Genomic DNA, 144,179 nt, shown 5'->3' with positions numbered 1-144,179 from the left:
CACCCTTTTGTGTATTTGAACCTTCTCTGCATCCTTTTACATATGCATCCTTTTACATACTTACACCTCTACTGTGTGTATTCTATTTTTCAAATATTTTGACCATTTCCTACATGCACACACTTCCATTCTCCTTCTATCTTTAGATATTTTTTTTTCTTCCTCACTTTCTACCTCTCGACAAAGTAATACATAATGTACATTTTATTCCACAAGCATTTGTTATTCAACTAACCTTTCTCCAGTACTTCTACAGTGTGACAATTACCCCAGAACCAATATTGGTTTGTTTTGGACCATTTTAAAGTTTCAATACTTTTTTACTAATCTTTCTTTCTCTATTATTTTCAACATACACTGATTAAGCACAAGATTATCTCATTTATAAAAGTATGACAAAGGGAAGCAAACAAAAACAGAATGGAAAAAAGTTATGTGTCACTGTCACATCAAAATGTGCTATAAATGCATCATCAAAAATGCATTGTCAGAGACCTGTAAAGACAAAAGAAGGGAGAGGGTATTATTTTAGTATATATTTACTGAATATGTGAAGAATCATGACATTCCACAAAGGTGAGAGGTTCATGTTGCAGGTCTTATTTGATAATGGATGTAGAACAAAGAAGATGAAAACCTGACCAAAAGAAAAAATAAATTTGCTAAGCAATTTAAAATAAATAAACTACAGGCATCTATCAGGCTCTAAGTATTGCTTTTCTACAAGTGCAGAGAGTTTATAAAGAACACAAGTTAGGCCAATACATTGGATATTTACTAATATTACTTTGCTGCCACTGAAAACAGCAACAAGCTATAGAGTTAATTCCAGTTAAAAGCTAAGGAATATCACTAATTAAATTAATTCAAACTGTTTTTACACCAGTCACTCTGCGTAAGTGGTTTCAAACACATGGTGAATCATGAAAAATTTATACAGCTATTTTGTTCTGAAGCCAAATATATCCTTAACTATGAACTACAGAAGATAAGAGCGCAGAGTAGTTTAGAGGTACAGTATAAAATTAAGCACTGACAAAGTTACTAGATGTGCATGAAAGGAAAAGATTTTAGGCTGCTGTTGTTATACTCCACAGTCAAATGACGAAAGTAAAACCTTGCCTAGCATTGTTTTCTGAAATATTTATGTTAATTAGCAAGACTTCCCAAACAGTACCATATAATACTCCATATTTGTTCAGGAAAATTCTTTCATTCAAAGAGATTGTACTTCAAAACACATGTCTGAAAAAAAAAAAAAGGAAGGATGGGTTGTGTCATAGGATAAGAATACCCTTTTTAAAGCAGTATCCTGTCTCCAGCAGTGACCAGTTGCAGATGGTTGAGGAAAGAATGCAAGAAAAAGAGCCTGTGTTCTTTCTACTTTTGCAGTTTTCAGTAACCAATAAGTCCTGATGTAAAAGGTGTACTTGGACCACCTCTATGTGGCTAAAAGTCATAATCAAGGTCATTTGAATGATCATTGTTAAGCCATGCAGTGTTTAACTCTTGCTGTTTTTAAAGGTCATCTTATTTTTGTTACTTCACTCATATAAATACCTAATTTCCTTCTCTGTGACTTTCTAAGACATTCTGAAAGTTTTTACCTGTGTTCAGCCTTTGCTCTATGCTAAAGGGGGTTATTTGGTTGTTTTATCCAGGAAATCTTCTTGTTTTCATCCTTCTGTAATATTTAAGAGCTTTTCACTATAAGGAATGTAAAAGTACTTTGCAGACTGCATAGGAAATAAATCACATTTCTGTACAAACTGTCTTTTACCATCAAAAAGGGGTTCTCTATTACAACCCTCACCAACTACTTATACCCATCTTTCTCTTCTTTGTCATCATAGTATCTTCCCCTTGTCCCTACTACAACAGTTGGTTTCCTACGTTGTTCCATGTATGTTTTCTACATACCAGAGCCATCTGTGTTTGGAATCTTTCAGAGAACTCTATGACACTTAAAAACAATTTATGAAGAGTTATTTGTGCTTTGTAGAAACACATTGTGTCAATGCAGAATAAAACTGTACACAACAGCTGTATGAGTTTATATTATACATGAATAAAACTCTGTTAGCATCTGAATAATTACACACTCAGCTGCCTCCTGACAAATGAAATGAACCATTCTTTATCAAGAGTACAGAATAAAACATGAAGGCCTTTTTCAGCTTACTACTTGAAGTCAAATGACTCCTAAAATTTCTTAGGAAAAAAGAAATATTGCAATCTTGAAAGACAACAGTATTTTTATACTTCCAAAATGCTTTACTCCAGTTGACCTATTTTCAAAGTAAGTTTCTTAACTAATTCTTACATTGTCTGGTATACTGTATTGTTTTATGCAATTAGATCTAGACTTACATTCTTTATATACATATAAATATACATATGACTCTATATAGACATATAAATACATATAGAAATAGATACATGTATATGTGTTCATGTATACCATCCATATCTCTAGCTATATGCATGCTTTTATCTGTGTCTATGTCTACACAACAATTTCTTTTGGCCTTTGTATGATCCACTGAACCCCCTGCAATTAAACAAGGAAAACTAAGACTGGCTAATGCCCTTCACTGAAGATGGAAATAGTTGTATCAGATATGGAGGTGACAGCCAGTTGGCATTATTCTTGGGCAACACTAGACCTGAGGGTCTGCCAGCAATAAGGTGGGCAAAGAAAGGTCTGAAGCAAGGAATTCTCTGCAACCAGCCTTCTAGCAGGAAAAGTCAGCAGCTTTTTCCCTGCCAAGCAGAACTCTGAAACACCGGTATCTAAGGCTAATTCACCAGGACTTTTTAAACTAACTCCTATAAAATGGAAGAGCTAAAGCCACATAGATATTTCTGATTACTATATTAGTCCACAAAAGCCTCATATTTCAAATTTTAAGAGCCATTTATTTCAATATATCTACAAACCAAGATTGGTTTTGAGACAAAATATTAGTTAAAAGAAGTGCATTTGATACAACACTACTATTATTTTAGTAATATGTTTACAGTGCAGACACATAACCACATCTATAGATACACATTATATTAAAAAACACAAAACCAGTAGTACATGCTGAAGGTGGAAAAGAGAACTTGTTAATTGCATGTAGTTAAAAACAAACTTATTTTTTATTCTTATCACAGGCATCCATTCTCCTAGAGTGGATTTAATGTAATAAAAACTTGCAAAGGAACAAATTATAAAATCAGATTCATAAAATAAGTCACCTAAATAGCCTAACAGATGGGTCTTTGTGTCACTGGTGATATTATATTGGGATCTTTTTAAAATGAGCATCATATCCCTTTAAAGGCAATTATATTAAAAAAAAATTTCTCTGAGAACCACAGAACAAATGCTGATCTGATTAGTTTCTTGATCTGTGTTGGCACCTGACACTGGAAAGAGAAAACAGAACTGAATCCCTCGTACATGCATCTCAGATATAGGTAACACAGATCATTTTGCCCAGATGTTTGATACCTATGCAATCTTGTCTGTTAGTCTGTCAGTCACTGATTCCAGGGCTGTCCCCGATTCATTCAGTTCTGCATTTTTCCTTTCTCACAATGCATTCTGTGAAAACCTGTAAACATTCTGGGAATTGTTGCACTGTGTAACTGAACTTCATCTCAATTCCAGTTATTTACATGAATAGTAAGCCCTGAGTTTTGCACAAGCTATACTGATGGGCATTGACTGACAGCATACACTTCATAAAACATCACAGTATAAGTCTTTGTATGGCAAGTTATTTCTTTTTCCTTCTCTTCACCTCAGTTGCTGACATTTTGGCCATATCTAGTGGGTGACAGCAATTCAGCCAGGTCAGTACCATCGATTGTAATAAGAAAGCAAAAAGGCATTGTCTGTGACCGCAAGACCCCAGTGAGAGCTATGGTGTGTGAACAGGCTTGCTGCTGCTAGCATATTGGAAAAATATGTTAGCAACAAGAGCAAAATGGTACTTCTCAAAATCTCTTAGACAATGCCCTATAAAGAAACTTAAGTGCCTACAAAGGCACCGTAATCATGATATTTTCTACGTAAATTTTACAAATTCATTATCAACAATCCTTGTGTGTAAAGTTCTGGATATATAACATATTTTTAGTCTTATAGATATAACTTCAGAGGTTGGAAAGGTGAAATAAGGGACAGATTGCATCCATTCCCCAAGAGATATAGAGCAGCTATTTTTCCTAGACACAGGAAATTACTTTGAAATATGAAGTTTTCAAATTCAATAATTTTAAATTACAATAAAAAGAACACATTTATGCTACCGTATGTTCTACCTAGAAATATTTTATAGGGGCAATAATTAATATGAATACTTTTTCTGTAATACACATTATCTCCTAAGATCTTGAAACAAATGGAAAGTATGACTTGGAAAAGCTGTATGAAAGAGAAAAGTTTAATTGAAATATCCTGGTTCTAAGGGTTGTATCATTGTCAATGACTACAACAGAGCTCTCAAGCAATGTATGAAAGCAAGTTTCAGTGTAATAATCTGGATTGAAGAAACAGATATTTTCTCATAAATTATTTTATGGAATCCAAACTATCTGCTTCTAATGCTTACAGAAATAACTAATATTCCTCGTTTAAAAGCAATGGTTCAATTTTCTTTGATTAAAATTTTATGATGCTCCCATAACAAGATCCAATTTTCAGTAGGTTTTAACTGACATACTGTAACATTCATACTGTTATTGTCTGTGTCAGATGCTTGTCTTAGCCTCATTTTACTTGTTTTCAGTTTCTGGGAGGATTTCATCCTGAATAGCCAAGGTTTTTCTCTGAAGCTGAGCAAAATAGGTTCTTTAAATATAAATAAATTTCAGATCACTCTAACACTTTCTTTGATAAACCAGTTTCTCTACACTCTGGAACTGATAGTTTGGCAAAGCATGTTTCTGCTTCTTTTAATTTTTTTAAACTGCAACTTTGAATGATATCACGATTTTTAATGAAAGAGGCTTGTTAAAATCTGAAAGTTGAAATTTCAAAAGAATCCAGTAGTTCTTGAGACACCTAAACCTTTCCTGATTACGGTTACAGCAAAAATAAATAGATGTCCTTCCCAGAGCTTCTGAATACATTACCAGCTTCAGAGATGCAGTTCATTTACATCTTTCCCTAAAGCACTCAATGATCTGTCCTCCAGGCAGGAAAGTGGAGGTGGTGCCAGTCTCTGCATCCTCATATCATGTCTATGTTGTTCCATACAAGTTGGACAGGAAGCAAGTGCACGTTAACTGCAATGATCACAATGGCTGTGAGGTATGATCCATAGGCAGCATGAATGCTGAAGACACCCAACTGAAAGTCTTGTGTCATACAGAAAGAAGGGATGAGACAACTTAGTTAATTTAGAAAGCTTTACGGTTTCTAAAATGGGGTCTAAAAGTGGAGAAGAAAGCTAGAGTGGGAGTAAAAAATAGTCCAAATACTAGCAAAAAATGAACAGGAATTCAGAAGAATGGAGTAGCATCACATATTTCACAAGAAAGGAAATTAAAACTACACAAAACCCCTGTAAATCCTGCAGTTGGGCAAAATATCTCCCAATTAAAAGACTGTCCCCAATCTTCCTGCAAAAATGATTGATTCTTTTCTCTTTTTTTGGTGGGGTGGGGTGGGGTGGGTGGGGGGCAGTGGGGGAGTGGTGTGACACATAAAAAATAATGTGGAAATGGAAATGGAATGTCACTGAAGAAGTGACACATTCAGGAAGAAATGTACCGTTCCTGTGCAGTCCTGATCTGCCTATGCATAACTGTACAGAACTCCTCAGTTCTCGTTAATCCAATTTTATTCGGATGATTAAGTATTTTGAAATAGCAACTGAGATGTAGCAAAACCAGACTATCAGTCATATTTTCTCTGTCTGAGAAAAGTAGGAACCAAAGGATAAAAGGGCGCCACAAAAGTATGTGTGTGGGAGTTAGGAGAGTACTAATGCTGAGAGGGGGATACCAAAAGGGCAGCAGAGGTTGTGCACACAGATTCAGCTGTTCCTAGCACTGCTGAGTCCCGAGCTGTGGGTATGGTACTATATGCTGCAGCATCTGCAGGGAAGCTGTCTGATCTTCCCTGTATGGGAGGCTTCCTCGGGGTACCTGAGGGCCACAAAAGAATCTAGGGGGAGACTTGCTGCAGTGCTTTGGCCTTTATAACATTTCACCTTACCACTGTCTTAATACCTGACACTGTCCACTCTGCCACTGCTTAGCTCCATTCCAAAAACCAATTTACCTCTGATACTTACCATTTATCCTCTCTAGCTTTATGACAATCTTTAGTGAAATGAGCTCAGACAAATACATTTTTCTGGGAAACTTCTCAAGGAACATGCTATCCCCCCTTTGCCCTGTAAATACAGAAGCTATCAGTGTAGTTATACGGATGACACCAACCTGTATTTTTTATAATACTCCATCCCTTAGATTCCTCTATGTGCTGGATGACAGAATCTTAGGCTGCTCTGTAGCATTGCTGGTGGGTAGGCATCTCGTTTCTCTTGAGTAAAATTCCTGTGATGTCTCTAGTAAAAGCCTTTGTCACAGGTGATGGAGGTGGGGGAGCAAGGGGAATGTAAACATACTGTGGTTTGCCTAAAGTGCAGAAACGTCTGCTTGAGTCATGAGTAGCTTGTTGGCTGAGTTCAGCAGGGAAGAATCTGGCAATTAATCTGAAGTGTCACTAAATTTGATAGAAATTGTTGCAGAGGGATTCCGAGGACATAAAGGTAGCTCTGGTGGCCAAAGATTATATATGTTTCTGTGGTTTATTCATTTTTAAAGACTTTACTGCACTCAAATAGTAAACTTTTTCTAAGAATAAAGTCTGCTTAGTGACTTTCTCCATAAATGGTGACCTACTTTGTGGAAATAGGTATGTCAGCATGAATATGGGAACTTCTAAGAAGATGTATGTACCTATAAATTCCTGTTAGTGGAAAAAAGAGCAGTTATTTGCTCTTCTCTAAAGATAATCAAATTTACAGTGCTTGGGGCCAAGTTTGCACCTTGGATACAGACTTCATTGGACTAATTTGCATACAGAAACACAAAAGCAGAATTTGCCCTTTACCTAATTTCCTTTTCAATGGCATAACTTCTGCTCTTCTACCTGTTTGAAAATAAGATTCCACTCTGGGGTCATTCTACAGTCCCTGGCGAAGTGTAAAACCTTCAAAATACTGTTTTCAGGAATCTTTCCTAAGCTGAAATCCCATAAATATTACGAAGTGCAGAAAATAGTGCAAGGCTTATATATGAACAATGGAGATTTCTCAAATTCAAATTTCCTAATTTTTCTCATCGGTTGTGTAGTGTATCTTGAGTATGTCAGTATTGGTATCTATATCACACCAGAGGACTGATCCCAAACCCACCTAAAACAGTAAAACTGATTTAAAAGGATTTTGGATGAGGCCTTAACAGATTTCCAGATTTCAAATTACCTTAAAACCTGTTCCTTTTTAAATCTTTGTTTTGGTTACTTTTTTTTTTTTTTTTCTTTACAGATACCTTTGCAAATCAAGCTCATAGACTGGATTTTTCAACCAAGCCACATATAAGTTTGTCTTTCGACACAGACTGGTAGTTAGCTACCAACGGAACAATGCTGATGATATTCTACTGTTCTGATGGCTCATACATCTATGCGTGACTTACTTCTGTTCCATTTTTATCTCTCAGTGAAAACTTTGAATTCCACCATGGCACTATTGCAGAAAATATTTTTTTCATTTTGGCTATTCTTCTAAGAAAGGTAATCCTAGCAGACTGCAGATTTTCTCTGTCCAGTTAATTTGTGGAATCTTTTATCCAAATGTAGTTGAAGGAATAATAATAACCAGACCTCTCAACTCATTTGAAATGTTTAGCTACCTAGAAAAATAGTAGAAGAAACTTTGAAGATACCAAAATCTGCCTTTTCCCTCTTTCCCCCCCCCCCCCTCTCTGAAGCACACCATCTAAAGTGGTCAGCCACCACAAAGAACATTAAGCTTTGCAGCTGTGAGAGCAAATAAATTTCAAGTTTTATTTTCTGTTTCAGTTCATAGGTGACATATTTACCCGTTTAAACATATTCCAGAAAAATACTTCGTGCAGAGATCTTATGAAATTTTCTACAAATTTTAAACTTACATACTCATAATTTAAGGTGCAATTTGTCCAAAACGACATGTGTAACAGATACAAACTATGGGTTTAGAACTGGCTTTGGTCCCATGATAGGTGAAACAGAATAAGACTCATTCAGTAGAAAAATTAGAACCCTACCCTGAATCCTCTATTTCTCTCGCACGGTTACAAGTAAAGCTAAGATACCCTGTCATTGTAGTCTTGTTTTGCAGACCATGAAGCATGTGAAGAAGGGTCATTTGCAAACAAGATCTTATTCCTTTTGTGGAGATACACTGTGTTCTGTCTTCTATTATTTTTTAGAAAGAGTGTCTTGTGGACATGACCTGCTTAAAATAAAATTATAAGCTAATTTTAAAGGGAAAAAAAAACATAAACAAAATATTTTCCCTAAGGAAATCCTTTGCTAAATCATCCTTGAAATTGTTTTAAAAAGGCACTAATTTCTTCTATATAGACTATTTGCTTGAAGTCATTGAATTTTCCTCTTGGCTACTTAAAAATCTTGTTTCTCATTCATTACCAGCCTAAATTAAATCATCAATAGTTTAAATTATTAAACATTGGGGGAAAGCAGAGAGGAAGGGTAGGGGAGCATTACACCTGGCAGTCAACCAGGTCAGATAGGTGACAGCCAGCCAGACTCCCAAACTTCATCCTTTATCGAATCTTTTTTAACAATCAGACAAATTTCTGAAGCATCAGCGTCACATTTATATCAACATCAGAATGCCAAAAAACCAAGCAAATATGTTTAAACTCCTGGAAACAGGAGTGGCAAACTCTCCAGTTAAACTATGTCCTTCACTGGATAATCATTCATCCTCAGAGCAGATAGCAGTGAGGAAGACTGCTGCATTTGTCCAGGCTCCAAATTTTCCTTCTTTCAAATATCTTCTCAGATAATTTTCAGTTTCCCTTTTATGTTTGTTCCTCCTGTAGGAAATATGTGTGATATTTAATAAACATAGAGAATTCTGGTGGGCACCTGTAACTGTTTTTTTGTTAGTCATGGTGTAGCTGTGACTGAGCCACACAATCAGATCTCATCACAAGCACATAGACCATTGAAAGATGGTCTAAAACTTTCAGGGTTTTTTTTTAATTCATTTCCCCATTCTGATAATGAGTCTATCCAGCTTTATACTTTACATTTCCTTGTCTTCTTTGTTGCTTCTGATCTGTGCTGCCAGCAATATAAAGTCTGCTAGGACTGGTTACTGCAGTGCATTCTTCCTGTATCTCTGTTCCAACAGGGAGCTTTAATTTACCGGGGCACCTTCTAAATCTGACGTGTGCAGTCCCCTTGTGGTACATCCCAAAGTAGCCAGGTTTTGCTAAATTTGGCATGTCTCTGAGATCTTGTATAGTAAAAGCCTCTGTGTAACAGGAGCTCTACATCTGTCTAAAAGGGTAAATCTTTTATCTTCTACCAATGACTACAAGTGGAAGAGGGATTGCACATTTTACTTTCTGAAACCAGGAGGATTGGTAAATTCCTTCATATGTTTTATTTCTTGAGTTTCGGTATCTTATTCATTTATCATTCACAAAATTTGCCACTTTCTTCCTTGCTTTTTACTTATTCTCTTCCTAATAACTGTCCTTCCCTTAATAGGATCAGTATTCTTAGCTTTATTAAACTTTTCTATTTTATTGTCTATATCTTATTTTTGTAAACATCAGATGTCTTTTTGCTTGACTTGTTTCGTTTGGAGTTTAATCTAATCTGATTAAAGCCAAAGGAAATTTTTCATGACATTTTCAATGCTTCCTGGATCAATAAAGAAAGGATTAACTCATTAATCAATCGATCAATAAATTATATCATTGAAATAACATGTGCAATCATGAGTGAGAGTGGTGTTGGTCAGTACGATAACTAAAACCTCTTTTGTATTGATAGATTTTTAAGAACTTTTCTAGCTTAATATTTCCTACGTAAAATATGAAACTGCTTTAAAGAATACAGTTCTTTGAGTTATACACTCACAACTTTGTACTTTTAAAAGCTTCCTTCCTCCCTCTTACTATGTTGAAGTTACATACAAAAGGAAATTTTGGAACCAGCTATCAAGAGAATATCTGAATGTAGTAATTTGCAGTTTTCCAAAAAAATATGCAAAAAACCCCAAAATATAAAAAATAAAGAAATATTCCTCACACTTTATTTGACAATTTTATTTTTTTCTTGTTTTGGAGCAACAGTAAAAGTAGATATATATACTTGTATATACTTACATGATTTAGAAGTATTATAATACCGTGCTCATTGTCCCTTTGAAATGGCTTTTTATTGCAGCTCATTAAAATCTTTATTCTGGAATGCTTCTTTAAGCAAAGTAACTGAGACTATAGAGATTCTCATACCAGACAGCAATCAAATCAAACCTTCCTGCAGATAAGGGTTATCTATAACCCCCAGAAGTACAATTTTCAATATGAAAGCCTTAATTATTTCCATGAAAAACTTCCAGAGGCTGATTATTAATTTTTCTGAAGTTATTTTAGGTACCTTCTTAAGGTGGTAGTTATGGATTTTGGGGAAAATTAGAACAAACTATTCCAAATTAACACATTTGCCTTCTGGCAAACAAGGAAGTTAAATATCATTCATACAATTATTTAAACTGTCAAAGGACTTAAAATGGGAATACATTTTAAAAAGTTTATGGACCCACCAAGGTTTTCTAAGCTTTTATACCATTGTCCACTGATCTTCAGATAAATAAGAATCCAGAACTGTTTTACCACTGAGCTCAGTGAACCCTGTAACATACCTTACCAGACTTAAATGAAATTGCTTGTGGTCACCGATTCTAACTGGGTTTAGAGTTTTCCATTTTTCATTGTTTTAATTTCTAGTTAGATGAAAATTAAAGGTGCCTTACTCTGTTGTTAGAAACACTCCTTTTTGCATGATATGGTGGCTAGTCTGTTATTTAGCAGTTATCCATGATGACATACAAACGTAAAAGCTGTTTGACAATTGCAAGTCAATTTTCAACAGTTAAAGCCATTTACAGAATGTGAGACTACATAAAAATCCCCCTACAGCACACTGTCTTTGTCAAGGTCCATGGGAATTATTTCAGAAACATTTTTTTCCCTTAGTTCTGTTGGTTTCTTACCCTTTTTACTACATTCATCAAAACTGTCTTACTATAGTCCTATGTCCCTCCACTTACTTGTCAGAGCAAATCATTGATCTCATATACAAATATGACCAGCAAAGAAGGGAGGGAAATAATTGCCTCAAATCTGGGTATATTGTGTAACACAGAATGAGTCCTCATCTGGATATTTTGTAAAGCAAGGAATTCCTTGCTTTTATGCCAGAAAAAAAATATTAATAATTTCCAAAAATTATTTTTGTCTGTTTTAATGTGTGGGTTTTTTCAGGATTTATGCAGGAGTTTCTCACAGCACAATCAACACAGTCTTTTTCATTATCCCAAGATCCCTATAAGAAAATAATTGTATATATTTTCATATATTTTTTTAAATCTGTCATTTGATAAAAATTAAAATCTGATTTCTGGCTTCTAGGTTTAGGAGGTTTCCCTTCTTTCTTTTTTTCTTTTCCAAATTGTTCACTTTGTGTAAAAACATTTGAAATGTTTTCACCTAGCTTTGATCTCCAGGTGTTGTGTGGTAACAAAAAAAAACCCAAAAACTTTATCCACTCTTATATAAGATGGCTTCTTTAATTTCATTACTCTCATGCTTATCTGAAATAGACCATCTCACCTATCCTTGCTCTGTTGCCTATTACTCTTTTATTGCATTCCATTCTGCAGCACAGATCAGACCTGTAATGGAAGGCAACTCTTTCCAAAGAAAATGCTTCTATTATGAAACTCATGACAGACAACATATTTGTTCATGCCAGGTTAGCATGATATAAACATACTTAAGAGATGACATTTGGGTTTATGTAAAATAAATAGCTTGATTGATTTATCTATGTTTTCCCACAATAATGTTTGATACTCCCTGCCTCAGAATTCTTTTTAGAAATATAACAGTAACATGACTGCATCTCAATCTATACACTTCTGTATATACACAAGATACATATATAGGCCAAAACCTAAAAAAATCCCATAGCCTGGAAAATATTCCACTGAAATACATAAAAAATATGGCTCTTTAGGGTCATTTATGCATTACATGCTTTTCTTCAAATGAAAGCAGGATTTAACTATATATTTACTTATATTTTAATAGGGTTCCATCAGAGATCCTTGCATCATCTGAAGTTGACTATCTTCAAGTATTATGAAGAAAATCTGTCTAATAAAAGAAGTTTTAAAACAAGCACAATGCTGTCAGGTTTCAACATCCATCAACCAATAACAATAAAAACAATGTGTAGTGGTAATTCTCTCATCACATCATAACATTTAGTTGCCTCTGTGTATGTAAACAGTGATTTTTGATCTCTCAGTGGAATCTGGCTTAATATGACACATTTTTCTTACTTGAAAAGAAAAAATCTAGTAACAACCAAAACAACAAATATTAAATAATTCCAAGGAAAGGATCAGTGGGTTCTTTTATTATTCTCTTAAACTTTAGCTTGAAGACTTTAAAACTATGAATAGTCATTAGAAACAACCTGTCAGGAACTAAAAATGGATAAATTTAATAGGTTATGTACCTTGCTAGCTCTGGTGAGTATGATGCTCCAAATAATCAGTTTCCACAGTTCAGAAAAGAAATCAGTCAGGTTTAACAAAAACCACAATGATCAATTTCTTACCAGCATCCTAATGGTCGAGCCAATCAAAGCAAATTTACTTTATGCAACATCACTAGAGGTATCAAAACCTGATCTACTGGGAAAAAAAAGAGTTATTTCAGGTGGTACCTCTGAAAATTACAAAACACTAACAAAGTGGATTCTTGTGGAAAGTTTTCCCTCACTGAAGAGCAGTGATTTATCTAAAGCTTGCCAGCAATATTCACTTTTCTGTATAGCCACATATTATTTTGATCATAAATTATTCTATACCACCCTTGGTTACTCAGCTATGTAGTTTAACTAAACCAAGTCCATTTCTACAGATTATTTTACACACAAAATAACATAGCTAGTTACCACCTACCCTTCACTCTCTGTGGTTGGCAGATAAGCCCCTAACCAGTTACTCACTCACTCTCCCCCTAGCAGGACGGGGGATAGAATCAGAATGGCAAAAGTGAGAAAACTCGTGGGTCAAGATAAAGACAGTGTAACAAGTGAAAGGGAAGGAAAAGAAAAAAAAAAAAAAAAAAAAAAGGAAAGAAAGAAGAAATAAAAAGAAGACAACAAACCAACAAATAATTGATGCAAATGTAAGCACTTGCCACCAGCAGACCAATGCTTAGCCAGTCTCCAAGCAACAGCTGCCTTGGAAAAATCCCCACAGTTTTACTGCTGAGCATGAAGTTATATGGCATGGGATATCTCTTTGGTCACTGTGTCAGCTATCCCGGCTGTGTTCCCTCTCAGTGTCTGTGCCCACCTAGCCTACTCACTGACTGAGCAAAGCAGGAAACAGAGAAGACCTTGATGTTGGGTAAGCACTGCTTAGTAAAAGTCAAAAAATTGTTATCAACACTGTTTTGATCACAAATCTAAACTAACTATGGGCTGCTATGAAGGAAGTTAACTCCATCCAAGCTAAAGCTGGTGCATTCTCCATGCAAAATGAACAGGTATGCTTTTATTTTGGGTCAGAGTGGCATAATCTGTACCTAACCAAAGAATAATAAGGCTCAGATGTATAGTCCTGATTTTGTAGTGTCATCATGTCATCATGATGGCTAAAGAGACGTACTTTATTTTTTTCTAAACATGGAAGTACTGTCATGACAAAATGACTTTTTTTTGCCATAACATTGCCAGGAGGCAAGACCCTCTTTTCCAACTTCTGCCAATACATAACTGGAGTAAATGTATTCACCTAATAACTATAGAAACAGAATAAGTGATTTAACTTTTTTTTTTTTTTTGAGAAATCTTTGTTTCATTCATTTTTAAGTGTGTTTTAAACTATATATGTATTCAGAATATTCTTTATTTTCTATGGAAATTTTGCTTTAAATTGAAAGGCACTTTTAAATATGGAAAGAATCATAGTGTTTTGTTTGGTTGGGGTTTTTTATTATTTAAAAACCTAGATTATTTTAATCTATACAATCTAGTCAACTTCTCTACCTTCAAAATAATTCTTTAAATCAATTTAGCATAATTATTTATGTTCATAATTAGTTATTAATACATTGCTACGCAGTCATATTGCAGGCATTAGTGAAATGTTCAGTCCTTAAAAGAAGCATGTGCGTTTAACAGTCACAGCTGCCTAGCACTTCATTAAAGGACTAGAAAACTGTGATTTAAGTAATGACCAAAGAGTCTTTTCATCAGTTTTTATTTAATGGACACAGTTGAATACAGTTTGGGGAAAAAGAGAGAGAAGGCAGAATAAAGGTCAAGACCAAGGTTAAAGCATGAATTACACCCAAGATGGCTTTAAATTAACCTGGCCTCTTGGTTGGTTGGAGCAGGGACTAGGAAGGATATAATTGCACCAGAGAAAATTAAGTACATACATGAAATACCAGGTCACAAGCATATATATTGTGAGAAAATGTTAGGGGACACAGGATTTTTGTGATTGAAAAAGAGAAAAGACCTGGAGGTTACACCTGAGAAGTAATTTGTGATAACTATTTTTCTGCAGTTTGATCCAAATTAAAATTTTCTTGTCTGCAAGTATAGTTTAGCCTACTATAGAGACCGGAGTTAGGATCCCCTAATTCATAGCTTTTACCAGGAGGCAACTGTGTGTGTTCATGTCTACAAATTGATTAAGGTGAGCAGTAGAAGAGGGATTATCCATAACACACTAACACTTAAAAGAATATTTCAGTTAATCTCACCAGTTTATTATATTGCCACCAACACATTCACATTCCCAGAGGAAGATAACTGCTATCTTTGAACCAAGTCTAGCGTGGAACAAGTTTCCAGATAAGGAAAAGGTTGAAGACCGGAGATAAAGCCCCCCCCACCTTAATGCTTGTAATTTTAAGTATTATGGGTGCAATGAAATCACAGGATCACAAAAAAAAAAAAAACAACCAACAACAACAAAAAACAAAAAACCAAAAAACCAAAAAACCAACCAAACCATAGATTGGAAGGAACATCTGTGAATCATTTACAACCAAGCTCCTGTTTAAAGGAAGGATAGTATAAAACCTTAAATAAGGCTTTTCACAACTTCTCCAGTCCAGTTTTGAAGATCACCGTAGATGGAAATTTCACACTTTCTCTTTTCTGGCACTTAACAGCTGTCATTGAGGTTAAACACTCAGTTTCCTAATGTGCAGTTTGGATTTCCCCTGTTGCAACTGGTCTTTTGTCTTTTCCCTTTATGTACTGGTTTTGACGGGGACAGAGTTATTTTTTGTCCAAGTAGCTGGTATGGGGCTGATTTGGATTTCTGTTGGAAATGATGATAATACAGGGATGTTTTCTTACTGCTGAGCAGGGCTGATACAGAATCAAGGCCTTTTCTGATTCTCACCCCACCTCACCAGTAAGCAGGTTGGGGATGCACAAGAAACTGGGAGGGGACACAGCTGGGACAGCTGAACCAAGCTGACCAAAAGGGTACCCCATACCACAGAACATCATGCTCAACAATAAAAAACTGGGAAAGAAAAAGGAAGAAGGGGGACATTTGCTGTTATGGTGTTTTTCTTCCCAAGTAACCATTATGCAAGATGGACCCCTGCTTTCCTGGAGATGGCTGAACACCTGCCTGCCAGTGGGAAGCAGTGAATGTATTCCTCATTTTGCTTTGCTTATGTGCAGGGCTTTTGCTTTACCTATTTCATTATCTTTATCTCAACCTACAACTTTTCTGACTTTTACTCTTCTGATTTTCTCCCCCATCCCACTGTGAGAGGAGTGAGCGAGCCTCTACATGGGGCTTAGTTGCCAGCTGGGACTACCATAGCAGTCCTTTTTGGCATCCAGTGTGGGCTTAAGATAACAGCAGATTTGATTGGAATGTGCTAGATGAAATTTATGAGGATGAATAGCAGAATAATTGCTATAGTTTCCTCAAGAAGTTTTAGAATAATTAGTTAATATATTTGTCATTAACTTGTCTTCAACACCATAAAAAAGAAGAAAAAAAAAGAAAAGGAAAAGAAGCCCACAAAAAAGCAAAGCAAACCTTAAATGATTTTCAAAGCCTTTTAACTAGCAGAAATGTGTTTTTAAAATAATGCAAGAAAAGATGACATTAGGCATAGCCACTGTGCTTGCGCTGTGTCACCAGGGGTCAATTTATATAATAAGTGGGCAGGCAAGCTTGCTAAACAATTGTCTACACTGAGAATTTAGTTATCAAATCCTCAGGTAACCAGATAAATTGGCTTGTTAATGTGCACAAACAAAATATCTTGGAACAACCAATAAAGGAAAATTGCACTGGGGAGTACCATGCTAATACGATACAATGCCAAACTTATTACAGAAGCAGACTTGATTTTATTTATTTATGTATTTATTTTTAATTAAGTATAAACAGAGCAGAGGACAGAATCCTTTGACTGCTTCTGTCTTCCTGGAAGACATGAGAGTGATTAACCAGCTACAAAGTGAGCAACTGATGCTGGGATATTAACACCTAGAAAAGTTTGCATAAAATTATTCATTCTTATGCTGAGAATCCTACTTTTGTTGTAAAGGATTGTTTTTATTTTATTCATATTTTTTAATTCATTTGAAGCAGCAGGGTTAGGTTTTAATGACAAGACATAAATAATTTACGTTTCCTTCCTGCCCTTATAAAATGACCACAGCAAATTGATACTGTTCTCATTGCAGCTATGCCAGTAGTTCTTGCTGTGGCATGTAATAGAAGAAAAGTAACCTCCTACAGCACAACCACATTGAAATACTCTGAATATATAAGGCTGATACTTCTGTTTTAAACCAACCCAGAAATTGCTAGGTACTAATTTCCTGCCAGGCATGGTATGAGGAGAGCAAAATATTTCTAAAAGCTCATGAGGGAGGAATACCAAACTAGCTCTAAATATAGGCAGCATTTTTATATGGTTATGAAGCTGTAAATGGAGTTAGGGAAAAGGAAAGTGGAGCTGGTGGGGAAAGGATACAATTTTAGGGGTTGTGACACTGGCTCTGTGTCTATAATGAATTCCTGTTGAGGTCTAATCGGTAGTGCATACTAGTTATCTGAGTAGGTGTTTTCACACTGAGTTTGAAAATAACTTAGGAAGTTTATGCACAATTTAGCAATTGGTTATCTGGGGATGTAGAAGAGCAGCGTGATGCCAATAAGCAGGAATAACTACTACTGTGTAGTCAGCAACCTTAGTGGCAGTACATTACAGTTCTGTCCCTCAGCAGCAGAGACCAAATCTGTACTGTGCCCTTTTATAATCAGCAAATGACCCAAGCACCTTAGAGGGGTCATAGCCTCATTTCTTTGGAGATTGCTTCTCTTCCTCCAAACACAGAAATGCAGCTAGTCTTTGCTGAAAATAACCAAGAATTGTAAATTCATCAAAACAAAATATTCTCTGTGTGTGTGTGTGTGCATGCACTAAGTGATTGTGATTCTCCTAAGAAGATTCAGCCTAGTGAATCATGTCCAGTTACCTTTACCACTCTTCCATAAGCAGTCCTTTTCTTTCTGGTCTGCACACAGATCATCTTGAATTTTTCATTCACTACATTAAGTGAAAACCATTAGAAACAGGAAGAGAAAGAGGCCATAAAATAGACACAAATGTCTTTTCCTTCAAAAAACTGCATCCCAAGGTATATGGGTCTGGAAAACATGAAGCTGGAGAGGAAATCATCTCCCAGTCTGCCCCAGATTCCTGGTCTGGAATGAGACCAAATAACCACTTCTCAAAGTTTTCCATTGCACATCAAAACACAAGCACTGACTATCTGTTTCTTATCAGTGTGTGTACTTCCTCTACTTTGCTGCAGTTTTAGGAGAAACACTTCCCAAAGCATATTATCCTCAGTAAAAGTTAGAAGTTAGGAACTTCTTTGTGTAACAGATTTCATATCTATATCTCTGACCTGTGAATTTAGTTAACAACACCATGCTCATAGGCAATTTTCCAAAGCAGAAAAAGGACATAAACAACAGACAGTGAAATTTCTAACAAAACACCTGTTGGAAAAAAAAAAAACAAAACCAAAACCAAAAACCAACCAACCACAAACCCTAAACCAAAACATATCAGGTATGAAGTTCTTAGATGTGGCCCAGAATTTCACTGTTAACAATCTGTCAGCTTCATCTCTGACTCTGAAAAAAGCCTAGAATATTTATTTTGTGATCTGGAATTCATGTCATAATAGTGATCCATATACTTTCATGTTAATAGCCCACAGTTCTGAAAATTGACTTCTTGCTGCTGTTACACCTGAATATTTTTACTGTAGAAAATAGGAGAGAATACATCAAGAATATTTGTCGGTTCACACTACTGCATGATAATACAGAAATAGCACCTTCAAAATTTTGAGAGACTTTTTGAAATATCAAACCCTAAAATAATGTGTTATGCTAGGTGGTTTGCATAGTGATGCCTAAAGGCAAGTTTCTTGCATTTCCCACTGAAATGCTTATTGTTACCCAAAACCCCTGAATCTTTTTCAAAATATTTTCAAAGCCTGACTGCTGTTTATGCCTTTTTCTGCTTTTGATATCATTACAGTCTTTTCATGATTGTCTGAAGAAGGGGACAAAAAAAAAAAAAAAAGGTTAAGAAAAGTAAAGTTTTCAGCCCAGCAAGAGATGAGTTGTACAGGCTCTGCATTCAATTACCAGCAGGCACATGGTACAATTAAAACAGCCAAGGGAAGAACTAGCATCTGTCAAAGCTACAAACCTGACGACTATGCACATACAGTCAACACACCTGCAAATCCTATCCCAAAGTCCAAATCTTCTATTTGACAGAAACCAAGTGAAGGTGATGATGAACAGAATAGAACAGAACAGAACGGAACAGAATGGAATGGAATGGGAGGGATGGGATAGAATGGAATAGAATAGAATGGAATGGAATAGAATAGAATAGAATAGAATAGAATAGAATAGAATAGAATAGAATAGAATAGAATAGAATTAGAATAGAATAGAATAGAATAGAATAGAATAGAATAGAATAGAATAGAATAGAATAGAATAGAATAGAATAGAATAGAATAGAATAGAATTGAATAGAATTGAATAGAATTGAATAGAATAGAATAGAATGGAATGGAATGGAATAGAATACAATACAATACCATACAATACAATATTTTAATTGGAAGGGACCTACAGCAATAATCTAGTCCAACTGATTGACCAGTTCAGGATGACCAAAAGCTAGCACATATTAAGGGCATTTTCCAAATGCTTCTTAAAAACTGACAGGCTTGGAGCATCAAACCACTATTCTAGGAAGGCTGTTCCAGTGTTTGACCAACCTCTCAGTAAAGAAATGCTTCTGGATGTCCAGTCTAAGCATCCCCTGGCACAGCTTTGAGCCATCCCCATGCATCCTATCACTAGATAGCAGGGAGAAGAGATCAGCTGTAGAGAGCAATGAGGTCACCCCTCAGCCTCCTCTTCTCTGAACTAGCCAATCCCAAAGTCCTTTAGCTGCTCCTCATAGGACATTCCTTCCAGCTGTTTCACCAGCTTTGTTGCCTTCCTCTAGACACATTCAAGGACAATCTCCACTTGCACCAGCATTATGCAGCCTCCTAACATGAAGTAATGTTGCTGTCTCTTTTGTGTGGCAATTCTCAACATCAATAAATGCCAGTATTACAGTGAACAGCTTGAAAACTGCATGTAATCAGTCATTTCCATAATAATCACCATTTAGAAAGCCAATATTCAAGAAAAACTTATGTTTACATCTTGCAGTCATCACTCTGTATTAATAATCAGCCACAAAAAATATATTTTAATGCACTTTACACAATTCTAAGACAGGATTTTTATCACAGATGCATTTTTTCCTTATATGATGTTTTATTTGTGACTTAAACAGTAAAAAATCTCAAATATCCAAGGTGAATTGCAGATAAACTGACAAGATTGTGCATACATTATGCGGTCCTGTGACAGACCAGGCCATAGTGTGCTCTCTATCACAGGCCACATTGCAGAAAATAGAAAGATAATCTTTACAGCTGAATACATACAAGAAGAAATTTTGATCAACTTTTTAATAGGAAATCATCAGCGTTTCCTCTTGCCTTTTGGAAACCTGATGACCTGTGTTGGGTACTGCAGAAGAACATCTTTCTTCATATTGAGTGCCTTGAGCTCCAAAATCTTCAATATTCAGCCAGGAGAGCGTGGGGTGATTGCTTGTATGCTTCCCTCTTCTAAGACACTGAAACTGCAAAACCCTCAGCATTTTGGAATGTCCTTCTGCTATGTCCATTTCATATCAACTATAACCAATATGTTTTGTTTAAATAAGACTTTCCAAAGAATACTGCAGGGAACAATACCATATTGCTGGCTCACCCAGATCAGTTTCACTGCTGCAGTTATGTAGCATTGCATTGTCATAAAATAGAGTAGTAATGTTGAATGTCTGAATAAATGTAGAACTTTAAGAACCTAAGACAAGTCAAAACCAACCTGGATAGCAGTCCATCTTCTCAAATATTTGTAGTCTGGATCTGAAAATTGAGTGAGGTTGTGGGAATAGGGAGTTTCAGTTCATGTCTGCCAGGACTGTTCAAGGAGATCATGGCATATGTTATTATGAAGAATATGTTGTAAATTTTGGGGTTTCTTTTCAGATTATATTTCTCTAATGGATAAAGGAAAATGCCAACAATCTTAAAATTTAGAGTTCACAGAGTGAAGATGTATGATATCTATTCCAGCTGTTTCTAAACTATGTGGAAAGTAGTGTGCTCCAAAGTCCTAGTCTAAGAATTGTACATACAGAGAGAGTGAATGGTGCAGAGTTTTCTTTTTACATGTTTGCTGAAATATTCTCCCAGTGAAACTCAGAATGAGGACTCAACTTGCAGACAAGACACAACTTGGCTTAGGACCTGGAGCTCCCAAGCTCCTAAATTCTACAGTTTAGATAGTAAAAGCCTGCCTGTCTGCCTGCCTTCCGTCCATTCGTTCATCCATCCTTCTCTCCATCCATCTTTCTGCCCTTCCTTTCCCCACCCTCCTTCTTCCCTTTCTTCCTCCCTTCTTTCTTCTTTTTCCCTATGACCTCCAATCTTGTGCTTGACTTGGAGTGATCAAATACCAGTATTTGTTTCATGAATTAAGTATAACCCAAAACCACAGAATAATTTTGTGTTTGAATTGGTAACAGATTACATTAAAGGACAAAGCAACTCATTTTTATGTTTGATAGCTGTTGCATATGTAGGCAGCCCGTTAGCATTTTTCATAGTGTAAAGAAAGAGATGTAGTGACCATTGAAGGACATACTGTGTTTGGTGCTTTGCCAGCATCAAAGGAAACTAGAAAGAGATTCTGATTCTGTTTCTCATCAAAAATCCAATCATTTGGAAATGTTTTGCTAGCAGTGAGAATCAGTAATGCTGAATCTAAATCTGGTTAAAAGGCTCATTTTTTTTATTCCCTTGTAGTGACTATTTTGCATATCCTTTACAATTATATTTGGGTTTATTCTGTATGTGATATTTACAACTGCAGTTCAGTTTATGGAGCTGCATGTGCCAGAAATGTTTGTGCTATTTAAATATCCATTCTTTTTTTCTTTACTATATCAGAAATATTTAGATCTGGAGGGTTTGTGCTAATGGTGGGCTAGTCGTTTTATGCAGAGATCTACATTGTCATTAAGAAATTTTTAGGGCTCATCAGATGAAAGCTAATGATTCATACTGAAAACTGGCTTCACATTATCTTGGTTTAGGTTTGTTTTGCATCAGTATGTAGCATGAAGAGGTACTGAAGAATTTTCTTCTGCTAATCTGGGAATTGCAATACCAGACTTGTACACTTTTATTGTTGCACATAGTGCAATTATAAATGAATAGTGACATAAAACTTCACCTTCTCCCTTGATGTGTATTTTCTAGATTTTTTTTTCAGTTTCTTTACTAGTCTCCGCATAGTATTTTTGTTTTAAATACAGAAAAAAAGTGTATTTGTAATAGCATGGAAGTGTGGTGTTAACCTTATTATTAGTAAGTGTGAACTGTCACAGCCTTGAGTAGAAAATAACAGAGAATGAACCACCTCAGGATACATATGACAAATTTCCTTGAGCCACGGAAGCTTCTTCATGGGTTGCACTGCACATTTGAAATGTCTTATTGAAATTATTGTGGTCAAATTCTTATCCAGTCATACATTTTTCTAGTTGCACTGAATTCAAGGAAGCTATAGCCACTGAAGCACTGTCTCAGAGGCATCAAGTTAGAAACTTCAAAAATGTGTTACATCAGCTATTTAATAATAATACTGGCTTTAATAATAATAATGGCTGGTTAATCTGTTATGAGGTATGGAATTCTGAGAATTAACATGCAAAGAAAATTAATTGTGTTACATGTTCGTTTATTTGGCAAGTATAATTTTGTTTTATTGCTTTATGATTACTCATAACCTGTAAATGTTCTGTAGTATATTTTGAAAACATAAAGGTATAGTAAAATACTTTGATACGAAATCTTTATTGGGAAGATACTTCATTTTGGATGTTAATTAAAAAATACAGCTTTCTGAAACACAAAATAAACCCTTTTATTGACAACTATGTAAAGTTTGTCTTTTATTTTATTTGGCCATGTTATTTTTCTAAGAAGGCGTATATCTGGGCAGCATGATTATTCCTTTGTCATGTCTTGGCTACTGCAACTACAGTCAAATGGGACCTCATTGGAGGGAGAAGCAGGCTTTTTCTATGTCTGGAAGCAAAAGAACACACTGTGCTGGAAGGAAACTGCTGAAGTGCATCATGCAGCAGTGGCCTTCCAAACCACATTTGGCTAAAGACAGTGAAACATAATTTCTATCTTTCAGAAGAGCTCTCTAATATTAGACAGTAATGGCAGCACTGATTTTGCCTTATTTAGACATACAGGCATTAGCTGTTAAAGCCTGAAATGGTAACTCTACCCTATCTTACGGTCAGTGGAGAAAAAAACCCAACCAAATCAATCTCACCTCATCTGAAGGAAGGTATTCTGCCCCTTTCAGTGTATTTACAAAGAAGCTTATTATTTGCTAAGGAATTATTATGGTAGGTGAAATTAAAAACGCCATGGCAGAAGGGATGGAGCTAAACGATCTTTAAGGGCCTTTCCAACCCAAACCATTCTATGATTCTATGAAATACATATTCCTTTTTCTGCTGTTGTATTCAAAATGGAAAGGGAAGTTCTTTATTGTAACCCATGATCTCAAACACTATACCTACCGTTAACTTTAAAAGTCTTATTCCATGTCAAGGAAACTGGTTGAAACTTTAGTGTTCCCTTCCATTTGAGAAGTTCAAGATGTAAACTACCACATATTTTGGCACTGATGAGGCCACACTGGGTACCGCATCCAGGCCTGTGCTCCCCAGTACAAGAGAGGTGGGCATACTGGAAAGACTTTAGCAAAGGGCCACTAAGATTTTTAAAGGGACCGGAAAGGCTGAGAGACCTGGGACTGTTCAGCCTAAATCACCTCAGGGCTATCTATCTCATCAGTGCAGGGGTCCTCAAACTTTTTAAACAGGGGTCCGGTGTGCGGATGAAGTGGCAGGCAGTCATCTGCGGCTGCTTGGTTTCCCCCCGCAACCCACTGGGGGTTGGGGGGGGGGGGGTTCTGTAAATACTGGTGGCCGGATTGAGGACCCTGGGGGGCCGTATCCGGCCTGTGGGTCATTGTTTGAAGACCCCTGCATCAGCGTGTATAAGTACTTGCAGGGAGGGTGCAGAGGATAGAGCCAGGCTTTTCTCAGTTATGCCCAGTGGAAGGACCAGAGGCAAAGGACACAAACCGAAACACAGAAGATTCTATCGTAACACCAGGGAACACTTTTTCACTGTGAGGGTGACTGAGCAATGGCACAGGTTGCCCAGAATGGTTGTGGAATCTCTGTTCTTGGAGATACTCAAAAGCCATCTGGACATGGTCCTGTGTAGCTGGTTCTAGGTGTCCCTGCTTGAGCAGGGGGTTTGGACCATATTGACCTCCAGAGAGCCCTTCCAACTTCTACCAGTCTATGATTCTGTGATATGAAAGGCAGCTCATGACACCAAAATTTTTCATACTCTCTAAGGAAAACAAAATTATTATTCAATTTTATGAGTCACGTAGTACCTCTATATAAGTTAGAAGTGTACAGAGCACTTAAGCATCATTTTGGGGAGATCGTCCAAGACTGTCCTGGAAATACTCATAAATACTGGTGTGACTAGTAATCTAGAAATTATTTTGGTCTGTACAGTCATGTTTGCCAACCAAGATTTGGAGCAGGGTGGGGCAGGAATAGAGGAGTGATCAGAACCCAGCTGTAGTTGTATCCCGGACACCTTTTTCCTCTTTTCAGTTTCACAAATGTTTGTGGACTTGGATATAAAATCAAGCAATCAATAGCTTGTGGAATAACAGTAGAAATAAGGCTAGAGCTTGTTAAGATTGCTTAGCAATTTACTAAATATAGCATAATACTGTAACTAAATAATGAAAAAGACCTACAAGTTGCTAAGTTTCTCATCCCAAGGGAAATTGATTAGTTTTTTTGTTTGGCTGGTTGGTTTTATTTTTACAGGGCACCTGACATGGTTCAGGAAAGCTATGTGTAAATTCATACCACCCAGGTTTCAAAATGTAACTGACTTGTCTAAGCTAAGAGTGCAGTTGCCCTAGGTTTCTGTTCTGTAGGCTTGTATTCCCAGTTACATCTTCGTTTCAACACTTTGTTCTGAGTTAGGCTAACCTCAGAGCGGTTGATGGATACAATGTTTCTCATTCAGATAAAGTGTAAAAAACCCATCACCCTGTCTACATCCTTTATGGAATAGACAGCTGAAACAGTAATATCTTCTGCCTGGAAAAAGATACACACAGAGAGCTGCAGTAAGAGTTGTGTGTGTTTTTCTACACCTTGCTAAAAAGAGAGGCTTACTGTGATCTGGTGATAAAACTTAGATATGCAGGAGTGGCTGAACTACAGCCCTATGTGAGAGGAAGAAATAGCAATTTGCAATAAAAACAGCAGAGAGGGGAAACAGTATACAGAAATATATGGACACAAAAATGTTGTTTTCAGTGTCGTTGTAATATAGAGCTTTTAAAGTTAACTGTCAGAGCTATGTGGAAAAGGCTAGAACTTGTGAGAAAGGAAAACGGGAAGAGCAGTGGTATCTCCTCATATATTCTAGCCGGTTTTGCCCTATGATCAGATTAAAATGATTGTGTATATTTTTTTAAATAACTTTGGGGCATCTCACTCAGCAAAATATTCTAAAATATCTCTACTATTACCTCACACTAGCTATTCACTTACATTAACAAACTACTTAGATCTAAGCTGGACATAGGACTGTCATTTTTCCTTTTTCATAACATATCTAGCACTTGAGACTATAGAAATCAAAAACCACTTCAGTCTCTGACAGCAAGTTAATGCCCACTTTTGTCATGAAAATACTGAAAAGAAATCTGAAGGCCAAATTATTTTAATGTAAGATATATAGTTTTATAGCATATGTGTCAAGTATATTAAATTGATTTATAGTGGTTGCATCATTATCTTAGCATAAAAGGGGGAAAAAAACGCTGAAGATTAATGAATATTCTCTTTCCCTGCTTTTTATACACTAAACTAGAAAGAAACACATTTTCTGTGCAAAAGGAAGAAAAAGTATAGAAAGACTGTTAAATGCTTGGCACACTGAAATATCTTCATTTAGATTCTGACACAAAGTCAGTTAAAAACACTGGAAGTCTTTCATTGATTTTGGTTGGATTTCGATCAAAATTTACTTCTGAATAAAACAGAGATAAAGAACGTGAAGTCAAGACGATAGCTTTGGTTTTTTTTCTTTTTTCTTTTAAGCTTTTGCATGGCTAAATGAATAGTGCTAAAAAATATTTAAACTTGTATTAAACAACTATAGAGATAAAAGAAGGCTTGGAACTAACTCTGCATATGCAACAAATTGAGCAAGGTAAATACATTTCCAAAATCTGTGAAATTAAATAATAAAATTATCTTTATCTTGGTGTGAGATAAGGAAGTACTGTGAGGTGTATTATTAATAAAGGCAATGCACAGGCACTAAGGTCATATTATATGCAGTGTCATGGAAATAACAAACATATGAAAGGCATTTCCTAATGTGATTTGGAAAAGAGCATCAGCACTGGAAAGAAAGGTTTAAATAATTTCTACAAAAACCTCACCAACATTTGTATCTTTTCAGAATTTGCATTGACTTATTAACATTTTGGTTCTTTTACTGTTATTTTGAAAGCTTCCTTTAAAAAAAATATAAACAAATAAACAAACATACAGTTACCACAGAAATAATCTCATTAAAAACCTTTGCATAAATAATATTTCATTTTTGTGAGTTAACACTGCTTCCAGAGGTACAGACACACATTCTGACCTGCCACAGTCAGACTTGCCTTTCTGACCTGTTTTGCTTGTCCCCTTTCCTTTCCAGAAGTGCCACTGACAAATCGTTGCTGCTTGGTGTGTGAAGAAAAGCTGGCTTTATCACCATGTGCTCTTGCTCATATTTACACTGGTAAAGAATGCATTAGACTGTAATTACTCCCATTTATTACATTACCTATAGCCTTTCTCAGACTGGGAAGGTAAAAATACTTTAATTTTGGTATTTTCCTCACTTAAGCTTAAATATCCGGAATCACTCTTTTTTATGAGAGGAAATTGAAAGCAAGTCAAGAATTAATGTGAACATGCATTAGAGCAGGAGGAATATCAGTTTCTGAGGTACATATATCAGGTGATATATGTCAGTCATGGAAAGCATTTCCTTCAGGGAGAAGGAAGAACTGTATCAGTAGTGAAGTGGTCCATGCAGAAAATCTGTTTCCTTGGTGTTGGTGGGTTAACTCTGTATATGTGTATAAACATGGCAATGATCTTGCTTATTTTTGATGAGAAGTTGTAGCAGACCAAGCCTGGTGGAGATGTACTGTAGCAATAAGTAGGCTTCTAAAGGTAACTGCTGTTTTTTTCTGATTTTCTGACTTTTTATTTTTAGTTCTTTTAATAGTTTTGGCCCAGGGACAGTTAACAGTTCTGGGAGGCACTGGAACTCTCACTTTAACCCCCTTTGTTGTACTATCTATTCCCTGATGTAATCACCCTAGACTCCCTAGACTAAGTGTACACCGGGAAATAATAAGCATTTTCAGGATGAGATTTCATCTGATATATTTCTAAGTACAATATCAGAATGCATCTGCAGTTCATCTCATTCTGCTGTTGAACTCAGAAACACATGCAATCTACACAGTTATGTGTTTATTCTTAAAGAGATACTTGATGAAGATACTGTCCCCTGATTCTAAACCTAGAGCCAAACATGTGTACAATAATTCCAGGGAACAAGTAGGCTTGTGTTGTGGATTAACCTGACAGGCAGCTAAACACCACGCAGCTGTTCATTCACTCTCCCCCAGTGAAACAGGGGAGAGAATTGGAAAAAAAATAAAATGCATGGGTTAAAATAAATACTGTTTTATAAGACAGAAAAGGAAGGGAAAATAATAACAATGATAAAAGAATATAAAAAGCCAGTGTTGCACAATGCAATTGCTCACCATCTGCTGACTGATGCCCCGACAGTCCCTGAGCAGTGGGCTGCCACCACCTGGCCAACTCCCCCCAGTTTTGCTGTTCAGCATGATATCATATGGTACAGAATACCCCTTTGGCCCATTGGGGTCAGCTGTCCCAGCTGTGTCCTCTCCTAGCTTCTTGTGCACCTGCAGCATCCTCTCTGGCAGGGCAACAAAAGAAGCTGAAAAGTCCTTGACTTAGTGTTAGCACTGCTCAGCAACAACTGCAACACCAGTGTGTATCATCATTATTCTCACCCTAAATCCAAAACACATTAATATATCAGATACTAGGAATAAAATTAACTCTATCCCAGCTGAAACCAGGACAGCATGTATGTCCCTCACTACTTCTAGAAGTCTTCACTTTCTTTCCTATGTCACTCATGTTTAGCAAAATGTCATCAACACTCACTTATCCATAAATGAGAAACCAGTCTTTTTCTCTATGCCTTCTACTTTTGATCCCACTGAAGCCTCAGAAAAATATGTCACTAATGGAGTTTTCTTGTTACCAATTCAGACAGACTTCTTAAACAGTACTTAAGCATCTGAATGCATGTCCATTAGTCACCTTGAATTCATGTTGGAGTTGTGTCCTCCATTAACCCACAAAGCATTCTCCTTTTTCCTCTGAACAAATGTTACTGAACAGAGTTACAGGAAACATGCCTCAAGTACACTGTCCATAGTAACAGAGCACGCACTCCTAACACTGCTTATGCTCACAGTGGCAAAGTGACATGGGGAAAACGCAAATCACAAATATTAAATAAAAGTCAATTGTACAGTTTCCTGAGAAGTTAGCAAGAAGAAATCATATCTGTACAAAAGGATGAGGGCCACTGTGCCAAAAGTCTTTCAGATGCTCAGGTAAATCAGTTGAGAAAGGGTGGGAGATTTTCATAAAGCTATAGCCACCAGTGGATGGCTAATAATCTTTGTAATTTGGGGAAAAAAAGTTCATAAAGGGTTTGCACAAGACATTCTAACTACAGGTAAAAATTGTCAGCATTATGTGATTAATGAACTAAAAAGATTGCATGATTCCTCTGTTAAAGCTGCAGTGAGCACAGCTTAGTGTATTCTTAAAGAACTTGGTAATGTTTGTAGTTTAGCTAAAATATTCCAGATATGTATAACAACCAAGGTCACACATTCATATCTAGGCACCGGCAGCGGGGCCTGCAGGGCCTCTGTGAGGTAACCGGGGCTACCCCGGGCTGGGCACAGCTGGTTCCAGCCGGCTCTGGCCCACCCACCGCAGGGCATAGACTAGCCCCACGGCCACCTGGGTGTCGCCTCCAGGAAAGTGTATTTGAGAAAGGGCAGAAAACTCTTGGGGGGAGCAGACAGCAGAAGGGTCAAGATGAAGTTGAGCCTGGGAATAAAACAGGCTGAGGTGTGAAGGTGGTTCTCGGTTTGGTTTTGCTTCTCACTAGCCTACTCTGTTATGAATTGGAAATAAATTCCTCTTCCCCAAATTGAGTCTGTTTTGCCTGTGACAGTGGCTGGTAGGTGATCTCCCTGTCCTTATCTCAACCTACAAACTTTTTCATCTTATTTTCTCCCTCTGTTCTCCTGAGGAGGGGCATTGAGAGAGTGGCTGGGTGGGCATCTGGCAGCCAGCCAAGGTGAACCCACCATGTGTGCTCACTACAACCTACTCAAAACAAGTTTTTTGTTTGCAGGAAAGTGGGTTGAGACATAAAATCTAGCAAATATAATAAATGCAGGAACAAATCACTATCAATGTTCTTAATATACATATTTCTTTAAAGAATAAACCAGAGTAGAAAGTGTAATTTCCTCTGCAAGTGATAATAGACTAACACAGACGGCATTTATTTTGCCTGTTTGTATTTTCTCCCCTTCCCATTTATAAAATATTGCAGTACTTCTTTCTGTACCTTTTCAGTTTTTCCTGTGATTTGCATGGCAAGATTTTGGTAGTGGGGGGCCTATAGGGGTGTCTTCTGTGAGAAGCTTCTAGAAGCTGCCCCCATGTCTGACAGAGCCAGTGCCAGCCAGCTCCAGGATGGACCTGCTGCTGGCCAAGGTTGAGCCCATCAGCCATGGTGGTAGCACCTTTGGGATAACGTAGTTAAGCAGGGGGGAAAAACCCTGCACAAGAGCAACTGCAGCTGGAGAGAGCAGTGAGAGTATATGAGGGAAAGCAATTCTGCAGGCACAAAAGTCAGTGAAGAAGGAGGAGGTGCTCCAATTGCCAGAGCAGAGATTCCCCTGCAGCCTGTGGTAAAGACCATGGTACAGCAGACTGTCCCCCAGCAGCCCATGGAGGTTAATAGTGGAGCAGATAGCCACCTGCAGCCTGTGGGTGACCCCACACAGGAACATGTGGATGCCTAAACAAGGTTGTGACCCAATCGGAAGCTCATGCTGGAGAAGGCTCCTGGCAGGAACTGTGGAGAGAGGAGCCCATACTGGAGCAGGTTTCCTGGCACTACTTGTGACCTTGTAGGTGACCCACGCTGGAGCAGCCTCTGCCTGAAGGACTTTGCCCCATGGAAGAGACCCAAACTGGAGCAGTTCATTAAGAACTGCAGTAGATGGAAGGGACTCAAGCTGGAGAAGTTCATGAAGAACTGTCTCCTGTGGGAGGGACCCCATGCTGGAGCAGGGGAAAAGTCTGAGGAGTCCTCCCCCTGAGGAGGAAAGACTGACAGAGACAACATATGATGAACTAAACACAGCCCCCATTCCCTGTCCCTCCCCACTGCTGGCAAGGAGGAGGTAGAGAAACTGGCAGTAAAGTTGAGCCTGGGAAGAAAAGAGGGGTGGGGGAAGGTGTTTTTTAAGATTTGGTTTTATTTCTTAATATCCTACTCTGATTTTAATTAAATTAAATTTTTCCCCAAGTCAAGTCTGTTTTACCCTGTGACAGTAATTGGTGAATGACGTCTCCCTGTCCTTAACTCAACCCGGGAGCTTTTCATTATATTTTCTCTCCCCTGTCCAGCTGAGGAGGGGAGTGATGGAACGGCTTTGGTGGGCACTCAGCATCCAGCCAGGATCAAGCCACCACAATCACTCCTGTTTTTTCACATCATTCCTTGTACTTAATAATTATTATTATCTTCTATTAATATAAATTTTACATATATGACTGAAGCCCAAAAGATTATGAGTGGAAGAAAACAGCAATTCTGTATTTGTTTCTCAGTGCTGGATAGGTGGCAGATATTAAATACTGCTATTCATGTCAATACATTAGCAATGAAAGGCTTGCAAAGATGATATCAGAGTACTGATACGCCAAGAAGGCACTTCAGGCTCATAAAAGACACCAAAAGAGCCATACAATGATTAAAGATATTTTGAATATAAACAAGTTTATTATTGAAGTATCAATTATTGCATACAGCAAAACAACTAAAAGGGGTTACGGTACAAATAGTAACACCAAAGGAAAAGATAACTCTCATTTTGGTTGAATCCTAGTGTGAAAACACAATTTAATGGAGTCTGTTTATCATTTCTGGGTTTTGTTCTATGCAGATGCTTTAATCCCCACAGCAAGAGCTGCTGAGTGTCATGAGCATTTTGTGTCATGTCTTATTTAAGATGGAGAAAAAAAGGTATGTGCAGAACCATGTGCCTCTGTAAAATGACAATGTTTTTGCAATTATAAGATTTGTAATATAATGTATGTGTATGTAAACAGTGTGCATATATATGCAATTGTGTATATATTTGCATATATATATTCAATATGTGTGCATCCATGCACAAATTTGAATACAAAAATCTTGATACTTTGAAGACAAATATGAAGACAGGGTGTTCACTTAAAAAAAAGTACGTTCTACAAACCAGACTGGAAATCTCTTTATCAGTGCGAATACCATGCACATAACCTATGCCATTAATCTCAGCAAAGACGCCTGTGTATTTAACTGTACTCCAAGTGAGTCAAGACTTGGCTGCATGGCATTAAGCATGCACTTGTTGTGTCATCTGTGTTACACTTTAAAGCAGAGGTAATGTATAGGTTATGCTGAAAAACTTTTTCATTTAAATCAGCTTGTTAAGTACAGTTCATGTAGATCACAGGACATAAACTCATACAGGCAGTTTTCTGTACCTATACTGCCTTTCTTCCTTTTCATATTTAGATTAGATTCTATATAATGTGTTGAGATTTCATTATGTGGAAAAAATGCCTTCAACTACAGTAAAATAAAATTTATATTGATCAATGAACAGAGATCTGATAATCAATCAAAAGATAGAAAGGAATCAAGAGTAATGTTTGTTAACAAACATAGGTTGTCAATTTATTAGATTTTCTTTCCCCTCCCCATTGTTGTTGGAAATTAATAGTCCCTAAACTTTACCAAACTTTACAAGTCAAGTTCACAGATTTTCTTTCCTAAGACAGACATTTCTTCCACTGATGATGCTGTTTAGTTCTGTGCCTGTTTTCATGTGAATTCATATGCTTAAATGCCAAAATAGTACTATATGTAATGACATCTGTGCTAGGGGCATCCGTATTTTAGAGGCTAAATGAATTGATGAACATTCCCATTTAGCCCTATTTTGGCACTACCCTTAGTTGATAAAATTTTTGGAAGGTAATTGTTTGCTGACTGGTAGTTCTCTGTATCTGTTCTTTCAATACCCCATTATAAAGATTATTTCATTCACTTTACTGTTCTTTCAATACCCCATTATAAAGATTATTTCATTCACTTTACTTGTGAGTACTAAGATTTTTGAGCTCTTATTTTTCCCCACTTATGAGAACATTTCCATATCTTCACTTTTCCTTCCAGTACCTGTCTTGTCTCACCCCCATCATAAATAGCCTTATAACTGTGTGTGAGATGCAATGAGAATCTGTTTCATTTGTATTGTTGAATTCATGATCTCTAGAAAATATTGGGATAGAACAGAAAAAAATCTGTCACAAAAGACTCAATTATTAAATCCAGCTAATGAAGTGGTATTGAGGGGAAAAAATCACGGAAAATGTGCATTCCTTTACTTAGTTTTAGGGCTGGAATTTGCAAGTCAGATATATCAAGTTCACTGGTCCTAATTCTGTCTAAATTGCTGCATGAGTTTAAGCAACTCACAAGACAGCTGGGTGTTGATATTTATAAAACAGAGACGATGTTTTTAATAAGCCTACATGATAGTCATATCATGCTTTAACTAAGTATTTAATCTATTCTAAATGCTTTGAGAGTCTACAGTCTACATGTACATTTCTATATTTATGGAAGTTTTAGCTAATCATTTACTTACTCCAAATTTCTGGTGTTTTCTCTAATTTTGAGTTTTGGATTATCCTATCACAGAATACAAAGAAATTTTGATGTCTTATGCTGTACAAGTATTTGAAAATATTTTAAGGTGAGGATTCAAAAGTCCAACATAACTATCCAGCACTTAGAACAGGAAAAGATTTAAATATGATATGGGAATAATACATATGCTATTTTTCCTCTTTTAATGAGAAAATCTTCACAAAGCAGGAGAAAGCTCTGTTTAAGGGATTTCCCATATTTCCTCACAAGTTGCAATTTGAATAATGAATAGTATTAATTTACCCTTTTATTATTTTAGAGCAACCGTGATACCCAGTAACTGTCTGAAAACATTAATTTTCCATGAAAAAGAATACAAAATGATATTAAGATACGATAAACATGTAGCCGTAACTGAACATTTTGAAAATAGTTTGAAAAAGAACAAACCTTGCTCCTGATGCTACACTTTCAGTATTGCCTTTACTGTTTTCAAGATAAAAATGTTTCATGCATTTACATTATAAATACTGCTTGTATTTAGTTTGTACAGTTGTAAGAGGGCCATAGTAATATTTAATAAAATAGCTAATAAATATAAAGGAAAGATATTTCCTACTTCAATATGATGGTACTTCAATACTGCTATGTGGAAAATAAAATACCCTATTAATGTCTATAATAGTATTACATTACTTTAAATTACTTCCAATGCAAACCTGATTTGCATTAAATGTACTTTTAAATAAAAAGATTGGTATAACACAACCAAACAGAGAAAGAAAAGTCTAAAACTTTGTGGGGTTATTTAATGCCAAAAAAAAGCTGAGAACAATTAATATTTATAAATTTTCCAGTGCATTTTTTCCACTGATAAATAATTGTTTTATATATAACATATTTCCTTGTAAAAATCAACAACTACAATAAAACAAAACAAAAACCCCAAAAATAAGGAAAGCAAAATAACTTTGTCTGTGATTATTCCACATATGTCTGAGGTCCAAACACTATTTCTCCCCTTTGGGGTAAGTTTTTTCTGGAGTTCAGATATCTGACAATATTCTCCCTGTTACGTGTTACTCATTAATGCTTAAATTTCCTGCCTAACTTTAAAGTGCCTCATTACAGGACCTATATTAAAAAAAAACAACCAAACAACAACAAAAAAGTCATTCTTGTCTTTTGTAATCAGTAGTGACAGGAACCTTCAGAAGCTTTGCCAGTACAAAATCTCAGTTACCTTTTGAAGGTATTAAGAGCATTTCATTGACTGCTCAGAAATTTAACCTAAAAATACTCCTGCATTTACATTGTGTACATAAGCATATAAAGTTATATGGGATTAATCTAGACTTACCTTGCCAGTGAAGTCACCACTCCAGTCCATTCTATATATTTTTTTCAAATTAATTTAATATTAGTCATATAGAAGAATATTCAATAAAATTTGCTAGCTCTATTATATTAGAAGGATCAGGCCTCTCTTACAGACTATTATTGCACAGAGCATAGCACACATGACTGAGTAGCTGCCTTTTTCAGTGTTCTTAATAAAATAAAATAAAATCAGAAACCAAACCACATTTGTTTATGCTAACATACATTCATATATAAGATTAATTATTCCTACCTCCCTGTCCCAAATTGTCAACTTTCATATATTGATTTTTTAATCAAAATTCAATAAATAAATTCCATCAGTTTGCATTTTTGTTTTCCAAGTGTGTTTTTTCCTGACTACTGTACAGTGATAATTATTCCCACCACACTGGTAGGGAACTTCGCAACATTTAAAGAGTCGAAGCGTCTTTCCTAATGCTGCTAAGCATCAGCTCTTGCATTATTAACTACGTATTTTAAGGGGCTGTAAATCATCTGTAGTGAGGTAGAACTGAAAAGGAAATATCATAAGATACCTGTCCAGCAATCAACTCTCTATGCATATACCCTGAAGTTGTTCCACTAAAATAAATGGGACCATCTTGTGCTTTAGTTGAAGCACCTTCTTGAGTATGCTTATGATTAACTATAGTCATACAAAGTTCATCAACAGGATCAAGGCCAGATACTCTACCATTTAAGAGATCAAGGTTATAATGATTCTATAGACTATAACAGAAAAGCTAAAAATCCTGTCTATCCTATATTTAGCTGCGTGAAAGACAATAAAGGAGAGAGAATAGCAATGTGCATCAAAAATGCAGAAAGTCTTCCTTCTTTGGAAGGAGCTAAAAGATCTTTTAAAAAGAGCTTCAAAAAGGTCTTTTACCTCCTGTTCATAGGAGCTCAAATGTCTAATTTAGAAATAATCTCCTGAGCAACTTCTGGTTTTGGGATAGGCTGAACAATTTACACATGTATCATAATCAGAAATGTGAGGCCTCGTTACCCATCATCTGTGAATATAGGTATGTTACAATGGTAAGGATCTGCACAAATACATTTACCAGGAAGCTGTAAGCCTTCATTTTACATGGCCTTTGAGAAAGCTGTTTAATTGATTCTTCCTCTTTGTTATTGTTGTTTTCAAACTCACATTTCTCTGAAAAAGATTTCTGACTTTACCGGTAAAAACGTAATTGTTGAGTAGAGAAGGAGGAAAAAAAATCTAATTTCGGGGTGGGGAGGGAATGTAATTTTGTCTGAGGTCATACTTCTAAAGACATTGGATGTGTCAAGATTTGTAGTGAATGGCAAGCTCAAAACAAAACAAAACAAAAAGAACAAAAAACAAACAAATAAACAAAACAAAAAAGTGTACAAAAAAAAATAAACTTGGTCCACAGTGACACATCTAGGAAATCACACGCTATTCTACAGTTCATGTATTCAGATTGAAAGGCCAACACTGATTTTAAGTGTTTGGTTTTTCAGTCAGTATTTTTTTTCAAGTACAGCAAAAAGCAAAAGGATGAACTTCTTACTGTTGAATCTTGCCAATTCCATTAACATTAACGGTGACCCTTTGAACTCATTGGACTTAGATACCAAAAGTGACATTGGAAGCCATATGTAGGACCCACAACACAAATGAGTTACCACTGTTAGAAAAATTGCAGACATAGAAATGTCAGCTGTATTATCCATACAGAAAAGCAATAAATAAAAAAAAAAAAAATCACCACTTAATAACTATGCATGTACTTCCACAGACTGTAAATCAGTGTAAAACAGTTGAAGTTTCTGTTCTCACTGAATTAATTTTAGTCAAATTCATTATGTGATTGCATCAAATCAAACCTTCAGTTAAGAAAAAAAACCAAAAAAAAAATACATTTATCATAATGAAAATTGCCTTGACTTCAAGTTGGGGATAATTTTTTACAAATTACAGCTTTTGTAATCTATTGTGTAAGTAAGGTTTTTGACTAGTTCTGCTAGGCCAACAGATGAAATTAAGGCTACTTCTGTGTATAAATAAGAAGATTCACTTACACACAACATATTTAGATATTGAAAACAAATTGCACTCTAAAACAATAAAATCCATCCATAATAACATACCACTACTCACAAACTGCTTTTGTTTCGACCTCATTTCTAGTTTCACTTAAAGGAATACAGACTGTACATTAAAGAGTCCATAATAAAGAATCATGAGCAATAAACAAATGCTCTCACTTAAAATCTTCTGTCAACTTGAGCTCCCCTTGAATTTTTGTTGTTATTTTTATGTCTGCTCAATAAGTAAACTTAATTCTTCTTTACAAATGTGATCTGCTGAAAGAATAGGAAATTATTTACAATATAGTCTTGTAAACAAGAATACACAAAGTTATACTTGTTCTGTAGTTATAAGAAAGATTTTAAAAAAGAGACATCTGGCCTTCATACTCTGTATATGCATGAGCTTTTTCTGGTACTTAACCAAGAATGTAAAAATTATTTAATTGTAATTCATAATAAATAATGGTCTTCTTTTATATACCTTGCCTTTTACTTAATAGTCCCATTTGTGCATGAAGAACTTAATAAAGGTCAGATCCCTATCATTTTGTTCTCTGTGCAAATGTGTATAAATAAATAGTTTCTTCCTAAGGAGTTTGTATTATAAATGTACACGGGAAAAATTTGTGCCTCCATACAGAATGACTTGTTCTTTTCAGCAAGAAAATATCAACACCACAAAACAGAAGTCTCAGTGTGCATGTTCTTCTCCCCAGCAAATGCAGTGATACCGAGAACATTATGGCTGCAACCTCTTCATTGAAGCCAACATGAAATCTAAAGATGAGAACACAGAAAGCAAATATGCCACAGAGCAGATCCTCAGGTGGTGCAAACTGTTTCTTTGCTGAAGTAACTGAAGTATGACATTTTTCATCAGCTGAGGTTCTGCCCCCATTATTTTGCAGCTTTTTGAATAGGAAGGCAAGCACTGATCACACTGGGAACAACTCTAATTGAATGTTTTTCTACTATTGAATACTCACTAGCACACAAAGCAAAACAGCGTTGAAGGGCAAAATATATTCCCCTTTCTTTTCATCAGGAATAGTAGATAGATTGCAGCAGATACATACAAATACTTTGATGGATGCTTTATGAGATTGCCACACCTAATAATAAAGAGTAAGGAAGCCTTAACCTTCGTGCAGCAGCATTTTTTAGTATGTGTTTATCTTAAAGCATGTGTAATCCACTGAAATCAACAGAATACTCCTGTGTTTAAAGGTGGGGGATATTGTTAGATGTTATGCTAAAATGGGTCTCATATAAGGTATCCGAAGAAGGTTTAGACACAACCTGGTTTTCCTCATTCCGTTTTAACCAGTTAGTTAAATTTCCACAGCATCACAGAGCAACACTGCTGTTCATTTTGTGTACACAGGTATGTAGGCAGATAGTTGAAGCTGAAAGAATAAACTGCAACTTATAATTGAGAAAAGAGACTAAATGTCCATTTGCAGGGCAAAATGGAGCTTTCCTATTAGCTTTACAGTTTCATTAAATGCATTCACCACAGTTGCAATTTTCCTTCATTGTTAATCAACATTGTAATGTATAAAATACATATTCAATATATAGAATTTTATGAATTATTATTAATTCCTAAATTCTTCTGAGATAAATGGTATAAATCTCCTTTAGGTATTCTTCCTTTTCTTTCTCTAAATCATACTTTTTGGCCAGTATCATTTGCAATGGTATGGTTCAGAGAAACATGTTTACAAAAACAACAGAAATTTTCAGGCTAGATCACAAAACCAGACTTTAATTAACTTTCTTTATCCAGTGTTGTTGATTAATATTCTATCAGTTAATATTCATGGATATCTTCTACCAAGATTTTTCAGTCTCAAGTGTTTCTTAGTATTGCAGCAGCAATTAAATGATGCTGGCGTTATTGTGTATGTAGATGCAGATGCAGATGTAGATAGAAATGTAGACATGTGTATATATATATTTCTTTTCTTCAGCCCTTGTTACTTCTGAAATTTAACTTGATTTCTTTTCTAGATGAGTAGGAGAGGAGGGAATAATCAATAAGTGATTTGAAAAGAAACATTTATATGCATATATTACATGGAGATATTTACTAGTATATTGATACGGTCTCTGCTCAGGGCTTACCAACCCCTGCAGCTGCAGAGGACATATTTCACCCCATATCTCTGAAATGTTGTTTATTACCACAAGGTAACTATCATTGCTCCACGGAAGCAAATATATATCAGCCATACAGAAATAGAAGTTATCACATTTGTAAAAATGGGGTTTTCTGAAGCTATTTTACTAACCATAAAAAAAGAAACACCATAGGGAAGAAAGTTTACATTTTGCTCAGTGCTAGCAATCATCATGGGGTAATAGTCCAAAGAATTGAACCCAGGCTGCCCTGTCTCTGGACGTGACTCTAGAAAACAAGCTAGAAGAGCCAACTTTCTTAACAGTTGAAATAGCTGGGTATATATCCCATGCCACTGCATGGATGTTTCAGATTTTTCCTGAACACCCACTGCCATATCTCAGAGGCTGCGACTTTTGCTACTAAAGGAACACCTTGCTTAATTTCCACTGTTTAATTTTTCTTTGATATCATTCTTTCAGAGCCAACTAAGGTCCCAGAGTCCACAGGGCAAGTCTGTGTGATACGAGTGACAGCTATAGAATCAACTCCTGATTTACAAGAATACCTTCCTTCCCCAGAGCTAGCGTTCTTCTTGTTTTACCATGACATTCAGGATCTCTTGAATGAAAGCAGTTTCCCACTTGAAACAAGATGTCCTTCATAAGGGATCTTCTCATTTCACTACAGCCAGCGTTTGGTGACCTTAAAGACTTGCTGCAAAGCCCATCTGTTTGTTGAAGCTTTCCCTTTAAAAAACCAGTAATTGGGTTGGCAGGACTGGTTAAAGTTACCTATGAGTAAAATTCATACCTGTTTTTTCAGTGGGAAAGATATTGCAGTAGATACAAAAGAAAAAGAAAATATTATTTATAGACTTCTTTAAACCTTCTTGATTTCTTTTTTCTTTCAATTTGTTTTGGGATTTTTTTTTCAGTTGTATTTATAGAGCATCGAATAAGCTCTATGAACAAATCTGAATTACCAAAAATCATCATTTTAGAACAGCTTTACAATGTCCACCCCAAAGTGTCTTTGTCTTTTTGCTTTTGCCTCTTTGTCTTAACCAAGAGGTCTTACTCTTCTTGAATAATCTAAATAAAAATCTTTCAGCTCTGGAATTTTGACTTAATATGACTTGACCCATCTGGTCATCATTGTGCTTCATCAAGGACTTCATCCCTATAGCAAATCAGGTACTCTGCTAGTCTTTTCCTGAGAAGCAAAAGTCTAAGCCACAATTTCGTGGCAAATGATAACAGGCAATGTATTTTTTAGTTTTGTGGGAAGAGTTTTTACTCATGTTTACAGCTTCCTATGATATATTAATTTTTTTCTTTCTTGGGCTTCTTGAATCCCTGGATAGTTTTACAGTCTTAAGGAAAATACTGTCTCCTTGTATTTATTCTCAAGTATCAGTGAGCCATGTGAGAGTCAGTTTGGAAGGCTTTGTTCATCACAAGTGCTATTTTAATCTTCTATTAGTATTTTTGGGGAAGATAGCAGTTTTAATTTCACACCTACTTCTTTCCTATTGTTGTTTTCAATTCCAAGTTCAGCCAAGAAAAGTATCCCTTAAACAAATGTGTAATTTAATATCTCTCTTCGGTTTACTACATTCAGGCAAGGACCTACCCACTAAACCTAGACAGTGCACAAGAAAGGGAAATACATAGAAAACATGCAGCTAATTCTATAAGTTACTAGGTGCATATGTGGCTTATCTAGGTGGGATAAAATGGAGTTCAAGGATTCATTCATTAGTCTAAAAAGTGTTTTTATTTCCCTCTTTCTCTGCCCCCCCCCAGGTATGCTATTATACATGTTATTGGATGTTGTTAAACTTCAACCAGTGAGAAACCACTGGCACAACTGTCCTCTCTTTGAATACAAAAGTAAGACTTCTGTTGATTTTAGTGAGAGGAGGAAGATCAAACATTAAAAGTTGTATGATCCTCACTAAACAGTTTCACAAGGCCTTATCTGGCTGTTCTAGGTTTCATAACTTGGATGGTTTCATAATCAAGATTATTGTGTTGCTATATCATAATACTAATTTAAAATCCTTCAGAACTTTAGCTGTGTGAAGTTTACTCAAGTCCACTGTGAGTGGTAATGATGTCTTGTAATTATAGGACAGAAAAATAACTGAGTAACTGTGAATCAAGGAAACATCTTCAGCTGTTGAAATTATTGTGACTATGCTGAAAACCGAAGGAGTTGCAGGCTTTTACACCAAGTGAGAATATGTTTCCTTCGTAATGTTTTTCTAGTTTTGTTATGAAGTTTTTGTGTCATCTGTGGTCTGCCATTTGCTGTGTTCCATATCTTTAAATAGTTGACAGTACTTATTTCACAGAAATCTTTTGAAAATTAATTAACACTTGTAAGCTCATCTGAGAGAGAAAAGTGCAAACTATTATTCCCCATTACCCCATGAAGTATTTTCATCCGGTTCCCCAGTAACATTATATGGCTTCCTAATAACCTTCTCTACAGTGAAAGTCTGATTGTAAATCCTTACAGCTGCAATACATCTCAAAAGCTGTTTCAAGTAGAACCAATAGGAAGGAAAATCTTTCTAAAAAGAAATCATTATAATACATTTTTCCAATGAAAAAGCATTTTTAACTCAAAAGCAAGAAATTATTCATCAGTGTTAGGGAGTAAACTGAGATTTGGATGTTGCCTCCTATATAAGCAGCAGACAGTTCCAGAGTCAGAAAATGTAAAGTAGTTGATGTAGTTGATGCTGACATAGTCTAAAGAAATCATGTTTAAAAAAAAACAAAACACCAAAAACAGAGGATATAAAAACAATACAGAAAATATATCTAATTACCTATGCACTTACTGGTATTTCTTCCCTTCTTCCCCTATGGTAAAATACTTTTAATGTTTTGTGCAATTTCAGAATATTTTGTCTTTGGGCACTGTTGCAGTTATTGCCTCACTATTTAAAATAACAACCCACAAAAAATCTCTGAAATTACCATTTTATAGCAAAGCACCCTAGTCTGTAGAGGAGTTGAAGAAAGACTACTAGCTGTATGGAGGTTGTGCTACCATTTCCATATGTAGTTGTGATGCTAACTTTGCTTAGTGATGGTTTTAAAGTTTTTTTGGTTTTTTAAGACTGCACTGATAGGTAATTCTTATCTTGTCACTAGGCTGCCAAATTTTTATTATGATTTGATAAGTTATCCTCAGTTCCCGCCCTTCATTCACTAGTTGGCTTTCCTCTCTCAGTGATGCAGAGTGTTTTGCATTTTTCACAGTTCCCATAACTAGTGTCAGACTTTATTATCATAAGCACTATAGTTGCACTATAAGTACTCCACTGTGCATATCCATATAGTAGCAAGATGGCACAGCAAAAGTAGCTGCAGATTCCTTACTGCCTTGTGGCAAATCACTTCAGACCACTTCAGGAAGAAACACATCTGATGTTTGTTCATTTGATATTTACCATATGGACTTTGTGGGATCTAAAAAAAATATTTAACCTTTTGGTCAGAGCCATGGGCACGTTATTAGTAATGGTTTTTCTTGACCAACCAGACACAGCAGACTTGAGGTCCTTCTTTACATAGGCCTGGCTGTTCAAAGAGAGACTATGCATATTCTTCTGTGTATCAAAGACATAGCTTTATTTTTGAACAGAATATATTTACTAAATAAGATATAATTACATGTGAGTTACAATTTTCTCTTTAGGTTTCTATTTTAGGTCTTCACAGTTTTCTGAAAGCTTTATATTTCATACCAGCGTTTGTTAGGTATTATATAGCCTTGCATCTAAATCATTTTCAGAGAGTGTGAGTCAAATTATTTCCCTTATTATTTTCCCATTCTGATAAGGATAGAATAAGGGAATTAGGCAGAGTGTTAGAAATAAACTTCACTGCAGTTAGAAGAAAATGCACAAGATTCTACAAGAACAGTGTGAGAAAGAGAACATTGCCTGGCAAGGCACCTGCTTAAGAAGACGTACCTTGACCAGAAGAGAAAAAAAAAAAAACAACAAAAAAAGAAACCAACATTACCCTCCCCCACAAAAAGGATCACAGACCTCAGTATACTTTATATGAAGTTCTTTAATATGCAAGAAATACTTTTTTCCAGTATACCTCTGTAGAGGAATGAAGCTGTGTTAATTAGCATTAACAACATACAACTGTAGGTTGGTTTCAGGGGTGGTGGGTTGGCCAATGTAGATAAGGTGCAGCTGTGGCTGGTTCTGTTAAGTGGTTGAGAGCCAGTGAAGAGAGAGCAGCCAAGGAAAAGAGAGGAAGAAGCAAAGAGAAGAGAAAGAATGCACACTGAGGATGAGGAGAGATAAGGAGAAGGCAGCAGAGTACGAAGAGTACGTTGGTATGAGATGGTAAAAAGACCTTGTTGCAGCTTGATAGTTTGGAGAGTGCTGCGACATACCTCAACTTAAAATTTAAATCTAAATACCCTGTTGAGAAAGGACATATTCTGAAAGTCCATTGTTTGTCTAGTCACATTAAAAAAAAATATTAAAAAAAAATAAACAAATAGAAAAATCTGAATTAATTTTTCTTCAGACTACTTTCCATTTAAAAAAAAAAAATAATGAAAAAAACCCCACCTTAGAATCGTAAGACAGCACAGGTTGGAAGGAATGTGGAAAGATCAATCATATGGTCCAAACCCTCTTGGAAAAGGGAGCTTACTCTATTATATGCTAAAAGCTTCTTGTATCATATGCAAAAAGGAGTGTTCTTTGAAATCTTTAGGTCTAAAGCAGACTGTAAGAAGAGTGTGCTGAAAGAGCATTTTCTGTAGCCCAGCAGAGAATTTCCTGCTTTTTCATATCTCGCAGTGCAATTGGGTTCAGCCATCTACTGAGGCCCTTCTAAAGACACATAGCTTGGATGGATGATTTATATGCATCACTCGCATTTAAAAACACAAATATATTCATCTTTCAATTCAGTTGCTTACACAGTGACATCTTGTACCATTTGAGAGTCCCTACGATATCTGAAGCAGCCACTTGGGACTTGTAACTATGATTCATGCATATCAGAAAATCTGTGCCCTCTTAAATGGAAAGTGGGGACATCTGAATGGAGTCTTTGAAACATGAGATCTTTATTGACATATTTGTATTTTCTTTTTTATACAGGAACAGAAAAGAAGCAAAAAAGAAAACACAACAAAACAGAAATCTGAGAATAAGATATAAACTGACTCTTGTGAGCCATGGGACGTATGTAATTCAGCTGCCATATGTAAATACCAATGTAAACCCAAAGTTAGTAATTTGATCTTATATATGTGTGCCATATTTATTCACAATGCTTTGTTTGCTATTTTACTTTAAAAAAATATTATTATTGACCTTCTGGCTGCTCACTATCAAACTGAACTTCATTAGTTAAAAGGTGAAATCTAAATTCCTTCACACTCTTTTTTTCTGCTGCCGGATCAGTTCTAGTTTCTGACTATTTGGATAAAGGCATTGACTTTTAAAAATCAAATACAGTATAGTAGTTGTGTGGTCGCTTCTTTCAAATGAGTCCAAATGGCCATTGGACACATATACACAGTTTTTTGAGCGTACCACTATGCCTTTCACATTAGTTTTCTAATTATTGTTGTTATGGTTAATTCTCTACATACATTGAGAAGTTTCAAATTTGACAAAAATACTTTGAAAATTTAATGTGCCATAAACCAAACTATTCAAATAATTTAAAACATGAAGAGAAAACCAGGATTATATAAGTGAAATAACTGCACTAAAAGCCTCTAAAGTTTACAAACCACTATAAATAGCCTGAATCTGCTTTAAAAAAAACATATTGTGGGTAAGAATTGAATAACAAAATGTACGTTACACCTAACTGGTATGTCCTAATTTTGAAATATTTATTTGTACTGCTTAGAAGAAATAAATAATTGTAATAATACTTGTTTTTATATCTTTTTGTAAATTATTTTTAAACCAGCAAATAAGGTAAGTACATCCATGGGGTTTTTTTAACCTAATTTTTGAAAATTTGAATGTATTTATAATGGAGTTACATACTGTGAATTTCATCCAGCTTTTTGGCTGGCCTAACACCATTAAAATCAAGACAACTTCAACAAATCACATGGTTTGGAACCTATCTTGCCATTATAAATATGAAAATTAATAAAACACGGAGTACATAAAAAATTTTGATTTTATCTTCTTTATAATTTTTTCAGTCTAATAACTAGACATCTTTAGACTACTTTTAATCTATTTACTTTAAGGAAAATACATTTTTTACTAGTATATATAAATATACTAAAAATACATTTTTAGTAGTAAAGAGTTGGGAAACCTTCAGATGCCTTCATTCTCTTATCTTTTTTAAAAAACATACAAACTCCAGGTTATGTTACTATCCTGCTACTTAAGGAACTTCTGCTATGTTGCAGTAATGTTTTTCAGTCAGACCTAGAGATGGTCATTCACACTTTTGTTGTTTCAAGATTAGATTATTGCAATTCCCTATTGGCTGCTTGCCCAATAGAATGCTGCATAAATTCCAGCTGGTTCAGAAAATAGTTGCCAGTTTTCTCATGTAAAAGGGACAATCCAAGCATATTTCACCAGTTTTTAAATTTTTGCCCATATCACTGGTTATACAACATATCAATTATCAACTGGTCCTTCTCATTTTGCAGCAGAAACATGACTTTGGCCTAATGCAATTTATCAATATTTTATTTTGAACCCATGTTTATGAAACAAGATTAGGTTATAGATTCAGGTTGTCTCCAGGTTATCTTATAAATTGTGGTGAGGTCCTATGCAGTATCAGTTGCACTATTTTTCCTACTTAAATGATGCTGAGGTTTTGTACAGATTTTTGTATAGAACTACTCATCTGAGCCAGTGGAATGTCACTGGTTTTCACCAGCTGAGAATCTGGTCCTTGATATCAATACCCTTTTTAATTGCCTTTTGTGTTTAATCAAACTAATTACAAATTCAGAGAGCTTTGCCATTTTCTCTCAGGTTTATGTTCTAATGTGCACTTTGGACTGACACTCTGCAACTGAGTGGCTTCTGTTTGAGTTCATCGCAGAACAAATTCTCACAGATTAAAAATTAATTCAAAAGGGGGAAAAATGTTGACTTTTTCTCTTGTAGCTTACACTGCTTGACAAAGCTTGGCATTATTTTCAGCTTTTTGAAATTGAACAAAAACTCATTTCATATAAAAGGGATATCTGGAAAAACTAAATATGTTACTGAAATGGGAAAAAGGAAGATAGACACTCAGTAGTTAAGAAACACATTCATTCAAATAAATGTGGGTTCTCTTTTTAAAATGGGTGAAATGTGATTAAATTATTAGCCGATCTACCAAAATTAATAAATTACTAATTTCTTAAACTGCCTTTCTTACAACAGTCCCACATAGTGAAGAATTGGGTTTAATTCTATTTTGTTTCCTTTTCTATGAACAGGAGTGGATTAGCAGTAATTGTAGGGGAGAAACTGGTGTCCCCTAGAAACTTTGTTTCAGCGTATGCTGCATGGAGACAAGGCATTGCCACTGGGAGCAGCAGTTTATAAGATCCTGCAATTTGAAGGCTGCAGGTATTTCCAGAGCCAATTTTTCAAAAGCATTGAGCTTCCTAGCAGAGGTGACTGGTGTGGTTTCCAGAAACCCTTAAAGTTGTTAAGGACAGCTTACAGAAAGGAACGGAAAAGCTTGTCTGTACTCCTGAAACTATCCATCCCAGGAAATAATCTCCACCTCTAAGTCAAATTATTTGGAATGGCTCACGTTTGCATGGCTCTACCATGGGGCCTTCTAGGACGGGCATGTTACATTCACAGCCTTGCACATCACAGGTTTCTTCTGAGTCCAGCATGCAGATGCTATGGCTTAATTATTTTTAAAATCTCTTCAGTACCTGCAGTTTCAGTTGTAATGATAGTAAGGACTGCATGGCCCTCAAAAGAGTAGCCAGTATAGGACTGAGTGCACTGAAGGTATGGCTTGCCTTGCAGTGGGTGTGGAATTGTGCAAGGGTTTTGAGAAAGACAAGGCATGATATCTTACCTATCTCACTGTCCTAGTTGTTATGTCTTAGCTTCTGAGATAGTCGTATAATTCAGGACAGGATCTCTCTCTCCTTCTCTGGTTATTTATGATTTATTTTTTTTTTTGCTCGTTTTTGCTACTTGAAATAGGAGTGGTTGCCTACTCTGTATGTCTGATCTTCATATTGTTTTAAATTTCTATGGCTCCTTAAAACTGCCCTTTTCTTTGTGATGGTCTGCTTTTCTAAAATTACTTTGGAAAAAAAGAATGAGAAGGGCACCATATAAGCACTTCATTTTGTTTGTGTTGTGATTAGCAAGGAAGGCTTTTCAGGAGAAGATTATACTTCTTTATTTAAAAACAGATTTTTAAAGACAAAAACTCAGCGATAAATTAAAATGACACTGTTACACAGTTCATTGAACACTATTACAATATCTTGCACTGCTGGTTTACAGAATCTCAGATGCTAAATGCATATTCAAAAGGGGACAAAGTAGATTGTTGCTTCTTGTCAACAAGGCAAGACGTAAGAAAATATACATAAGAAATGACACATATTGCTAATAGCATTCATTTCTCTAGGCAAATTACCAGTATCAAGAGTTTTATTTACATCCCATGAAACTCCCATTCCATTTAATATTTCACAATTAATTACACCATGTTCTGCTGTAGGATTATTATAGTGAATTTGAATTAGAAAAATTAGAAGGCTTTTCACTATTTCCTGAACACTGGCAATAGAGATTCTCTTATGTTGTACCCTGCTCGCAGGAAAGAAGAAATTTCTTTCTTTTTTTTTTTTTTTTTTCCCTGAGGAACAAGGCAAGGAGGGAGAGATGATGCATGACTATCTGTACATCTTTCTCAATAATTTAAACAAAAATGTGTTTTATTGCCAACGAAAGTAAAAAACAGAATTTCTACTAAAAGCTAATAAGTGTTACTTAATTAGGCAAAGGAAAATATTTAATTGAAGACATAAATTGAGAAAAAAACATGGAATGGAAATGATATGCTTACTACCACTAGAAACAGCAAAAGTGGTAAATACACAGTGCACTTTCTAAAATATTCTCTGTGTGCACGTACGTGCGCTACACACTGTGCAGACAATGCTACAAATACATGCTGGTTTTTTCTAGCATTCTGTAATGCTGAGTGTAAATATATTTATGTATAAATTGTATTATAGCATTTAATCAGATAGTAGTGATACTACTATTTAAGGGTAACATCCAAGATATGAATAAGTATGCAGAATATTTGTGATTGAAACAATGCTAACAATATGTCACTAAAACTACAAAAAGGAACAGATTTTGTATGTTTTCCATGGTGGAAATATGGTTTATCAAATATCAAAAATCCAGGTATGTTATGCTGAACAGATAGTTTGTTTTCCTGTGTTTGCAGGTTTTGATAGTTGAAGTACAACAGTTCTCTTCTGAACGGGCTGTAGCTACTGAGTTCCTTAATTAGATGACTATCTGCAAAATTTAAATTAAAATGTTACCTTTAAACTTGTTTCTGCAATCCAAAATAAATTTTAATTTAATTTATTTTCTGTGTCCTTCAATAAATTAGGGTACTAGCGTAGTGCAGTAGGAAACAGTAAAGGAGACATTGGCTCTGTCTTCTTGTTGCATTTTCAAAGTACTTATTTTGTATATGTTCTGAGTTACTTTTCGTTCTTCCTAAAATAAATTCTCAAATTCAGGTTCTTTTATGAAGTTCAATAAGGAAGAAGTAAGGCTTCAGACTTTGTCGAGGAAATCATACTAGATGACCACAGCGGTGTTTTTAGCCTTCCATGTCTTCATTTTTTGAAATACCAGAGACAATAAAAGTGGTTTTCAATTCAAATCACCTAAAATTGGACAGAAGACAGCTGTCTGTGTCTGAGCTAGAGATCCTTGGTTCTTGTATAGACAATGGAGAAAAAAAGGTGGGTTTCATGACGTTTCAGGACAATTCATCTTGTTTAGAAATGCCTAATTCTCTACATTGACTGTAAAGAATTGTAGGGTCACTAATTCAAACATCAGCATCCACGTTGTAGAGATTCACATTTACATTTTCTCACTTTAACCCCTATAAAACCTGTAAAACTATTAAGATGTAAATAGCAATATTAGAATTTGAACTTCTGGAGTGCTCTTGTACTTTCATCTGATTAACTGCTTTCAGAGAAACACACATGGGCATACACAGAATACTGTATCACAGACCCTTATTTACCTGTTACTCCAGCTACCTGAAATTGAGGAATTCATGCTTACAATGGTAATCACTATTTAGCCTCACTTAAGAAATACAAATGTATATATCGGCATATATATATATGTGTGTGTCATATATATACACACATATATACATGTATATATACACAAACCAAAAACTATAATTGTTCCTATGCTTTGGATCATTTTTCTTCAAGGCATAGAAAATATTGACACTATACGTGTGCCTGTAGCACTATCTCATTTGCAGTCACAGGTAATGTATATGGCACTTGCCTGGTTTTATTGTCTTACCTTTTTTTCCTCAGGTTTACATCCTCAAAAGAGCACTGTAGTTTGAGTTTTGTACTTAAGTCTTCATTTACCTTCATGCTTCATAGGAGTTTGATTTTTTTTTCTTTTCAGGTAACCTGATTAAATTAATGAACATGAATTCTTTCAGGTGAATATTAAGGAACTGCCTTCCTCTTGCAATACCATGAGTGATTGATTAAAGTAGTCAAAGAACAATTTATTATGCATACATTTTGTTGTTGAATTGGTCAGTTTCAGAGCTTGGCAAAATGCACTGAAATTATATATACATTATGCTGATGAGAGACTCATTTTTATTTGCACATAACACAATACCTGCAATTTTACCATGTGGCACTTATATACTTGATGTTATTCCATTTTTTCCACTCTCTCATTCTGTGGAAATTATAATATTAATTTTTACTATCTAACAAATCATTCAAGAAAAGACCATAGAAACCAGTATCAACAGTTCATAACAGTTTTATCTCCTATGACATATGTTACCCTCAGTCTTATAGTATTAATTTCACTCTAATTATCATTGTTCAGAATGGCATGGGAATACTCATTATGTAGCTGTTAAATTACAGTCAGCAATCTCACAAATATAATAAAGTATCTGCTGGATCAATATCAGAACTATTAGCCAAACAGAGAATGAAATAGCACTGATTTTCTCTATGAGAAACAATAAAGGATCTTGTATCAGAAAAACACTTTTTTTTTCTTTAAATATTATAGTTTGGCCGAAAATGAAGCGGACACCCCCCCACACCCCCACCCCCCGAGAACTTCTAAAACATAAATGGAAGCAAAACACAGTGTCCCAAATTTGTAGAACTATTCAAACATGTATGTCATGTATGTCTATTGAATGGAAATTGATAATATTTTCTTCTCATTTTTCAGATGTGCCTCTTTGAAATGCAATGAATGACATAGATGTTATTTAAACTTCATTTGACTGGTAACAATAAAAAGTTTCAAGCTGTGACATATCTAAATCATCAGTCTGTACATACAATTGTATGATTTTGTAAAAAGATATAGATGCATTTTTATTGTACCACACCTCATATAATAAAAATAACTGCAACTATTCTCAGCTAGTGTGAAGCAGCAGTGAGCATTTGAAGACAAGTAACCATCATCACCAGTTTGGGTTCTGACCAGCTGTACTCAATGTGGTTCACATATATCCATTTCTTTCTGCCTCTGCCTCTATCTCTGTGTCTGTCTCTGTCTGGGGGGCAATCAGGAAAGTAGTAACTTTTGATTAATGAAATTTCTCACATCCAGAAATAATATAAACAAATAAAAATCACTTTTAAAACACTTATTTTACATTAGATATCAACATTAGAGGAAGGAAGGAAGGAAAGGAAGGAAGATCAGAATATAGCTTTGAGACCAGAATTTTCATAGCCAGTCTGGAACCTGGATATCTTAATTTTCCTGCATATAATGAAATACTCATGGGTCAGTCACAGATGATAAATCTTCAACACACACATAACAGAATGTCAGTTCAGGATATTTCCTCCCCCCACCCTGTTAATAACACAGAAAAAGAAAGCTTTCTTGATAGAGGGGTGAGGTGTTTTGCTTATTTTATCCCCAAAGAGATAGTGAATTAAAAGTGAGTTTAAAGAAATTTGTTCAGCTCTGGAATATTTACTATTTTCCATCTCACAATTAAATAATATATAGGCCTATAACTGAAATGATGCCAGGTGCCTGTCATCTTGCACTAGGAAACCTAATCCCATACTTACCTTTAATTGCTCTCTGAAACATATTATTTTCAACATTCTAAACTAGGTCTTCTCTGCCCAAGGTAGCTAATTAAAAAGTATCTAGATACTGCATATGCACTGAAGACTATTGAATAATACATGAAGATTGACTGAAGTCAATTTCTTTACATTTTTATCTTTTATTCATTAGGAATTTTCAGAAAAAAAACAGGGTTTGCTAAGGCAAAAATAACATGCCACCATACTTACAGTGTTTCAACACAGTTTAAAATGTTGTGAAGTAGCAGTGGTTTGCTCTGAATATCCAGAAAGCTGAAAAACACGCTACGAAACATTTGTATTAGTTGTACCAGCTACTGGACACATACTTGTCTGCATTACGGTACATTGAGCTTTTTACCAACGCTATTAGCTGTCTTTGTTGTATATTCCTTCACAATGCAAATAACTTCTACAAAAAGGAATTAATAGAAGTACAATAGGGATAATTTTGGCTTAATTTTAGGGATGAAGTTGGTGTTTGTTTTGGGGGTTTTTGGGACAAAGAACCTTAGGTTTTTTAAGAGCCTCTTCATCAATTTTGCTGCGGTTTATGCCTTTCAGCTGTTAGTATTTTGAAGACATTGCTGTTGACATTAAGGCTCTTGATTAGCTGAGCCTAGTCAACAGAAAGGGGTTTCACTTGTTTGGAAACACCTTGTGAAAGGCTCCAAATTTAAGCACATTTATTTCTTGTACACCATATATCTAAAATTCTCACCTTTCAGAGGGCCAATTTATGCTTCCTATTCTGCACCCACAGAGACCTCAGCCTTCCTGCATTTAAGAGAGGTGAGCCACAGCAATGCATTTTAGCATTAAGCAGCAAACACTAAATTCACCCTTTTGGATATATTTAGTGTCTTCTGAGCCAGGTTAATGGATTGTTGAAGGACATTTCACATTATATTTCCAGAATTTTTTTTAAGTTAACTATTTGTTGAACACTGCCAAAAAGAGACTGTGCTTTAACCGGAGGTAGAGGTTCTGGATTGATCAGTGCCTGTAATGAATGAAAATGTAATGAATATGGAACAAACTTATTGTCTGCTGTGATTTCCAGAAAGTTTCCAGACAGAGCGGTATGAGAGGGAAGGCCAGGAGATTAGCGTTACTTAGGTCAGTGTTAGTGTGCTTTCTGAGCTAGGACTCAGCCTTGGAAACGAAGCACACTTTTGAAAACTCTCTTAGATGTTGACGGCACAGTCTTCACTACGTGAGTTTCTGTATGACATCTTAGAGCTAAGGAATATGGAAGAAACTATTAGACACAAAGAGTGTATCTCTAAGTATTGTAACTGCCTGGCATAAACTTTTATTTGGGAAGCTTTGAAATGACACTCTTCTCCAAATACAGCTATTTATTACTTATGCTGACATTGCAAGCACCCCTCTAAACAGTAGATTCACATCACAGCATCGAAATTTAAGGCCTTTAGAGCAATGAACTGGTCATTAAATAAAATCAGCTGTATTAATTACCAAATAAAATTGAGACATATTTCAAAAATGATGACACATTGCAACCTGTATTGCAGAAGACAATTACGTAACAGAAGAGTTAAGTTACTGAGCACAAATGTATTTTTCAGTGTCTTATAGTGGTTCTGTAACAGACATGGTGAACTTGGAGGATGAATAGACAATCCTGATTTTCACTTATATTAAAGGAATTTGTCTAAAATTATGGGCTTCCAATTTGTGTCTGAGTCTCAGTGTTTTGAAATATAGACCTGAAAAATATATACTGGTGTTAGATATATGACATCTGGATTTTTCCACACATAATTGCATCCCGTAGAAACTAAAGCCAACCAGCCAACCAACCAAAACTGTACAGAAAGAATATTTGTATTTTATGAGATTAAATCACAGCTTATTAGAGCATTACTGTCAAACTTTCAAAGGCAAAGGAGATGTCCTAGGAGGAAATTTATTGTGAGTGAGCATGAGGAAATAAAGCTAAATCTTTCACCAAACTTCTGCCACCATAGTAATAATTCCTTTTTTATATGCTTTCAGGAAAGAAGGACTATAACTGTTTAAGAAAGTTGTTCTTGCACCTTCGAAGTATTTTTTATGTTAATTTGATTTTTCCACCCACTTCTTTTAACCTTAGTCAATCAGTCTTAATCAGGTCATTATGCACCATTCCATTTCATAAAATGTTTAATATTTTCTGCTGACACACATGACACAGTGCATTGACCAAGGCTGACAGTTAAAAAGTGCTTCTTGTTTGGTTGTTTGATTCTTTGTTTTCTTGGGCCTCAGACAGGAAAACTCATTTGCAAAAAAATTACATGCTTTTTGTAAAATACAGTTATTTCTACCTTTTCCCATGGAATAACTGTTTTCCTAGAAGTAAAAACATGGAAAAAGTCTGCTACATCAGTTCATCAATCTCACTTCCAGGACAATATTGATCTCTAGCACTGACTTTTCTCTATTTTTGATGTCTAGTTTTAAAGGTGAAAAATTATGAGAAATTTCAGCTTTTGCACAAAACAGAGGTTCATGTATCTTTTTGTCAAGAAGTCTTCTTTTGAAAGGTCAGTCTACATTTTCATAAATTGAATTTCAAGCTTAAATTATAGAGATATAGAGGGAGATAGACTGGTGGAACCACTCTTTACCATCACTGAGACCAATGCACTGCATGGACATGTCACAAGAAGTGGAGGCTCCCCTGCCTACTCGCCACCAGGTAGATGGAGGAGTCCTAAGTGACAGGGAGGAATGGAGATAGATCCCTGCTTGCATCAGCAGGCAAATCACCCCCCGGCCTACTTCACTTTCCCAGGTACCCCTATACAGTGTGTATGTAGCTCTGGAACCTGAAGGCCAGGAAAATGATGATGTGGATGAAAGCCTGTGCAGGCTGGAGGAGTTGTCAGTCTACCCCGTGCATCACACCAGCTCTGCTAGGAACAAAATAAAGGTGGTTGTCATCAGCAATTCCACTCTGAGAGGAACAGGTGGCCTGATATGCTGACTGGACCCAACCCATAGGGAACCTGCAGCCCCCCTAGGGTCCAGGTAAGGGATGTTACTAGAAAATTCCCTTGTCTGGTACAGCCCTCTGACTGCTGCCCATTACTGGTCTTCCAAGTCGACAATGGTGAACTCCAAATGACAAGAAGTCTGAGGGCAATCAAGAGATACATCATGGCCTTGCAGTTACTGGTTGAGGGATCAGGAGCACAAGCAGTGTCTTCTTCTAACCTTCCAGTTGCAGGCAACGATGGTGCACATAATTGGAAGATCACACAGACCTTTACCTGCCTCCAGGCCTGATGTCAACAGTTAAATTTTGGGGGTTTTGAACATGGATCAATTTACATGGCAGCAGGCCCGCTGGCAACAGGTGGGGCTCACCTGTCTCAAAGGGGGAAAAGCATCCTAGATCAGGGGTTAGCAGGCTCATGAAGAGAGTTTTAAACTAGATTCAAAGGGTAACAGAATAAAACCAAGCTCCTCATTACAGATGAGCCTGGTGCTGGTGTGCCAGAGCTGGAGATGAGATCAGAAACACAGCAGAAGTTTATCTGTGCTGATGCCAGAAACACGGGCAGCAAACAAGAGGAGCTGGAAGCCATCGTGGAGCAGTTAGAATATGACATAACTGCCATCACGGAAACATGGTGGGATAAGCTGCATGACTGGCGTGCTGCAATGTATACAATGGATAACTATAAACTTTTCAGAAGGGGTAGGCAAGGAAGGAGAGGTGATGGGGTGGCTCTGTACATCAGGGAATGTTTTGACTGCCTATAGCTGAATGATGGTGACAGTAGGGTGGAGTGTTTATGGGTAAGGATCAAGGGGAGGGCCAACAAGGCAGATATCCTGGTAGGAGTCTGTTATAGGCCACCCAACCACGATAACGAGGCAGATGAAACATTCTAAAAACAGCTGGGAGAAGTCTCAAGATCACTAGCCTTGTGGGGAACTTCAACATATTGGATGTCCACTATAAAGACAACACAGCAGATAGGAAACGGTCTAGGAGGTTCCTGGAGTGTGTGGAAGGTAACTTCCTGACACAGCTGGTCAGTGAGCCAACCAGGGGAGATGCCCGACTGGACCTATTGTTTACAAACAGGGAAGGACAGGTGGGTGATGTGGTGGTCGGAGGACATCTTGGGCATAGTAATCATGAGATGATAAAGTTATCGATTCTCAGAGAAGTAAGGAGCTTCCTTGCACTTCCAGAGGGATGACTTTGGCCTGTTTAAGAGCTTGGTTGACAGAGTCACTTGGGATATAGTTCTGAAGGGCTAAAATATCCAGGAAGGCTGGACATTCTTCAAGAAGGAAGTCTTAAAAGTGCAGGAGCAGGCTGTGCCCATGTGCCAAAAGACGAGCTGGTGGGGAAGTCTAGCCTGGTTGAACAGAGAGCTTTGGTTGGAGCTCAGGGGAAAAGGAAGAGTCTACCACCTTTGGAAGAAGGGGTAGGCAACTCTGGAGGACTATAAGGATATCATGAGGTTATGCAGGGAGATTAGTGAGGCGAAAGCCTAGTCAGAACTCAGGTTGGCCACTGCCATAAAAGATACTGAGGGAGCTGGTGGAGGAGCTCACCCAGCCACTCTCCATAATTTCTGAACAGTCCTGGGAAGCTGGGGAAGTCCCAGAAGACTGGTGACACCCACCTACAAGAAGGGCAGGAAGGAGGGTCCCAGATGCTACAGACCAGTCAGCCTGACCTCAATGCCAAGAAAGGTTATGGAGCAGATCATCATGAGCACCATCATGTGGCATATGCAGGACACCTTGGGGATCAGGCCCAGCCAGCAGGGGTTTATGAAGGGGAGGTCCTTGATGAACCTGATCTCTTTCTGTGGGAAGATGACCCACCTAGTGGATGAGGGAAAGGCTGTAGGTGTTGTCTACCTCAAACTTAGTAAAGCCTTTAACACCATCTACCACAGCATTCTCCTGGAGGAACTGGCTGCTCATGGCCTGGACAGGGATACTTTATGCTGGGTTAAAAGCTGCCTGGGCAGCCGAGCCCAGAGAGTGTTAGTGAATAGAGTTACATCTGGCTGGTGACTGGTCACAAGTGGTGCTCCCCAGGGCTCAGTATTGGGGCCAGCCCTGATTAATATCTTCATCAGTGATCTGGATGAGGGGATTGAGTGCACCCTCACTAAGCTGGGTGGGAGTGTTGATCTGCTTGAGGACAGGAAGGCTCTGCAGAGGGATCTGGACAGGCTGGACCAATGAGCCAAGGCCAATTCTATGAGGTTCTATGAGGAGAAGTGCCAGGTCTTGCACTTGGGTCACAACAACCCCATGCAACGCTACAGGCCTGGGAAAGAGTGGATAGACAGCTGCCTGGCAGAAAAGGACCTGGGTGTGCTAGTTGATGGCCATCTGAATATGAGCCAGCAGTGTGCCCAGGTGGCACACTGGTGAGGCTGAACATTGAATGCTGTGTTCAGTTTTGGGCCACTCACTTCAAGAGAGACATTGAGGTGCTGGAGCATTTCCAGAGAAGGGCAACGAAGCTGGTGAAGGGCCTAGAGGACAAGTCTTAGGAGAGTGGCTGAGGGAGTTGTTTAGTCTGGAGAGGAGGACACTCAGGGCAGACTTTATTGCTCTCTACAACTACCTGAAAGGAGGTTGTAGGCAGGTGGGGGTAGGTCTCTTCTCCCAGATATCAAGCAAGAGGACAAGAGGAAATGGCCTCAAGTTTTAGCAGGGAAGGTTTAGATTGGATGTTGGGAAAAAAAATCACTGAAAGAGTGGTGAAATATTGGAACAGGCTGCCCAGCCAGGGTGGTGGTGGAATCACCATCCCTGGAGGTGTTTAAAAAATGCATAGATGAGGTGTTTAGGGACATGGTTTAGTGATGGACTTGGCAGTTCTGAGTTAATGGTTGGACTTGATGATCTAAAATGTCTTTTCTAACCTAAAAGATTCTATGATTCTGTTATTCTGTGATATGCCTATACCTGTCATGCTTATACACTTCAAATGTTAATACACAGACCCAGTGTTCTCCACTTGATATCTGTTCCTTGCTCCATAAAGTTAGTAGACCATTGTGGTTTTTTTTCCATTAATGTACGTAGGAATGAAGCACTTGCTAGTCTTTATTCTCAATGTCATAACCAGGTTTACCTTTTCGTAGAAGGGTACATTTTCTAGTCATGTAGATATTTTGTGGATGTTACTGATGTTCGTTTGGTTTTCACTTCTGATATTCAACCCTAGCAGGTATCCTAGAAATAAATATTTGAACTGTGGTTTTCTATCCCTTAATTTCTGCTGGGCTACTTCAGAATTTGTAATAGAACCTTGTGATCCTGAAGCTTCTTCAGCATTTGCACATTTCTATTATAAAGCCAAAAAATAACCCATCATTTCTTTTGGTCATTTCTTACAGCTAACTCACGCCTAGTCTGATGTCAGCAATTCTAATCTTTCAATATTTCTTTTTACAAAACTTTTTCTAGAAAATTTGTTGCATTCTGAGATGCTTCCACCTGCATTCTGTTCTATAATCTTCTGCTATTGTTTGTATAATTTGTCTATTCTCACTTGCAATGATATTCTCTCCAATTATGTTGTTATTTATGTTAAAAGGAATTGTGCAAAAACTGCAGGAAACTGCTAAAACAAACTAACATAAATGTAAAAGATCATGGTAGGTTGGTTTGTTGTTTTTTTTTCTTTTCTCTGCATGTGATGACTCATTCATATGTCTATAGACTACAATTGATGCAGACTAATTTAACATACATAAAATTGACATACATATCACTAACTACCTGGGTAAGTTAGTCATCTATTCTGCTTGTACCATCAACTGAGACAAGCATGTCAGAAAAAGAAATGAATCTTTTTTAAGGTACATGTCTAATTATAGTTGTTTTCTGTAGATATCAATCTTTCTCCATTCATTTACACAGGAAATGTATATAACTAGTTTAGACAAAATACCTGAATTTTAAATGATAAAGTTAGGTGTGTTGAATCTCACACATAGTTGATATAAAGTGGCGGTTTCAGGCTATTGTTGGGCAAGTTTCTGCACCAGTCTGAATATAATTGTGTTAACAACAAACAGGAGGAACAGCAAACAATAAAATTCTATTAGGTCTGTAGAAAAACTGGAGAGAAACCATTTTGTTATTCTGTCTCAGTTTATGCCCCTAAAGTTAAAAATATAATTTGTTAACCTTACACATCACAAATAAAACATTCATGGTCCTTTTTAATTTAAGAAATACTGGAAACAGGAAGTCACGTTAATAAATAAAACCAATCTGCATTGGACTACTTGGAATAGTACTGGGAACACTATAGATTTGAGCAGGCCCCAGGTTTTGGCACATACGGTTAATATTGTCTATCTTTGGAAATCCATACATAAATTGACTTCAATTTCCTTACAAATTTTGTTAGTTAAGTGTTGGAAATTAACAGACCATTAGCTGGACATCTTTTCTGCCAAGCCCAAGAAGGCTGATAAGATACCCTAGTTATGTGTCCTACATTACATGTCAGATCAGAAGAAACAAGACTGACTTATTTTGGGTTTCAGAGAACACATCTACTTTACTTTAAAACTCCAATCCACTTTGTGTCCTTGGACTAAGCATTCAACAGAGACATGTGATGATGGCTGATATATTTAGATACTGTTGAGATGAAACTTCTAAAATTCTAACAAGGAAAACTATTATTTATTAGCATAACCCTAACCATGAGCAATTATGATGGTCATTACAATGTGAGCGGTGTTATAAATATGTGAGTAATGCAGAGTGTTTTTTAAATACTGTAGAGAGCCATTATGTAAATGGTCAAGCTATACGATAAATTCTGCATTCTTTCAAGTCTCTAAATCAAGATATTACATCATTCTAAAAGATATTCCAAAGTCATTAGTTTGCTGACAGAAAAAAATTCAATGAAATTTTTTACAGATTACCTTACCATAATGGTGCCTTTGGCCTGAAAACATAAAATTCTAAGGAAACCGTCTTTAGGTTAAAAAAAAAAAAAAAAGTTACAAAACAAACGAATCCAAAACCCATCAAAACCACCTTATTATTTCAGAAGAGTTGTATTTAAAGAGCAATTAAGTCATTTTTTGAACTTCAATTAGTGTCCCAAAGAATGAATGAAAAAACCAGAAACAAAATCTGAATAAAGTTGTCAGTTGTCCTGGATTCCATTCTTGCTTCTGACACATAGCACAGGACTCATATTATCTTACTTTAGACATTTAAATAGATACCTGTTTCTGAACTTAGAATTCCTTTACAGCTAATGGAAAAATGTAGAACTTGTGAATGGAAATAATTTGATCCAACATCTATATTTACTCAGATGAATAACACCTTAAGAAACACCTATTTCTCTACACAGGGGAGGGAGCCATGAGTGACTAGCTGGGATATCCGTCCTGACTGTGTAGATATCTAAAATGAGATAAGATTTGTCCTACTCAGTATGATTTGTGCAAGGTGATTAGAAACATATTTAGTTTCATGTAAAAATATCTGTAAAATGACTATTGAAGTTTGTGCTCAAAATTACATTGTGAGGATTCTTGAATGCATATTGTGAAGTGGTTTACAGTCACTTAAGGATATGAATTTTTTTTCTTTATACTGATTATACTGAGTTCTGTTCCTTTTTACTGAATTTGCTGAAACATTTGTTTTCCAGAAGTTATTACTAAGTAAGTAACTTACTATGTAAGGCATACACTAAATTTGACATTTTTGATATATTGTTTGCATTTCTTATTTTTTTGACTGTCTTACTCTTAGACTTACACCTAAGCTCACAAATCCTTTGTACGCATGATTAGTTTCATTAGCTGATTTGGGAAAGTCATGCACATGTTCCCTTTTTCTCTGCTGCTTTAAATAAAAAGTTCAAGCAAGAAAGATTATAATAACATTTATGTATTTTTAAAAATTTATTTGCATGTATTTTTTTAAATATGAATATTGCATCGTATATAGATTTTAGCTAATGACGATGCACAGTGTTCAGTTCTCAGCATAATTGTATTATATGAAATACTGATGCATTGATGTATACAGATTGTATTCTAGGCAAACAAGAAAAAAGTTTAATTAAGCACTAAATATGTTTTGGAATGATACCTGTTTACTTTCAGATTTCATTTACAGATACAGTAGTTATGTTTTTGTTCATACAGTAGTGAAATATTATTCCATAAATTATAGTGCAATACTAGAGCAGAGGTAGGCTGTAAGTCACATCTAATTTATTCACACTGCTAACATCTAGGAAACCTAATGATGCCAGTGATGTCTCTGGTTTTCACCAACTTTTTTTACTAGTCTTTGCAGCAGCAACATGATCTCACATTTACAAATATGGAAGGGAATAATAAATCACATTTAAAAATAGTCCAAAATACAAATGAAAATTGTAACTGATATAACAGCAGAAAGAAGGGTTTTGCAGCTCAAGTAAGCGATCATTCTCTTTATCTAACTTACTTAAGAATCATCACGCATAAAACGTGTTGTTGGTAACTAAATGAGCCATTTTTGATGTCTGATTAAAAAGCATGGTGGATGTAGTGCTATAGATATTTTAGGCTCTGTAGATCTCTCTCATTAGCATTTGACTGTGATCTGTCAACACATCCTATATAACCAGGTAAAGCTTTTACATATGACAATATAGGTGTGCAGACAGATAGATCGATCAATTGATCAATCGATCATAGAGAGGTGTGTATGTTTGTGTGTGCATACATGTATGTGTGTGTTTATACATATCCCAATATAGAGATATCAAAAAGAACCCTCTTTACTGGTTAAAAATCTATCAAGAATGTGAGATTTGATTAAAGTCAAACTGCCAGAGTCTATGCAACTATGCAATAATATATCATGTGTATGTACCGCTAATGTCAAATGGGTAGATAAAATGTTTTTTTTTCAATATTTAGTCCAAAAGGACCTAATGGCACTCCCAAAAGTGCTCAAAAAGCTTCTTCTCAAACTGTATTTGAATTCTGTCAGTCAATAAAAGTTATATTCTGAACTTATTCCCTTCTTTCCTTATTTAAATCTGAGTTCTGACTAGATGTTTAGCAGCTGCAATATCAATATTTTCTCTAATGACCTGGAAATTTAAAAGGTTTTTAATAGCTGTAGAAAAATATCTCTGCCTTACCTTCAAGAATGAAAAGCACCACAGAAAAAACACAGGAACCAAATGAACTAAAACCTGACACATTTTATTTAACTTGTTGATGGTGGTTTTATTTTTTGAGTGCCTCAGAATTAGCTTTGAATGCACTAAAAATTTTCAGGCTTCTTTAAAGTGAGAATCCATATCCATTCGGTAATTTATCCATATTGTTCCTAGCCCATAAAGTTATATAGCCCTTTACATTTCCACATGCATTCTCCCTGCAGTTTTCCTATCTTCAGATTTTGTTGTCACAGTCACCTACTGCTCCTGAATTTAAAAGGTGTGTTCCATATATATTACTTTTATCATTACAGGACATCTAAGACCAATATATATGATTTGTGCACACTGTTGTATGTAGAACAAATCACAGTCATCCCAACGGACTGCAGAAATTATTTCCATAAAATTTTGCCAGCTACCAGAAAGACTTGAATGAACTTTAGACTTCTTTGTGATTATCCTATTGTCCATGAGTAAATGGATTAGATAAAGTTGCAAAAAGAAGACTTTGAATATAAGTATTGACATTATGAATTTTATTCTGCTTTTCCTGAAGACAATATGCTAAGCGGAACCCATCAAGTTGGAATATTAAGTTAAGGACATGATGTGACATATGCTGACACCAGTATGTTTGATTACCTCTGTCAAATATCTACATACATGGTTATTGCCATTGTCACATACAAACCATTGTAACTGTAAGATGTAAGATGTAAAGTTCAAGTTATTGTTATATCCAAATTTATTTTATCGGTATCTTTTGGAGACAGAGAAAGAACAAATACAGAAGGAAATGCAAAGTATTTCTGATTGTATTCTTTTTATTTATTTATTCAAATGTAATACAAAGAAGCAGAAATTAGTTTAAATAGGGATTTTGCAGGGGTTATTTTTGTTAAAAATATTTTATTTTACTTTGACATTAATTTTGTGTGTATGAAAAGCTCATTTCTACTGTTGAATTTTTTATAAAAGCAATGAAAAGGTTGGTTGTAGTGGTATTTTTCATGGGTTTTTTACAGCAGGTGAACAATAATTACATTTCCAGCTGTGCCATTTTTCTTTTCCTTGATCATACTGAAGTTGCTTTATGAGTAGTTCCATCATTTTTAGAAATATTGCTTAATACTGAATACCATTCACACTGACCCATGAAGTAACAGATGGTTATAACTCCTACCTGCAAAAAATATTAAAATATAGGTAGGTCAGTTATAGTGAAATTTCCAGTAAGGCTTTTCAAGCGTAAAATTTCAGACACTCTAAAATCTGTTTACATTTATCTAGGAATGGTAGTCCAGATCATCTTACTACAACAATGCCTAAAAGTTCCAGGTCACATCTGCAGTGTTAAATGCTCTGTTTCAAGAAGTAATTCCTGGCCTTCAGTGCCAAGTGAGACTGCATGACGTACATCCATGCTGCTAGCCACCTCCACAGCTGGCTGAACATACATAGCAGATGGTCGCAGGTTTTCTGTTGGACGCAAGGCCCTAATCTGTATATATTTGGGTTACAGAAATGAGGAGATGAAAACAAAATGTCTGAAATTACATGAGGACCATGTTGCAGGTCACTAGAATTTCTACTGCCTGAAACTGTGGATCTACAGCACATGCCATGGCATACAACAAAAAGGCATTTTTGGTTCCTTGCAAACACTAATTGACATGCTAAGCTTAAACTGGAAGCCTGAGTAGGGAGAAAGGAACCAGACCTCGTGTAGTGTCATGCTTAAAGCTTCTTGAGAGAGTTGTTGAATTAAACATATTCTACACATGGGCTTTGCTTCAGAGGGAACCAGCTGGTTTATTTCAAAACAGACTTTAGTTTTCATCCTTGTTCAATCATGTAAGAAAAATGGTTTACACTTCAAAACCAGATGCCCATCCACTAGGGTTTAACGCTAAAATTACCTTCTCCTTTTCCAGCAAGCATCAGTTTCCTGAAGAGATTTTAACATTACTGAGCTTCAGAGGAAAGAGCTAAAATACACTTTTAACTATACCAATATTTTATACTTCCTAACTTTACAAAGAGCCTTCTCAATGTAGATTCCCTTGATTACTCTTTAGAGGCATCTCTGCTGTTCAGAGGTTTACTATAAAGAAACTGGAGGAAACTTTGGCACATTATTTTGGGTAGATGTTTAGTATTTTCATGCTGCAGTACCTAAGTTAAATTTGTTTCCTCCACTAGTGACATAAAGATCTATGACTTAAGCATGTTGTTCTCAGGAAAAAAACCTCACACATTATGACCAGAAATCTGTTTTATCCACAATCCCATCTCCTTATCTACAAGGAAAACAAAGTATTAGTATCACCCCAACAGGGGTGTTTCAAGGTCTTCATATGGTAGATAATGCTGAAAAACACAAGCAATTTCATAAAGCATTAACAGTCAAAATATATATTGGCCAAGAACAACTGAGATTAAAAAGAGTCCTTTGGGCTTTTTCTATGCAAAGGAGCAGCCATCTTTCTTTTAGATTAATGTAGGCAAGAACTTGTCTGCAACATTGCAGTTCTACTGGAAATTACATAGAGATATATATGTATGTATGCTAAGTTTATAAGATTTCCTAAGCTTAAGTATTGCCACTTTCCAGATCAATTTCTTCAAACAGTTCAAAAGCCTCCCTCCTTATTGGTGTAATATAGGATACTCCAAATCACTTTTCAGATTGATTACAGACTGAGATTTTTATTTAAGCAACAAAAAACGATACCAGAATTAGAACATAGTAAAATATGATTATGTGTGGTCATATACATAGAGATTTCTTGCATGTAATAATAGAGATAATGGGGCATACTGCTGTATGCTAAAGTTTTTTTAAGAATTTGGATTTTTAAATATTAACAATTTTTTTCATTGACCTATACAAGCATAATGGGGCATACTGCTGTATGCTAAAGTTTTTTTAAGAATTTGGATTTTTAAATATTAACAATTTTTTTCATTGACCTATACAAGCATTATGTAGTGTTGTGGTTTAACTGCAGCTGGCAGTTGAGCCCCACATAGATACTCTCACTCACTCCACAGTGGGATGAGGGAGAGAATTGGAAGGGTCACAGTGGGAAAACTCATGGTTTGAGATAAAGACAGCTAAATAGGCAAAGCAAAAGCTGTGCACACAAAGAAAGCAACACAAGGAATTCATTCACTACTTCCATCATCAGGCAGGTGTTCAGCCATCCCCAGGAGAACAGGGCTCCATCACGTGTAACGGATTCTTTGGAAGACAAGCACCATCACTCCAAACACAGCCCCTTCCTTCTTCTACCCCCAGCTTTTATTGCTGAGCATGATGTCCTATGGTTTGGAATATCCCTTTGATCAGCTGAGGTCAGCTGCTCTAGCTCTGTCCCCTTCTAATTTCTTGTGCACCCCCAGCCTACTTCTAGCGGGGCAGGGCAGGCCAGAAGAGGCCCTGGCTCTCTAAGCACTGCTCAGCAATAACAAAAACACCAGTGTGTTATCAGCATTGTTTTGGTGACAAATCCAAACCACAGCCCCATACAAGCCAATATGAAGAAAAGTAACTCTATCCGAGCCAAACCGAGGAAAAATACAGGAGATTTTCACTGGCTAGAATCCATCAGAATTCCTAATTACCCATGTAGAAGTTTCCTAATGTACAACACTATTCTGATGGCAATGGCAAAATAGTCAGTATTCATCAAATACATCACATTGTTAAAAAGGACGCTTCCCTTTTCTTATAACCACATTCAAAAAATCAGACTAAAGAAATTAAATATCCCCCCCACATTTTCCTTGCATAGCAATATACTACTAACAGAATAAGATATTTTACCATTATTTACACATTTTCTTTGAGTAAACAGGTGAGATATTTTAACACACAATATTTTTTTCCTCCAATATGAAAGAATGTGGAGTTAGTAATAAATTAGTTCCTAAAAACAATGACTGGATGAGTAACTTGTAACTGTCATGGGAAGAAAAATACCTCTATAAATTCTAATAATTTGGTGAAAATAGCTAGCATATTAACAACATAGAAACCAAAATTCTTTGATATTTTCAGGTCTCTTCTTCAAGCCATTAATAAGGATACTAAATATCAACATGCAGCAGAAGGCACATATATGCTATATAGTATATATTCTAGCTACTTTTTGAATTTATTTTGTATGTGGCTTTTAGGCCATATGGATTGTTTGTTGAATTTTAATTCACTACTCCATTTACTTCTTGTAAGGATAAAAGGAATGAATTATATGCACCTATATCAAACCAGTTCCTAAAGAATGCAATTATCTTCACACTAACTTAAAGCCACATGATTTTGGAAATGAAGGATTTTCTGTCACCTGCTTACAAACTGTCAATGAGATTGTGAAAAGGCAAGATGGTTAATGGCTCAATACAACTGTATTAAAGTTATATTTTTTTCCAGTTCAGACGTCAGTCACCATGGTCTAAATGATGAAGTGCCTTAGGAAGTATTTTCTATGCAGTAGTTATTATTCAATATTGTTTCCTTTTAATTTAATATCTAAACCAAATAAAGTTAATTGGAGAAACGGTGAGGAACAGTGAAGTTAAAATTGTGATGTGGTAATACAGATTTGTGTAAGGGGTAAGGGAACCCTGTGAACTCATGCCAAGCAATAAGTAAAACTGAAAGAGGCTTTGATTCACTCTGTAAATGAAGTGACAAGAAGAATGAAATGTAATGCTGACGGTTATAAAGTGATGCACACAGGGTTCAACATTCATAAGTCAGGAACAGAACAAATTCAACTGAACTGCAGCATGACCTCCAGGTGATCTTGGAGCTTTTGGAGACTTCTTCCTCTATATGTCTAGACATGCAAAGGAGTAATTTAAATGAGAAAACAAAGATAAAATAAACACAGCTAGATTAGTAGAACTTGGGAATTTTATTTCTTGTTAAATCAGAGCCATCTTAAGAACTTTACAGATTTTATACAAGTACCACTCTACAGGTGTGTACCTACTGTGGAAGCTACACTAAAGTAGCAGTGAAACATCAGAAGTAAGAGCTGCAAAAAATTGCCAGCTGAAATACAAATACAGAGGGAATGTTCATGGAATAAATTGTTTCATTGCTATTTTCACAAGAATAATTTCACATTTGCCTTTCTCACTCCAATAACCGTAACAGTAAAAAGGGTTGAATAGTGTACTGAGATCCTTAGACTTGCAAAAAACAATGGAAAGCTGATTCAGAGACACAGGCTGCGGTTGGCTAGTCAGATCCAAGAAAGAATAAAAAAAAACTATATTCAAATGTAAGCTATATTTATATTATATATAAACTGTATATTTAAATTTATTTAAATATAAACTATACTTAAATATAAGAACAGAAAATGAGCTCCAGAGATATTACAAAAAGAAGTTCTTAACAGAAAAAAAACCACACAAAGCCACATCCAGTTATAATCATGTCTATCACCATTTCCTATAGTCATATGTTTTTATCTCAACAAGATGTTACTCAGTTCTCTAACTTAGCCTAGAAGTTCCCTGACTGTTTTCAAGTAGGAGAAATTATTTTGAATGTTAGTTCACTTTAGAAGTGTTTAAAATGGAATATTAGCAGGAAAAAATAATCTTTCCAATGCATCAAGCAAATTACAAATGTAGTATCCCTGACTATATTTATTATCTGTATTATGCCTCTCAATATTTATTATATTATCAAACATCTACAGTAATACAAATCCCCTTGATCTCTGTATTACACCTTAATTTTTTTAACAGCTCCTATAGCTAGTCCTTTACCTTGCCTAAGAAACTTTTTGCAGATAATGTCTTTTCTCCTCTTCAGGTAACCCATAGAAAAGCTATCACTGGTATTTTGTGGTTTTTTTCTTTCCCCCCGGCAACACTATACTTTGAAGACCATTACTGTACACTATACTAGGCTTCCCCTTTCTAGATCAAGAAAATAATGCTATCAACATATTATCAAATGCTTTTTTGTATTGTTCTTATTGCTCTCATTTGAGTTTTCTCCAATTGGTCTATACCAGGGGTCCTCAAACTTTTTAAACAGGGGGCCGGCACGCGGATGAAGTGGCAGGCAGTCATCTGCGGCTGCTTGGTTTCCCCCCCTAAACCCCCGGCGGGGGGCTGGGGGTGGGGTGTCTGTAAATACCGGGGGCCAGATTGAGGACACTGGGGGGCCGTATCCGGCCCGTGGGGCGTAGTTTGAGGACCCCTGGTCTATACCATCATCAAATTTAGAGGCAGCAACCAAGCAAAAGTTCATGAGTCCTCAGGGTACTTCTGTATCATTTTACAAGCAATAGCTCTGAAAACACATTCCTGAAGGGTATTTCCACTTCTGTTGAGAGTTTTTTTAATTATTATTCTTTATTGTTCTGTACATACTCTGCTGAAGATCCTAACATCTTCCTGCTGAATTTCTGACTGACTGGCATATTAATGAATATTTGCAACCTGTTCATTTGATTTTTCCTTCCCAAGTATGGGAAGGAAGTATTTCCTTCCCTTTCCACTTGTTTTTACTATTTTAATAATTCTAGATAATTTCTACAAGATTTATTTTTTGAGTGATAATACTGTTCTTATATGCTGCCAACATTATTGACTTTCTGTATTACCTTTTAGTTATATTTCCTAATACAAGACAAGAACAAACTCCTATGGGAATTTATCCCTCCTTTGACTTTTACTGGAATATATGATAATTAATCTATGTTTTATCAAGTACTAATGCCAATAATTTGCAATAATTATCTAGTGAACATTTACTTCTCTTCTTATGATAAAATATTGCATATTTTGGCAGAACCCTTGATGGTGTTAAGCTAGATCATACCCTAGCTTTTAACTTCCCTCCTAGGCAAGTTACCCTGGTCAAGGAAGAGGCTGATTTACATAACCAAAAGAGAGACCTATTGCACTCATAAAAGTGGAAGCACACTAAATAGGATTTAATCAATATTAGCTAGTCTTAATCCTGATCTTAAACACACTAATGCACTATATATATATAATGCACTATAACCATATAAGCATGTATTAATTCAGTGGCCCAGTGAAAACAGTGTAACTTTTGTTACAGATACGCCATAGATATGCTAATGTTACAAAACCCTGGTTGGATTGTCTGCCTGGATATCAACTTGTTAAGTGCACTTAATGTGTGAGCCAGAGCTTGACTCTGAACGTCTCTTGCTACGATGTACAGTGTTAACACAAGATAACAGCAAAAGCCTTGAAATTATTGGCAGACACTGAAAACAGAGACCCTAGAAAATCCACTTACTGATGGTCAATTACTAGTCAAGAACTTTTTTCCACTATTCAAAAAAAGATTTCGCTTTAAGGAAAAAAGCATCAGCTAAGCAAGTTCAAACAAACAAACAAAAACAGACAGACAAGTGCAAACAAAAAGACAGCCAAGCAATAGGATAAGGCCTACTACCCTGGGAAATTCTCACACTCCAGATGAAAACACATAGTCCCATGGTGGAGGTCAAGGCTTAGAAATTGCCTAGAAACTCAGACCTCTTATAAAAGATGTTGAATTGGGATGACAGGAGGAAAGGACACACCCACTTTGGTTCCAGTTTTCTTGGCTAAAAAGCTCTCAAGCTTGTCCACCTCTACGTCAACAACTTATGCCATTAGTGACCATCACTGTAGGCATTAACTACCCAGCATCAACACTGTGGCATTGTACACTCAGAGCTTATTTAGAAAATGCTTATTAAGAACTTACTGCTTTGAATAGCATAACGTGTGTTGTTAATGAATATCTAAAATTTAGTTTCAAATTTTAAAGATAGTTTGATTTATCAGTTTTCTAAATATTTCTATTACAAGGATCTATGACTCCTTAACTACTATATAAATAACTATGCATACACAGGCACACACCTCTGAATAAGCACACATATTTATCTACAGTTGAAATAATTAACATGACTTTTTGGCAAGATGATGTTTGTTTTTTTCTTTTTTTTTAATCCCTCACATATTAAAACCAACAAATATTTTTGTAGAACCCCTCATTTCTTTTAGCCTTGTGAAGAAAAAAGATTTGAGTGACAAATTCTAATCACCAACATCCAGTTTTCTATCTACTTATCAGTCTTTACAATGACCTTTAAAGTTTCCATGGTGTCTATCTTAGGCATTGATTTTAATAGCATCATTTGTTCCATATCTTTACCACTCATGTTATCACATTAAAAATGTTCATAAGTGCTTCTGATTTTACAGTAAATGAGAAAAAGTTTGAAAATCTCAACAGATTTGCCAATCAGATATAAAATACTTACAACAAAAGGCAAATGTTATAGGAAAAATAATCTTAATAATAACAGGTTTTCAGTACTGGGTTTATGAGAAGTTTTGGGTTGAGATGATCCTTGGAAAACTTTATTTCCCCTGATATAATCTTTTCTTCAGAAATAAATTTATCCCTCTTGCAGATAGCAAAATCTGTAAGAAATAAATTTAAAAAATTGTAATTTGGAAGTAGCAAAGGAGTCGTCACTTAAATCAGCTTTGTGTCATATTCTTATCATAACTTTCACCTCCTTTCACTGTTAAGACCCCATTATATCTGGGATCCAGAAATGTGATAACACTACAGCATATCATTTTGAGTGAAAGATAAAGCAAATCTCACCTTTCTCTGCATAAACTAAACAATATAGACTTGCATATTTTAAAAAAATAATCTGATGTTTAATTATTTATCAATTTTACCATTCTTTCTTGATAAGCTCTATTTTAGTACTAATTGGAAGAAGTGGTGATGATGAATGACACAGAGCTATGCTTCTTCAGCAGAACTAGAAACATGAACATTTTGAAAAGTTAAATATATGCAATATTATTATATGACAAATTATATGTGCATGTAACTTCACCATTTTGCTTTCTGGGGACAGCGGAATGACTACAACAATGCTTATTCTACATTATTTTTTCTGGTGTTACTATCCATTTTTGTCTCTTAACACACATACATATACATAAATGCACAGTTCATATATTAATACAATTTGAATCATTGCTAGATTTGTTGTAAAATGAACAATTAACTAAGCATCTGTTCTTCCTTTAAATTTACTCTCTGAAGTTAGAAGTTAAAATATTAACAAACATTCAGATCACAGGACTGGGCTAGGAATAGTCCAAAATAATCTGCTCCCATCACATCCTGCCTTATAGTGTAGTTGTAGGGTTCTCCAAACCAATTGTTTCACTGTTTTGGGTCACTTAATCTGCTAATATAGAAACAGTCATAATCCTCTGAGAGTTGATGGGGAGACACAGACACCTTTAGCAAATAATTCATTATTTATGTGCAGTAATTCTTTATCTCTCAGTCAGGAATAAATGACATGTAAACCTCAAAGCTCACAAGAGGAATGGAGAATGCTAATTTGATAGCAACCATATTTTCCACAGATGTGAGTGCAGTAAGAAAAGAAAGCACAAAAGAAGAAATATCCTAGAAGGAAAACATGACATTTCTTTCTTTTTTGGATTTTTTTTTTTCTCTGTCAGAATTGCAACAAAATCAGCATATCCCTATGAAATATTTCAATTTTGGCTAAAATGCCTTTACAGAAAAAAAATATCTGCCAAATGTTTTGAAAGTAGTTCTAACATATAGCTGAGCATTTATTAATGGCTTTACTTGTTGTTGTTTGAATGTATGATACATTTCATATTTTTAAATATGTGCAATTTTTATCCAACATGAATATTAAATTTAATATTATATTCAATATTAACAGCTAGGTTATTTTCTCCTTAACAGTGAAACCAAGTATCTCTATACTTGGTAACTGGAGGAAGATCAATGGAAAATTTTACTGGCTCTCTGCCAGTATCTGGAACAAAGAGATTACTTTCTAGCTTTATGTGTTCCTTATTCTTTTAAGAAATTGTACCTGCTATCATACATCATCATCCAATAAGTAAGGTACTTACCAGAATTATGTCCTTTCTTTTTTAAATATCTTCATACATTCTTATGATTCAACTATTTAAAAAAACCCCAACAGTCTTGATTGTGGGTATAACTGAAAACAGCCCTTGAAGCTGCAATATTTATGGCTGTTAGAGTCGTACACAATTTGGGATACTAAGGCAAGCAATATTAGTGAGCTATTGTGTTGTTCTTGCTCCAGTTTCAGTTATGTTACCACATTTTACAAAGCATGGTCTGCTGTTTATTTCTTGGTGACTAGAAATGCACAAATGATAGTGTGCATTTTGTTTACTTTTTCCTCAAGAAAATGGACATCAGTATTTGAGATACTCACCCCAGACTTCCTTCAAAGCAAAGAAATAAGCATTTTTTTAATGAAGTAAGCCAAAACTATTTTAGACTTCTGCGTTAATCTGAAATGAATAATTTCCTTAAAAATAGCTATCACACTCCACTGACTGTAGAGGGAGTATAAAGTAATTAGCTCAAATACAAACATCTATAATTTTGAAAGATAAATCTCTGCCAAACTAGCTGGTAATGGTCAAATAATTCATAAAGTTTTATGATATAACTTCTTTTTTAAAGGATTATTTTTTCACTTTTTGTTCTGAGAACTACTGATATAGAAAGAAAATATTTTCTCACAATATTTGCAGTGTTTAAATTCTTATTAATGCATATATTTCATCATCTTGTTTATTAAATCCGTTTCTTAAACCATCAAATTCTTTAAAGCAGCAAGCTGGATAAATCTATTACTGAATTCAGCTGCAAATAAATCAGGTCCTTAAGAGGTCTTCAGGTGTTTTTCTTTTCATTTTTACTTTTCTTTTACATTTTCTCTTCTTTATATACTCATTTCCCTTGGCCTGCTATCTCTATCTCACATCATATGCAGTTAGCAAATTTCTTTTCTGTTCCAGTTCTTATACATTTCATGCTCAGCTATTTCCATTTCCACATGATCTGGGGTCTTTTCCAAGTTGATTAGATAAATTCATCCAACTCCAAAACACAATGTACTACTCCCAGTCTTCAGTGAAAAGGTAAATCTACCAATATATTTTCTTGCAATAAAATTGTCATGGAAAGTATTTATCACTTGGGGGGGGGGGGGGGGGGGGGGGGCAGGGGGCAAGGGGAAGCAGCACTTTTCACCATTCTCTGCATTTCTATTGAATTTTATGCCCTGCTCTTTCTTTCCCATAGCCTACAGCAGGGCATAAAATTCAATGAGATTATCAGAAAGAATTAGTATACTGTGAGGACTTCAATGGTTCAGAAGACTATATAAAGCATCTTTCACCTCTAAGTCATAAGCTTGAAAACAGCAGAGGGTGACAGAGACTGAAAAGTCACCATCTGGCAGCTGTTCTAGAGGTGAAGTACAAGTCACTAGGAGAAGCCAAATCCCAATGGACCAGCATCTATAACACAAAAATCGTCAAAACACCTGGTGTTAATTGGCAATCTTTTCTAACAGAATGAAGACTGACAAGCGGATGCAATTGCTTTCTCATTGTTAGGTGCAGTCCCTATAGGTTAGATTTGAGATACATGAGTTAATATCAGAGGGAAACTGACTAGAGATATATCTGCTTGCTGTGAGTCACAAGCCAACATGCTTTTTAAAATATATTTCTAAAGGAATAATGACTGTCCCTTTAAAAAAAGAATCCCAGATTCTGTTATTCTCTGCACCAGGTAACTATTGGCATAGATTCTATGATCATGCTACTTCTTCATTTCTTTTATGCTCAGGTAGACACAGGGAAGTATTTGAATGGACTTCTTTATAATTCAGTATTACATTGCTCTAAAGCTAGTCTATGAAATAGGCACTGAAGAGGTTGGTTTTTTTCTGAGTATACTTGCATCTTTGTCCTTGAGTAGTTGATTGGCCCTAAACTGCTCGTTTCTTTTATACTTGTTGCTTTCTTTAACTGTTTCTCTGTTTCGACTGTCGTCATTTCTCTATTACTCATTTTCTTTGTTGATTCTGCTTCCATTGTTTTTTAAGACTGGATGACTTGCCTTCCTCCTTTCATACTTACATTGTTAACAGGTTAATAATTACACTGTAGCTAATAACAGGGAGAAAAAGATAGTACAGCCTCTGAAGAATTCCTGTTGACCGTAATCCTTCCAGATATCTTTTAGCTTGTCAGAAAAATATGCTTCCTCGGGGGCTGTACTTTGAATTTTGGAACACATTTCAGAGAAAAATCATTAAGTGCTTCACATTCTCTGAGATTTTTTGTGTCCAAAGAAAAGAAAGTCATTGTGAGATTCCTTGAAGTTACATATCAAGGTATTGTGAACATGTGTGAGAATTAGAATTCTATTTCTTTCACACTTTGTTTAAAGGCTTCCTGTCAACTTCATACAAGCATATTTTTATATTATGTAGTGTTTTAACTAATAACTGAATAAGCTACCTTTTTGCTTCATTATTCATCTTTACCAAATACCCAAGTCCATTTTTTTCTTTGAAACTAACTTAGGACATTCATTAAAGGTAGCATAACAAAAGGTTTATTAGTATATTACAATGAATAAGCTTAAAGATAAATCTGCGAGTTTAGAGCTTGCTTACTACCTGTATTAAGCATATTTCCTGGTTTAAGAATTTCTTCTTGTTATGGACTCATTACAGATTTTCAAAGCTAAAAAGCCTTCTTTTTTTCCCAGGGAATCCTTCCTATTTTTCTGTCAGAACCCTTTGATTTTTTAAGTGTATCTTCTGTTACCTAGTGACTTCTAATCAAACAGAGGATATAGAACGAACACTGAGACCAATATCTCTTCTGGCATTTCAAGTCCCATTTCCTCAACACTAAATGAAATTTTTTCCCTAGATAGATGGTTTGTTTTTCATTTCTTCTCACTTAACATATATTATCACTACAAAACCCTCTTTGAATCTGGATAAATGTTAATTAAAAGTAGATAACCTCTGACATACAACTTGACTAGAATAATGTTCATTTGCATGTGAACAATTTTATTCCCAAGGAGTATGTTGCACGTCTTTGCTCACAGAGTCAGGCAGACTATAACTCCCAGGTGGTCTGAACCATAAATCTATTCCCATTTATGAATCATTTTCTTATTACTTAATATTCTAATATATTCCATCTAATCTATATAACTTTGAAACATAGAATTGTTTGGGTTGGAATGGACCTTAAAGATCTCTTAATTCCAAGCCCCCTGCCATGGGCAGGGACACCTTCAGTGAGGCCAGGAGCCCCATCCAACTTGGCCTTGAGCACTTCAAAAGAAAGGAACATCCACAATTTTCTGGGCAACTTGTTCCAGTGCCTCACCACTCTCACAGTAAAGAATTTCTTCCCAATATCTAAACTAAATCTATACTTTTTTAGCTTAAAATCATTACCATTAGTACTATCGCTACAGTAGGCCCTACTAAAAAGTCTGCCCCCACCTTTCTTACAAGCATCCTTTATCTATTGAAAGGCCACAATAATGTCTCCCTGGAGCCTTCTCTTCTCAAGGCTGAACAACCCCAACTCCCTCAGCCTGCCTTCACAGGAGAGGTGCTCCAGCCCTCCGATCATCTTTATGGCCCTGCTCTGGACTTGTTCCAACAGGTCCACATCCTCCTTTTTTTTGGGTGTCCCAGAGCTGAATGCAATACTCCAGGTGGGATCTCATGAGAACAGAGCAGAGAGGGAGAATTACCTCCCTTGACCTGCTGGCCATATTTCTTTTGCTGCAGCCCAGGATACTGTTGGCTTTCTGGGAGGCAAGCACACACTGCCAGGCCATATTGAGCTTCTAGTCCACCAGCAACCCCCAAGTTCTTCCCTCAAGGCTGCTCTCAATCCATTCTCTGCCGAGCCTGTATTTGTACTTGGGATTTCCCTGACCCAAGTGCAGGACCTTGCACCTGGCCTTGTTGAACATCATGAGGTTCACATGGTCTCACCTCTCAAGCCTGTCAAGGTCCCTCTGGATGGCATTCCTTTCCCTCCAGCATGTCAACTGTGCCACACAGATTGGTGTCATAAGCCAACTTGCTGAGGGTGTACTCAATCCCAGTGTTCATGTCACCAACAAAGATATTAAACAGTGCTGGTCTCAGTACAGACTCCTGAAGAATGTCACTTGTCACTGGTCTCCACTTATGGAATGAAAATCAAGCCATTGACTGGAACCCTTTGATCCAGGTGATTCTTTATGCACCAAGCAGTCCATCTGTCAAATCCATGTCTCTTCAGTTTAGAGACAAGGATGTAGTGCAGGACAGTGTCAAATGCTTTGCGTAAGTCCAGGTAGATGACACCAGTTGCTCTTCCTTCATTTACCAACACTGTAACCCCATTGTAGAAGGCCACCAGATTTTTCAGGCACAGTTTTCCCGTAGTGAAGTTGTGTTGGCTGTCACCAATCACCTCCTTATTTTCCATGTGCCTTAGCACAGTTCCCAGGAGGATCTGCTCTATGATCTTGCCAGGCACAGAGAGGTGAAACTGACTGGCTTGTAGTTCCTTGGGTCCTCCTTTCCCCGCCTTTTTAAAAACAGAGGTTATGTTTCCCCTTTTCCAGTCAGTGGAAACTTCACCACTCTGCCACAACTGCTCAAATATGATGGAGAGTGGCTTAGTCACTTCATCTGCCAGTTCCCTCAGGACCCACGGATGCATCTCATTAGGTCCTATGGACTTGTGCACCTTCTAGTTCCTTAATGGTCTTGAACCTGATCTTCTCCTACAGTGGGTGGTTCTTCATTCTCCCAGCCCCTGCCTTTGCCTTCTGCATCTTGCGCAGCGTGGCTGGAGCACTTGCTGGTGAAGATCAAGGCAAAAAAGCCATTGAATACCTCAGCCTTCTCCATGTCCTAGGTAACCAGGTCTCCTGTTTCCTTCTGGAGAGGGCTCATGTTTTCCTCTAGTCTTCCTTTTATCACTGACATCCCTTGCCAGATTAAATTTTATCAGGTCTTTAGCTTTCCTAACTTTGTCCATGGCTGCTCAATTTATCTGTATTTCTCCCAGGTTACCTGTCCTTGCTTCCACCCACTGCAGGCTTCCTTTTGTGTTTGAGTTTGTCCAGGAGCAGCTTCTTCATCCCTGAAAGCCTTCTGGAGTTTTTGCCCAACTTGCTCTTTATTGAGATACATCACTTCTGAGATTGGAGGAGACAAACTTCTTATGGTTACTGTCTAGTCTTCCAAGACCACAGAGTTAAATCCATGAGTATAATACAGCAAGAACAACCTGCCATTTAGGAAATGGGCCTAGGAGATACGAGGTCTGGATCTGAGCCTCTGTTCTACCACAGAGGTCTTTCATGCTTGAAAAGTCACTTATAACACTCCTTTTAAGTGAATTCTAATGCTAACATCCATTTATATACCCCAGAAGAAATAAGGTGCCCAAGTATCTTTAAAATTCATCTCTTTGTTTTCTCCAGTTGTTAAAAGTAGTGAGAGTGAATAGTGAGAATTTATGTTAGACAAAATGCTACTCAGGGTATGTGTCCAGCTTCAATGTTGGTATAGACTACAAACAATGTAGCCACACTAATGGAAGTAATGCTGAGTGATGCACATATTCATGTGGTCCTTTTGCCAAATTTCTGTTGCTTCCAAACACCAGTAGTAAAAATGATCAATGGAATCAACTCCTAAAAATACCTAATTGGTTAAAAAATGTTAAGTATTAGATTCTATTTTAACACATTCAGAGAAGGTATTTTCATGCAAAGTGTTTTTTTCAGACAAAAATGGAGATATAAGTAAAGACATCCTTCAAAAGGAAGTTAGTAATCAACTATTCTAAAGTTATGCCTGATGCTTGCAGTAAAATTCCAAGAGTCATGAATAAACACTACATATTTTATGCTATTTTTACCAGACTGAAATTTAGACTAATTTTGTTATGATTTAGGAGAACTTCAAATGAACTTGAAACCAATTATTTACTTCATGCATGGGACTTGGTCAGCTCCCAGCTTTCCATAGATTTTTCTATTTAATTTCATTCCAATGAAAAAGCTAGTAAATATTGCTAAAATATTTAAGGAGATTAAAATGTTAGCATGGAGTATTCTCCTGAAATTTTCTGGAAATCATAATGCTTTCAGTCCTGGAAAGCTCCCAGAAGCAATATGTGTTCTTCTGCTACCACTCATGGTATTGCTGGAATACACAGAAAAAGGTATCCTAACAGTGCAATAGAAATTAAACCCTTCACCAGCTTTGACTTTACTAATTTTATTTAAAGTCAGCTAACCACAACACCCATTTTATAGGGCTTCAATTTCTGAACTGGAATAAAATGAATAAAATCTACACATCAAGAATGAAAATACATCCATAGATGATCTAAATGTAAGACAATTATATCTTCATTTTCCAGTCATGACAGTTTTGGAATTTTATTTGCATAAAAAGTATTTTCACTATTTTTCTCTTTTCACCTCATTGAAAACCTTAAAAAGACTTCAAGAAGTTCCAGTTACAACCTTTTTCCTCAGAATATTTTGGGTGGGTTTTTTCCAGAATTGCTAAGTTTGCATTACTTTTTTTCACTTAGAAATGTTAATATACTAACTAAATACTGGAATATAAAAGAGTTAACATTTTTAACATTAATTAAGATCCTTACAAAAAAGAAGAAATTAAAAAGAAGGGAATATAACAAAAAGTTGGACATAAAACTGCTAATTAGCATGTTAGTATCACTGGCAAAGAAGGCAGGAAACTCTGGAACTGAAGTCAATGATGATATTACTCATTATCACTGCCGCAGTTAGGAAAAAGATGGCAAGACATGACTGCTCTGTCTAATTTAAATTTTCATCTTTTCATTCGTCTTTAATTTTCCTTTAATGTGGTGAGGCCTGGTACACTCAAAACATTTACACTATTCTGGAAACATTCTGTAGGAGACATAAAACTAATGATCCAAACTGAAAGAAATATCTGTTAAATGGAAATGTAAGTCAAGCCAAATGTGTTATTACTTTATGAATGCTGAAAGGGTCAAGTTACTCTGGTGCTCTCCAAAGTTCTGGCATAGATAGGAAGTCTGGAAGTCTGGAATTTTTTTATTATATTTTTTTTTTTTTCATCAGTCTAGTTTTAGGTAAACTTAATATGAAATAAGAACATCTCTATTGCATTAGACTAATGGCCCACTTAGCCCATTGTTCTGTTTGTTCTGTTTACTGTAGTAGTGAAAAAAAGATGTTAAGGAAAGTATTTAAAAGCACTTGACTTAATAAGATACATTTACACTTCTAAACTTGTTTAGCTCATAGTAGTAGCAATGGAAAATCTTTTCTGATGATATATAGGACTTTTATGGGATGTTAATAGTTCATTTAAATGAAGCTGCTGTTGATGTAGAAGCTTTGAAAAGTAGAAGCTAGGGTGATTATACAGCTTTGTCAAAAATGCATATCCTGATACGGTCCACCATGTGTTGGCCATGTACGTGCAGAAACTAGTGAGCATTAACACACAGGCACTAACACTACATAAAAGTGTAGACCTGGAGAGAGAGAGAGAGAGAGAAGAGCTATCTGCCAGGATCCCAATTTTCCCGTTGTAAAATCAGCACTCAGCTCATGATTTGTTCCATTTGGTCAATTGGTGAGCCTTAATCACTGATGTAAGGTTTCAAACCATTTACAGGTTGTTATGTTTTGCTATACTTGTATGTGAAACCATAGCATAAGGGGGGGCGGGGGGGGGGGGGGGGGAATAGATCCGTTGTCCTTGCTTCTGCCCTCTGCAGCTGTCTTGGTCCCATAAAACAGCTCATGTAACACTTCTCACCCTATTTGTGCTCTAGTTTTACAGGCTTCTGTCACATGTCCAAATTGTCGGCCAGCTTAAGAAGGTCTAGAAGACTCAGCTATGTCTCCAAAGGAAGCAGCTACGTACTTTGTCCATCCTTACCACCCTTTCTTGAACTCTTTCCAAGTTCTTCTATATTTTTTCCAAGCTGTAGTTCTTACTCAGAATTACATTCAGTAGTTAAAGTTCAAATAAATCATGTAAATCCATACAGTGAAACAATTATGTTCTTTCTTTGTTTTCTAACATATACAAAGACTTGGGTAATTTTTTTGGTCACTAACTAGTACTGAACTGACTATAGCTCAGCAGTCTTGCTCCTACGCGGTAACGTTCAGCTCAGAGACCAGTATTTGTCGTATGAAATCAGAATATTTTATTTTCTGTGTACCTCATGATATATTTATCTACATTAAATTTCATTGGCATTTTGGCAATTTTCTCTTGTTGAGTACTTTAAAGAGTGTTTGAAGATAGATGTAAAAACAGCTGTTTCCCCTTGGTCATTTTTTTTCTTTAGGAGTGCATTTAAAGTTAATAGGTCAAATTAATGGAAGGATTTTTTTTTATTTTTTCCTCTGGAAACTACATTTTCAGACTAAGTCTCAGTCATCATTGTTCCCTTTTATCAAGTGGTTTGGTTTGGTTTGAATGATGTGTTACTTTATTGGTGTTTACTACCTGACTGAAGCCACAGCAATGAAGAGCCTGTTGTATGTATGGGACCTGCCTTTGTAAGCCATGAAATTTTTTGAGATGCCAGTGATGTTACTTATTATCATTACAGAATTTAAGAAAACTAGTCAGGAAGGTTGATTTTGCCTCCAGAAGAGGTCCTTTCTGAATGGGGCTAACTTCAAGCCCAGGTTCTGATTTCCATGAATGCCCTAGAGCAAGACCTGTTCACAAATCAGCATCTTGAGTGTTTTCTTGATGAAGTAAGAGGGAGAAAACATAACAAAGGAAGCTTTTTTTCTGCAGGCATCTTGGTTACTTCATTTAGGCAGATATTTTGCATAGATGTTCTTGTTTTCAGCTGGTTTGAGCCATCTGGTCTTTAAGAGACTGCTACTCCAGGGGTTTGTGATACCATCACACAGAAAATAAGTATTTAAATTAAATAAACTAAAGCAGATGTGTTATACAGAGGAGGTTAAAAAGAAGATTATGACCACATCTTTGCAAGCAAACATGTTAACATAGTTTAAGACTTCACTGCACTTCAGTTGTAAGTTACCTTTTTTCGGCTGAGACAAAATCTGGGAAGGTGATTTATACCAATCAGTCTAACTTGGCATTTGCAAAATGCTTACAGAGGTCACTTAATCAGGTACCATGCCTCAGCCAAGAGGTGGTAGCTTTTGAATACATATTAACATATGCTTAAAACCTTGTGTCAATAATGCAAGTGTATATTATAATATTCAACAACCAAACCAATATCAAGCTGCTTTAGGAGGAAGAAAAAATTATTTTTCCATATCCATTTTAGATATCTGCTTTAGAATGAAATAATTCATGTCTTCTCTGTTCTTATTTTTTCTGATTCATTATGAAAAACATCCAAAAAACTTCTTCACAAACAGACTGCCGTTATACAAATCTAGATTAAGACAGGGTAACTTTTAATCTATATAGTAATGTTACTTCTTCCTGTAGTAGTTTGCCTTTGTTGATACCGAATTTCCTTTCTTAATCATAAAATCATAGAATGGTCTGCGTTGGAAGGGACATTTCAAGATCACCTAGTCCAACCACCCTGCCATGGATAAGGACATCTTTCACTAGATTAGGTTGGTCAAAGACTCATCCAAACTGACTTTGCACAATTCCAGTGATGGGGCATCAACGAGTTCTGGCCAATTTGTTCCAGTGTCTCACAACCCTCAGCATAAAAAATGTCTTGCTTGTATCATCAAGTCAATTAGTATCACAAGATAGTTCTGCAGCCCTTCATCTGTTACTACGTGAATAAGCTTTTATCCTCAGCAGACTTTGTTATCTCACTATTGCCTGGTTTTGCATTTGTTGGGGTTTTTTTCCTACCTAATTTATGAATAAAGTAAAAGCACAAGTTTCAACAGAAATTTCTCAGGTGAAATTTCCAATGTGAAAGCTAGTCATTTATCCTTAGCCTTTGCTTCCTATCTTTTCACCACAGGAGTAACATTCCTAAACAACTTTGTCTTCTTAAAAGCCTTTATGTCTAAAATCCTCCTGAAAACTTTGTCAGTTTTAATTTTCAAACACATTAGATTAATTTATCTGCATATACACTCATTCCTAAAAAAAAAATGTAATAGATTTGTTAGGCACAATTCTGTTCCAAATATGGTTAGATTTAAGGAGCAGCCTAGTTTTGCTTCAAAGGGATATACCAGAAGACACCCATCTTTTTGTTTTATCAGAACACAAAAAAAGAGCTAGACTATAGTGACTGACTAAATGGAGAAAATTCAAATATGCTGATTTAAAAAGTCCAAGTTAGCATGGTGATAATGGTCTGCTTACTTAGATGAATTCAGGAAGCTTCACTAAGATCCATCTAATCAGATTGGAATTTAAATATCTGTAAACTTTATAGCAGATAATTTTCTGAGTTTCAGAAGGAGACAATCAGGATCAAATTCTAATGTCAGAAAAGCAATATCCACATACTAGATCAATATTATCTATATACCTGTGTCTGAGCAGAAATTTAAATCCTTTGAACTAAGCAATACTGTTGTATAAATCATTAAGTTGGATTCTGGAAAATCTCCCAGTGACTGCAATACATTCCATGCCAGAGCAAGGACTTCAAAATTTGACTTGCTGTGAGCATAAAGCAGACAGATCACAGTCACAGAAGCAAGAATAGTAATACCCCAGAAGCCAAGCATATTGCATTAGCAATGAGAAAATTCATAATGGTTTACTCTTTACAGCAGCAGTAGCCTAATTTGTACAAATGCTAATAGACATTGACTTTCTGGTAAGAGTTTCAAAAGATGGAGTCACACAAAAGTTTAATAATGTTAATTTGTTAAACTGCAGAATAATAAAATATACCTTAAATAGCTTCTGAATCATTGGGGACCTTAAGTTACTCAAACAATGTGAGCCTAGTAATTTTACTAGTGTAAATTTAAAAAAAAAATATTAAAAATTATTTGGCTCTATAATACAATATATAATACCAGCTATGTTCACAGTATATTCAAAGCAAGACACAGAAACTGAGTAACATTGTTGACTGTATCTAAAATGAATCTAATATTAAAAACTAGATAATCTATTTCTTTCCCTTTTTTTTGTATCCTTAGAAAGAATATAGAAGAAATAAAAAAATAAATGCTCTGTGATAGTATCTTGTAAAATAGACCAAAGTAACCTCCTGTTTCAACATTTTGATTTCTTTCTCATTAATATGGCAGTTTAGCAAAAGCATTTAGATTCTCCTGACCAGCTGGGGAATCACATACTTAAGACTTTTTGGAAGATGACATATGGAAGAAGTGATTGACCAATAGAGGCCTCTGGAATCCAATTAGTGCAGAACGAGTAATCACAAATGACATCTCAGATATAAATCAGATGTATTAGCTGGACCAGTATGGGAACTATGTAAATAAAAATAAGCTATTTAATATGCATTAGTAAAAGGAAAAAATACGGAGATCATTCATACTTTCAGCAATTAATTACTTATTTTAAAGAGTAAAAGTCTGTGAACTGGAAATCTTAGGAGCAGCAGATCATTAAAAGCTATACGCTAAATAGCCACTAGCTGTCTCACCTTTTCTTTGCAGCTGCCTATGACCTTGCAATGTATTTTTTTTAGGATTTCAGCGTGAAAAGAAAGATTGAAAACATAGTTTTTACTGAATTCACACAAGCAATGAAAAAAAATGTAGAGTGTGAATTTTTCATCAGTGTACAAAAATGAAACTATTGCCAAGTCATTATTTCAACCACTGGACACCAAGGAAAACCAGACAATAACGTAGGAGTAAACTTACCACAAACTCTTGGAAATGTGCAAACTAATAAGCATTAAGGTATATGCTTCTGATCTATGGCCCATTTGAGAGGAAAGGCAGTTAGAACTAAATGGTTTGCAGGAAACTGTCTATATAAAGAAGACCTGTTACAGCTAGTATTTGTTTCTATAATATGCAAGAAGTATCTTTTAATAAATGCATTTGATAAGAAATGAAAATAAATGTCGTGTAAGGAAAATCAAGGTCTCTTTTCAGGTAGTGATGAAATAACACTTCAAAGTGCAATTACACACCCAAATTAGAAAAGAGTCAAACATAGTATAAGCACCAATATTTGTGTTCACTTGAAACAGCATCAACTGAAACTGTGGACAGTCTCAGATTTAAAAGCAGTGTTTTGTTTCCACTGTATTTTTCCTTTTTTTCCCCTACTTTATTGTGAAAATAGCACCCACATGAAAAGAAAGAGATTCAAATGAACAAGGTCAATTATTTTAACTGTGGCTGTCCATAAATAAACCTGTAAATCTGGTACCTTGACAGCAGTGTGATTTTTGAAATGATCTGCTCTTTTAAGCTGAAAGGCAATTTCTGATTTAACTGACCTGTTGATAAGATCTGAAATGGAAACACATACCTTATTAGATCTTTTAGTCTATCTGACTGCCAGAGCAACATGACTTCCTAGAAAATGTTTTTGAGCTTAAAAATTATGGTGAGGTTGTGATGATGGTGATTCATACCTTTTTCTTCACTGTTGCCCCTGGTCACTTGATCTTTGCACAGAAAGGTTCCTAGGCTAATATGACCACAAGGTATGCACCAGTAGTTCAAAACTCATCTTCTACATACCTTATACTGTATGTGTCATAACTGTATAGGGAGACAAAAAAAGCCAGCACTATAGAAAGACTTCCTGCTCTTCTGCATGCTCTGTTCTTCAAAAGGCAAAGGCTTCAAATAGCAGGTCAGGTTAACTTCTGAGGGGTACTTTCAGCAACACCATTCTTTTCACAGTGAACCATGTTTTAAAACTTTTTAAAAATATTTCCAGCTGTGCAGTTAAATCATGTTGATCATTTATTTGTCTTCCAGGGGCCATACAATATATGCCACCAAGGACATTAGCACAACTATCATTTATCAGGCCTCTCAGTATGACTCCTCTGCTGTCCTTAGCTGCTACTGATTGCAACATACTTGCTCGCAGAATGAAGCAGATGTGAACAGACCATGTGTTCTTTAATCTCACTCACTATAAAGAGATGGATTAGCTTTGAAAAGGTCTTGTTGGTTCCTAAAGTCTTTTGACAATGTAGAATGGCAAGATTCAAGACTTCTCTGAAACAATTCTAACAGGGTTTTATGTTGGTAAATCAAGTGTTTTAAGGTGTTTTATAACCCAAAGTTAAATACAGAAAGAACTTTTTTAATAGGAAACTTACAGGGTGCAGAAGCTATTCTCACAGGTCATCAATTTGCCTGACCTATTAATGCACTATACAAATATGCCGCAAAGGGTTTTCATGAAATCACAGAAAAAGTTAAGGTTGGAAGGGATGTTTCAATGTCTTATAGTCCAACCCTCCTGCTCAGGCATGGCCATGTAGAGTTAATTACCCAGCACCATGTCCAGATGGGTTTTGAATATCTCCAAGGATGAAGACTCCACATCCCTAGATAACCTGTGTCAGTCCCTAGTCACCCCCACAGTGAAAGAGCATTTTCTGATGTTCAGAAGGAACCTCTTGTGTTTCAGTTTGTGTTCATTGCTTCTGTTCCTCTCACTGGGTGTTACTGAGAAGAGCCTGGCTCTGTCCTATTTGCACTCTCCCTTCAGGTATTTATATACCAGTTTTACCTGAGCCTTCTCTCCTCTAGTTTGAACAGTCCCAGCTCTCTCAGTGTTTCCTCCTAAAAGAGATGATTCAGCTACTTCATTATCTTTGTGACCCTTTGTTGGAATCTCTCCAATATGTCCATGACACTTTCGTACTGGGACATTACTCCAGGTGTGACCTCAGCAGCACTGAGTAGAGCATAAGGATCACTTCCCACAGCCTGCTGGCAATATTTTGCTTAATGCAACCCAGGAAACTGTCAGCCTTCTTTCTGGCAAGGGCGCACTCCTGACTCCTGTTCAACTTGCTATTTACCAGGTCCCAAAAGGCTTTTTCTACGAATCTGCTGCCTAGCCATTTGGCGCCCAACACATATTGGTGCATGGGGTTGTTCATCCCCAGGTCAGGACTTTGCACTTCTCCATGTTGAACTTCATAAAATTCCTGTTGGCCCATTTCTCCAGCTTGTTGAGGTCCCTCCGAACGGCAAAACAACCTTCCAGTGTATCAGCCACTCCTTCGTTTGGCATCATCAGCAAACTTGCTGAGTACACCCTGACTCATTATCCAGATCATTAACGAAGATGCTGAACAGGACTGGATGAAGTTCACAAAGCAAAATTCCTGTGTAACTAATTTAATATTGTTCTATGAAAAGCTCACCCACCCAGTGGATAACAGGAAAGAGGTGAACATATTTTTTCGGGATTTCAATAAGGCTTTTGATACTGTCCCTCACAGCATCCTTCTGGACAAGCTGTCCAACTGTGGAATGAGTGGGTTCACAGTGCACTGAGTGAAGAACTGGCTAAAGGGCAGATCTAAAATCACTGTAGTTAATGGGGCTGCCTCTGGCTGCTGACCAGTCACCAGAAATATTCCTCAGGGTCCAATTCGAGGGCCAGTTCTGTTCAATGTATTTATCGACTATCTGGATGTGGGAGTTGAATGCACCATCAGCAAGTCTGCTGATGATACCAAACTGGAAGGTGATGTTGACTCTCCTGAGGGACAAGATGACTGGCAGAGCGATCTAGATAAATTGGAGTACTGGGCTATGACTATTGGGATTAAGTATAAAAAACCAAAATGCTGGATTCTACACCTAGAATTGAGTAATGTGAGGCACAAGTATAAATTAGGACAGGAGTGGCTGGAAAGCAGCCCTGCAGAAAGGGATGTGGGTGGGCTGGTCAACAGCAGGCTCAGTATGAGCAGCAGTGGCCTGGCAGCCAAAGAGACAAACCACATCCTGGGGCTCATCAAACACAATGTAACCACACAAAGAGGTGATTTTATTCATCACTGGTGCGGCCTCATCTTGAGTACTGTGTGCCGTTCTGGACCTCACAGTTTAAAAAGGATGTGAAGGTCCTTGAATGCATCCAGAGAAGCGCAACAAAGCTGGTGAAAGGGCTGGAAGGAATGTCTTATGAGGAATGACTAAGAACTTTGAGCTTGTCTAGTTTGCAGAAAAGGAGGCTGAGGGGTAACCTCATTGCTCTCTACAGCTTCCTGGGGAGGGGAAGTGGAGAGAGAGGTGCTGAGCTCTTCTCCCTGGTATCTAGTTATAGGACACATAGGAACGACTCAAAGCTGTGTCAGGGAAAGTTTAGACCTGACATCCAGAAGCATTTCTTTACCTGGAGTGTGGTCAAACACTGGAACAGGCTTCCTAGAGAGGTGGTCAACGCCCCAAGCCTGTCAGTGTTTAAGAGGCATTTGGACAATATCCCTGATAACATCCATAACTTGGTCATCCCTGAATTGGTCAGGTAGTTGGACTAGATAATTTTTGTAAGTTCCTTCCAACTGAAATAGTGTATTCTATTCTCTTCTAAGTATTGAACCCTGGGGTACAGCACTAGTTACTGGTTTCCAACTAGACTTTGTTGCAGTGACAACCATTCTCTGGGCCCAGCTATTCAGGTAGTTTTCAATCCACCTCACTCTCTGCTCATCCAGCCCACACTTCATCAGCACCTTTACAAGGATCTTATGGTATACAATGTTGAAAGCCTTACTAAGGTCAAGGTAGACAGTATCCGTTGTCCTCCCCTAGTCTACCAAGGTGAAGCCTTGTAGACTACTTCTGATTATTTTCTTGTCTTTGGTGTGCCTGGAAATGATTCCCAGGATTAGTTGCTTCTTTACATTCCCAGGGAATGAGATAAGTTTTCCCGGCCTGTAGTTTTCTGGGCTCTTTGCCCTTTATGAAGTGGTATTTGCTTTCCTGCAGCTCTCAAGCACTTCTCCCAATCTCCCTCTGTGATCTTTCAGAGATTTTTGAGTGGTTTCTCAATGACATCAGCCAACTCCTTCAGCACTTGTGGGTACATCCCATCAGAGGCATGGATTTATGCGTGTCCAGTTTTCTTAAGTATTCCCTGACCTGATTCTCTTCTACCCTAAGTCTTCCTTCCTCCAGTTTTTCCCCCTGGTCTCTGAGATCTTAGATCTCTTAAGGTCAGCCTTTCTAGTCCTGTGGCAAAGAAAGCATTCAGTACATTAAGTCCTTTGCATATCCTGTGTCACCAGTGCCATTGCCTCATGAAGCAGCAGGCCCACATTTTCCCTAGTACTCATTCTGTTATGTGCTTTTAGAAGCCCTTTTTCTTGCCTTTGACATCCCTTGTCAGATTTAATTCCAGATGAGCTTTGGCTTTCCTAACATCACCTCTGCATGCTAGATTCCTGTCAGTTTACCATCCCTGCTTCTGCTTTCTGTATAGTCCCTTCATATGTTTTACTTTCGTTAGGAGCTCCTAGTTCATCCACATAGGGCTTCTAGCATTTTTGCCTAATTTCATGCTTTTTGAGATGGACTGCTCTTAAGGTTAGTTATTTTTGTGATACTGCAGAACTTCACTGTAGCATGGTGTAGAATCATAATTTCATCACTCCCTTTTTCTTTTTTTTTTTTTCCAGGATTATATTTTATAAAATATAAAGTCTGGTTTTTCCATCTTATGTGCAATGCTAATACATCAATAGGCATTTCATTTTCTATAAGAACAAGATCAAAGGACACAATGAAATATTTTGACTCTGGTCACTTGGACATTAATTGTGTCCCATGTGTGGCCACAGGCCTCAAGAGAGTTATTACTCAAATGACTCATAAGCTTGTTCTTCTCTATGGGCCAGATATTTTGGCTGAACAGTTCTTATCAATTCTCTTTGATAGTCGTGATACATAGTTTTAACTAATCTTGTTCAATGAAATAGTATTTTCCTTTCTAACTTTTTTCCTTGGAGAATGTTGCGTGAGTACAAATGAATCCTGAAAAGTCCGGAAAAAAAACCTACACTGCACCGCACTGCACCTGCTGAACAATGTCTTGATCCAAAATCAAGCATTTCACTTTATTTTTTCTACAGAAAACTGAGCTAAAAATGTTTTAAAAATGAAAATGGCATTACAGCCAGGATAGATGTCCTGTTTATGAAGGATTCTTGGTGTACAGAGTCTGAAGGGGCTGGTACATTTTAATTAGAAGCCTGATTACTGAGCAGATTTCTTTCCTTAACAAAATATTCTTGCTCCTCCCACTGTTACTAGTATCTTCATCTCTCATTCTGCTGTGGAGATTTGCAGTTTAAAATACCTTCTTAATATCCTGATTTGTTCCCTGCAACAGTATGCATATTGATACAACAACAGCATATTATGTTTATTGTGAATGATCATGTCACAAACGTAAGATCAAATATATTTTGATAGACAGAGAAAAAGAAACTATTAAGCTTGCTTTCCTACAAACCACCACCTTCTTTTCCCCTCTTGAAAATCATTGCTCATGGTCCAGCAATGCTAAAATGCAGATAATGAGCAAAACAAGCTATATTTCTTAATTTAGTTAACACTAGTCATTATTTACTGTCGCAGGTGAAATGACATCAATTTATGGGAGCACATTTGTCTATCTGAGAACAGTTCATTTTTATGTAGCAGGTCCAGTCACATTATTGCTGTGTTATTAACTTCATGCAGAAAATGTTATCTATGACAAGTTTTTGCTTTAATATTCTTTCTGTGAATAATTTTTTTTTTTCTTTGAGAAATTATGTATGTTATTTAGAAACTAGAACAATGGAACCCAAGTAGGGTCCAGGTGCTTTCTTTAACAAATGCAAGTAAGAGAATTCCTACCTGCTTGGTAGAGAGTTTTTGGTGAGTCATACAAACACACAGGTTTCAGCGACAAAGCCAACTTAATTTAGATCCCATTTTTGCCCTCTGACTCCTGGCTATTATTTCTTGCTCAAAGCGTTGCAGTTCTCTGCTGATTCAGTTACAGTGTATAGTATGTTGTCTGTATGTGGGCTGCAAAGTAAACCAGAGCACAGAAAAGATTAACAGAAAGACTGTCAGAGGAGAGACAGAAGATGAGAATTTAGTTTTGGTACAGATCACGTTGCTTAATACTGTTAATAATTAATTATATTAATTTTAAGAATAATTTTAATGACAATAAAGGCAGCAAGCTGAAATTTAACCAGTCAATATCCCTATACTATCATCAACTGAAGTTATAGCTTGATTTAGGCCTATTGTGGGTTTTCAAAAGCCACATCAGTTATATCAGGATTTTGTGTTCTGCACGCATCTCTAATGCTTTACTCTAAAGTAAAAGCTTTTCATGTCGGTTCTGAAAATCAAACACAGTTAAATTGCTCAGAAATCGTGACTGTCTTGAGAATTCTGTCAATAAAAGCCAACTGCAAACATAACTGCTGGGTCTGTCAGGTTCATGACCATATCCAAACAGTCTAAAAGATAAGAGTGTAATACAAGTAGATCTATTGAAAATATCTCTACTAGAATAATTTACATATAATACACTTATATATATATATATATATATATATATATATTTTTCTATTAAGTTACCAAATTACAGCAATAAATGGATTCTTTGACTGGTTCTTATTGTCACAGTATATCCAGTTCACTAAGAAACTGGAGTATTCATATTCTTTCTTGATGTACATCCAAATTATACATAAATATTAAAAAATGAAAGTCACATGGTACAGATCCTCCAAATTACAGCTACTTTCTCTGCCAGTGTTAATGCAGACTAAACATTAATTTCTTTCCTATTTAACATGATTGGAGCGACCTCAAATTTTGTCATGTAAATATATGATTTAGAATGTCTGCCTGTATCATGGTTATTGGAAAGAATATTTAGTGAATAGGCTATTAATTACTTCATTTTACATATGGTCCAATATAAAATGAAATTGCACTGTTTCTAAACATCATCGATTGTCAAAATAAACAAGGTTTGCTGTAGAGTTTTCTTTATTTTAAAATTTGTTTTATTATTTCCTCCAACAGATATTATAATGAATTGTTATTTAAACCAACCATTTCAGTGTTAGTTAATGGGGACTAATTATTGTACCATCTACAGTGGTTATGACATTCCAATGGAACAGAACGTGTTCTTGAATAAAATAGCATTTTCTTCATTGTCTTATACCTTCCCTCCCTCTTACACCAGCTCTATCCTGTTCCTATCTATGCTAGTCTCTTGTATGACCCAAAGAAAGCATACAAAGTGGCAGAAATTCACACTCCCCCAACTTTAGCAGTGTTAGGAAGATACTACTGACAAACATTGACTGCCTAGTCAAATTTCTTTTCAATAATCTGATGTAGTCATCCAGCTGAGTATTTTCAGTCAGTTAGATTGTATTCTGTTTTTGACTAACAGAGCTTTAGGGAAACATGAATAGCACAGGTCTTTCTTTTTCCTGCCATCATGATGATGGAACTCCCTCCCCTCACTGGAATGATATGAGATGGGTTCTGGAGGACTGAAAAAATAGGAAGGATAGAAACAACCACTGAAAACAATTTTGAACATTGTGGTGTGACATTGTGGCATTTCCAAAAGCATGTCTCTGACACCGTTAAAAACTGAACAGTGTTCTTAATACAGATATTCCTCAGAGAAATCTTTTAACTTGAACATAATCATATCAGTAATCTCTGTTCTGCCTCCTTTGTTAAACCTGAGGGAAAAGACTTATTGAAGATGCAAAATTTTCAGGTGTTCTAATTTTCCCAAGGTCATTTAGGAGATTGAAAGAATTAAACTGTACACAGTGACATGCAGCTTGATTACATTTTTAACATCTCATCAGTGTTCTTTATTTCACTACTTGTTCATCTTTGAGTTAGAGCTTCCATTGTTTTGCTTTCCATACTTTGAGATTTCGTTTCATTATATTGAGATTCAGTCAGAGGCAAGGAGTACGAAGGGTGAATTAAAAAAAAGTCCTTGATAATCATGAAGACATGATCTTCATTCCCTCCCTTGACATGTCTGCTCAAATATTCATACAAAATGGGCCGGAGAGATATAGTTGGTGGAAAAAATGTGGTTAGCAGTATTTTTTTTTTCTCCATGCTTGTAATCCCATGGCTTTTCAGAGACAGGAGTGATGAATTACTATCAACACAAGACAGCTTTTTGATGTGTCCTCTTGTACATGAAAAACTGGTCTGAGACCACCTGAACTCATTTCTCCAGAGATTTTGAACAACAATAAAAAATGGTTTTATTTTGGACTTGGTAGGCCTCAGAAATGAAAATGCCAGTATGTCGAGGACAACACATCAATCTAATTTGCTACCTGCATTCCCAACCCTGTTTTTTCCCTACTGAAATTGCTGCACAGTATGTGATACAATGTCAGCCATATTCCACTATTAAGCTGTAGTTCTTTTTAGGAAGTGTTTGTCTTTCTGAAACAAGCTTTGATTGCAAAGGCTGTAGGTGCAAAGAACTAGTAAAATATTTATTAATTTTAAAGTCATTTGGGGAACCTATTTAATTAAAAGAGAGCTGGATAATGGGATGAGGATTTACAGTTAAATTACTTGATTCCATCAAATAGCATTGCATTTTTATTGGTTTTGCTAAAGAACAATTTGGTATTTTACAGTAAGATGATTCTGTGTTGTTATTTTCCTGTCTAATAAGACAGAAATAAAAACAAATGTGTAAAAAAAAAAAGTTTGGGAAGCTGTGGTTACATGCAAACATTATTTCGTCTTGTTTTATCCAGCTAAATAACAAAAAAGTCTTTTGGTGCCTTCTGACTGGAACAGACATGCTGGAAATAAGACTTTCCAAAGCACACAGGGTCAGTACAGAGGGAGAATTTCTACAGTACAGAAAGGTTGCACAGTTTCTCATTTCTATAGGAGGACTCTTTGGATAACAGCAGCATTTTCATCCATATTCTTTAATTCTTTGAGAAGTAGCAAAAGTCTAGACTTCCTTTATTTATGTGTTTATAAAAGTCTTCTCTTTTTGTGTACATGATAGCTTCCACCATTAGCTAAGTTAATGAAGTGACAACATATACAGCTCATGATCAATTCTAACAAAATTCTGCATCTTTATTTCCTTTTTCTTAGGTTTCTTATACTCCAACTTCAGTGCATTGCAGTACTCTCAGTCTTTAAGATTAATTAAAAATAGAAGTATTTCCTGTATGATTGTTTCTTTGCATGTGTGCATATGTGAGATGAGATGTATAGTCTAATTGAGTGCTGATAAAAAATTTAACTTTAAGTGCTATTCATTAATTCAGCTCCACTAAAATGAAATTACACTAACCTATATATTCTTATATACTAACTTATGAACACCATACATTAACACCATAAACTATACAAATTGTTACACAGAAAGTCTACATTTTAACATTACTTCCTTGTGTCATAACCAGCTGTCAAGTTATCCAAGAATATTGCAATTAACTTCTGTGAAACATTAGTAGAAATAAGAATATCCACATTTGATACGCCTCAGACTTTAGACAAGATCACTTTTATCTTATCAGTCCACTGAGGAAATACTGAACTTTGGTGAGGTGAATAACACAATTTATTATCCAATGGGGTAAGTATTGACTTCAAATGTTGGTCTCTTGGGAAAACATTTCTTCATATTCCCTGAAATACAAAGTACATATGTATCTGAGCTTGATTGCCTCTAACATAAGGATTAACACCAGGCCTTTGTGGGAGAGCCTAACACAAGTTATTGTAGAAGGCATGGCACATCAACATTGTAGCATGAATCCCATTTCTGAGCATTATTTCTTCTAATCAGCTGTAAGCATGTGCTGAAGGAATACTGCAATGCTCTAAGTAAAATTGAAACTACTGATAAATCATATGAGTTGTACAAGATGCACAACAATTCTAACTCAAATAATTTATAGATAGTTGGTATAAACATACTGGTAAATGCAGATTATTGCAAAAGAAGATCTGTATGTCACCGTAGTACTTCCAGCTAATGAAGAGAAAAATTATCTTTTTTATTTAAAGTTCAAACTGAACGAATTCAACACCTAAAGAAGTTCAATGAAAGAAATCAAACTTCATTATATTTGTATATTTTCAACAACTGCTAGAATGAATGGGCTGTAGCCTCAGCTTGCCCAAATGGGTATATCCATGAGAAACTATGTTATACTTTGCTTACAGATATTGAGACATACCAATAAGCAAAGAAAGAAAACTATGGTAGAAGAGATTTATTTAGTTAGCTAGGTTCTTAGTGAATCAAAATTAATAAGAACTTAACCACCCATGGTCCTGTAAGGAATCTAAGCTGCTAAACTGAGTTTTAGGTGTAAACTGAAAATATCTGTATTAAATGAAGTGCTGAAAATCCCTTCTCATCTGCACCCCACAAGAGCTACTTCTTCACAAGAACTTGCTATTCCACTTCAGACTCTTCAAGGTCCACAAATCTGTGTTTCTGTACATGCCCAGATTTTTTAATAAAAATCAGATTTACTAAAGCTTGACAAACAATCCAATATTATCATTAAGAATTCCCCTGCAGGCAAATATGAAAGATCTATCCCTTGAGCTGCTTTCATTCATACAGTATGTTTATTTTTCACCTGAAAATCTCCTGCATGCCTACAGTTGTATGTTCTGCTTTTGTCTCTGGTTGTGGTGATCAGTGTAACTAGATGACCTTGGAAACCAAAACACGTGTGTTTCTCTGCTTGTTGAATAGACATTGTCTTCAAACCCCAAGCACAACGAATTTCCACACAGGTTACGGTGGTAGCAGCTGGTATAAGGGCAGTGGCCTCTTAAAGAAGAGTAAAAAGGTCAGAATGTGTCCTCGGTAAAGTTACTCCATTTCCTGAAACAATTTAACTCTGTATCTTTCACTGCCCTAGAGACAGCTTTAACTATCAAGCTAACGTGTTGCTATATTTTCTCTGGTTAAAGCCTTATTTTATGAGGCAATGAGTTGTTCTTGCATGCTGCTGAGATGCCACATCAGTTGGAGTTCAAAATATTCAGCTGCTGACAACAGACACTCAGAAACTTCCTGACTGGGACAGAATTTCAGCTCCTGTTCACAGAAATGCCTGTGTGAGTGAAATCAAATTACTAGTCATACAAAACAAGCCATTTTCTTGCTGTGAAAAATATAAATACAAACAGCATATGAAAAACTCCTATGTATGCACCCCGAGTATTCCCAGAGTAAAACTGCTTAAATGAAATAGGACCTGGATTGGGTGAAACAATGTTTCTTTAGATGAGATTTAAAATTTCCATTGAGAACACAGGTAATCCAGTTATCTGATTTACAAGTACATTATTCTTTTGATCAAACTATTATATGCTTAAGGATATACATGATAAATTTACAGACAGACACACATATTCATAGCTCACTGATTCACAGCTTTCCTTTCATATCCAATTTATCATCTGAACCTAGGCATGTGCAGAATTATTGTCTTTCTTATGTTGAAATGTACCAAATGGTAAAAGAGTTTTATAGAATTCTGACAGTCCTGGGTTTGTGTCTTCTGTCACAAAACACAGAGAAAATTACTGCACAGATGAAGCCTGGTAAATAATTATAATAATTACTGTATCCACAACAGATTTCATCGAGATCTTTTTCAGCCTGCAGCATGGAAACTTCTTTCCACTGCATAGTTTATATTCTGTATTGTTGTTCTCAGCATCTAAGGCCCCATAAAAAGCTTCTTAGAGCTATTACCTTTTCTACAGAAGCAAAGCTACAGTATTTCTTTCCCTTTTACTTGCAAGATAACCTTCCTAATATTCAAAATGCAATAGCCCTTATTCAGATAAGAAGCCCTGCTGAAGTCAACAGAACTAATAGTACAGACTAAGTCATAACTAGGCTTATTAACATTTCATTTAATCAATAAATGTAGATAAACTTTTTTTAATTCTTTAAGAACAAAAATCATTACAAATTTGAATTTGAGTTAAAAATCACAACAAATACAAGTGAAAGAACAGAAGAATATAATGGCTGCTCTCTCTTCAACCTGAAATGTCTCAAATGCCGCCTTCTGTTGGTTCAAAGGAGAGAGAGGCAGGACTACAGATGTGGGGAGTGTGGGAGGGTGAGGCTTAAACTGAGGCATTTCTGGCAGGGTAAGATCTGAAAAAGGGAGACTTGAAAGTAACAATTGTAAACAATAACAAATTATGGCAAAAAACCTGAACTGACAATTTTCTGTAGAAAATTTGAAATTATATTATTATTATGCTACATCTTAACTGAACCAGATATCCCATTTTTCACACCATATAGTACAGACTTGAAGATATCCAACATGGCACCTCTATATTCTAAGTGGCCTCCAGTACCTCCATCCCAGTAAGCCCCATTTGGTAGAGCTGGAGGTGAGAGCTGTAGCTCTTTTCCTCTGTACCAGCCAGAGCAGCAAGCTGACACCTGCAAGGGAATAGTGACCTATAGCTGCAAGACTTAGCCAATCAGAAGAGGACTACTTCATTGGAAATACATAGTTGTTTTCCTCCCCAACAGCCTTCAGTGAGGATATCTACAATTTGCTCTATGCTAGGAGCACAGCCGGTCAGAGTGTCTGAATTATGCATTCAGACAAAACCAAGGAATTTCAGAAAATGAGATGAAATTTTTAGCATCAAATTCAGCAGCTTGAAAATTTGGCTGTAACTCCCACTCGCTAAATATAAAAAATGCAGTAGCATCAGACAATGGGTCTGATGCAATTGCCTTGGAAATCAATGTGTCTGTCTTTTGACTTCCGCTGAATTGACACTAATCCAACATCCTCTCACTATATCACTTCCACTCCTATTCCTCCTTCCCCTCCCTCACTTTTCACCTTCCACAGCTTCTCTTCAGTCCAGCCCCTCCTTCTGCTGGCAGAAAGCATCACATTTATATTAGAGAATCTAAGTTTTTGGCATTTAACTATACTGATCTTTAGAACATGCCAAATTGAAATGGCTTTCTTTTGTTTGGTTATTTTTACTTAAAATTATTAATTGGAGGGGAATAAAGCAGTGAACAAGCATTTTGAAGTACAAGTGCAGGCATAGAAATATAATTTGAAAAAGCCCACACAAATACTTCATTCAGTAAAGTTAACCTCCATTCTTAAAACGTTTTGACCTGTTTCTGTGATTCAAGTAAGAACACTGCAGGTAATTACTTGAACAAACTCTAAGGCTGCGCTTATTTCAACAGACTGAATGCTTGAATTAGTATCACATACAATTTGGAAGACATCCAACCAGTAGGTAACAAAGGAGTTTTCTGGAAATCTTACCTCTGAAATTGTACACCTTAAAGTTAATAACAGAAGATCAAATTCTGAGGAGAACAAAAAAGAGATAAGATCTGTCATTATCAGTGAAAATAAACCATTCAGTCTAAAGCAAATATTCAGAATGATAAAAATTCTCAGAAGATATTTACTAGAAGAAAAAACCCACCACATTCTTCTGAAATACACACAGAAATAATTCCTTGGATTATTTTAGAACACAATCTGTAGTATATTTTAATTTTATTGTGTAGGTATCTTTTCAATTAAAGCTTAAATAAATGAATGAACGTTAGTTAAGTCCTTAAAGGAAAAAAGCTTTATTTAATTAAAAAAACAAACAAAGAAACTAAAAAAAAAACAACCCCACAATGCAATACACAATTTCATGACTAAAGGTAGTACTATTTAAACTTTTTAAGCCTGAATCAAATTATAGCCTAAAATAGAATAAGTTCTTTATATAACAGTAAATGTTGTGAAAGTACCAATAATTTTTAAACCAAAAGCTATTGTTCAGATGACTAAAAATATTCTACTATTCTAAGAAATCATTTGGTTTTTTCACTCTTAAGAAAAATTTATTTTTTAGAACAGGAGATTTTAATATAAGTGTGACTTCGAACTCTGAACATACTACTGTAGTTACACAATATATATTAATATATTGTTAATTATAATTAATAAATATTAATTACATATATTAATATTAGAGTCTAAAGAAATACAAGTTTATCTTCCAGGAAAATTTCATTTCAATATTTTTTCATTTTACAGATAAATAAATATGTAGTTCTGTTTTTTATCTATCTTGTTAAATATTCTGTCTTTTATTATTATGAGATACTAGATTAGTAGGGATAACTCTGCTTTCAGCCTGCCTGGTGTTACTAGCATAACACTGGAAGAATGCCTTAGTTTGGTTTTATTCCAGTTTAAATGCATGGAAAATTTGCCTCAGTTATACTAATACTGAATTCTATTTTCCCACTAAAGCCCAAATTCTTCCTAAGATCTTTACATAATATATGACCTACAAGTTAGTATAAGTGCATTATAAACTATGACAAATCAGTTTTAATTATTAAAAAAAAAATCTTTTAAGAGGTAGTTCATTGGCTTATTTCAACAGCTGTTTCTATTCTTTTTACTTCTCAATTTATTGGGAAAAGAAAATTGAGCCTGAGATTGGGTTATGGATAATTCTCTTAAGATTAAAAGCTATATTCTCCCACAAGAAGAAATAATCAGGGCCAAACTATATCCTACATTGTAAATATTTTTTGTTTATCATTTATATTCTAAATTTATTTAGCATGTCTTGCTTCCTACAGTCTCCTAATTATTCTTCAAACATTTGAAATGTTTGACGGGAAAAAACACACCAACAAGAAACAAACAAGAAAACATGTTTAACCCTAGCAGAACTAAGAAACGTATGAGAAGTGTAGTAGACCTTTGAACAAACTAGAAACAAAAGAAGGAATTAAGGTGATTTAGAGCACTGCAAGTGATAAAAGATCAGTTTTGGCATCAATCAAGAAATCAAAGAGATATCTACCAGATATCAGTATAATTAAGCACCTTGAAAAAGTATGAGGAAATACATAGCATGGTGGAAAAATAGCAATGAATAACTATGCTAAAAGAGTCACAAATGGTGAGGTTGGTGACCAACACAAATGTTGTTACTTCAATTTTCTTTGTTCTGTTCTAAACTATTTAACATCTCTTTAGTGTTCATTTCATAATCCAGTAATGCTATTTCTTCACAATTTATGAGCTATGGCCACAAACTATGTTTTTCCTGCTAAGGAAAGAAACCCACTGTCTGCCAACAAATTATATAACCTACTTACACCCCCACCCCATTTGGGGCCTAGTTATCATTGCTCACTTAGAGTTCACATGACATTTTGCAAGCATGTATTTACCAAGGCTAATACTGATCTGAATTATCCTCTCTCCTTTGTAATTCATAAAACACATTAAGTGGCAGGAGGTCTTAAGTGCCAGTGCTGATCACTTTGCTTTAATATGGATTTGGAGTCTAAAAACCAATTAGTGAAAGCACCAAGAGCATCTCTACAATAATTATGCTGTTGTTTTCCATTCTTTAAGATTTCAGTTTTAATCCATATCTGTAATTTTAAGTCAGAAGTAAGCTACATAATCAGCAGAACTGGGAACTTGTTCAAGGCCAGACTGAATGTACCTACATCTATATTGCTAAATAAAGAGAGAGCCAGGCAACAATATCAAAGACTGTAACTCTATATTACTCAGTTTGCCTAATTGTTAGGTCGCTTATACACGCATTCTCCGTCTGGGTATCTCCTGGAGCATACTCAGACACAACTCAGGACACTGACCACTCTAAAAACTGCTCTCAACAGGCACTATGGATGTGAATGCACAGGGGTGACTTCCTTTGTCCCACACAGTATTCCAGCAACATCCTAAAGGTTTTGCACTCTCCTGTGCTCTCCTGCAACATACCAGTACAGGTAACAAGTACCCTAAAAGACACACTGAAAAGCACCATTCACATTATTTCTGAAGCTATGACCTGGGGGATAATAAGTAAATAAATTATATGATATGATATGATATGATATGATATGAGATGAGATGAGATGAGATGAGATGAGATGAGATGAGATGAGATGAGATGAGATGAGGTGAGATGAGATGATACAGCATAACATAATATAACATAACATAATGACACACAATGACATTATAATATAATATAATATAATAGAATAGAATAGAATAGAATAGAATAGAATAGAATAGAATAGAATAGAATAGAATAGAATAGAATAGAATAGAATAGAATAGAATAGAATAGAATAGAATAGAATAGAATAGAATAGAATAGAATAGAATAGAATAGAATAGAATAGAATAATGACTTTGGACCACAAGTGCAACCTCTGGGTCCAGAGGAGGTCCCAGAGGTGCATAATCAACAGAGAGTCTGAAAATAGTTTGTAGACAAATAGGTTTCACAGTGTGACAGTAAGCCAGTTTGTGCCCTGCATCTTTGGGGTCAAGGATCAGTCCGTGAATCACTTTCACGTGGCTTCAAAATCACAGGCAACAGCTATATCTGAAATGCGTTTACTGTCACTGAAAGAGTGTTCCCAAATGATGCAGCTAGCTCACTTCTATGATAGGTGAAGGGATTGGTATACTGTGTTGATTTTCTTTTCCTCTGCATCCACCTTCCTTCTGCATTGCAATACTGGGAACTCATGAGTACCGTACATGCAACAGCATCCACTAGGATTCTAGGACCCAAACCAAAAGATATGCCAAACCTACTTGAAAATATGGATATATTTTGTAATGTAAACCTATACTAACTCTGTTGATAGATACGTCTAGACTACTGTCCATATTTCTTGCACAAAGACATTGACACTGCAAACCACCAGTAAGAGGAAAGACTTTTGTTAAGGTCCACTTTCAGACTTAAAACAAACAAACATAAAAAGCCAAACCCATGGAGGGTTACATTTTCTTCCTCTAGAAACCATGCAGCAGACCCAGTTGCAAGAGCAACAGTTCACAAATCTCCCGGATGGTATGAACATCACCAATGACTGGGAGGCAATTACTGCACTTGAGAGTGGTGATGCAGTGCTCAGCAAAGCACTGTGTAAACAGAAGTAATACATGCAGTGAAATTTTCATAACTGAATCAAGAAAACAGTCATGAATTGCTCAAATTTACAACTTTGCATCACTAGGAAGAATACAACAGTGAATACAGCCACAGGTAGTCCTCTTTATTTGTATGGTCTTCCTAAAAATCATGATAAGCTTTCTGATGCCTCAAGCAATGTCATTATTTCATATGACCACATTTTATCATGAAATATTTATTTTTATGTGCAACATGCTTATATTTGCCTGGGAACTGGAAGTAGATTTTAGGATCATGGAACACTCAGATTATCATATTAACTAAAATTGGAAGTACAGAGCTGCATTCATAAAATATTCTTACTTGCAAACTTTTTCTTAGATACAAGGGTAAACCTGATTGGTTACAGTTCATGATAGCAATAATCCCTGCAACATCATTCATTAACACAGTTAACTAATTTGCTGGAGTTTTAACTGCCTTTGGCTTTCCCTCAAGCTGTTAGCAAACTGGTCATTAACTGCTGGTTACAATTGATTTCTCAGGGCCCTATTTAAAAGAAATTTTATTTCAATTCAGCACCCACAGAGCCTAATCTTTATTCGGTAAACAAAAATTATTCTCTGCCTTAGCGACAGACCTCTTGTTCCATATTCTATTTGGTATACCCTTTCAGGGATCTATGGGGAGGTAAGCTTTGTGGCTAAGGGCTAAAGAAAAAAAACAATCCTTGCTATTTTTTATTTTCAAGTGGTAGGGGAGCACAAAAAGGAAGAGCACTCTATTGACATCTAGTGGAAGGAAAGGAGACAAATTAAATGCTCCAACAGGCAGCCTGCAGCTTATTTGTTTGCATATATTATTTATGTTTGGAAACTATATCTGCTAATACCATCATGTAATCTGATCATAACATCATAACAGTGTACAGGAATGATGGCCAATTAAATGTATGCAGAGTGGACAGCTAACCTAAGACAATAGCTTTCTGTAGCAGGGTACAAAAGTTATGGCCTTTATTAAAAAAAAAATAAATAAAAAAGACAAAAGACTTCAGGAAAATGTTTTCTTAAAGACTGTAACTTTAAGAAGTATCTGTAAATTGAAAGGAAGTTTGTTTAAGAGTAATTTGTATGTAACGAGACTTGGTTTTTAATTCTTCCTGGATTCTTATCAGAATTTATAAACACTGGGAATGTGTAGTAAAGCTGCTAGCAAAACAACAAGTGGAAAAAAATGGTGAGCAGGCAGCATAACAAGAAGTGGTAAGTTGTCACTAAGAACAAAGTAGGTCACATCACCATAAGGTCAGTGGTAAGGATTTACTACCCAGCAAGACTGGTCAATCCCAACTGTGAGCTACATGTTACTGCAGAAGCACAGAAAAAAACAGCTGACTCAGGAGTTGCCTTGTTAGAAAACAGGACCATGAAATAGTTAGCAGTTAGGAGCTGTATGTATGTTGTCCTGCTTATGAACTTTCTTATGTTTTCCTTTTCTCCCTCAAATAAAATATTCTTTAAGTCAAGTAATTTACATTTGTTAATTAGGAAAAAAAAAGAGCTGGCTATGCACCAGAAAGCATATTTTCCAGTGCTTATGTATGAGGATTTAAGCCTGTAGAAAGCCTGTATAAAAGAAATTTATATTAGCCCATCTGATTCCAAATAAGACCTGACTAAAGGGTTATATGGAATTCAAATCTGTGATGACCATACTACTGGACAGCAGTTACACCATGTCACTCTTTTCTTTGTAGCTCTTAATTAGGCTGTCTTTCTCCTCCACATCTCTGTATATTTTTTCCCTCTAATTTATTGCCTGTCTGAAAGCATTGAAATGTTACTTCCCTTTCCACTCAAATTAAAATGGCTACCTTTCCAGCCATGCCCTAATATGTCAAATAAGTACTTTCATAACTGATTCTGTGTACCTCTGGCTATATAAGGGATTCCTTGTAAACAGCCGCAAAGCCACCCCATTGTCATTCTTTACACCTTCTGCTGAAACTTGCTGTGAGGCCTAGGTGAAATGGTATAGAAGTTACGCCGTGAGAGGTCCTGCCTACATCTGTAAGGACCTAACCTGAATCGTCTCATACTTTCTTGGCCTTTTTTCTCTGTTTTGGGGATCAGTTTGTTTGGATCTTCATGCATTGCTCACACATTTTTAAAGTGGGAACTGACTGTTGCATATTTGTTTAGCAAGTGGCAGAATGAGACCCTAAGCCACGAATGGAGTCTTCTGGTAAAGCTACAGAACAGAATCGCAGAAATGAAGTAATCTTCAACCTATAAGAAGTGGCTAGACAAAAGAGGCATGGAAGTGAAGACCAACAATCTAAACAGAAACCTAGAGTTCATTTATTTTAAAAACATAGAATTCCATGCAAATGTTTCCATCATACACTGGTGTTGTGTTGGTTTTAGTTGTGGGGGGGGTTTCCCCTTTAATTCCATGAGGGAAAACATTCTACACCTAACAAAACAAACAAACAAACAAAAAAAAAAAAAAAAGGAAAAGAAAAAAGAGGAAGAAGCAGCAAACATTAGAATTCAAGTTTTGCAATAAACTTGACACTATGAAAATTAAATTGGCACAAAATAGATTAGTAACTAAACTAATTGAGTAATTTGTTTTCATAGACTGCGTTGCCAAAATTTCATTTAGCCCTCTTTCTTTTTTATACCGAGAAAATCACATGTCAAGAAAAATTGCTACTGTGATAGAAGTGCTTTACAGAATGTCTATATATACATGGTTTTGCGTACATGCATAAGAAAGACAGATTTAAAATCTAGTACTTTCCGAATTAAAAATCTGCATTTGTTCACTAGGTGATTGACATACACATACACACACAGAGGGACTGACAGAACTCACTGACACTACCACCATGCATGGAAGACTTTTGTCTCAAGGAAAGCACACTTATAATAGCTCTTGTTTATTTGTGCTCTAATTCAAGACTTCCAGCATTCAGCTAGCTCTGTCAAAAGCCTTGTCACTCATTCTTCAGTGTAAAATATCTCTCCTGTTCCTATTCTTCCAGCCAATACTCTGGTCTATATATTTGTTATCTCTTTGTCTTGACAGCTGTAGCCTACTCCCATACAGCTTTTCCATCATCCTTTGTCCATTTTTTTCAAAATATCAAAGTTAAACACATCACCCTGTTTTGGAAAACCAACATTAACTTGCAGTCCTCCAAACTTTTCATCATTTTCTTATCACATTCATGTATAGTCTTCAAATTCTCCATATTACTGCTGTCTGATTACGAAATTTTTTCTTAAATCTGCTCTGAACCTCCACCTGTTCTTCATCTTCTGAATGGTTCTTTTGCTTCTTTCAGAAAAATTTATATTGTTAATTGTTTTACTAGTCTTTTTAGTATGAAATAATTTTCCAATGACCATCTATTAAGTGAAGTTTTTCTTTTCCTGCACACTTTTTACTAAAAAACAAAGAGACAGACAATTTCTTCATTAAAAAGTAGGGCTTCATCTCAGTCTAACCTGTCTTCACTTCTTTTATCTACAAATGAACATCTTGGGTATATTTGGGCAAGTTTCTTAGGATCAGATCCAAAGAAGATCACAGGGAAAGATTTGCTTAGAACCCGCCAGGTAAGTCATTGCAAATAAAAATCTGTGTACCCAACACAGTGTACCAGTAGCTTTAAGCTACATCTATACTAGCAAATTAATTGTGTTCAGAACCAATGGAGGATATTGAGGCAGAAAGCATTAAATGAGTCCTTGTGTGTCTGTCCATACCGTTAAATTCTTTCATCCTCTGAAACAGGAAATCAGACCCAATTGTAATTAAGAATGTCCATAGCACATGATAACACACGAACCATGTGCAGGTATTATTTGGGAGAGTGCTAATTGACTCAAGTCAAATTGCCAGGAGCCACTGGAAAGAAAAAAAAAATGAAAGAAAAAATAAAGGACACTGAAGTTCCAAAGCATATGAACATTCCCTGGAACTGTTTATTTTACTAATATAAAAATAGAAGACATCTCAGGATATGATCCATCCAAGACATGCTTTGCTGTGGCCAGCAGGAAATATTAAACACAGGGTATATCTTGAAACATGTTTCATTCTTTTAGTTTCAAACATGCCTCGGTGCCTTTTTCCACTCCTGTTGTAAAGGAAAGTAGCTATAGCCTTTTAAAGAGGGGGCTTTAGATCAGTCCTTAAAAAAGCCAAAAGTTCAATAACTTTTTTGTGATTTTTTTATAAAGACAAATACATTTTGCTGGGAGGGACACAAATCAGTATTTCAAATTGCACCATAACACCCAGACTACTTGATGACGATGTGCCGTTGTTCATAAACAAACCATTAAAGCAGAAAGAGAGAGCATTATTAAAGATAAAGCATCTGTAGGTGATCTGATCTCTATCACCCACTTTAAATACTACTACAAATGACACATGCCTAGTAATACCCCCATCCTGTTAATGTACCAGAATAAAGTACACTGGTTTGTGTATGATTTTTTCACCAAATTAATCTTCTGAACTGAAATAGGATTTCGGTAACAGAGGTAGACAGTGACCTTTTGCAGCAAAAAAGAACATCCTCAATGTTAATGTCTTTTGGATGAAGTGGGAAATCAGGATTTGAACTTCCTACTTTCAGGAAGGATCATGAAACTGAACCTTCACAATCCATGTCTCAATCAGCAATCTAGCATCTGGACATCTGCATAAATTTGCAGATTGCTAAACATTTTCAGAGTGCATGTGTCAGGCATGTTTGAGAATGCCAACTCTAACAGCTGCCTCGGGGAACAGAGCCAAACGAAAAATAATTTCTCAGTCTCGACTGGATTTAGGTTTATGTATCACAACCAAGGCAGAATAACACCTTGGCAAGGTTTGGAGCATAACTCTGTGTTTATGTCATTTTAGAGTTGAAAAGTAAGCTTCACTAGGGAAAATGAGCAGGTAAATGAGGGCTTTCTTTCCTCCATGTATTATTTGTCTTTGTGATTTTTTTGTTATTATGTCAATGTACTGCAAAAAAATATTTAAAACTTATATCATTAAGATTTTCCTCTCTTGCAACATTACAATCACTAATGGTGTTAATCATGAGAATAAAGTCTAATGTTCTGTTTTTCATTCACAGCCCTTCCCAAGTTTAATTTTTATATTACTTGGGTGGTTTTTTTTTCTGTCAGAAATTAGTATCTTTAAGTCTGTGATGTTAAAATACTGTATAATACTTTAGAATCTATTTTTCAAATCACCAGGATAAACTTATATTCCTGTGCTGAGAAAACAGTTAACTCTTTAATTTGCTAGTTTTATTTCTACTCAAAAGATTTCTAAGCTCCTTCACTTTCATTCTTTCCTACCTCTAAAAAGAATGCTCTTTATCAGCATTCTGAGAGTCAGGATTTTCAGATGCCAAGTGATCAAACTTCAACTCAAGTGAAAGGCAGCAGGAGCTAGAAGTTAAGCATCCGGCATCAAGAAAGCAATACCCAGGTGTCAGACAGAGTCAGTCATCATGTGGTTGGATATAAGGATATAGTGAATAAATGAAGTTACTCCTCAGAAAAAGGACCCTAATTTTGGTATATATTTTATTTACTTTTAGTCTTATTTCCTATTTACGATAGGATTGCATTAACAAAGCTTATGTGTGTGTTATGTCTGTTGCCCTCAAATGCTTTTGAAGACAATTAATTTTAATTGTATTTGGCAAGAGGTCAGTAATCTCTGATATGCTGAGTTCTTCAAGCTTTACGGTAAAGGATAGCCAAGTAGAAGACAAAATGCTGTAATTGTTCCTGTTCTCAAAAAGCTGAAATATCAGTTTAACAGGTCTTGAAACAGATATCACAGAAAATACTGAAAAGAGAAACATTATGGAAGAAGCAACTGCTAGAAGACTTTTTGAGTTACTTTTGCACTTAGCTAGAACCTGGAGTTGCTAGAACTATGCTAATAAATTTATGAGGGTCACAACATGAGCTCTAGACCTTGTCCCTGGCTATCCATGATATCTAACTGTTAACATGTTCTTTTGCACAGTGTTTGACTTCAGATGACCAAGTAGTTTGCAAAAGAGTCAAGCTATGCCAGATCGACCACCCAGGCAGAACTTGAGAAAAGCTGCTGGCACTGCTTAGTTTTCTAGTATAGATACAACCCCAAGATTGCAGACATTTGTTTCTTGCCAGGTGTTAGCAACTCAGTGCTCAGCTGCTTTTGACAGCTTCCAAAATACTTGCTGAGTGAGGGGAACTCCTCAGCTGGTTGCTTTCCACTTGTGCTTTCTTTGAAATCATGTCCAAGTTTGAGGGGGGTAACCTTTTCACCCAATTGCCATACTCTTCAAATGTTGGCATATATGTACAGAATTAGATTCCATTCCTTTCCTCCAGAAGAGTTTCCTCACCAGCACATTGCAGGCCTCATTGTGTGGTTAGCATCTTCCTACTCTTCTGCTGAAATTGTGCAACTCTGCAAAAAGGAATGCAAGATTCACTGAAGTAGAACAAGAGCATAATTTTGCGTAGGAGTGACTAGGATGTCACCTGAAACATGGTACCTGTTTCAGAAATGTTCAAAATTTTGTTATTGACTATGTAAGTACATTTCAGAATAACTATTTAAAACAGGAATCACAGTTCAAGACTTTTCCTTTCCCAGTAGGATTTCCCAGCCACTCCCTAGTTAGGTAAAATCGATATAGCCAGATGGTTATCCTATTCCCATATGGGATGTGTTTTTGAATAATTTTAGGTGAGGGAGAGAAATGAATTTGCCTTTTCTACCATCTGGACAACACTTTAACTGCCTCATTCTTACAGAAAAAGAGAACGTGATTTTTTCTAGCCTAGTTTAATGAAAATAACATCTGAACAGTATTTGTTAGCAGTCCACTTTTGTCACTATGTTAAGTTAATGGTGAAAAATATTTTCATATCAAACAGTGATATTTTGGAAGAGGAATTTCTTGCTTTCTCTTTTAATTGATCTTAGGTACAAAGTAATCTCTGAACTGCTGAGCTGTAATAAGACTGGTACAGTTCTAGGAATGCACAAAGAAAAAACACAAATGTTTAAGAAATTTGAAGTAAAGAGACAGGGAGTGTCTGTAATATGGACAGGCAGGGAGTTAGAGGGAAGTTGAGTAGGAATATTTAGAATCACAGATTTTATAATTTTATAATGAGCATGTAGTTTTCACTCTGTTCTCATTGTAGATAACAGATATTTATTTATTTATTTATTTATTTTAATCTGACAGATGAGATGATTGTCTTTCTGGCTGTTGCTGCTAAGTGTTGCCGTAATGATTGATTAATTTCAATTCAATGCCTGTTACATTTTTCCCTGCTTTGGTTCAAACAGATATTTAAAGGCATCTGTAGATCCTAAGAGCTAGTTGAAAAGAGTAGTTGAAAGACCTGTTGCAGACACTTGTGTATAATTAATGCTAAATAGAAGCCTGAAATATCATTGTTCAGTTCATTACATTTGAAATCTATGTAGAATGAACCATTGCATTGCAAACTACTTGGGTGTCATAAATGCAGCTTCAGAAACTCTGTCATATAACACCTTATGATGGTAACGTATCCAGGTCTGAACAAGACAGGATCAAAATCCTGTATTGAAAATCATCCTGTTTCTCTGTGATATATATATAAATATCCTAAAACATGAGCTTTTTCTTCTCATTTTACTGGTTTTTCACAGTTTCATACAAGGTTTGCCAGTGACCCTAGGCATAACGTCTCTCATAACATTTTGAGTCTATACAAAAATAGTCTGGGAACATTAAGAAAATAAGATATAATCAGTCTTTTCATCCTGAAGTGAGAAGCAATAAAAAGTATGACAGTACAACATAAGTGTTTAGAGAGAAGGTCTGGCAGATTGGAATGCCATCTGAAAGGCACCAAGCAGAGACTTGATGAAAGCCCCATCTTTCATGGATATCCAGCAATGGTCACAAAATGCTGGGGTGAGATGAACAAGAAAGTTTTACATCATTCAAGGAGAATATAGCATGATTTCTCAGCCATCCCTTACAAGAGGTGGAGGTGAAATGGTGTGTATCAGAAAGTCATAAAGATTGATGGCATCTGCTGCTTCCAAATGTATCTATCTGCATGCAAACAACTTGTGGTGCGAACTGATGGAAAACAAAGGCAGTTTACCCAGGAAAAGTGCTTTAGTAGGCTTAATTTCCATAGCCCATTTACACAGCTGAAGCAAGAATGTCCCACAGAATTCATCTGGGTCATGATAAGAATTCAAAACCACAAAAATAAATAAAAAGAGATTATTAGCTACATTGCAATAAGCAAACAGTAAAGTCTTAAGTGATCAATACTTGACAAGACACATGTCACAAACTCCATGTATAGGTCAGGCACACACAAAGTTTTTTAAATAAATCGATCAACTTGTGGACAAGGCACATAAAATGTCACTTTTTATCTCTCAGTTGATATTTTTCTCAGAGAGCAAAAAATAAAAAATCACCTCCCTCAGAGATCTGATCGAAAAGATAGTCACTCCTGATACAAGTTTAAGGGGAAAACTGCAATCAAGTGGAAATTTTTGTCAGTAGTTTAATCTCTGATTTGTAGAAGGTTGTGCTTTGGGATATTTGGTATGTCTGAGAATTGCCACCAAAGAGCCCTTCTGTTCTTTAATGGCTGCACTAAATCTTAACAAACGTGAGCATGAAAACTATTGTGCTGTACTTGTGAGGCATATATCAAAGTTATATTTTTTTAAAGCTTGGAAAGGCAGTTGAATCATGCATGCTCTTTATGGAGCTCTGATCAGGCTGATAAAGGCAGTTCAGCTTCAATAAATGCTTTTTAAGTGAATGTTTTGGAAAGTGAATAGGAAATTCAAAGCTCAAACTGTTGCCAAACTGCTCCCATAGCACTTTGATCACTTTGCTGCTGACATTTTGTTGAAAATGTTTTGTTTTTATTAAAATGTTGGCATCTGGGGATTCAGAAAGTTAACTATAGCCCCTGAAAACATAATACACTGTAAAACTGAGTGACATAACTTATTAAGTACTTTGTACACATTTCTTAAAAAAGAAAACTTTTTCCCTGTGGGGTCAAACACAGCTTTGCACTTCTCTGAAAAAAGTTCATATTATTAGAACAAGACAAGTGCAGAAGATAAATCAAACAGCAGTGCTTTGCCTGAGGCAAACCCCCCTCAAATTATAAGGTTTTGCTATGAAGAAATGTAGATATCCAATCATTTAAAAATTAGTAAAATACAAAAAACATATTAAACAGAGAGTGTGAATTTTCTGTGTCGTGTTTTTGTTTAATATTTATGTCACATTATTTTCTGTTGAAGGACATCAAGGACAAGTTGTCGTAATTACCTTACTTTTCTTATTACACGGAGTACTTGTATATCTTCAGCAGTATGAAGATCCTTCTTTCTCAGGTATTACAGCTTGTTTAATCTAGTAGGAAATTCAGTTTAGGCCTGAAGGTCTGTTGTGTGACCCTAGACATGTATGTAAAACCACGATAGGTGTTTTTTACAAGCTAAATTGCAATGTACACCCATGGATCTAAAGTCAGAATCAAGTTCTCTGTGTTAAGCTTACTCAGAATCTAATATATTTCAAACGCATTAGTTCACAGCATGGAATGACTCCAAGTGGAGAAAGAAATACAGTCAGTCTGTTTGAAAATGACAAAAAAATCCACCTTGGATTATTTTCCTTATTTTTTTTTCTAGATGAATTAACAGCTCAGAGAGCACGGAGAGGGAATCCTGTCTGATACTGTTGCAGACTTGATCAGCTGGTTTTTTTGACCTGCATTAGCCATTAGCCTAGTATCTCTCAGACCAGTGATCATTCTCCATGTGCACACCTACAATGCTCTCAGAATACCAGCCTATCAGAATGTAATGAAATGGCTGGAATCTTCTTTTTTTACCTCTTTCAAATGTAGAGAATACATGCAGCTCATTAAAGAATAACCCCCTAAAAAAGATCTCAGGGAACTGATTATTTTATAGCCACACATTAATAACTGGTGATTTAGGCATGGAGAGATTTAATTTTTTTTATTATTTTTATTAAGTTATGCACATAAAAATATATTCCTAAAACCAATTTCATTTTTAAATTGCTGTTTTGAGGACAATGTCAGGTAATACAGTCTAGTGAGTACAACAGAAGTGCTTTGTATGCATTGATCACATTTCAGATTTAATGGAGATATGGAATATGACTCTTCTCCTTTAATAGGGGCAAGCAACCAGGCACAAAGAAATTAAAGAAGTCCAGATTTTCACAATGTGTGAGAAAAAAGCATTGTGACCAGAGGACATCCAATTTTAATAGGAATCGCAATAGGAAGTCCAGCCCTGGGACCATCTGCTTCAGAAGAAACAACCAGGCCCGGATGCTTCATATGAGAGATGTAAAACCTAACAGGAAGACATGGACTACTGTGCGTCCCTTGAATGTGTCCTCTAAATTTCTAAGACTCATAGAATCCTTTAAATACCAAAATTTGAAGTTTATTAATTCTTTCAGATTAGCTTTGCATTAACTGTTGTGATTCAGGATATTACTACTACTATTATTATTATTATTGTCTAATTTACAGAGAAAGCATAGAATCTTAAAACCAGATTTTGTGTGTCTACAATGTAGGCATCTAAGTTAACCACTAGACCAATGGGGAGGAACCAGTAAAACTACAGTGCTATTCTCAGATGAAAGAAGATACCTAAAATATGTTACTCGGGTGTTTTAGTCACTCCAGTCAGCTTCAAAATTATTTTCACTACAAAATAACTTTTTTAAAAAATAAGCAAACAATGTGTAATAGGTATGGAATTCTTTTCTGCAAGATCATATGCTAAAAGTTAGTATCTCATTCAAAAGACAATTGTACGAATTGTGAAGAAACAGCTTCTGTCTGAGGAATACTCTGGGCTACTATCTGTCAGAATCTAAAAGCACATTCCAACCTGACCTGCCACAAATTCTTACCTGCACTTTATTTGCAGAATTCAGAGTAAAGGGAACTCAGGCCTGATGAAATATCAGCAATCTTCTTTTCTTAATAGGTAAACAATATCCACTAACAACATTTCACAATAATTTCAACTAATTCTAAGTATTTATTTGGTCCACAAACCAGTCAACAAATAACATTTATTCTGTATTTTTCCTGAGACATACTTACAGTGGTTATTTTCTGAAGTTAGAACTGCTGTAGTAAAAATAATGATGATGACAGTAATAACAACTAATAAACACTTTAATAATAAAATTTCTATCTGTAAATCAGTATTTAATTTATTAACTCTGACTGGTTTATAAGTTTCTGAAGAATAGACAGAAGAAAAATTGAAGGACCTTTCCCTAGATGCTACACCAATAACGATGACACAAAACTCCATGGCTACATATCCACAATATTATAGGTCATTTTTTAGGAGGCATCTAATAAAGTTATCCAGAGAACACCCATTACATTTTTGTCTTCACTTGTATGCTCCAATCAGGCACTTAGCATTCATTCAGTACATTCTAGGCCCTTTGACACTACAAGGTATGTGCAGCATGCTGGTGGTTGATGCTGTGCTAGAACCTCTTTGCAAGACTCTCCTTACCCGTACACAGACTTAACACATTGTTAACATTGTACAACCCCTAAGTAGCCCTAGCTAAAGTACAAAGGTCAGCATAAGTGTTGTGATAGTAACGACACCCTCCTGCAAAAGAGAAGGCAGGCATGCAGCAGTGGGTAGGTGTAGAGGAATGAAGGCAGTGGGTTGCTTAGCATTGATAACATGCAGCTGTGGCCTTGCCTCAAAGGCAGTGGGTTGATTGACATGGATGATGTGCAGCTGTAGCTCGTTCCTGCTAAGTCGTTAAATAGCACTGAGGATGGTGGCATAGGTGGTTGGATGAGGGTGTGGTGTGTTCTCTGGAGGAAGGAGAAACAGGATGGCTAGTAGACTCTGACCAACAGTAAAAGTCTTATTGCAGCCAGCTAGGTTTGATCATGCTGTAACAGGTAGGAGTCTAGTCATGACTGCTCATCTGGGGCTTAGTTTCTTCTACTGTGGGAAATGAGCTTGTATCTATCACTCACTGTCTCCCTTCACAACTGTGGGAGGGTCAGAGACTGGAAGTCTTCTGCTTAGTGCTTTGCAAGTATGCCTTCTTAAATGTATTAATATCCAGCAGGCAGTGGTAACTGATTTTTTATTTCTTTTAGCACTGGTTGGTAGGACTAGTGAAAATAAACATAATTCCTACTATTGAAGAGGGCAGAATTTATGAGAACAGAGACCAAAACTGTACTGGAGAATTGACTGTTCATAGTGGATGGAGATGGAAGATATTCTTTGCCAAGATGAATTTTACTAAAGAGGAGGGGACTGAGATTCTACAGATTTCAGTTAATGTAGTATCATTATTTTACCACCATGAATCTCATTAGAGATGGGAAAGATTTGCAGATGAGCTGTTTACCTGCAAAGTGTATCAAGCTTTCAAAAAGTTTCATGTGAATTAAACAGACTTTCATTTTTATCCTGTACTTTCATGAAGATGTCAGTATTTCCTTAAATAAATAGATAAATAAATAGACAGATAAATACATTCTGACAAGGATGAGGGCCTCATAGCAGATACATTGTGGAATTATTTGCTGTAACTTATGTTTATTAATTCCTAAGCATATACTTTTAATTGCATAATCCTTATTAAGTAGGATTTTTTTGTTGTGTTTAAGAATAGTGTTTATCTTGCTGGTGTAATTTTGTGGGCTAGCAGTTTGTTTCTTACCGATGCTTCATCATTCACTGAAGTATAGAAATTCAATATTAAAAAAAATACAACAGAAGAATGAAAGTGTCCTTATTAAGAAGATAAAATTTCATACCACTAGTGGTTTGAACAGTTTTCTGCTTTACTTCCTACATTTCTATGCAAACTGTAGGTTTCTTAGCATAACTTCTACATCCTTTCCACATTAGTTCTGATGAACAATTCTTAATCCTTGTTTTACAGCAGCATTCTAGAGGAGCTGAGGAAATTAATGTTTCATTCATTATGATAGATAGATATTACTCTATAACATTGGTCCTGGGGTTTAGAGAATATATTGAGTTTAAATGCCTTGTACAGATATGTACTATTTATTTTGGCCTACAAATTTCAATACAAGTTCTTAAAGATTTAATTCAGCACTTAAGTGTTACTGGACATATGATGAAGATAAGTATTCCCCTTTTAACATAAAATTGTCTAATGGCTTTCTTCCACACAAATACACACCACACACACAATTTTGCATAATCTGCCATGGGTTTTGCATCTGCAAACACAATAGCTAATTTTACCAGATAGGTGGTGCTATGATTCAGTCTATCAGAGGGCAGACTCCAGCCATAAAGGCCGACAGCAAGTACCTCTTCACATTTTATTCTGAAGAGCAACCGGCATTTTTTCCCCTCTGTGCTCTGAGGGAGCTCCCAGAATAATAGGTGGAATGTCAAGAATAATTAAGAAAAATGATGGTGTACATTGCAGCACAAAAAATTCATCTTTTCTGCTCTGATCTTCCTGCCCACCTTCCATTCTGCTTTTAAATGTCATCTCTGTTCTCATATTATTTAGGATAGGCCTTGAAAGAGGAAAGAATATTTTTAATGTAATTTGACATATTCTGGGTGGAATTCCTGATGGCTGTTTCTCTCCATACCCCTCCAGTTAAAAAGGCTACTTTTAAATCCTTTTCTGACTATGTTCAAGTGTGGTAAAATTAAGTAAAGGTAGTTTATTTTCATGGCACAAATGGAAGAGAGAGTTCAAGCCCAGATAAGCTCTTCTTTCCTCTTCATCTGAAAGTAAGTTAATATATTTTGTTTTGCCATCACACCATTATCCTTTTGTTCCTTTGTACATACCTTGAGAAAATTCTTGTCTACTCCTTGGAAATAAGGTGTCCAGAATACATCAGTGGAAGACTGTTGTGGTTTAACCCCTGTCAGCAACCAAGCACCACACAGCCACTTGCTCATTTCCCCCTCACCCAGAGGGATGAGGAGAACTGGAAAGGAATGTAATACTCATGGGTTGAGATAAGAACCGTTCAATAGGTAAAGCAAAAGGTGTGCATGCAAGCAAAGCAGAACAAGGAATTCAAGGAATTCATTCGCTACTGCCCATGGGCAGGCAAGTGTTCAGCCATCCCAGGAAAGCAGGGCTCCATCATGCATAAGGTTTACTTGGGAAGACAAAAGCCATAATGCCAGATGCACGCACACACACCCCCTTCATTCTTCTTCCCCCAGTTCATATACTCAACATGGCATCATATGGTATGGAATATCCCTTTAGCTAGCTTGGGTCAGCTGTCCTGGCTGTGTCCCCTCTCAATTTCCCATGCATCTCCAGCCCTTTCACTGGCAGGGCCCAAGAAACAGGAAAGTCCTTGACTGAGTATAAGCATCTCCAGCAACTAAAACTGTGAGAGTGTTATCAACATTGTTCTCCCATCAGAGGCAAAACACAGCACTGCACCAGGTACTAAGAAGAAAGTTAACTCCAACCCAGCTGAAATCAGGAAAAAGACCATTTTGAAAGACTTCATAGCACAGGCTTGCTTCAGTTTAACATCAGAAAATTCTTACAATGGATTTAATAGTAACTGCCACAGGTATTCTGCTTTCTAGTGGTAAGGGGCAGTATATCAGTCTGTATATTACATTGTATCTTTCTAGGTTTTTAAAATTATCTTCTGTAGTATAAAACTTTGATAAGAAAACATATTGCCCTTTTATCGGGGAATTTGAGTATTTGGAGCAAAAAATGAAGAGATTAGGCAGCAGGAGAAGCTGAGCATCAATAACAAATAACTAGAATTTCTACACATGGTTACAGATCACACGTATAATTATTATAAAACTTTAATTTGTTGCTTAACCTTATACAACAGATAATAGAACTAAAAAGCTACTCTTTATATATATATATATATATATTTCCCCTCAAGATTTTTCTCATCTGTTATTCCTGCAGATTGAAGCACTCTCTTACTTTGTCTGCAGTTTCACCTTTTTTATCTGTCATGGCTTTAGTCTACATAGTTTTGTCACAACTCTTTCCCATAGTTTGGCAGTTTTCTCAGATGCATGAGAAGATTATACCATCGTGCTGTATTAAAACTAGGCTTTGGATCACAGAAAGACAACACTTCAAGAGGTTTAAAAGCACTTCAGACTCCATTGACTAGAGACTCAATTCTACTGCCTGATCATAACTGTCTAGTGTCATTTGAGATGCTCTATGGTGTCAAAGACATCCCCATGAGACTGATGTGATGGGAGGCTTACAAACTTTTAGATCAAGAGCCAGGGAAGATAAACAAGACCATATCTCTGTTTAGCAGCTGTATTGGGATGCAGATATTCATCAGCTCCAATAGGAGTTTATAGGCATAGCTCACATGTAGATGCCAAAATTTTAGTGTCTTAATCTAGAGCTGAATCCATCTTAATTTTTAGATAACTTGAATAAGCTACAATAACTCCCACTGTTAGTTAGTTTGTAACACAATAGATGACATAATTTGATATGTGTAGAGTATTTTTCTCTACTGAAGTGCAACCTGGAATCACTAAAACAAGTTTGTGATTAGGTTGAGTTCACAGTTACAGTTTTACTCATTTCAATGGGTAAAGAATAAGTTAATTAATATATTTTGTAATCTTCTAACCTTGTGAAATCCTGTATTCAGAAAATGAAACAGACACAAACACAGGAAAAGAAGTAATTACCTTTCAATTACTGGAAGTCTGTTTATTTGTAGGCAAAAAGCATGGATCTTGTTTGGAGATGGAAAGGTGGGGGAAGTTGGAGGTTTATTCCTGTCCTCCTTCAGCTTGTTTTCACTACTGTTGAAACAGATAGGAGGAGAACAAATTTCCTCCACCAAAACTTTTGAAGGATTTTCTTATTTATTACATAAAATGAAGAGAAATGTTCCATACAGTTTAGTTCTGCACCTCTCATGCCATTGTACCTCCCACTATTGTCAATCAGAAGTGTATTGGACTAGAGGGGGTAGAATTGTATCTCTGGGATTTATTTCCCTCTATACAAAGAGTAACTCATTTTCACAACAGCTGTGTCAGGTAGATCAATCAATCTAATAATATTTTCTGACTCACAACCACAAAATTGTAACAGGATATCTTGTAAACGACCTCTAGCCATATACTGTTAAGGTTTTCTTACCCCCTCAGTCAGCCAACTTGAGATTTGTTTCACCTAAATTGACTTATCTGAAGTTAAGACATTCAGTCTAACCCTGACATCTAAAATGCCTTGGCAGCCAATAGGAAAAAAAAAACCAAACCAAAACCCCAAAAACACTTCCAGTCAGCAATTCATCCCGACATGAAAAGGCAATGTTTAATTACAGTGAGAGGGAATCTGAATGATTTATTTAGACTAGCCTGGTTTTTTTGATTGCTTAAGTTGTATGGGCTTTTTTCTACTCCACTTTTGTTAACACTGGATTCTGAAAATCAGGTTTAACTACTGTGTGATCTTAGTAGCTCTGCTTTACACATCTTCCTGAGTCAAGTTTTCCCCAATTACACTAACAATTGGGGAAAGAAACTGAACCTACTGTCTCATACATTTTATCAGAAGTAAAATTGTCCCCAAACAGCTGTTAGAGTTAGGTTCTCAAATGTTATGGTCTATAGCAGTAATTTTTGTTATTTCATTTTTTTGACAGATAAGAAAAGTGGCAAGTTAGGCCTAACTAACAAGACAAGCCATCCATTGTCTAATTTCTAATTTTTTCCACTTATCAAGACAAATTGTACTAATGATAACACTTTCCCAGATGTTAATGTCCTCAAGTACAAGCCAGTAAAAAAATCAGCCTATGGAGTTTGGAAAGATAGAGTCATAGACCGGTACATTATTTACACCAAATTTATATCTACTGTGACTCAGTAAAAGGGATAAAATTCATATGAGGAGTAAAGGGAAAAGTAACAGAATATTTCCAATAAATAAAAAGAAAGAAAACATTTCATAAGAAAAGAACGGAAATGGTGAAAGTAATTCTGGTAGTACAGTATAAACTAGTATAAAGCCCATACAATTAAAAGAATGAAGGCTCCTTTAACAAACTGTAGGTAGAGTTTATACACCTTTTACAGCTGCCATTTTAAACACCCATGCTCAACAAAACAGCTAAATTTCCTGACCTAACTACATTTGACCTAAAACTTCCCTAAATGCCTGAAGTTCCATTTTTGCATATGCCTAGAATTGCTATTGCCTCCTTTTAAGCGTGCACAGCCCTCAGCTTACTCCTGATGGAACTCATAAGTTACCTAAGACCAGCATAGTAGGACTGAATGTCTGAATCTTGTACTTTGAGCATGCTTGACACTTAGTGAGCCACTTACAAAAACACAGTTTCAACTGTTTTGCCTTTAAAACACAGCTGTCAGAGAAAGGTGATGAGGGGAGGCATTGCTCATGTTTTGTATGACAGACTCTTGGTTAAAGAAATCACTTGGGAGATTTGAGTTCAATATCCTTAATCTAAAGGATTTCAATCTAAAATCACTATTTTCCCAGGAGTGTGTGTTGATCACCACAGAAGCATAAGGGAGGATGAAAGGAAATAAGAAGCAGAAAAGAAAATGGGGATACCCTTTTCACCTCATGTTGAAGCTCTGTCACTGTGTAGTCAAGAATGCAAGAATCATGAGCCCTGAAGGAGAACAAACACAACTCTCCAGCTTTCTAGTTAAGCAATTCATAGCTAAGGACAAGCACTAGCACCCCTGAAAAAAATCAGAGCCTTGTTCAGCATCGTTACAGTTACTCTCTTTGCATTCTTGGCCCTAAGGCCAGGGTAGAGAGAGCTGCCTTCCCAGTACTTCCGCCCACTCAAGAAGCCTCTGCCCTTTGTTGTCACTGTCTCAATGCAGTAGGACTTCCTGAAAACAGGGAGTGATGCTGCAAGTTATCCCATGTTCATACTGCTAACAGCTGTAGTACTAGTAGTGCAGAGATAATAGAAATTTAGTACTTTTCAGACATCAGAAGGATCCTTCATTCAGCAACCAGAAAGCAGCCCACTGAATCACACAAGAACTTGTAATCCTTCCACAGACACCCTCAATATTTCCTTTCTCAAGAGAAGTGGGCTGGAATGACAAGAATGTGACACTGACTCAGCAATGTGCATTTAAGGTCTTTCCACCTTCTTGCCACTTTATCCCACAAGAAAGTTTCACTCCCTCTTATTTTTTTTTAATTTATATTTTTATTTATTTGTTATAGGGACTGTGTCTTCATGCCATTGATTTTTCACTTTTTTGTTTAGAACAAAAATGGGTATGCTATTCAGTTTATTAAAAAACTATAAAGGGCAGAGTATGTAGCATAAAGCAAATGAAAGGTAGGAACACACAGTCTCGAGCAATTAAAAATTTAGGGTATGTCATTGTAAATGCCACACAAGCCAGTTTCTTTTGTCACTTTGGAGTATTTCATCTGATAATGACCCAAAACACATTAACAATACTGCCAGAGGGAAGCAACAGATAATTAAGATGGCAGTCACATTCTTGGGCAATTCAGTATCTGCATATTAAATGGGCAAATGTTGAAATACTGACTGTATATAGCTGTCTGGTTAACTCTGAATCAGATTCTCTTACCTATCATCTTTCTCAATGTAAATTAATTTAAAAGTGATAGAAAAAAAAATCTGCTTTGTTAACGTCTTTTTCCCACTCTGTTTTAGTGTAAACAATTATTGAAGATTAAATTTAAAGGAGAATTGATTAGATTCTTTGAATAATCCTGAATATTATATATATGGGAATTCTCTGATGCCACAGCCCCATGTGATATTCAAATGAGTTTGTTTAAGATAGCATATAATTAGCTATGAAATGGCTCCACTTATTAAAATAATGCTTATCTTGGAAAGATTAAAAAAAAAAACAAACCAACCAAACAAACAAGAACCCCAAACCCCACCCACCCACCCCCCAACAAAACAGATTCCCATTTCCTACACTACACGGTGTATTATCACACCTTATATTTTATGACACGTGTCTATGTATCCTCTCAGAAGCAGATGCTGGTACAATGTTTCTTTTCAACCGTTGCTGTTGTTAGTCTTGCAGTTTTGCACAATACCATTCACCGGTCTATATAAGCAATGGTGCAGTGTTACATGAGATGCTGGCGGTCATCTGAGCTCCCACAGTTTTTATAAAAGCAATAGAAAAGAAGCATCAAGCTTAGAAAAGGGAGAGCAACTGACCAGCTTTTATGTCTCCTGGCTTGTAACCGGTATCCAGAGTGATTATATGGAAATCAGAGAGGAGCCAGAATAGCAACATTTGGATATAGAAGATTTTGAACAAGACAAAATATAGTTCATCTTATTACAGAGAGAATGGCCAGCTGTTGAGTTTGGATAGAGTTTTGAATCTAATCCTGAAACATCACTCCTAACATATTTGCACTGCTCTCAGAGAGATGCTAATGGCTTTGCCCTGTTAATGTGTGCATGACCAATCCCTGCAGTATGTGGTTCACTACTTTTCCTACAAAAGCTCCTTTGCAGCGATTAATTCTGAGAGAATTGTAAAATTTCCAGTTCCTCCATTGAAGTGTTATTACTGCTTGCAGTGCAAGGTCCAGGTTGTTTGAAATTATAATTAAGTGTCATCCTCCTGTCCTCTCTGATTACCTCTCTGCCTTGGGTACAGTCATACCCAAACATAACCCTATATGCTGCATTCCTGAGCAGTTAAATTGAAATGTACTTTCTGGAGCTCAGCAGTAACTCAGGGTCTGAACTTCGTTTTTGCATTTGTGAAGATGTCTTTGCATTTACCATAGAGATTGGCATTGTGGTAGAAGGAAAATCTAGGGATTTAGAAATTGCAAGAACAGTTAATGCTTAAGGAAAGCATAAGATAAACCATTTATCGAGCAATTGTCAATGTTTACATTTACACTTATAAATTAAACTGTGACAGGGGACATTAATTGTGGCAATCATGGGAACAGGGTTACCTATACTAATAGAGTTAAAGTGATCCCTGCCATAGTAGTGATCAAATAATTTTCTAGATTAACAGTCAGAGTCCATATCTGTGCCCAGCTATCAGGTGGCATGAGTCAATAAGAGACCTTAACTGAACAGACATGATTCTGCAGGTTTGTCTCAAGTCCATAGACCATTTTATTTATTATTTGTAGATAAATGCTCTAGTACATCCTTTATGACACTTTTTCTCCATAGATTGTTCTGCTACCAGAATTCTAAGACACTTTGGCCATTAGAAAAAGGATCCTATTACTTTGAACTAGTCAACTGAAAAGCTGTTCATGGAGGATGCATGTTGTTTTCATATGTGTGTATTTATATTCTTAGTTTACTGTTGAATAGATGACCAAAACACAGGAATGTCATTTTATGGGTAACTTCAACAAACTGCCATTTGATTTAATTTATTTTTGAAGCCAAAATAAATATTCTAATTACAGTACAGACAGAATTTGATCTAGAAAACAAGATACCGTGTTTCAATATGATCTGACTAGAAGCTGCCTTTGATCACTTAAACACAAAATTACACATGTATAGACTATTTTAGCTCCCATGACACATCAAAGTATGAAGGTATTGCACTACAATAACTACCAAAAAATCACTAACCATTATAGTAATAATTTCAAAATTTAATTTATAACATCAAATTTTGAATTAAATTTCAAAATATTCTGGAGCATTAACACTTTATTCAGTTCCTAAAACACTGTAATAACATGGAAAATGAAACTTTTTTTATCTGAATATCCTGGCAAAATTTTCTATTAGCTGCTCTTTATAGCTATATGCAAAGACAGATCTGGAATGCTATCATTTATTCAGAGCATATGCACCACAAAAAGTAGCTGTGCAAATACCTTCAATTTTAACAAAGATCTTAATCTATCCTAAAGATTTTGTTTCATCTGTTGAAATGTTAACTTTAGTCTAACAGTTTTATTTGTTACGACAATTTTGGAATTGTAGATACACATTAGAAGCTGACCTAAGTCCTTTAAAGTCATTTGGTATCTGGTAGTACAATGCTATTAATTACTAATGACTTTCACTAATAACACTAAAGCTGTAAGCTATACGAAAATAAACCCTTGGTCTGTTGTCTGTGAACCATATAAATAATTCTGAAGCTCTTCAGTCTCTTCTAAATTAATATTGCTTTGATGTCTTTTTTTTTTTCTTTCCTGTCTCTGTCCAAACTTTGAAAAGAATAGACTTAATAATACATATTCTTTATTTGTTTTCCAACAAGACGCTTCTCCTTCTCCTAACTTTAAATTGAAAACTGATTTTAGGCTTATTAATAAGTGTATAAAAGCTTGTCATTTAGACCCTTTAGAAGACCTAATTAAATAGCTCCCCATTTAATGGAGGCTCTTTCAGGAATATTTTCCAATAGGCCTATACTTCTTCTGTTATAGGAATCACCTGCCATTTAACCAACACTAAATCATCTAAAGACCTTTTTTAGTTGGAAGTCCTTCTTACTGTCAACCACTGAGCTGAAAACTGACTAAAGCCTGAAAGTCACATGAATAGTTGATTTTGCATTCAACAAATTAATATTAAGTACATTGCAAGACAATACAGCATTACTTACTATAAGCAATTTTGAGATACTGAATAACTTTTTTAGAAATTGGAAAAGTCAATGTATCTGGAACATTAAGAGTGGAACAAGTTTAAGAATGTAAGGAAAGCTGTATGTGCTTTCACTGCTATGAACACATATTAGGCTGCATAAAATTTGATCCTGAAAAACCAACCTTCATAATAATGATAGAAATTATAGGAAAAGAGATTATGTCTCCAAGCCAAAATTATTTTTTTTTCAGTTAAAGGCTTAGTATACAGAAATAAGAATAGGTACTCATCCCATGCTTGCAAGTAAATTTTTAGCTTTCTTTCAATCTGGGTTTGAAAGTTTTAGGATGTTCATTTTTATTCAATATATTATACCTTTTGCTCTTTATCCTTTCTTCAAATGAGATTTTTTTTTCTCCAAATCCTTCAAATTATATTAAGCCATGATACTGGCCAAAACTATTCATTCCTCTGTTTCCACAAAAGCATCCATGTCAAGAAGTAGCTGTGAGCAACAGTTCTTTTTACAGTTTATTCTGAACTTGTACAGATCTCTAAAACTTCCTCTTTGCCCTCTGTTTCTGTCAATCAAACTAACCTCTAATCCCAGTGGTAATAGTATTAGATTAGTCCAGCCTTTGGAAGTTTCAATTTTTGAATCTAAATGATGGATAGTAGAATTAAAATGAAGCTAAGATTATTTCAGAAAGATTATTTGAGGAAATATTTCAAAGAATTACAGACAATAAATTTGTATTTTCTAACAACACTCAGAGTCTGAATCACCTTTCTCCATGTGACCCCGAACTTCTCCAGCAGAGAAAACAGGCAATTTGTTGTCTTATCGATTGCTAGAGGTCAAACTACAGTCAACTTTTTAACACAGAAAATGGGGCAGTACTACCAGACAGTCATTATAATCCAGGATAAGGTTACTATACACACAGAATGTGTAAGCATTAAAACCAACCACTAAAAAACAGAATAAAAAAAAATTATGTATTGCATAATTTAGATGCATTTCCATATCCCTGTTTACTTGTTTCAATACTGAATTAGACAGTATGTTTTGTGTTTAATTAGGGTTGCATCACTTTCATAAATACTCAAGAGAAGAGTGGTTTTGAAAAAACACCCATGAAGGTTTATGATACTGCCACTAAATTAAACAGCAGTAAGTTTAAATCAAAATGTAATGTTGTAGTTTCATAGGGAAAATGAAAAAGTTTTAAAAAATTAAATATTGAGATTTAAGATTTAAAAATAAATATTAGAAGTTTTTCATTCCTTCCGTCTTTCTGGGTTTTAAAGAGACAAATTTTGGTAGATAAATTTGGAAGCATTATAGCAATAGCATATTGACAGTAATAATTTATGTTGGAAAAACTTTCAGAATGCCCAGATTTTATTTCTGGAATTCTGTTGTTTGTTGCCTGAGTTTGGCAAACATCTACATTTCACTTTCTTTACCTGTAAACCAGAGATGAAAACAGCAATAATTTCTTTTGTGAAGAATTCCATAAGAACTACTTAAAACTGATAAGAAATTAATATAATTGACTAAAGAATTCCAATCTGCAAAAAAGGGAGTGAATGATTTTATTACTGACATGAGCCAAAAATATAATGAAGCAAGTTTAAAAAAAGGATGTTTTCATACCTTTCAAAAGCTAAACAACTCATTGTGATGACCAGGGAAGATGTTTTTTTCTTTTTCCATAGAGTGCAGCACAATGATGTATGGGTGACAGGAAGATTTTCAGCTGTCTTTGAAGTATCAGATATTGACAGCTACTAAATTTATTGGTGCACTGATTTGATTTAGGGTAGCAGGTCAGATTTCTTTACTCCATCTACTTTGAGAGGTTTAACCCAATTCCCTTCTCACTAGGCCATTTTAATTTATCATTCCCAAGTTGCATTAGCAGCTGCTGCTTGTAAATACAAATAGGACTTCTGAACACTCATTCTGAATATGTTTGGGAGCTGCTAAGTGAATGTAAGTCACACTAAGGTTCAGTCCAGTTGTCCAAACATAGGCACCTACTTTTATTTGATACGGGCTGGAGTTTCCAAAACACTGGGTCAACAGATATGATGTAGGGTTTATAGCAAACCCAAAACTTTCTGGAACACCACCACAGGCTAGGTAAAGTACCCCAGCGCATATAAAAGGACACTAGATCCATTTGGTCAGTTGAAAGCTGTTTTGCGAGTCTTTGTATTAAGCAAAGAGCTTCTAAACTGGCACAAGGTGAAGGAAGGAGTAAGAAGCATCAGTAAATATTACACAGTTTCTGAGGTTCTATATTTCTGTCATATAGGCTTTATCAGAGGAAGGTTGTATTAGATGAGGATTGGGAAAAGAGCACATATACCCCTGCTTAGATCTTAGTAGGATCACGGTGTATATGCCTACATTTAGTAGTCCAAAAATCAATATTCTCATGTGAATTGAGGGTTTGCTTCAGTCAGTTAATTGTCATGTCTAGACACACCCCATTGCTTTTTCAGCTTCCTATCCAGTGTGACACAAATATCCTATAGGTCCTATGTAGCTTCTGTCAGTAACATATGGATGTCACAAGGCTATCTTATATGGCACCAAATACCTATCGTTAGGATGAATCAAACTTTAAATATCCAATGTATAACAGGAGCTTCCTAGGTTAGGAGCACTGCCACATGTAAACTGCACTGAAATTCTGTTGCCTGTGATACAGAAATGAATCCACAACACAAAAATTAATCCCACTGCTAGTCATTGACTAGAATTGAATTAAAATAAAATTCTTTACGCTATACCTGCAGAGAAGAGTTATTCTTGTTATACATTTTTTTCAAAGATAAATGTTTAACAAACTTATAGATGTTTTTTGTTATGCTGAACAGAAAATAAACCACTGAAAAATAACAGAAACATGAGGAAGACATTTTATGAAGGCTGTGATCTAAAGAAGTTTAGTGCTATATTGTGAAAAGTAGCACACAAACATAGTACAGGAGAATCTAGTGTTTATTGCTGTTCAGTGACACCAGAATATGGAAATAAAATCCCAAAAATTAAAATTGTGTAAGCAGACCTTTTTGACATAGTAATTAGTAAAAAAATAGAATTTAGTAACCCTCATACCCCTCACAAAATTGTGTAGATATTTAGTAACTCAAGCTGTAAGAAGTCCAACACAATGTTGAGAAACAGAGGAAAGAACTCAAGAACTCTGGAGATGACATGAAAAGGTAAAACCAAGGTCAGGAGCCATTATCAGGAACAGACAATTAAGAACTGATCAGGAGTTAAAGGGAAGAGCTAAAAAGGAGCTAGGAGCTAGAGTTATAGCTTGTATTGGACAACAGGAATTAAGTACAGGAACAGATACAAACAGGTGTTCTAACATAAAGATAGCTACCTCTATAACCACTCTAATGGCTGACAAACATTCACCCTAACAACAATAAGCAGTTTCCAAAATAAGTCAACTTATCTCATTAAAAGGAACTGATATGCATTTTTTTGGCCTGCATCACTACTATAGTGCTATATCACTATAATTTCATTGATTTTTGCATTTTTCCATAAAACAAAGAATGTTTTCTCAGCTATTCACTACGGCCTTTCCTCACACCTAGCACATTCACTAGGTAGAGTAATACAGTTTGAAAATATTTATTACTGGAGCTATTACTATGTTTTGTAACATTTCTTTTGTATTTTATGGAATAGATGGATCCTAAAGCCAGATAATTTCAAAATGGAAATTCAAATGTGTGTGGGAGAGGGACAGAAAATAGACAAGATAATTTATCTTAATTATGAGTCCTTCACTAACCTGATCTGAAAGAGATATACCAAAAGGGGCAACTAGGTCAGATGACAGAGGACAAATATAAAACAGTAGGACAAACTTGTAGATTGAAAACCAAAAGGCTGATGCATGAAATAATATATGATCAGCACTTACTCAACTATGTAAGAAGAAAGAGGAAGACAATCGTTGGGTCATTCTGCAGAGAATACCAAGACTGAACTTTTTCATTGAAATTGCCAGTGATAGCCAAATAACACAACTCATATCAACTCTAAAGAGGTAAGGAACCAGGTAAGAACAAGAAAACAAAGTTAGAAATTATATTAAAAAAACCTTAAAAATTCAGGAAGAAAGTATCCTTTTTTTAAAATTTCTCAGAAGTGCACAAGTTTCAAGTCATGTTTAGACGGTGCTTATTCTAATGCCTAAAGCTACTGGTACTTTCTTTTTTTAGTAATTTAGGCATTAGTTCACTTGCCTGGGAAAGGAAAGAGGCTTTATTCTATTATAATTATTATTATTATTCAAGTTCATACCTTTAGAAGGCATTTCAGGTCTTGAATCCAGATTAATCTGGGTTCCTAATTGATGAGATTGGGAGACTTGCAATAGCAAAGATCTTAAATAAACCCATTTCTTTGTATGGTGTATATATACCCAACACTGAGGATGTTAACTGCTGTGAATTCTATTTCTGCTCTTCTACAAATATCACCCTTTAGATGGTTTTCTCATTAGTTTGAATCTCATCCTTGGAACAAGGTTTCTAAGTCTTAGGCAATGCAACATTATGAATCATAACACTTATGGGCATTTGCTGAATGTCTGCTTTAGAGATATGCTGTTAACATTTATCTTTGAGAACTCATGAAACATGGATGAGGTCCTAAAGACTAAGAACTCAAAACAAAAAAAAAAAAAACCCACAAGGTGTCTATCTTCGAAATTGAAAAGAACAGGGAAACAGGTGAGAAGAGAATAAATATTGACCAGGTAGTGGACTTTATTTTCCAGAAAAGTACTGCAATAAATAATCAAATAAAATGCTTGTAACTACACAGAAGATAACAAGGAGGCAAGGAGGTAAATAACAGTAACGTGTTAGGAGCAACTCCTGTCAAAATATTGTATTTTTTTTTCCCTATGACAAGGAAGGAAATCTTGTAGATAGAGGACAAGCTGTAGATTTCCCATATCTTGATTTTACAAATGCTTTTTATGTGTTATTATTAATGAGCCTTGCCAAATATCTAGGATATATCTTATCAGGTTTTGCAGGGCTCTACTCATCAGCCAATACTACTTATTGATAATGATTTGGACAACGCAATAGGAAGACAAGATCAGAAGCAAAAATGACCCTAACAAATTGGAAAAGCAGCAAGATAAAATAAGACTGTCTTTTAAGACTGCGTCTGAACTCCTACAATTAGGTAGAAATAACCATCTCCACAAATACAGGCAAAGAAAGAAGATTATACGGCAGTTACAGCAAAAGATCTGGGAAGTTTAGTGGCTCAGTAATGATGCCCTGAGTCAAATAAAGAAAATATTTTATTGGGTATAATTACAATATTATCTGTAACTTTATTAAGGCCTCAGTAGCAGCTTAAGAAAGTAACCATTTGAAATGCTCTGGTATAAATCATTTGGCTTTTGGTTCCACTGCAGAAAGGTGTTAGTGTCCCTGTGTTATAACCACCAAACCCATATGGAAGTGTCAGATAACACAGGTCATTTCAAATGGTACTAAACAACTACGTTTAGGCAACTGAATTGATGCCCAGTCACTGACACATAAGCTGCATGTTTACGTGTAGTCAAGGGAGATCTAGCCAATATGAACAGCAGAGTCTGCAGGGATTTGGTTCTTCTGCAGGGATTTGGTTCTTTGGCTAGGCTTCAGTTGCCACATGTGTTGCCTGGAAGGTTCAAGATATCCAAATGGGTAGGGAAGATGTGATGCATGTACTTAGAGGAGACCTTTGCCACCCTGAAACTGCAGTGCTAGACTAGAAACAGTGTCACAGAGCATTTCAAATGACATGAACACCTGTGAAATTCTTTAGCTTAAACCTTTATGTCGTTCTTTTGCTTTAGAGTAGACTGTCATTAGCTGTTTTAACCAGATAGTCAGTTACTGTACAGGAAGATGTGAGATCTACATCAGGTGTGTAGACCCCTACACGTTAACAAAAAATGTGGTATCTGCAGAAAGAATATCACTTCCAGGGCTCTGAGGGCACCAATGGGCCTGACTATCCCTGACCAGCCTCCCTGGGGCTCCCCTTACCCTGCCCAGGGCCCAGGACCCTGTGTCAGCCTCCCAGGGCCATCAGCCCCTGCCCCAGTGACACCACAGCAGGGCCAGTCTCCAGCTGCCCATAGCCCTACCCTGCCTGTCCATGGGCCTCCCTGAGATGGGCCCACCTGTGGGCCCACGTCCAGACCTTACCTCACCACTCACAGTGAGGTGCCTGATGCCCAGGGCTGGAGCTTCCCCAATTTCCCGCAGCTGCCCTGCCCATGGCTGGGGGGGTTGGATGGGCCCTGGCTGCCAGACATTGTGGGGACCCCCATCTCCGAGCCCCCAGCCCATGCAGCATCCTTACAATGAGTCCTACTGCAGGTTTCTTTTATCCTACTGTGATGTTCTTACTGAGTATAAAGTTCGGTAAAACAAGAGTTACTACCTACAGTGTAAGAATAACCAGGCAATTAATTACTGGATGATAGTATTTAGCATGATATAATGGCCTATCTTTATTAAATTTAATGTATCTATTTTAAATCCTTTGGTTTTTTCACTAGTTATTGCATGCTTCCTGATGGCAACTAGTGTTGAAGAACTGAAAACCAGATAATAGGATTCAATGTAGAAAGCTGCAACCGAATTAATACATGTACAGGAAAAAGTGTGAAGTGGGAATGGCCAAACAGTCCTCACAGTAGTGGTGGCCTGTGAGTTTACACAAGACTTGTTCTTTATTAATGGGATGTCAGAAAATTGAGATAACCCTCACTAGTTTGTTCTAGGTCAAATACATAATGCATGGAAGATGCTGAAAATGATGTTTCAGTTCTCCCAATTCCCAGTCCTAACTTTAAGCACTGGGATTTAATTGTACTGTGGCTCTGATAGAATTGCTCCAACACAGAAGCCTGGTAAACCAGTTATTCTTAAGTGCCTCCTCACCCTATACAGCTACTGAGGAAAGGTAGCTGACATGAATGTCTTCTGCTGGGATCTCCACTCCAGCTAAATTAAAAAAACGGGTTTACCAGGTAGTGAGCAGTTGGGGGGAAGCAGGAAGGTATTAGCATCTGTCCATATTGAGACATTTTCATTGGAGACCTCATTAAAGTGCCTTTCTCCTTCCATCAATGATCTTAGCCGGTTAGTTGAGATTTGAATCTTAATTTCATAGTTACCACAACCTTAATTAAGACTGATTCACTCAGGCTAAGATAATTGGACAAATTATAACTACTCCAAAAAATGTATAGCAGTCTTCTATTCAGTATAAATCTTTTTATTCAAAATCTCTGTATTTCCCAGCAAAAACATTTTAGTCTGTTAACTCAAGAATGAAAGTCTGGGCAGACTCCAGCCTAAACGTTATTCTTGTGTCTTGTCTGCTACATCCTCTTGCCCTCCACATATCCACATGCAAACTTCTTATGTAACTACATTGCAAACATGAATTATGAAATCCCAGCATAAATGGTAGCCCGTAAAAAATAATACCTCCATAAAGGCTTTGCTGAAAATGAAAGCATAGCCTATTATTTTCCAGAACAAATCCATGACAGCCAACAAACCTACAACCACTACTACTGGTCCAGAGCCTCTGCTGAAGGTAAGAGATCACTCCTTATCTGCCACAATACCACATGGGCTAGACCGATGGTTATGCAAGCAAAACAGTGAGCACCACATTCCAATGCTGTCCCTGATACTCTTAAGGGAGACACAGGCTCTTTGGCATGGAATGGAAACAGCAGTCCTGCATATCTTCTTACGTTTTTCCCATCCTTTCCCATCACCTTTCAAACCTGACCTGTTTAAGAAGGGCAGTTACTGTCTGGAGTCAATTTAAATCTAAGTGCTTTCTAGAAATTACAGGGAGTTTCCATGAAAGGAATGAATCATGTAATGCCTGGAAGGATATTAGACACGTTTAGTCAAGGAGCTGAATCTTGCTCATGTGTGAGATGGATATTTAAAACAACAAGGAGGATCTTTATGCATCTAAATCTGCATAATTACTATTCACAGAAACTGAGGCTGGAGAAGGGGCTGAGGTTTTACTGCTTGAAGTCCTCTTTCAGAATCTTACTGATACAAATGCATTAACAGTCAAAAAACTTTAGATGAAATGCCTCCCATCTTGAACTACTACCACATTAACTAAATAGTAATGACAGGCTGTATAAGATTTTGAGAAAGGCAGGGAAAATGATTGAAAATAAAACCAATTTGGTCATTTTTCTTACAGCTGCAGCCAAATTCTCTGTAGTTGGGCGTCCAGTGTTATGCCTTCTCTGGCAAATTGTAGCCACTCTAATTGGTTATTATTCAGACAATCAGTTTAAGTCTCAGCACACATTCTTGCACTTTGTTTCATACTGATCTTCTCACTGACTTGTAATGTCTAAATTACTCCTTAATTCATTCAAAAACATCTATTGTATCTCAGTCAATGCACAATAAATTTCGGCTTTGTCACCTTTTTTCTGGTAGATATAAAAGGACAATAATGTACCCCAGGTTATAAGTTTTAGGGGGGTTATTCTATTATTTTAATTATTTATTTTTTAACTTGTGACAGATTACAAAGACTGTATTACTTTGCTGCACGAGCCACCTATTTATACAAGAAAACATCTTGTGCAATATCATTCAGTTGTGAGGTTTGCAATGCCATTTATTTTCTAACCAGAACTTACCAGTTTTGTACATCCCATTGATATTACATTTTCCTAAGTGTATTACCTTGTATTTATATAAATTAATTCCTTTGTTCGGTGGGAACCTCTTATGACAGAGTATAATCAATCAATCATGCTTTATTCGTCATAATTCTGCATGACAAGTCATACTTCTGCATTTAAATAACCAAATTCATTCTGAATGTTTGCATGTGTGATATTGCTGCATCTCTGCAGCTCCTTAGTGCCAAGTTCATCATTGCTATTCTTGGCTCACCGTGACAGTAAAAATCAAATTTATCTATCTCCATCCAAAGAAGGAGATAGAATGAAGGAATAAAGAAATAGGTCAGGTACTAAACACAACTTGCCTCTACATATGGCCTTGATGGAAGAAGTCTTGACCATGCGGACTGTGAGACATAGCCATCTTTCTTTCATAATAAGGAATGTGCCTGCCATGTACAAGACAGATCTGAAGAATCTGTCCTGGATGTTTGCCTGACTGTGTTTTAAGTAAAGAGTGAGCCTAGGTTTAGATTACTAGGACATGTTCTGAGATTAATCCCATTCCAGAGGACTAATTCCAAATCCTTTACATCCACAAATTCAGGTCTTCCAGTGATGAATGAAAATGTGAGGAACAAACTTTTAAAATACTGGTGGACACAATGAGGTGCTAAGTGAGATCTGATATTTGTTTCTTCTGTATCTTCTCTACTTTGGAAGATTGTGACTCTGTATTTGGACTAATTATAGAGTCCCTGACCAATATTGTTCCCAAATCTAGCTGTTAGAAATAATCCTCCCAATTATAATTGGGTTTAGATTTATACAACATAGTATTTAGGAGATTGATACAATATAGTATTTTCATGTGCAGGCAAATCTTTTTGAGATCTTTTATAATTTCTTATAGAGAAATGTATCACTGGATTTCTTAGATGCTAAACATTAAATTTGCTACAAGCTTTTTTACATACTTATTTGCTAACTGTAAGAATCAGTTTTGGGTTTGTGGAACAGCTGTGGAACACTGATGATATATTTTTCATCAAGTTTTATCTCTTCAAGGTTTTTCTAAATTGCATCACCTTCCTGGTTTTTGATTGATAGACCAAAACACACTTAACATTATTGTACAATCACACTATAAGCTATCATCATCATCATATCTCAAGAGGGAATATGGATAAATGTCATGTTAATAATTTTAGATTGAAAATGTAAAAAAAAAAAAAAAAAATGAGACAAAATGTTCCAACTATTTTCTGACCTTATGAGATTTATTTTATAATGTTGATATAACACTAGAAAATAGATGACTGAATACCAGCATACAGAACTGTATTTGGAGCAAATGGTGTCTAACCAAAATATTTGATTCCCTGAATGGTAAAAATGTAAAGGCATTGATACACTGAAATGCAGTTCTAACGGATTAGCCAAGGGATAAAAAATACACTGCTGTAAATGTATAGATAAGTTATTTGGTCTCTCAAAAAAAGTTTTAAGATTAACACAGATGGCTATCTCATCTATGCCTCGTGGTAAGTGGGTGTGAAAGCTCTAATGGAACTAAACCTTACTGCTGATTAACAAAAAGCATCTGTGCTTGTGACATAAATGCAACAATCTAGCCCTAAAACAATAGCTGTGGAGAAACATCTCTGATCCTTCTTAGAGCTCATTAATGGAGAATAACTATTTAATAGGATGTGAGAATTAATGGTTGTGGAAATGACAATGACAAACCAAAGCTTACTTGTTTCATAGTTAACATAGCTCATATTGCAGAGAAATTCTGTGAAATTTTGGGGCTCTGCAGATGATTTTAAATGGTGTCAGACCTTCCGTCTATAATACTAAATGTAAGGGTTCTGTTTTTCTACTCTATACACATATGTCATTGAATAAGAATTAGCCAATAAGATTTTTTAATGTATAGCCCTGATAACTTAGTTTAACTTCAGTAATATTACTTAGTATTAGTCAATCTTTGGCAGGTTAAATAAGGTGAATATAGTAAAAGGTGTTATTTTAGCTTTAAGAGAGTTGAAGAGATGGTGAATAACATTGCTTTTTGCTTAGATATTCTATAGGTTAATAACACATAATAGCTATCATAATATGCAGTAGTCACAGTCACCCAGGTGTGTGTTCCAACCTTAGACTGTATATGAAGTTTAAAACAGATAAATTCAAACTATAACAGATGTATTTTTAAGTCCTACCTTAATTAGATATTGAAACAAATAAGCAAGAGTCTTGAAGGTTTTACATTACAAATAAGTGCATTTTGAAAGCACTTACTTTGGACCAATTAAAAATTAGAGATGAGGGATTAAAATATCTGGAGTGCAATATCCAGAAGTAAAAAATTAGGTCTTGTTTATAATAAAACACCCAATATTTTATTCCAATATTTGATTATTTTTTCCCCCGTTCAACATGAGTTTTGCAGAGTGTGTTTATTTCTGAACTTCACATACTTTTTCAAGTTCTTATATGCGAAAGTACACAGAACGTAAACTCAGTACTGTAGTCCTTCGATCTGAACACAAACCAGATGCCAAACTGGAAACTCTGAGGTAGCATTTGATCAGCTAACTAATCCTAAAAAGCTTTAGAAAGAACCAGAATATGATTTTTTTATAAACAGTAGTGTCACATACACTATTAATTTAAGGGTTACTGTATGTTTTCTCCTATGATTTTTCATGATAGCTTTAATATTTATTGAACAGTCAATTCTTAGCATGCATCAGATGTCAGAGGACCTTGTTACAAGTTTTAGAGAGAATGAGCAATGATCACTTTCTGGCATATGCAAAAAAAATATTTCATATTTGTTTTGCTGTGGTAGAAAGAAGCTTTTCATTACCTCTTGTGTAGTAGAACAAGGAGGAGATGAGCACTCTGGCAGCAAAAATACAAGGTGAAACAGTGAGTAAGCAAGTTTGAAGGGAAAAAGGTGAAGGAAGTATGAAGGGATTGAGGAAATATAATTAAACATAAGAATGAAGTTCCAGCTCTCCTTTTGGGTTCAGATACACAATATTATCACATAGTTCTTTTTCTTATTCCCTTTCAGTGTATTTTAGTTACTGAAGAACTGTGGAAGAAATCACTACTGGAATTTTCAATAACAGAATTTCTGAGATGTAGCAATAGACAAAGAGATCTAAGCAAGTAATCCCTGGCTGCATTTACAGGGAAGATGTAGGAGTCTGAGAGTTTTAAGGTCAATGAACGGATCATATCTCAAGCTTTTTACCATTCCTTTTTACCTAAAGTAAGCCTGTAATCCTTTTAAAAGTCATGGACTGTAAGAAGTAAGTTTTCTTTCTGGTCAAAGCAACTCCAAGCATAACAGAACATATCATCGGTACTGGGCAATAGGTCTCTAAATGAGAATACCTTAGTTTTAAAATAAGTATTTATAGACAGCTTTGTGTTATGTTTGAATCCATCTAAATCCATAGATTAAAATGTGTGAAGTGCCAGATGCCATAAATTTAGAAGCCTATGTAGTTCACCATGGGTTTCATTGTTCCTTCTGCAACTGTCCAAGACAGTGTCAAAATGCTCCAATTAGGAAGTTTTCTTTGCTGTATAATTAAACAGGGATGAAAGAAGACTTTTATTTTTCTTTTTTTTTCTTTCTTTTTTTTTTTTTTACTAGCTCATGGACAAACTGTTAGGCTTCTCCCAAGAGATAACCAGTCTTGAGAATGAAATTAGCAGTTTACTTTATGTTTCTAAGGTGTTAATTTTATACCACCTACTTTTCTTCTCACAGGGACACACTGCATGCAGAAAATTCATCTGGTTTAGGAGTCTCAGCCCAAACACGTAAACTTTACTTATCTCAACCAAAATGATTGGTGAATGAAACCAAGCTAGAAAGCACACATTTTAGTTGCTTGCAAAAGCTCTCCCTAAAATGAAGTGCATCATTGAGCTAGAAAGAATGTAGTTTTTCCTGTGGCTGAAGAGAGTGCCTGTTGTTTGTTCAGACAAAGGACTTCATAAAATTAGGTGTTACAGCACCATCTGGTGACTCCTATTTAATATTTTATGAATAAGTGCGACGTCTGCTTAGTGGTAGTTGTTTAATTGGAATTAAGAGAATATTTTCTTGTTAATATTAAGTAATAATACTAGAAACTGATGACTGTATTCTGATATTGAAGCACACCCACTATTACAATAGTTGATTATTCTTGCACCTATCATAATCCTAATGTGTGAGGTCTTTGAGGCAGAAACTGATTATTGGTCTATAAAAATGGACAGTAAACCCTAAATTTGACTTCTAAGGAAAAGTAATGTAAATATTCCTAGAGTTTATTTTAGAGAGGCAGATTAGAACAATGAATTCATAAACACAAGTTCAGTATGTGTCATTTTAGTATCTAGAATAAAAATGCACCTAAATTATGATTACAAATCCTTTCTTAGCTGTATTCTTCATATATTTTTAACAGGTATATCACTAGTTGTATGAAGGAATAATAAAGACAATAGGAACCTAGTTCATCTGTACAATCAGCAAGCATATTTAATCAAATCTTTGAAAAATTTGGGTTGGAAGGACCTTTTTTGTCAAGTCATACTTCCAACTTAAAGGAAACCCCTAGTTTGGCTCCCATTTCTTTGGGAAAAAAAAATGGAGTCAACTGATCCTGCCTAAAGGAAAGTTGGGTAACATAAATGTGTGGATTTTATCTCCTCTGCACTGAAATATCCAGGGGTATATGTACCAAAAATCAAATCATCATATGCAGAAAAATGATATCTCCAAGAAGCAACATTAGGTTGAAATGCCTGATGTTTTTATATAGTTTTGCTTTCTGAGAGCATACTATAGACCAAAAGTTCAGGGAATTGCTGGCACTTCATAATTACATTTCTAATGGTAAATTACTCTATGAAAGTTAATATATGTAAGAAAAGCATATTTAAACCTTTTATGTTTCATCAGTCAGAAGTCTTCAGTACTTTTTCTTGGGGTATTAGTTTTAGCAGTAGAAAAAATAATTTTCGGTAGGTTTCCTGTAGATTTTGCAGATGTAGAACAATATTTGCAGGGTAGGAGAAAAGGAAGGATGGTTCCTGGAACAGCAACAACCTCTCCTCAATTAAAGTAACTGTGACATTTCAAACTTGAAAAGAACTCATTTTAGAGGAATGTCAATTTTTTAAGCCTGATACATTTTGTTGCTGTAAGCAAGACAAGGATATTTAGTTTGTCAGGAAATTTATATATCCTAAGGTCTTAGGGACACTAAAATGACTAAGGGAATGTTGAATATCTTTCATTCAGGGAGAGGCAGAGAGCTGGGACTCTCCAGCCTGGAGAAAAGAGATCTCAAGGGGATTTTCTCCATTTGTGTAAATTCCTGATTGGAGAAAGTAAAGAAGACGGAGACAGACTTGTCTTAGTGGTACACAGAGGCAGGACAAAAGGCAAGAGACACAAATTGCAATACAAGAAATTCCATTTAATCTTAAAAGCAAACTTTTTTTCAGTGACGTGATCAAACACTAGAATAGGTTTCCCAGGAAGACTGTGGAGTCTATATCCCCAGAGATATTAAAAACTCAACCAGACATGGTCCTGAGCAACCTGTTATAGGTGACCCTGTCCTGAGAAAGGCAAGTGGATTAGACAGTCTCCAGAGGTCCCTGCCAACCTCATTCAGCCTGTGATTCTGTCACTATTCATGCCTGGAGTACAAAGTGGAAGTTTGTGAAGAACTTGGAATTTCATGTTATTTCTTGAAACTCAGAAAAAAGAAACATTGTTTAGGGTAACTCTAGGTATGTGTTAATGCTTTCATTAGATATCACTTTTTTTAATCCATTACTGTCTCAGATTCCAGGATTCCCCTAAACAAATTAGTCCTTTGACATTTTAGTCAGTAAATATACTTAGAATATACCTACTCCTGTATAAATCTGACTTCTTTTTCTTGTGGAAGTTGTTCACCCAATTCACTTCAGAAAAACCTATTTTTTTATTAGTTTGTTTTCGGTTTTGTTTCTTCTGTTTTGAACAAGCTCCGGGTACCTTTTTGCATGTTGGATTAAAATACATTCCTACACCACCTTTATATACAAACTCATATGGTCTTCATTCCTGCTGATTTCAAACCATCAGTTGAATTTACATCTGGGATAGATTTTTAAGATAAGCAAGTATGCCAAGAAAGCGAAATTACTTCCATATGAAACATTATCACTTTATGACAGCATTGCCTGTTAGAAAGGACCAGACAGTGAAAACAAAACACCTTTCTTGTACTCTTATTTTTGTGTTTCTGTGTTCTGGAAAAGGTTTAAGTTTGGGAGTCTCAAACATCCTTTAAATAGACCGGGGAATATTGCTTCATTCTTTTGTTCATCCACATAAATAAGTGAAGAATCACTGAGTCTGGAAGGAATCCCAGCTGGTCAGCCAGTTCTACCTCCTGCTCAGAGGATGGTCAAAGCTGAATTCAGACCACGTTTTTCAGGGCTCTTGCACCATCAAGTCCTGAAAACCTCCAAGGACAGAGACTTCACAGCCCCTCTGGGCACCCTGTCTGTATGCTTAATTATCCCTATAGTGATCTTTTTTTATTATACCTGATCAGAACCCCCAGTGTCTGAATTTATGTCCATTTTCCTTTCTTGTCCTGCTGTGCACCTCAGTAAAGTGGTAAAGACAAGACTAGATATGTCCTTTTGGTAATCTACTCTCAAGTATTGTAAAGCTGCTATTAGGTCCCCTCAAGCTACCTCTTGTCTAGGCTGAACAAGACTGACTCCCTCAGCTGATCCTCACAGTCCATGTGGTCCTTGTAATCTGGGTGTGCTTTAAATCTGTTCAGTGATCTCCACGTCAAGAAATAAGAATTGTAAGGTTAGCCTTTGTTTATAGGTTTTCTAAGTGTTCTAATCCTACTGAGGGTTTGGGGAATAGAAATCACGTTTTTTAATAACACTGTGATAGTACCATCTATTTTATGTTTGTTTACCATCTAATGTGCCCAGTAATACTTTGTGCTTTCTTCAGAACTTGTGAGGAAAGAAATCTGACTATTTGCCTTTCCACGGCCACTGCATATTTGGGTAGATGGGAGTCTCTGAAGAGCTGAGGAGATGGATGTTTCTCTGAAAGCAGCTTGCTGTGCCCAGTGTGTGAGAAAGCGCTGAAGGACTTAAGAGGAATAAAAAATTGAGTGACACAGCAAAAAAAGGCACTTGCAAAAGTTTAACCTGGAAAGTTATTGAGAAGACCAGAGAGTAGATGCACAGCCAAGACTCAAATGTAGTGGAAATAGTCTAGCAATTCTGAATGGCTTCCTGGGTTGCTGCAAATTCTTTGGAGTGCCTTTGGATCTCTGAAATGGGCTAATAGTAACTTGAAGTCAATAATCCTCAAAGATACCTTGGATATGATGGACTTTTTCTTTTAAGTCACATCTAAGGGCCTGAATTTTCTCTCTCTAGAAAGTTTACCAAGTGTCATTTATTATTTTGTGTTTTCTTAAACCCTAGGTTTAGAAATTGAAAGTTCTGGTGATCTTCAGTTCTCAGTAGAAGTAAAAGAATGAGTGGATTCACTTCAAGACGTGCATTGACTCACATATATGCTGGTAAATATAGTGGCAAGGACTTGTTCATTGACAGTCTAATTGATGTGGCACAGCTTGTGTTCACATGGCTAAAACTCTCTATTCCCTCTAGAAAGAGTACTTTATCCCTAAAGTTCCCTGAAATAGTCCCTGATCTGTGCTATCCCTTAGATCATGGATAAAAATAGGCAGGGGAAATCTTATTTGCGCTAGCTGTAGCCGTTCTAGGGATCATGCCAAACGTGAAACAAAATAGATAATTGCATATCATTGGCCATGCCTATCCCCTGCTGCATTTTGTCTGTTGCTATTAATATTGCCCTCAGGTCCAATTACGACTTTAGTTTTCACTTTGAAAACATGTAGCAATTTCTCTAGAGTCATATGAAGAAACATTTTCTATTCACAGAAGTTCACAGCTCTAACTATCTAAAATTTGCTCTGGTTCCAATTTTGTTTTACTCCAGCTCACTGTGCCCTGACAGAGGGAGTGGGCTACACAGAGATAACAACAAAAAATCATTAGTTAAAGACATGGTCTGCACATATAAGCAGACTAATTTAATCTTAAACACCTTTCTTTAGAGTACTAAATGCCATTCTGATTCTTTTTTATTATATGCTTATCCTAAACAACAATATGTATTTCAAATAAACTAAAAAATATGTACTAATTTCTACACTTTGATGTTACTGCTTGAAAAATGGGATAGTAATATAAAGCTATTAATTATATAGATGTCTTTAATGACCTTCGCAATTCTAGTTCCAGATGCTTAGAAAAATATACCTGATATTCAAACATAAGATGTAATTTATTTATGAATAAAAGACATAAGCTCTGCATTTGAGACAATGCGCACACTTACTAGGCACCAAAATAAATATAAATTATTTACTAGAGGACCATCCAGTACACTTTCTTAGAGGGAATACTGTTTCTCATCAGTGTGAAATACCTTGCAGATGAAGAACAAAGGAAAATAGTAATATTCCATATTACCTTCATTCACATATTTTAAGGGAAGAAATTATTTCCTTTTCCTAATATTCCCAAGACTAAGACATTGCCAAGACTTGTACCAAGTTAGTTACATGATTTTAATATCCACTGCTCATTTTCACTTTGTTCAGTTTTCTTATTCAGGTGCTGCTCAGTAAAATGTCTTTTCATTCACACGGTGAGTAATATGGTATTGTGCCTTTCCCACAGGGTGGGTTCTTTTGCTCACTTCGGTAGGCAACCTGTTCAAAAACCTTGAGTGTTTGCCTTATTAATAAGCCCCAGGCAACAGAAGGTTTGCTCTGAATTATAAACACATCAGATTAATTCAGAAACAAATTCTCAGTGCAAAATTATTTTTTGAAATAAGGTAGACTCTCTAAGCATACGCCATATTCAAATTACTACAATACCAAAAAGTGTAGGCAAACTGCTTACAGCTTCCTTACTTTTGCCTTTTTTTTTTTTTTTTCATTTTTAAGGTTAGATTTAAAGCAATTTCCAGACTCAGCTTCTGAATTTTTAACAGATTCAGTGTTTAAAACCAAACATAAATCATACGTTTCTCAAACTACCCCAACATTTAATCCAAGCCAACTTCAAAGATCATACATCTCTTTTTAAATTATAGATTATGGATTATGGATTACAGTTACAGATTAAAAAATATTGATTTAGTCAATACTGATAAAACATTGCCTGCAATAAAACCTGCATTATTAGTAAAAATGAAAACTCTTACTGAGATACCAGTTTGTGGCAGGTTTCAATAGATGTGGTTTTCCTCTGAAAATTAACATTTACTTTGCTTCATATGCATTTAAGTATATATATCTTTAAAGCATCAGTTAATTACATCGGTGCCTTACAGTTTAAAGATTTGTCTTATAGCTAAAAGATTTAAAAAGTCACTGTGCCTTTCAAAACAGTCAACTTTTTTTTTAGTATTATTTTAAGATCCTTAATGAGGCCTGAAAGCCTTATAGTTGATTGAAGTTTCTTTACTCAAGAAGTAACAGCTACTAGAGTTTAGCTACTGAAAATTATATAATTAACAGCTTCTGTTAACTCTAAGGGATTCTATATATGTTAATATCACATCTCATACTAAATGCATTGCTGAACCACTTCTAAAACTGCACCTCAGGTATTGGTTACTGGCAATAACACTTTCCAATATAAATAGGAATAAATACTGTTATCTTTCTTAGCAAAGACAGGAATAGGAAATAATTCACACATTCTTTCTTGTGAAGGATGCACTTGACCCCCTTAAACAAACTAGGAGTAGTTTGTAAGTAAATACTCCTTACTTACTAACTGGAGATAAAGGCCTGAGCCATAGCCAGGCCAAGGACTTCTCCAGGAAACCCATAAAAAGCAGAGTGATACAGTGAGCAGTCAATGCATGGCAAGCTTGCAACACCCATCATGTGATTAACACACGAATAGTAGGTGAGTTTTCCAATCCTCATTTATAAAGGATCAAAGTAAATTCTGGGTACAAGGACTCTCATGCATACCTTCCCCATTGTATGCAATTTGACTACAAGCCAACCACTTTAACCCATAAATATGACAGCCCAAGTAAGCCTTCTTTGCCCTCTCCCTGCTAGGCAGCATGGCTGCATGGGGGTGATCTCCCTTTGAGCTGGGACACCCTTCAAGTTTGCTCCTTGAGGCAGAGAGACCTTTTTACCAATGACAGATTTGGAATCCAGTTTGGAGGAGCCCAGTTCAAGCTTTCCTAAATTGCAACTGGACCACAGGCCAGTGATTCTCCCCTTGAGCTGGAATGCCTGTCAAGGTTTGAGATTCCTTTTACCTGAGACAAAGAGATTCTTCCTTACCCAAGGTGGAGAAACCTTTCATTCACAACAGATCCTTGGTAAGTGACTGGTAGCATGCTAAACTAATACTAACAAAATTCATGTAGTTATTTCCTTTGGACATAAACTGTTGGCCAAGTCAGAGGCTAAAATTGGACCTAGCCACACCTAAGGTTTGCCAGGAGTTTAGAAAGTAAGAGGGTCCACTCTGAAGGCCATGACTCAACAGGAGGGTCTCTCTTATCCTTTGCATCTCTGGACTCTGTGTAAATCACTCTAGCTCAATTTTCCTTTGTACGTTTCATCCATGTAGTAGGTGATAGAGGGAAACTTGCCACTGAACTTTGTTCACTCACACTTTTACAAATTCATATTAAACCTATTTTTGCTAATACCTTTGACAGTGATTCTTTGACCAACCCTAAGACGCTCTTCTGTGGCATTTCTGTGAAACCTTGGTCAGAGGAATCATGGTTTGTGTAGGAAGTAAAGGTTTTATCTCGCTTCCCTGAAGACACAAGTGAAAATCCAAACATCTGCCTTAATAAGAGCTAGGAGTTCACACCCAAATTCATAGAGTTCAGATAGATTAGTATGAACTGAAAATTCTTACTGTCTGATAACAATGGGATGTCCTTTTTTTAACTACAGGAGATAAATATCTATACCCCAACCTTACTGTTATAACTCATGCTGGTGTTGCTGCCTAGAGGACAAAGGACATAAACTATGTAACCATCTCTTTATTACCAGTAATTTATTAGTATGCAGTTTCATCCATGTTCATTTGTATAGTTAAACGAATTCTCTAGATTCTTCCCATAGCAATGAAGAATCTCAATCTCCACTATGAGTTTTATCCCAGCTATGAATTTTCATCCCAACTATGTCAGATGTCCTGCCTTTGGAGGCAGATATTTCTCTCCACATCAGTGCAGAGAGAAATAAATGTCTCCTAAAGCAGGTAATTTGACATAGTTGGGGTGAAAAATTTTCTGGAGGTATTTATCTTTCTTCCTCAACAACAAAACCATTAAAAAATGCATGAGACACCTGGCTAAACTGGCCCATAAATTTTAGCCACCATTTAGGTGGCCAAAATTGAGACAACTCTTGTAAAGATGCATACGCTTCTGTGTGTGTTGTCTACAGAAAAAAAAGAAATCCTGACTATTGAAGTATTAATATGAGTTTATGAGTAATATATGAAGCAAGTGCAACTGAGGAAAAAGAAATGAATGAAGGCACAGAATCTGTGAATCTGTTTCCTAGGAGCTATTTCAAGCTGATGCTAGCCATATCAACTTATTTTTTTATAATCAAAGATGTGCAGGGCAAGCTGTGGAATAGAAAACAGAATCTGTAGGACAAGAACTAATAACACGTTTTTTCTTTTTTTGTCAGTGTTGCACATAGTCAAATTTTTGGTTGCCCCTTTCATAGTGTCATAATTATGATTGTGTGATTGTTCATATTAATTGAGTAAATTAGTATGGTATAATGCAGAAGTGTCCCTCTCTTGACCACATAGGTTTGCCTTTCTCATATATCTAGTCTATATCCAATACAATATCAGAAAGTCGCTATGAAACCTGTATTTCCAAGTTGATACATTTTTATTTTTGATTAGTGAGATAGTCTTATCTCATTATTAATTAAAGCATTGATTAAAACTCCTAAAGATCTTCCAAACTTTTCTTGGGGCTTATCCTTTTATTGCAAAATCTGCATTACAACTGTAATAACAGTTGTACAACTGTTGTTGTACAACAGCAACATAATAAGTGAAATTAATAGTATTCCCATCCTTTCAGTATTTGCTTCAAATGATGTACCCTTTATGAGTTAGGAACAAAGTTATCACTGTATTCTGTGGAAAAGAATGTACGTACTTCATCTCTGTCATTCCTGTGCCACTCAGATTAGCACCTTATCTTGGGGAGAGACCCAATCAGCACAGAAAAGGACGCTTTCTGAATCACGGGCAGGACATTAGAAGAACACTTGCAGACCACAAGACAAAGAGGCAAAGAAGTATGGGGACCACAGTGCCTGAAGCAGGGATAGAAATAGAGACCAGGTCCTGGGAAAGAAAGCCAGAGTAACTGAAAAAGAGGAAAAGAATAAAGATAGGCTGATAAATAAATGCAAAGAAAAAGAAAAGAAATGAAAGAAAGAGAGAAAGAAAAAGAAGAAAACCAAAAATCCCTCCCAAAAAAACAAGAACCCTCAAGAGGAGCTGTGTTTAAAAGGCTTAAACAGGAAATTACAGAAAGGAGATGGTGAAGACATAATTAAGAAGAATCATTTTGGTGACTGGGTTCAATGAGAAGCCAAAGGAGTAAAGATGGGATTGGAAGTCAGTAAAGTCAGTAAAGTCAGAAGGATGGTAGGAGAGACAGTTGATATGAGGAACAAGATATCAAGAATAAGAACCACTTGAATAAAGAAAATCAAATAGGGACTTCTGGGGCAATATCAGAATAAATAGGGACTACTGAATAATGGCAGTAGTAGTTAAAGTTGAGAGGCATCAGAATAAGCATATATAAGAAAGGAATGGTTGGACTGTCCATATTAGAAGGAATGAAATCCTTCTAATTTGGAGGCTGGAATGAAAGTTCAAATCATAAAGATACAGGATGAAGAAACAGGCTGTTTAGACAGGCATACCTGAAGAAAATGGGGGAATAGAATCTAGTTAGCCAAAACATAATTCCCTCCAGTCTTTGAGGGGAGCACAAACGTTAGC

The 144,179-nt window shown here is 36.0% G+C and overlaps 1 long non-coding RNA gene across 2 annotated transcripts; it reads right to left on the bottom strand.

Annotated features, from left to right (window-relative positions):
- Positions 1-62,366: 62,366 nt before the first annotated feature.
- LOC130145280 (uncharacterized) lies at positions 62,367-119,878 on the bottom strand. Of its 2 annotated transcripts, none has more exons than XR_008820466.1 (4): positions 119,616-119,878; positions 96,817-96,860; positions 89,321-89,494; positions 62,367-62,701 (listed from the first exon to the last, which is right to left on the bottom strand). It is a non-coding gene; the product is annotated as an uncharacterized LOC130145280 (long non-coding RNA). The 2 variants fall into 2 exon arrangements; XR_008820467.1 differs by lacking the exon at positions 62,367-62,701 and adding an exon at positions 64,467-66,362.
- Between the last annotated feature and the right edge of the window lie 24,301 nt (positions 119,879-144,179).

Source organism: Falco biarmicus, chromosome 2, assembly GCF_023638135.1.
Source record: "Falco biarmicus isolate bFalBia1 chromosome 2, bFalBia1.pri, whole genome shotgun sequence".
Classification (NCBI taxonomy): Eukaryota; Metazoa; Chordata; class Aves; order Falconiformes; family Falconidae; genus Falco; species Falco biarmicus.
This window is presented reverse-complemented; position numbering and strand designations above follow the sequence as displayed.